The 112668-nt window shown below is 31.1% G+C and overlaps 10 protein-coding genes and 2 long non-coding RNA genes across 14 annotated transcripts; 5 read left to right on the top strand and 7 right to left on the bottom strand.

Moving 5' to 3' along the window:
* Nucleotides 1-11113: 11113 nt before the first annotated feature.
* On the top strand, nt 11114-12419 carry LOC114195297. The gene is made up of 4 exons (XM_028085717.1): nt 11114-11258; nt 11477-11605; nt 11702-11872; nt 12089-12419. The coding sequence occupies exons 1-4, from the start codon at nt 11181-11183 to the stop codon at nt 12179-12181; spliced, it is 471 nt and encodes a 156-aa protein (XP_027941518.1). The 5' UTR covers nt 11114-11180; the 3' UTR covers nt 12182-12419.
* Nucleotides 12420-22896: 10477 nt separating this feature from the next.
* LOC114193509 lies at nt 22897-24772 on the top strand. The gene is made up of 3 exons (XR_003606274.1): nt 22897-22979; nt 23092-23161; nt 24561-24772. It is a non-coding gene; the product is annotated as an uncharacterized LOC114193509 (long non-coding RNA).
* A 2163-nt stretch (nt 24773-26935) lies between these two features.
* On the top strand, nt 26936-27861 carry LOC114193348. The gene is made up of 2 exons (XR_003606255.1): nt 26936-27205; nt 27605-27861. It is a non-coding gene; the product is annotated as an uncharacterized LOC114193348 (long non-coding RNA).
* LOC114193347 (putative tRNA pseudouridine synthase) lies at nt 27106-33740 on the bottom strand. 2 transcript variants are annotated; one of them, XM_028083099.1, is made up of 9 exons: nt 33406-33740; nt 33283-33318; nt 32865-32977; nt 32603-32751; nt 31808-31949; nt 30422-30844; nt 29568-30006; nt 29242-29298; nt 27106-27266 (listed from the first exon to the last, which is right to left on the bottom strand). In XM_028083099.1, exons 1-8 carry the CDS (start codon nt 33662-33664, stop codon nt 29294-29296), a joined length of 1566 nt encoding a protein of 521 aa, XP_027938900.1. In that variant the 5' UTR covers nt 33665-33740; the 3' UTR covers nt 27106-27266; nt 29242-29293. The 2 variants fall into 2 exon arrangements, with proteins under 2 accessions (XP_027938900.1, XP_027938899.1); XM_028083098.1 differs by having other exon boundaries at nt 31808-31952.
* A 1471-nt stretch (nt 33741-35211) lies between these two features.
* Nucleotides 35212-41214, bottom strand: LOC114193432 (putative tRNA pseudouridine synthase). The gene is made up of 7 exons (XM_028083231.1): nt 40878-41214; nt 40719-40754; nt 40149-40261; nt 39904-40052; nt 39559-39703; nt 36347-36784; nt 35212-35839 (listed from the first exon to the last, which is right to left on the bottom strand). The coding sequence occupies exons 1-7, from the start codon at nt 41074-41076 to the stop codon at nt 35432-35434; spliced, it is 1488 nt and encodes a 495-aa protein (XP_027939032.1). The 5' UTR covers nt 41077-41214; the 3' UTR covers nt 35212-35431.
* Nucleotides 41215-45122: 3908 nt separating this feature from the next.
* On the bottom strand, nt 45123-52925 carry LOC114195094. Its single transcript, XM_028085489.1, has 8 exons — nt 52845-52925; nt 51960-52200; nt 50224-50280; nt 49976-50152; nt 49315-49753; nt 48304-49232; nt 46997-48214; nt 45123-46783 (listed from the first exon to the last, which is right to left on the bottom strand). The coding sequence occupies exons 1-8, from the start codon at nt 52923-52925 to the stop codon at nt 45123-45125; spliced, it is 4803 nt and encodes a 1600-aa protein (XP_027941290.1).
* A 1016-nt stretch (nt 52926-53941) lies between these two features.
* Nucleotides 53942-55269, bottom strand: LOC114195095. The gene is made up of 6 exons (XM_028085490.1): nt 55138-55269; nt 54904-55058; nt 54690-54810; nt 54443-54622; nt 54265-54342; nt 53942-54151 (listed from the first exon to the last, which is right to left on the bottom strand). Exons 1-6 carry the CDS (start codon nt 55267-55269, stop codon nt 53942-53944), a joined length of 876 nt encoding a protein of 291 aa, XP_027941291.1.
* Nucleotides 55270-64591: 9322 nt separating this feature from the next.
* On the top strand, nt 64592-71468 carry LOC114193958 (protein TIC110, chloroplastic). The gene is made up of 15 exons (XM_028083967.1): nt 64592-65186; nt 65280-65339; nt 65526-65649; nt 65751-65819; nt 65932-66030; nt 66317-66383; nt 66753-66817; nt 66957-67051; nt 67254-67381; nt 67473-67573; nt 67976-68192; nt 68443-68597; nt 69604-69729; nt 69817-70788; nt 70951-71468. Exons 1-15 carry the CDS (start codon nt 64723-64725, stop codon nt 71191-71193), a joined length of 2985 nt encoding a protein of 994 aa, XP_027939768.1. The 5' UTR covers nt 64592-64722; the 3' UTR covers nt 71194-71468.
* Nucleotides 71469-76633: 5165 nt separating this feature from the next.
* On the top strand, nt 76634-79102 carry LOC114193268 (cationic peroxidase 1-like). The gene is made up of 4 exons (XM_028082996.1): nt 76634-76899; nt 77035-77226; nt 78102-78267; nt 78457-79102. The coding sequence occupies exons 1-4, from the start codon at nt 76687-76689 to the stop codon at nt 78840-78842; spliced, it is 957 nt and encodes a 318-aa protein (XP_027938797.1). The 5' UTR covers nt 76634-76686; the 3' UTR covers nt 78843-79102.
* Nucleotides 79103-82676: 3574 nt separating this feature from the next.
* LOC114193267 (cationic peroxidase 1-like) lies at nt 82677-84743 on the bottom strand. Its single transcript, XM_028082995.1, has 3 exons — nt 84510-84743; nt 83787-83981; nt 82677-83490 (listed from the first exon to the last, which is right to left on the bottom strand). The coding sequence occupies exons 1-3, from the start codon at nt 84717-84719 to the stop codon at nt 82930-82932; spliced, it is 966 nt and encodes a 321-aa protein (XP_027938796.1). The 5' UTR covers nt 84720-84743; the 3' UTR covers nt 82677-82929.
* A 3455-nt stretch (nt 84744-88198) lies between these two features.
* Nucleotides 88199-91294, bottom strand: LOC114193327 (peroxidase P7-like). Its single transcript, XM_028083071.1, has 3 exons — nt 91040-91294; nt 89173-89367; nt 88199-88971 (listed from the first exon to the last, which is right to left on the bottom strand). Exons 1-3 carry the CDS (start codon nt 91256-91258, stop codon nt 88411-88413), a joined length of 975 nt encoding a protein of 324 aa, XP_027938872.1. The 5' UTR covers nt 91259-91294; the 3' UTR covers nt 88199-88410.
* Nucleotides 91295-95739: 4445 nt separating this feature from the next.
* LOC114193619 (biogenesis of lysosome-related organelles complex 1 subunit 1) lies at nt 95740-98042 on the bottom strand. 2 transcript variants are annotated; one of them, XM_028083487.1, is made up of 4 exons: nt 97812-98042; nt 97523-97728; nt 96251-96359; nt 95740-96131 (listed from the first exon to the last, which is right to left on the bottom strand). In XM_028083487.1, exons 1-3 carry the CDS (start codon nt 97924-97926, stop codon nt 96270-96272), a joined length of 411 nt encoding a protein of 136 aa, XP_027939288.1. In that variant the 5' UTR covers nt 97927-98042; the 3' UTR covers nt 95740-96131; nt 96251-96269. The 2 variants fall into 2 exon arrangements, with proteins under 2 accessions (XP_027939288.1, XP_027939287.1); XM_028083486.1 differs by having other exon boundaries at nt 95740-96136.
* Between the last annotated feature and the right edge of the window lie 14626 nt (nt 98043-112668).

Here is a 112668-nt window from a genome sequence, read left to right on the forward strand (position 1 = left end):
TCGGACTATATCATTTTGCCACCTCTAATATATGCACACTACATATCTTCTATGTCAGATTTTTTTTTTTTCAAATTCCATAATGTATAATGTATATGTTGTAAATGTTCTTCAATATAGTGAGTTAAAAAGTGACTTTGATATAAAAGAATATTACTTTGGACATAGAAAACATTCTTTTCATAAAATTAGTTTTGATTAAAACTAAGTTAAATTTATTGTTTTTACTTTTTAAAAATCATTTATATATATATATATATATATATATATATATATATATATATATATATTTAAAAAATAAAATTTTATCTCATAATTTTGTGTGTGTAATATAACAATGATAACCTAAATTTGATATGATTATCCAATAAATTTGTTACATTAAAGAGTACATTTTATATCTAATTTAATTTCATCAAACTGGTTTGATAAAATTAAAGTTTACAGTTTTATAGTTATATAAAATAATTTTATCTTACTTGATAAATATGGAATTTTCAAAATATATAGAGAGAAATTATTTAATCTTGAAACTATTTTGTTTATCATATGTGAATTTTTTTTTTTTCAGCTGAATCTCCTTGACATCTTAAATGTTAATATTATTTTGTATCTGTATAGTTTTAGGAAACAGAATAGGCAGAATATCACATTTTAGCAAAAGTTGTATTTATTAATTAATAATGTTTTATTAATGAATACTAGTGTTTGTCTCTTAATTTAATCATTAAACTGGTACAGTTGTACTCAACTGTATAACGACTAGTACGTGGTAGATGAAATAGATTAAACAATACCAATTCAAAAAATAAAAATTTGTAACCATAAATTTGATTTATGCATTCTCTCTCTGACACACCATGACCTATATCATGCTAAGTTAGAGTAGAATTCATTTTATTGAGATGCTTTTTATATAGCATTTTCTAATCTTCAATTTTAATTTCAAGATCAACTTTTGTCACCTCTTTTATGCAGAATTATCTAATTTTCAAGATAGATAAAATAATCCCTTCTATTATATATATATAACATCTTGTAAATTTTCTTTTCTTGGTTTGAGCAAATCAAAGCGAACATATAAATATTCTCCTTTTGACACATATCATTCTACCAAACAAATTGAATTAAAAGTTGTGAAATTAGACTGAAGAAGCAAATAACTTTGATTATCATGATTTATAATATGATAGTAAGCAAATAATTTTAAAATTATAAAATATTAATATTTCCCCTGATAAATGTTATATCTGAGCCATGAGTTTCGTAACATCACCTGCCATAATTTCTTACGTTGTCTCTATCATGTAAAATTACGTGACCTTGTCCTTCATGCATATTTCTTTACCTCCTGCTTCATTATTACTATAAAAAAAAAACTGCACATAACAAAGATAATTTTCACAATCTGTAGAAGTTTACACAGGCGTACCTACTATTTAACAAATATTTTCTATTTATAGAGTCTGATAGAGACATATATTTGAAAATAAATAGAGTAGTGATTCAGAAGGACCAAGAACAGCAAGGTGGGGCTATGGATACATGAATGTTCGGTCATGATCATTATCGAGAGACTCGTGTGAATGAATGTTATTATTGTTTTTTGTTTTTGTCCTCTTATATAACATTATTTTTGTCTTTTCTCGGATAACATGTTTATGATTTGCCCTAACATCTATAGAAGAAATACAAATGAGTCATTTATTTTCTATCAACATAACTGGGTTAGAAGTATTTTAATATAAGGATGAGTATTAACTAGAAAGTTAGATGGTCAAATTAAAATATTAATAAATGTCACCTTTTATTCTTAATAAATCACTCATACAAACCCACTTATCAACTTTGAGTTCATAATTATTGTATCAAATTTAATTATGATTTAATGTGGATTTTGACTAACAAAATTAAATTTTCTATATTTTTTCAAGTTACAAATTAAAAGTTACTGTTTAAATTAAATTTTACTTTTAAAAAAAATAATATAGCTATACAACCAATTTTATTTATTTCAAAAACTACAAATATTAAGTTTTACTTTTATATAAAATAATTTATCTCACATTTGATTCTTTATGGATGCATAATTGTTCAAATCCAAGATCGTAGTACTTAAATAATGATTGCTTTGTACATACATCATTTTAATCATGTGAAATTTGAAAGGAAAAAAAAATGAGAGTGAAGATGGTAACCCTAAAACATTTTACTGAGAGAATAGTTGTCTCCGATTCCGAACACAGGTCTGTGGCGTGTTCACGCAAACATCCAAACAGTAATAATGAGTTTTGAAATACAAAGACATGGTACAGTGATATCTTCCTTTTTCTCAGCTTATGCAGTCACATTCATGCTAGTTCATATTATCTCGCCGAGTGGCATTCTCATTCTGTGACCATATCTCAGCCCAGCAATTAATACACAAACTGTTATTCAATTCGTCGTATATGACATATATCTGATTGGATGGGTCGAGAGTTTTAGCTTGTTAAAAGCTTCTGCAACAACAGACTCATAAAATGGAACCATGCAATACACATATCGATTCTTGCGTCCACACACCCTTGTGCTGGACCACTTTCTTCGATTTGTTTTTCCCGTGTCCACAATCAACTTCAAAAATGGATGATTGGGATGTTTCATATCCTACTCAATCCAGTACATACATGTGCATCTCTCTATTCCGTTTCCGATGATTTGGAATATTTTTACTTACAATTTTGTTTTATAGAACTGTTGGTTCCTTTCTTTAGATAAGGTGTATATAGTTTTTGTGTAATTGTTGAAAATTATAGGGTACTTTGTAATTGCATGTTACGAATAAATAAATTGTATGCAGAATCAATGATCAATGTAAGTATCATGTATAAGATTTTAATTGGAATGGAGATGCAATCATTTGTGTTAGAGAAGGAAGGAAAACCATAATGATGTTCTTCTGGTTTTGTTGGAGGAAACTGTGTTTTTCTTTTATTATTAAAAGATTTTATATGTTGAATTAATCTTGTCATCAATCTATCTCAAAACAACCATGAAGAGTTTGTCACAAGGGCCTAATAGTAAGGGAAATGAGTTATGGAATGCTGTATGGTTTACGGTTATAAAAAATATATGGGATCATGGAAACAATATAGTGTTTATGTAAAGAAAAGTGGATGCAGATAAGTGTTTTTTTTTTTGCACAACTAAATGTTTAGATTTGGATGAAACATAAAATTGATAATGTTTATTTTTCTTATTCTAACTGGATCTTTTGTCTAATTAAGGGCATTCAATCTGTCACACAGAAAATATAAGTTTAACCACACATTGAGACTGAGTATGAACACAAATCCCTATCAGAAAGCATGAATTTGGAAGTAAATATCTTTTTTTTGCAGTTTAACCAGACTGGACTTTTAATCTGGAGTTATATTTGTCTTTTGCAGTAAATTCAAGATGAGTAGCCTTGACAGATTCGACAAATATGAAATGCAACAAGAATCATCTAATCATAACATACAAATAGTAAAGAATTGTACTCAAACAACAACATACTCCTTTTAAGGTTCATCAGGGAAGCAACAATTAGAGGAGAGCAAAATTAATGACCCATTAGGACAAATTTTACATGTTGATTTACATCAAACTCACAAGTGAAACATCTAGATTTTGATGTAAATTCGGTTGTTGTACTTTAACTGTAATATATGTGCTGCTTTGTTTTGACAATTGGTATACATAGATAGTTTCTAAGACTATTTGGAAAGGTATAAAGGAATTTCTATTGAAGATATTGTGCTAAACCTTTTTAAGATGTTTTGTAGTGTTATTTAATTATGTATTTTTTCTATTAATTATGTATTTTTTCTATGTATGAATTAAATAATCCCTAGTATTCTATTATATATAAATATATTCATTGATAAAAAGAAAACAAGAAGAACTAAAACAAGATTATTTAATCATTATACAACGTGCTGTGGTTGTGTGGTTTCAAATTTTAATAGATGACTCAACTTAAGTCTTAATCTACAACTTTTCTCTTTTCACTTACTTCCTATATGTCTTTCTTGTATAAATTAATGAAAAACAATATATACTTTATCGAGTGGTGACATAACAAGCAGAAATGACTTCTGCTATACCCTTTTCTTATTCAAAAGAATATATATTAATTATTTGCCATAAAAGAAAAGTTTGACCTATAAATGTGTTAAAGATTATGTCACCAATAATTGGATTGAAGTTCCTAGTATATTTTTCTCTGGGTTCAGGAATGTTGCATAAAATAATGAACGTCTTGATGAAATAAACAGTCTGGGTAATTGATTGATGGAACATTTGATTCAGCCGGTTTTCATAGTAGATTTGAGTCATTTTGACACTTTTTTATAACATATTGGAATTGTTTATAGTAAACTACAATAAAAGTCTAATGTATAAAGTATAGTTCAAAATGTAATCATTAGCCTAAACCTTAATTTTGTTCAAATAGTTAAGTGTTTTTCTATAGTTATTTTATAATTTTATATACTCACAAAAATTGTTTATTTATCGCTAATTATAAGATCCAATACTCTCACATTTACCTGTACATCTGGGAGACAGAGTTAAAATGATTATATGTAAATAATAAATATATATATATATATATATATATATATATATATATTTATATATATATATATATAACATTTAAAAATAAATAATTATATATAAAAGTGTTGCATTTAAAATGTGACTGCAATGATAAGTATTAAACATCTTACACCAATGTAACATATTTTAGTGATTTTTTTAATTTAATTAATAGGTGAGCTCTTTTCTATCAAAGATTTTCAAAATAGTATCAAATAAAGATTCAACCAATGCGACCAGAATCAACAAAAAAAAATATAACATTGAATAACTAAATGTCATATTATCTGAAAATACAAAAACTAAGTAATTATGTACATTGACATCAATTTATTACAATTAAGTGGTTTAAAATTAAAATAAATCATACTAAAAGCTTTTTTAATGTACAATAAATCTATAAAAGTTTTCAATTTTACTCGTCAAGCTGCTACTACCAATTATAGTATAGAAAACATAACAGAAGTTCAATATGGTTATCAAATTTACAAGCTAATAGGAACAAACTTTGGTTGAGATTTTTATATCCATTAGTCTTATAAGTCTCAACCTCACATACATAGAAGTGAGTTGAAAGATCAAGCTTAAAATGAGCTATTTAGTTGTGTGATTGATTGGCAAGTGCACTCATTTATAGTACAATCGAATGAAAGTTACCGTATCTACAAGGATTTAATAAGGATATTGTTAGTTGGTTTTTAGAATTTTTGTAGAAAAATATGGATATTACATAGATTATGTAGATTGAGTGGAGTGGAGTTGATTGGATTTCATCTCATCCTCTTTTACATTGCACCACTACTACTCTTGTCTATTTAATATATGCAAATATTCAATGTCCCGGTAGTGCTCTAAGGTAGTTCTATATCCATTCCTGACATCTAGAACCTAATTAAGGACTTCAAACTCAATATGATTCCTCAACTTTTGATTAAATGAATCATTGCCTTAAGTGTCAAACTCTTTATCCAACTATAGCCTTAGATCTATTCCTAACATCTAAAAGTAGGAGATGATATGATTGAACCATAATTTAAGATTAGTTTTTCAACTCAATCCAAACCAATGAAATAAGTTGAGTGATCAAGTCATCTAAGCAATAAAGCATAAATAAGACCACAAACATTTGAATGAAAACATATATAAATAGTCAAGATGTAGCAGTGCAGAGAAGTAGAGTTGATTACATCCAACCTTAACACAAGAGAGTTCAGATACTAATGTTAGAATATAATTCCAGTAACATCTAGACATAGTATTTACAATAAGAGCATTTATCTCTAGCCTCACAACATTGTATTACTTAATTAGTTCTCCACTCAATGGCTAAAATCAAGATATGAGATATCTATTTATAGAAAATTTTATTAACGCTCAGCATTGGATGCTCAGCTGCAAATGTTTCCTTTTATGGAAGGTTTTCTTCTTTCTTTATCGCCATAAGAGCTCAACATCACTTTCTTATTACTTAAGTTGTGCACCGCTTTTTGACTTCTTTAATTGCCTTTGACTTTTTCTCTTAACCGCCTTTAGTGTTGAGCCCCACTTTCTTGTGATTCATTTACAAAATGACATATTTTAGATCTTTTAGTGCTCAACACCAATCTTTTAGTGCTCAGTTGTACTTGTTTATCTTTTTCTATAAAAGTGTTGTATTTTATCATAATTTCATCAAATTCCTAAATAACCAATCTCATTACCACATTCAATATTTCTAAGCTAAAAGGGTTTGATTTACTCAAAAAGAGACAACAAGAGTCAAGAAGTTCTTTGATAAGTTTGATAAATACTTAGTATTTATGTTTATTAACCTTTATTATTTGTCTTTATTCATGTGTTTTGTGTTCATTTCATAGAAAGATGTTGGAGTGTTATGTGTTCCTTTAAGTTAGGTATATTTCTCTTTTTCTTGAGATCATTGTGTAGGAAAATGGAATATTGGAGAAGATTAGAGAGTTGTCTACCAAGACCATCTCGCTCAGCCAAAGTTCCAACACTCGCCCAGCAAGAAGACTGTCTCGCCCAGCGAGACAAAGCAGTTGGAAGTGAATCAGAAGTTATTGCTCGCCAAACGAGCAAACATTTTCTGAATATGTTTAAGTGTTAAGAATGAAGCGAAAAAAGGGGGTTTTGGTGTGTAAACGCAGAAGAAACTTAGGACTTGGTCAAGGGAACTTCTAAGGCTAAAGAACATCAAATTCTTCTGTTCTTTCGTCATAATTCATCAAATTTGTATGTCCTAGATGCACAGGAGTAGTTAAACTCTCATTTCATTAGGATTGGATGTAGGGGTGGCAAACGGGCCAGCTCGACCCGTTTTGGCCCGGCCTGTATGTGACCCGTCAAAAAACGGGCCGGGACGGGCTGGCCTGTCAAATAGAAACGGCCAATAATCACAACCCGTCCCGTATAGGACGGGCTAACAGGTCGGGCCGAGCTGGCCTGTCTAGTTTTTTTTTAATATTTTTAATTTTTTTTAATTAGTTTTCAAATTTTTTAATTTGTTTTATTTTTTAAATTTGTTTATATATACATATAAATTATTATTAAAGTCATATTTAATCAAATAAAATATTATTTTAACTTTTAATTGATTAGTTAATGTTTTTAATTAGATAAGTTAAAATAATTATTAAATTTACATATTAAATTATTCAATTATAACTAATAATTCAAACTTAATTTGTAGGTGTTAATGATTTAAATTACAATACTATTATATATTTTTACATTTAAAATATATAATCTAAAAAATTAATCTTTTTAATTATTTTTATTTTATTTTATTTTTTTAAAACGGGCCAACGGGTCAGGACGGGCCAGCCCGTACTTTGGTCCGTCAAGTTGACGGGCTGGACGGGACGGGCTGACGGGTTGAAATCTTCAACCCAGCCCGTTCCTTTTAGCACAGGCTGACGGGCTGGCCCGTTGGGCACAACCCGTTTTGCCACCCCTAATTGGATGCAATGAATTCATACTCTGTGTAACTTTCAATGCAATATAATCTCTTTCATATTCAAATGTTCTATCTTAATTATTAATGTGTATGGTGGAATATCATGCTATGTGTTAGTATCAAATTATTGAAAAAATACATTTATATATATATATATATATATATATATATATATATATATATATATATATATATATATATATGTTAACCTGACATATATCACATCGGTTATAAAATAATCGATATAGAACATCATTTTTGCACTAGTAATTAGAATCAACTAAGTTGACTCTATTAGCATCCATCATTAAGTGAACTTTATTATTGTCGGTTAAATTGACGTTATACTAATATTAATACAAATATTTATTTATTAAAATAAATTGAGAATGAGGAAATGACATCTAGTGTAACAATGACATGTGGCACTTTGTCACTGTTACTGCTACGACATAACATCAACTCAACACGTGACACATTTTTAATTTTAAAAAAATAAAAAAAAATCTAAGAACTAACATGTGACACCTCTTTAATATTGTTACTACACAACTTACGAAAAGAATATGATAACATCAAATCTTCCAAAATAAGAACTAAAATTGAGATAAACAAAAATAGAAGGAAGAAATCGATATTTTGTTACGAAAATTAGGTTTAAAGCATAATTTAATCTTAAATAATTAGATTATCCAATTCTAATAGCATTATAAAATTTGGCTGATACTAATTCTTAAAAACTATTTGCTTTTATTTTTTTAGTGTTTTGATCGAAAATTCCACCAAACCCATTAGGATTTGGAGAGCTCCATGTTTATTTAAACTAAAGACAATCTCTTTATGAATTTTGTCATCAACACTGTAAAGGGAAATATAATAATTAAAGATATGTTATTTAAGAATAGGTTTACAAAATGTAAACTATAGACTATAAACTTTATTGCTAGCAGATTTATTCCTTTGGAAATTGTTCTAGAGAAAAACTTAGCATTGCAAAATAATTTCATCAAACAAAATCATTTTTGTCTTGCGTATTCCTTTAATTTTTGAATGGGGTGTATATTACTGATTTTCTGAAATTGTATCGTTTCTCTAATTAAAATTGTAAATTAATTGTTTCTGAATTTCATTTATTTATATGTTGAGATGGTCCTAATGAAAGATACTGGATGGAAATAAGGTATATAGGGTTGCAGTACTTTTATACTAGCATTCAGATTTTATTTATTGTTTAGCGAAGGGGAGTGAGAATTTTGATAGGAATCCAAAGTGAAAAGTTTGAGTTAAGACAAAAGGAAGATGATTAATTTTTCCATTTACCTGTTTGTAATTTTAAAGAAAGAGTTGAGTGAGTAAATGAGAAAATGGCAGCAGAAAATCTAAAATGTTACTTAATTTATGATTTAAATTTTGATGGTTCCACAAGAATCAAATAACAAACGACAGATTGAACACGACATATCTTGCAACCTTTTTAACTCTAAGGTTTGGAAAGAAACTGAAAAGAATTGCCAAATGGCATCGAATTTTCTTTCTCATGAACACATGCATGATAAAAAACAAAGTTTGTTTAACTTTTGTTGGTAGCAGAAGCCAAATGAAGAACAGAGGGAGAGAGAGAGAATCCCTTCCCCGTGAGAAAGGCTTGGAGGCATCCAAAGATGGCACATAAAACTGTAACATGTTTTTGACACTTAGCTTGGCTAGTTGCCACTATGGATTTGTGTCTCAATCAACAATGGAGATTCCTTTCCAGCATGTAAACTTAACCTCACTCACTCACCATCTCTTTCATTGCTTCATCACGTTGCCATGCAGAAAGAAGAACGTTTCTTTTCTCAATGCTCTTCTCTTACTGACCCCACACCTTTCATCTTTCATCTCTGCTATGCGTATATACAGCCAAGCCTTATTTCACACGCCACACAACTGTACCAGCTTGCACATTCTTCATTTCCTTCGTCATCAAAAACTTAATATTATAATAATGTTAAAAACTCCATTTCTCTCACCGGCCTACTTGAAAATTTCAACACGCCTCTTTATGTTTAGTATATACATCTTAAATGTGAAACTAAATATTAATGAATGGTCGCAGAACAATAAACAAATTCTGTTAAACTAGACTCTAACTCATAATTTTGATACTATATTAAAATATGAATTTTAAATCTAACTTAATTTCTTAGAAATTGATCATGATTCCAACTCTCGTTTAAGTTGAAACAATCTTTGGATAGCTTTCATGTTAGGTTAAATTCTATTTAACTAGTTTAAGTATAAAACCATTCACATCTGGATAATGTCTATTAAAAATCAGTTTTACAAATTTTGGTCCAAAAGTACAAAGCATTACTCATTTAATTCCCCTTTTAAATATGTTTTTCAGATACCAAGAATATAATAAGTTTTCTTAATTTTAATAGAATATTTATAACACTTTTATTTTACTCGTAAATTGAAAAGGTGAAGGGCAAAAGTATAATTTAGTGTTGGTTTGAATTTGAAAATGACATATCATAGAAATAAAAATATTTCAAAAATATAACACTTAAAAAAATTGTAAGGTTTGAATTTAGAAATTCCGGATGTTTGATCAAGTTAATGTAGTTAATCAATTTTAATCTTATATATTAATTAAAAAATTATTATTGATGGAAACATATTATAGTGAAGTAATAATCTTAACATTTTACAATTTCATTGAAATTTATTCAGTTGCCATCCAATAATATAAATTATCTTAAATAATGAAATTTTTTAATTTAAAAATCCATCTGTAAAATATGTGTTAATGAAATTAAAATTACAGTAATAAGAGATGTTTCGATATTGGTGAAATGAAGATAGAAGATTTGGCATATACCATGGTGTTGGCTTGTTATTAGATATGGATGAGGATCACAAGATGGAGTTCATCTAATATGTCTTGAAGAACGTGGTATCTTATCTGCAATTAGTGTCTATGGTGGTCTCCAAAGGGTAGGACCACTTCATATCATAATGATTTTCTTTTTTCTCAATTACTCTAATAATAATTGCAACATCAAACATTTTAATGAACAATCACTTTTCCACAATTTAATATTAATTATATTTAATATATGTACAATGCAACTAGTACAATGCTAAATAAATATGGCATTAGCCACTGATTCTTCTAACCTTAACATGATATTCCCTTGAGCAATTTATTAAGCCCTTCAAACAGGGTCAACCGAAAAGTGAAACCATGGTTTCATGTAACACTATTAATTGATTTTTTATACATGTACCTGGAGTAAGAAAAAAAAAATCTGCTATATGCTGCATATATTAATCTGCTGATAGAACAAATTTAACTGTGATGATTATGAATTATTTAGCAGGATTAAAAAAAAAACAAGTTTGTCCCTATAAAGTAAAAGGTTAAAACAATTGCTACCTACGGTAACTCCATATCTGTTTCACATGTGACCAACAAGATTCTTTGTTCTCGTCCTTTTCACTAACCACACACTTCTGTTCGGATTTCTTTATATATAGTTCTCTTCATAGTGTGTGTGTGTGTGTGTGAGAGAGAGAGAGAGAGGAAAAAAAAAGAGAGAAAGAAAGAGAGAAAATGGTTTACAGGGTTCACAGGAGAACAGTACTGTATAGGAGCATACAAAAGCTTCGTTCAATCACTAACTCCCATGCGGTGATTAATTACTCATTTCTCTTTTCTCCCTTTTAATTATCTGATGTTTTAGTCAAAACTTCTCCATTTTTAATAATATTCTTGTTTCGATATATATCAGTCCTTCATTCTACTTGCTTTCTTGTTTTTCTTGCTTCTTTTTGCTCCTGTATTGTTCAAGAACTGATCGAGGTTGATGTTGAAAAAAAATGGTGGATTGTTTTTGTTGGTTGATGCAGCGGCGTAAAACCTCTCTGATACTGAGTGCATCGAGGTACATACGTGGTTTGAAGAAAAAGTTGCAGGAATTGAACCAATTAGCAGTTGCTGCAGCACAAAATGCCATCGATAACAGTTCAACGCCTGTGGTGTGTAAGATTTATTTAAGAACCCCAAAAGCTGTGTGATTTAATCGAGAAATGGTTGAAGTGAAAGGAATCTTTTTTGTTCATGGTTTTTTGCAGATTAAGGTGGAAACTAAAGAAGAGGGGTTTATGATCAAGGTGGTGTGTGAAAAGAGTTGCCAGGGGCTGTTGACATTCATCTTGGAAGCCTTTGAAAAGCTTGGTCTTGATGTGCTTCACGCTAGGGCTTCTTGTGTCCAGAGCTTCTCTATAGAAGCATTCGCAATCAAAGTAAGTATAATACTAAACACTACTCAAACATGCAAACACATTTTCAGACACAAAACAAACTGCATGCAATTCTGAATCATGAATCCTGTCACTGTAACCTCCGATGATGTCTGAAACATAGTGTGTGAGAAGAAATTATGAGCACTGTAATGCGACCTCAATTATTTGGATGATGTCACTGACCCGATTGAACTTTTTGTGTTGATGATGTTCCAGGAGAACAACACCTCTAATGTGGATGCACAAGCGATTGAGGAAAAGGTGTCTCAGGCTATAAAAAACTGGAAGGAAGTCACAAAGCAATGTTGATCCTGCAATGAACCTGTTTTATGATGAGAACAAGTTTTCTTTTCGTTATTTCTCAGTTTATTTCGTTGTTTCATCGTTCGAAGTGTTATCTGAATTAGCCCAATCTACAGCGCAGTGTTATTTTGTTTCAAGTTCTTATGTTTCGAGTGTGTGAAAGAGGTGTGATGTAAATATTTCAGATCCAAAAAGAAAAACCCTCATTTCGGCTGGTTTTAATAAAAAATTACTTTTTAGAAAAGAACTGAATTGTTGTTGCTTTATTTTAGAAAACGCCATTTATGTTGCTCCTTGACATTAATGAGAACCATCAATATAAAATAAGTTTGATGAAGTCTCATGATATAACGTAAAAGTGCATACAAACGAAAAGGACTAACATGAATGATATCAATTAGAATTAAGTAACATTTTAACTTTTCCTAAATCTGTGAATTTTGTATATAATTATGAGTAAAAAGTTGTTTTGGTCTTTAATAAAAGATTTTTTTTTTGTTTTGATTTCTATTACTGCTAATTGAAGATATATTTGTTAAATGACAACTCGAAGATTAGGAGGTAGAGGTACCGGTGTCTGTTTTCTTATTTATTTTGGTCTCACTAAAATTTTTAAATAAATTTAAACCTTTATTTTGTTTTCCTTTGAAAATCTTAATTTGGTACTTAGATTTTAACTTGTTTCAGCTGAGTTCTTATTTTTAAACATGTGTAATAATTAGGTTTTTTAAGTTATTAATGTGCTAATAATATACCTTAAATATATCTCATGGATCAGTTGGTGATTTTTTTTTACTTTTTTTATTTTTTAATCTCTTTTTAAACTTTTTAATTTTTCTTTTAAATTGCATACGTGTTAAATCAGCCTTGTGTCATGTGACAATGTTTGTGTGTTATGTGTCATTATTAGCGTCAGACTTAATCTCAATTTGGTATCTATATTTGTTATTTATGTCTTAATTTAATTCTTATATTTGTTATGATTTAATTTCAATTTAGTCTCAACTTTTGTTAAAAATGAACCAATTTTATCCCTTTCCAAATTGATAACAAATTTAATTTTATATGAATGTTATAATGATATTTTTATTAAATAAGATTAAGTTAATTTAAATTTATATTTTGCATTTAACATTATTTAAATTTATATTTCAAATAAATTTATTGCATCATACTTTAATATTATTTTTATTTGAATTTATATTTTAAATAATTATATATAAAATTATTTAAACTATAAATTTTTTGAAATATAAATTTCAAATATATTTGAAATAAATATATTTGAAATAAAATTAAATTTATAATTTAAAACAAAATTTAAATGAAGTTCAATATAAAATATAAATTTAAATAAATTTAATCTAGTTAAAATGTTTTTAAATAGAGTTAATTTAAAATTAATTTCATAAATATCACTATAATATATTTATAAAAAAAATGTCAAGTTTAATTCTAATATCAGTATAACATTCATATCAAAATTAAATTTATTATTAATTTGGAGAAGGACAGAATTACTTCATTTTAACAAAAATTGAGACGATGAGATTAAGTCTGTAATAAATATATGAACTAAATTGAGATTAAAATAAATACCAAATTGAAAATAAAATCAATGACATGGCACTAATAGTATCACATGACACTGCAATTATCATATCACACTGCCACATGACCCAATGTTGATTTGACACGTGACAAAAAAAATTAAAAGAAAATTAAAATATTTAGAAAAAATCACAAATTAATATGTGACACATATTTAATGTTATTAGCTCAATACTAACAACAAAACTTAATTATTACACATTTTAAACAATAAGAATCCAATTAAGAGAAGTTATTGGAGGACTAAATTGAAATTTTCAAAAAAGAAAAAAAGACAAATTGAGGGTTTAAACCTTTTAAATGTATAATATTTAAAATATAATTTGTAAAATAATTTAGTAAAATAATAATTTTTAGATATATAAATTAAAGTTAAAATAAATTTAAATAAAAATAAAAACTATTATAAAATTTAAAAAATAAAAAAAATCTATTTTATTTATTATTCTAATAATTTTATTTGAATTATTTATTTAGAAAATAAAAGTGTATGCAACTTTCTTTAAGAACCTCTTTATTGAAGAGAAAGTTAAGCAAAGATTTTTTTGTTTTTTTTGTTTTTCGTTCCTATTTACCTTATTTTATGTACTTTCTCCATGAAAAATAAATCTGTGCTTTTCCATATGCTAAAACAAACTGGACCTAAGAGGTGGTGAGTAATAGGTGACCATGTGTATGTAGTTTACTGGATTTGACACGTTTATCTAAAATCATTTTCTTAGAAAAACAAAAGTAATTAATATGTTGCAGTGATGAAATATTTTGTTTAGTGACACGTCAAAGATTGAATAAAACTTACATAGACATGTGTATTAATTATTTTTTTGTTTTTCAATAACTTTTAATTTCTGTTTTTTGGTCCCATTTACTTTTAGTTTGGTCCATATTCTAAATGTTGCAGAGTAATTAATTATAATTGACACATGTACAATATTAAAAAACAATTTTATTTTAAAGAAAAAAGAATAATTAATATGGTGCAAATAATTCAGTTTTCTTCTGCTTCGCACCTTTTTTGCATTTCGTGTTTGATGATAGAATTTAAAGAAGATGAAGAATTTCAAGAAAAAAGTATATCAATATTTATCCTCCTTAAAGTTCACCATTTTCGTGAAAAGTTTTGAAAAATAGGGGAATAAACCTAACCAATATAGATTTTTCCATCACATCGATTTTGTTTTTAATAAAATAATTTTTAAAAATACATAAATTATTCTACCGTTGACATAATCAGTTAAATGAAAATTCCCTGTTTAAAACATGCCAACAAACATAAAGACTACAGAAATAAAAAAATTAAAATGAGAAAAAATATATTAGGAATAAAAAAGTGTAGAAATTTATTGAATAAAGAAATTACACGCGTAGGGTAATTCATACTCATATGCGGACGTGTCAATTAATATACACGTATGTGTCAATTAATATACACATCACTTAACGGATATTTATAAATACACTAAAATTAAAAAAAAAAATTATTGGAACAAAACATAACAAAATATTAAAAGTCATACGTATACGCAAAATATGTAAAACTTTAAAAGAGACTAAAAAGTCATTTAAGCTTATAAATTATTAATTAGAATGAGAATTTACTAATTTAATAAAATATATTTCTAAAGAATTGGATAGGCTTATTTTAATAAATTTTAGGTTTAATTATTTGTAGATGTAAAATTTTAAATTGATATCCACTTAAATTTTTGTTTTAATTGCGTTTTAATTAGTTCATTTAAAACAAAATGACTAACGACGTTAATAATATGTCACATGTTAATATGTGTAAGTGATTTTTTATTCTTTAAAAAATTACAATTTTTTTTGTTCATATGTCATGTTCCTATGACATTGTTAGTATCACATGACAATGTGATGTATCACTATCAGTGTTAAAGTGTCATTGTCTTGATCTCAATTTAGTTTCTATATGTCTATTTGAATCAATTTAGTTTCAATATTTATAGAGATAGAGCAATATTGTCTCTATCCAAAGTGAAACCAAATTTATTATTTATATAAATGTTACATTAATATTTTTTATTAAAAATGATTTTTTAACATATTGTATATGATTGTATATTATTAACTCATATTTTGTTAATCAAATATATGTCTCTTTAATTCAATTTAGTCCCAATTTTTTTTAAAATTGGAGCAATATTGTCTCTCTCTAATTTTAAACCAAATTTATTATTTGTATAAATATTATATTGATATTTTTTTAAAATGACTTTTTAACATATTACGTCATTGTATATTAGCTTGAACTCATAAGCTATGTTGGACTATTGAGTGTATTGGAACATTTTCATCGTCTTTGGGGAGGAAAACAACGCTCCAAAGGTGTGAATCATCTCTCTAGTGGGGACTTGTTCAGGTACACTCAGTAGGCTCACATCGTTTAAGAGTCGAGATAAATGACAATTTAAATATACTTTCCTCCTTTAACCCTTCAAAACATCTTTTAAGGACAAAATTGTATTAGGAGGTTCAAACTTCAAGATGAATAATACTTCAGATGTGGTGATTGAACCTAACGGTGTTATCATACTGAATTTGGAAGTGAAACATTAGCATCATTAATTGGGAACAAAAACTTCCTTGACTTTCAACTAGAGAGCTTAAAATCTAAGTTATATAAAATACAATAAATAATTAAATAATACTAACTCAAATTAGTTTACAATAATTTGTGAAAATTTTCCTCTGAAATTTTTATAAAAGTTCCCAAACATCAATTTCATGTACATTTTTGTATAGATATTCTAAAATCCTTCTAAATATAATTTTCTTTAGTAATTTCATTAACACCGATTTTACTCAATATGATTAATTCTTAATCCATTTCTAGATGCACAAATTTCACCTAGAGTGGGAATCTTATTTAACACTCAAGTAGAAACATACCTTCTTTTAAAAAAAAAAATATTAGTAGTCTTTAATAATTGACATTTATGACTTTTTTTAGTACACAATGCCATTTTTAGTCTTACAAAAGTTGTTTGAATGTGATTATAAAAATAAATATTCACTAGAGTGAACACTCATAGTATGAGAGAATAGCTTCACATAGTAAAATATTTAAGGTGAACTTTTTTAAGTCTTTTAGTAGACATATTGAAAGTTTTACAAAAACTAATGTATACACAACAATAAATTCATGTAAATTTAGTTAGAATTCTTAATTGTTTATGCGTGGGCAAGTTTTTATATATAGTTATGTTGAATATGATTTCCTTTGGGTTGACACTTTTTCTATAGAACTCAACATGTTCGTGCACAATAAATTTTTATCTTGCAAATCTCTTTGAAGTATTGACATGTCCAAATAGACATACAAACTCAAAAACTTGGTTTGTTATATCAAAATCATCTTGGAAATGTGAGAGTAAATATTGATAATAAGCGGATAATAAAAAAATCAAAATTGTGTTTTGTGATATCCACATGTATATTATATATACTTCTCATGTCAATCTCTTTTAGACCTCTTCTTATCTTTCTAATAACTGGTAATGTTTAAGAAACTTGACAAGATTTCAGTATTCATAACTTTTTTACTTGGTAAGGGTACCAAGGTTTGGTTCTTATTTTAAAAATGAGTAGACAAGAGTATTGTATTAACATAAAATTGTTGGTCGAATTCTATCCAAGTATAAATTCCTAATTAAATATTTTTTGTGCTTTTTTCTTTGATTATAAATAGTGTCTTTGAGGAAGAAATGTAATAATTGAAATTAATGAAATAATTAGATATATGGAAATAAAAATATCTTAATCGTAATTTATTTAAAGCTTCTTCCGTAAGGCACTTTTTTTAACATGATTATAATATTACTTTTGAGCAAGGTATAAAAATATGTATTAAGTATCGATTCCTCAAATAATTAACAAATATTCCGACATTAAATATCATGGTATAAATATCATGGTATAAGTAGAGATGACAAATAAACCCGTGTCCGTGGGTATCACCCGAACCCGTTCCCGTTTTGACGGGGAATCCCCGCTTTGACTGGGTATGGGTATGGGTAATATCCGAAATTTTCAACTGGGGATGGGGATGGGGATGAGGATATATATATACCCGCCCAAATACCCGTCCCCGCTTAAATTACTAAACTATTTATAATTTATTAAATAATCTAAAAAATATATATAAATAAATAATATATTTACACATAAAATATAATATAATATAATATAATATAATATAATATAATATAGTATATATACATATAAATAAAATATACTTTTATATATATATATATATATATATATATATATTTACACATATACATGTAATATAATATAATATAATATAATATACATATAATATATATACATAATAATATAATATAATATATATAATATATACATATAAAACAAATTAATCATTTAACTAGTGAAATCTTTTATAAACAAATTTATAACATGACAAATTTATAAAAATTTAAAAGAAATATATATATATATATATATATATATAAAAGCATAAAATATCTACGCATATATATATAATATATATATACATAATAATATAATATATATTATTATATTTATATTATTATATAATATAATATAATATATACTTAAAATAAATATATATATATATATATATATATATATATATATATATATATATATATATATATATATATATATAAACATAAGATATCCACACATATAATATATATACATAGTAATAATAATATAATATATAATATAATATAATATATAAAAATAATTATATATATATATATATAAACATAAGATATCCACACATATAATATATATATACATAGTAATATAATATATAATATAATATAATATATATATATATATATATATATATATATATATATAACATATTTCTCATTCTCTTTGTTTTTTGTTATACACTTTGTTTACTCTCTCAATTGTCTGGTTTGTTTTTCAAGATTTAATTTTGAAGGTAATTTTTCTTCTTCTTATTACATAATTTTTACTCTCTGTACATGGTTATGTTCAAATAGGTGTTCCTCAATTTCATTCTATGAAATAATTTTTAGGTTACACATTTGATTATCTTTATTTATTTATTTATTTTCATGAAAATGTTTGACTCTTATTTTGTAGCTCTTCTTTTTGTTACTACTTTGGTTATACACTTTTTTACTCTCTTTTAATTGTTTGGCTTGTTCTTTAAGGTTTAAGCAGATCTTCAAGGTACTTTTCCTTTTATCATAATCTTAATTATACATTTTTTTTTCTGTTATGTTATGTTCAAATGGATATTCTCAAATTTGGGTCACACATTTAATTATCTTTACTCCTTTATGATAATTTTATTTATTATTTATTTTTTGTTTCATGATAATGTTTAATTATTTACTATAGAGGCTTTGATGTGTACAAGAAGTTGGATATGGAACTCAAACCATCTAGGTAAGTTACTCAAATTTATTAATATTTTTTGTTAGTATTTTTTGTGAATTCTCATCTAATATTCTACATTTGGTGTTTGTAGGTGTTAAAAAATTAAAAGGAAAAGATGTTCTCATGAGTGAGAATGAATCTGATGAAGAAGGTACATTATATTCATTATATTCTAGTAATTAAAATTTTCAATTTCAATTATTATATCATATCTAATTTTTCATTTTTTTTCTATGTGTAGGTGGATCAAATGCAAATGAAACCACTGATCATTTGTAAAATTAATAAATATTTTGGTTATTATAAAATTTTAGTAATGTGTAATTTTTTAGCTTTTATATAATTATTTGAATTTTATTTAGTTGTTATTTGATACTTTAATTTGAGATTTATACTATTATAATATTTTTCTTAATATTTGACATCATGAAAATCAAAAAGAGTATGTTATTTTAATATTGAATATTTTGATAGTATCATGATTCCGTTGGTGTGATTTTTAAATTTTTTTATAAAAAATATTTAATTGATATATGGAACAATAAAAAAATGGGTATGGGTATGGGTATAAGAAAATACCCGTTACCCGGTGGGGATGGGGATTGGTCAAAAGTTGTATACCCGTTGGGTTTGGGGATGGGGATGGGGATGAATTTTTATTATGGGGATGGGAATGGGATCATGATACCCGTACCCGCCCCGCCCCAGTATTCATAACTTTTTTACTTGGTAAGGGTACCAAGGTTTGGTTCTTATTTTAAAAATGAGTAGACAAGAGTATTGTATTAACATAAAATTGTTGGTCGAATTCTATCCAAGTATAAATTCCTAATTAAATATTTTTTGTGCTTTTTTCTTTGATTATAAATAGTGTCTTTGAGAAAGAAATGTAATAATTGAAATTAATGAAATAATTAGATATATGGAAATAAAAATATCTTAATCGTAATTTATTTAAAGCTTCTTCCGTAAGGCACTTTTTTTAACATGATTATAATATTACTTTTGAGCAAGGTATAAAAATATGTATTAAGTATCGATTCCTCAAATAATTAACAAATATTCCGACATTAAATATCATGGTATAAGCAATCAAAATATTAAAATTCATATCAACCGAAGATACTTACGTTTATCACTTGAAAATGGATGTTATAATGAATCTTAATATACTAAATCATTACAATAAAAAATATATATTTATTGATGGGCAGAAGCGTCAATAATAAAAAATTGTTTGTAAATTAAAATGACCGACAACCAAAAGTTTATCGATAAAATATTTGTCGACAGATAAGGAAAATCCGTGGATAATTATCAACGTACAAAATTTGTTGGTAGTTATTATTAGTTACCATCTGTTTGTAATTTACAATGAATTTTGATCATCAATAATTATTCATCAGTAAATATTGTGATTTCATTTTCTTCTTCCTCCTCCTCCTTTCTTTTTCTTCTTTTTTCTTTACTCCTTCTCCTCCTCCTTCGTCACTACCGCAACAAAGTGTGCCACCTCCAACTCCTCCTCCTTCCTACCTTTCTCCTCCTCCTCCTTTGTCATTGTTGTCACTGCCACCACCACCTCATTTGCCATTGTTGTTGTTGGCATCATCGCCTCTGCAACTGTCATCGCCTCCTCCTGCTTCTCGTCCTCCTCTTCTTTCTTCTCTTCTTTTCTTCTTCTTACCAATCCACAATTAATTTATAACAAAATATTTCGTTGAATTTGGCAAGAAAATTGACGTCTATTAATTCATCGATGGATTTTTGAAAAAAATCTACTACTAACGGATTTTACTACCATATGATAAAATTTCGAATTGAGAACTTTGACATCCATTTTCCAAACAAATTTTACCGACGAATTTTAGTAACAAATCAATTATTGACAAATGCTTTTCGACGGTAATAAAAATTCTAATTTACTGAGAAATCGATTATAGGAAAGAAAATATATATTGGTAATTAAAATTCTAAATCTGTCAACAAACACCATTGAAAATGAATTTTTGTCTGTCGATAAAATCCCGTCAATGATATGACAAGTAGTGAGCAATTTAACCAAAAATAATATTAAAAATCACTTCATAGAGCTTTCCTTAGTGTTGGGACAATAGGCTCTAAAAAGAGGGAGTTGAATAGAGTGTCAAACTCTTTTTCACACAACACAAAACTAAAACAACTTGAAACGGATAGGTGAAGGGTAAAAAGTTTTATACTAGTTCACTCAAACTCATAGACTATGTCCATCTGTCCCTTAAGAAAAAACTTACGAGGTTCTAGTAATCAAATAAATTTTCAATAAAACTAGCACATAAACTTCTCCAAGTTACAATAAGTATACAAATCTCTTAGGGTAACAATGAGTATACAAATCTCTCTAGATTATACGTGTATAACCTCTCCAAGTATAACATTTCTCAATCTCCCATTAATATTAAGAACTCCTAAGATAACAAATAAACACTCTCAAAAGAGAGAACAAATAATGTTTACAATGAATAAGTTCACAGTGTGAAAAAAATTATAAAAAAAATCAATTTTCCACTATTTAAATTGGCTAGACGATATCTCAATAAGACATCCAAAAGATGTCGATAAGACATTGTTAGTACATAAAATTATATAAGTATATATCTTGTTATTTTGTTTTCTATCACCCTTGTAGCTCTTAAAACAGAAACATGCTCTAAAAATTAAATAAGATAGATCACTTTCGCATTTTCTTTCTATGAGATGGTTCTTTAGTGTTCTAAGATCCAATTAGATTAATTAATAACAATAATAATATAAGGTTTCACTTCCTTTGACTCAATATTGTACCATCTCTCTCTTACTTGAAGAATTTAAGGTAGAGAAACATACGATAGTTGTGAGGGAGGAAATCCTGTCTCTATGTTTATGGTTTACATAGATATAAATTATACTATTTTGCTAAGTGGACCAAATAGTAACATTATCAGAAAATTACTCCTTATTAGTTTAATTATTATTTTATTCTTATTTTTAACTTATTTACTTATTGATCCTTTAATTAATAAATTTTATGTTTCTTACACAACATAAAACCTTATATGATTGTTATCTCTCTCTTTAAGAGTTCTATGGATACACAAAAGTGTGAAAGTGTATATCGAGTGATAACTCAGGAAGCACACTTATTTCTATAAAATAACGTAAAACGTGTCTAACAATTTTTTTGGACACTATATTTGTCCTATATACATTCTTCATAAATTCCGTATTTTTTCAACCGTGTCACAATTTAAGCAAAAATATTTTTGTTATAGTCCCTACACCTTTTCGAAACCTCTTCACACTTCTTTAACATAATTTAATCATAGTGAACCAACAGTTTCACACTTCTTTAACATAATTTAATCATAGTGAACCAACATTTATCTCTGACTAAAAAATACTTTCTAAATATTACTATCATACAAAAATAAGAGGAAATTAAAATAAAAACTTATATTACAAATTTTTAATATGTTCTCCTAAGATCTAATTTTTTAATCATTTTATTGTGAGGACCATTATTATAGAAAAATTGTGTAAGGCCCGTTAATATTATTCATTATTTTTTTTGCCCTAAACTAAAGGGTTGTCCTTGTAAGTGGGCCTAAGGGGCTGGCCCAGTTGATAAAATCCTTTCCAGTTGCCCTAAGTCACATTTTCATTCCATTTCAGAGAACTTGAGCTGCAGCCGTCAACCCCCTCCGCTAGGGTTTTGTTCCACTGTCACGTTAAGCTAAAGGAACTTATACTCCATGTAAGTGTCTCTTCCAGCAGTTCTAGTTCCCTTTTTGCTATCTTGTTTTGTGTTTTCGATTAAAAGCCTCTGCTAATTCAGTTTCCCTGGTTCTGTTCTGCTGTCCCGCCAGTTCTGCGAACCCATCTTTGAGTTGTTGCGCTCCGAGGTCCCGTGTCGAAGCTCGGTTAGCCCTTTTTCAGGTACGGGAAGTTAGGGTTTCTAGTTTCGAGTCGTTTTGAACTGTGTATGAGTTGGTTGTTGATTTTATGGTCTGATCTTTCGTTTTGATGCGTGAGAATATCTTGCATGATTTGTTTGGTTGGAAAACATGGCTGCAGTAGGTGAAACAGTGATGAGACCTGTTAATCTCGCTCAAGCGAGCCAGTCTCGCCTAGGCGAGACAAACAGGGGCTCGCCCAGGCCAGTTTACGCGAGTGGTCGCCCAGGCGACCCGCTCCTTATTTTGAGCGAGCGAGCATCTCGCCCAGGCGAGAGGGGTCTCGCCTAAGCAAGATCCTGCGTTGCTTCCTGACGCCCTTTTTGAGCCCTCGCCTAGGCGAAGGGGACTCGCCTGAGCGAGACCCTTCAGCCTAAGCGAGGGATTGGGCAAGACTGTATTGTGTTTGGTTGTGTGTTTACTCTCTTATGATTGGAATTGTATGGGTATGACTGCCATGATGAGATACATGTACATATGTACGGATATATGCCTAATGGATTGCTATATATGCGTGACATGATTCATAAAAGATGAATGATGGGTGTTGTGGGAACTTGGCATGTGAGATGAATGAGTGATTTGGAACTAAAGGAACATGGTATTGATATGAGATGAGGCCCTAGACTCATGGGGTGGTGATGATCCGATGTATGGATTCAAAATGTGATGCGTATAAGGAATTAATCTCAGGGATTGGTATGGAATTGTAAATATGATTTAATGTTCTCTTACTGCTGATTTATGAATGTTGTTGGTCTGTGTCAGCGTGTAATTCCTTGGGGCCTCTAGGTGGGACCTCCGGGGTTGCGCTTCAGTGGTCGGGACGTAATTCCATGGCCCCTGGTAGTGGGTGTCCATGGTGGTGCCCCATCTGTATAACTAGGTAAGGATTCAAGGTAAGGTTGCATCCTGACACTCTAAGGGGTCAGTTAGTCTCACCTAGAGCGGACTGACTCCTGTGGTGAGAGTAGCAGGAGACCCGAAATTCATTAAGGGCTAACCTTGTGGTGAGAGTAGCAGGAGGCCCGAAATTCATTAAGGGCTAACCTTGTGGTGAGGGAAAATTGATCCATCGTAACACTTGTAACACATAGCTCGGGGGTGAGCAGCTCGGGGGTGAGCAGAGGTATCCACCACAAGTGCGGGCATTCGCTGAATCCGACCAAGTTATACGTATCCGGATGAGTCGAGTCGAGTCGTAGTGTATTGATTGAAAAGTCATAACATGCTTGGTTGTTGTATGGATATTGGATGGTGAAAGTATATTTGACTGTATGATGAAAATATTGTTGGCTCTAGCTTACCCTGTTTGTTGTATGGTTATCTTGTATGTGGTTCTTCTTTCTTGCGATGATCATCAATTTGATTGATGGGAGCAGATGGGCGAGGTTCTCGTGGTCAGCAAGGAAATGGTGATTCCGCTGCTTAGCCTTCTGGGCTGGATTTATCTTATTCATGATTTCTTTAGGGCTATGGCCCATGTATCGCTTTATACATTACTACTCTACCCTCTTTGATAGACTTGTATCTAGTTTTCCGTTGACATCGTGGTGTGCCCAAGTTGTAGGGGTTGTGTTAAGGACCCCTGGACTACTCCATATTACTATTTTGTGTGACGTGTCTTTTAATTTCGCATAATGGGACGTTACAAATTGTACAACTTTACAATTTATTTATAATTTCAGATATATTAAATTTAATTTTCAATTATATCTTGGCCGAGGCTTAATAGTTAAATAATATACTAAAAAGTATTTTGAGTGTCATATATAATAATAAAAAAATAGCTATACAAGTTTTAAAAAATCAGGGAGGGGACATTTGTGTCTGATTATTGAGAAAGATAAGGGAAGCTTAGGAGAAAAACTCTGAAACCATTGAATATGTTGAATTGAAGAAGAATATAAAAAATAAATAGTGGTGGGATGACAAGTTTATTCTCCGAAGTCATATTATATGACCACTAACAAAAGAAAAAAAGAAAAACACTAAAAAAATAGAACAATCTGTCTTAAAATTATTCTTGAATAAATAGTGACTCTGAGATTTAATGCTTTAGCTTAGAAAGTGGTGCCTGAGTTGGTTCCTACCAAATGCACTTAGTTTGGTAAAGAAAGAAGATATTCACGAAGAAGATTGGTCATATAGATGCAATGAGGAGTTTGATAACTCTAAAAAAATTTGGTGGAAAAGTGACTCACTCAAAGTTGAGATTGTTGAGAAGGGGATTTTGGAAATATTTTTTTCATTTAGATTAGTGAATTTTAAGTATAATTTAATCTTATATAAAATTAGTATTTAAAGTATGGTTATGTTCAATTATTTACTTTGGCCATTTTAGGTTGATATGAAATTTTGAATGCACTAAACACGTCTTTTATGTATGACATATCATATATTTATAAGTTATAATAAGATAAAATAAGTCTATTAAATTTTATTAGAATAGATTTTAAGATTATATTAGTAAGTAATAAGGATTTAAATAATTATTTTATATCATCGAAAGATTTGTAATCTTTCGTCTAATAAAAATTGTACGAAAACATTTGCAACTCACCACTAAAATTGTACGGAAATATGTGAAGATTTGCAAATTTAGCAACAAATTTGAATGTGAAGGTTCACAATTTTATATGAGAAAAATTGTACAAGATTTGTAGTTTTTCATAAAAAAAATGAAAATTTACTGTTTTTGTCAGAAAAATTATATAGTGAATAAGGATATTTTGTGAACTATTTGTAGAAGTAAAATGAGAAATCATGTTAAATTTATGTTATATGTTTATTTTTATTTCTATTTGTAAATATGCTGCTAGAATAGATTAATTTCTTATCATGTAATTTTTTTTTATAACTCAATCTCACAAAATTTAATGGTAAAATAATATTTATAGTGTGAATATAAAAAACTCAAGTTCAAATAGTTTAAACCCTCATGAAATTAAAATCTCATATAACACTCATTTACAATTATCACAAATCCCACAAACCATAATTTCACCATCTATGATTCTCATCTATTAACGATTGGACAAGATTAAGCAATTTTTGTAATAGTAAAAAAGACCAATGATGCTGACAGGTGTTGAAAAGAAGCCATTTTCTCCACCTATTTCTGATCCAACGAATCAATCAAATTGGTTACTTAATTACAAGACTTTTGACTCATTAATTTGAATTTTTAAGGACCTTTAACCCCACTTTAACTCTTCCTTCCATCACTCACCCAAACACATCATCCACTCAATGGAGGTCCTTTCATTCATTTCCTCATTTCATAATCATGTTGCAGAATGAAAGCTAGCTGTTACCAACTTTTATGCAGAGAATAGCTGATATTAATTATTTGATTAACATTTACCCATTAAACCAAAAGTTTTGACTAATAGTTAAAACATAAATCTTTGTACTCAAAAGCATAACACCACACTAGTTCATTTAAAAGTTTTTTTATACTTTAATAAGAAAATACAAGTCAATTTTCAGCATAAGGTTTCTTTCAATTGATAATATTTTTTATATAGATATAATTTTTCATTTGACCGAAGACTGAATAACGACAATAAATAAGCTCAAAGTGGGTGAAAAAAGGGACAAAAATAGAAGAAAAGCTTAAACACTAAACTGCAGAATTTAAAATTTAAAAAGTTAAATCTGACGTAGTGATAGAGTTAGTTTGAATTGAAAAAGATAAATACAATAATTGAAGGAGACCACAAGTTGTAATTAATTTGGTTGAACTTCACCAATTTTAAATTACTTTGAGCTGCTGTGATTATCAAGTCAAGTCATCCAAGACAGCTAGGAACACCAGAAATGATATACATACCTATACATACATAATATATATATATATATATATATATATATATATATATATATATATATAATGTGTTGCCATTTGAGTGTTGTCTTCATTCATTTTCACATCCTCACGGAACGCAAACATGAAAATCTTGTGGTTTCTTCAATGTCTCTTCTTCATGGCTATGCTTCTCATCAATCCATCTGTTGCTCCCAAGTAACTAGTTTTCTCAACATACCTTCTTACAATCAAGTAGCTCTCCATTTGGTTTATGAATCTGAGACATTGTCATAATACTTCTTAAATAAAATTACTGTCATTTGAAATATATAATTTATCATTGCAGTAGTTACTACCATTATTATATACAAACTCCAACAGATATAACTGTAGGAAACTATTCTGATTGACAGATTTCAATTTCAGATATCTATTTGATATTTTTCTAAACTCAAGATTAATATGTCAATATCTCACAGATTCAGAAACTGAAATAGGTTTTACTCTTTATCAAATCCTAAAAGCACTAAAAAACAAACTTACATATATCATTTTGTTTAACCACAAATAACTAAGTTCATGTTTGTAATGAGATTGGTTATTGTTTTGTAACAGTGCACCAGCTCCTCCTTCAGGTGGTGACTTGAAGGTGCCAGAAGCACCCCCTCAACTGCTACACAAGGTCTCTGGTTCACGTCCATGAAGAATTTCTAGACAAGCTTATATATATAAAGTTTGCTTCTTCTATATATAGTACTATCTCTTTTCTTCTTAACCAGAAATAAGCTTAGACTACTGTGTCTTTAGCTATATATGTACAATAAACTTTGATCTTTCTTGTTGTGTGTAATAATAATGCCTATGTTACTTAACTACTGGTGCTCTCAGCAAATACTGAAAATCTATGGGTTTGAAACAGAATAAAAACTATATTTTAGTACAAGAACATTAGTTTTAAGTTAAAACTAAAATTGCCTTCAAGAATTGTATGAGTAGTACTAATTTACTGTTGGATTCTTTACGAAGTTAATGGTACAGAAAGATCGTGTTTCCATGCTTGTTTGGGATATAAAACATGTTCCACTGATGATAGGTGCGCACCAATCAGCAAGCCAAATAGTTTCTTTTCAGTAAATATCAGATCAATGGTTTTATTTTCAAAAATTTTCTAAGTTTCTGTTTCCTCTAGTTTACCTGTCCTACGATGACAGCAGGAGAAAATAAAAGAAATATCAGTTCCTTGCTTCTTATCTACTGACTGTCCTATAATAATCTACACAGATTAAATAAATTTATGAATTTTTAGTTCCTACAGTTCATAACATTACTTGGAAAAGGATGAACTCTTTGTTAGGTGAAGGAGAGAGGACAGAAATTGGTGAAAAATAAAAATGTGAGTTTGTTTGTGTTGAATAATCCATATCAAATAAAAATAAAGTCAAATTACAGAATATAAGTCGATGTAAACCTCGTTTTAAAAGTAATTTTATAGGATTGAGTTATATTTAAATTTTACTTTATTAAGAGTTTGATTAAGAAAAATGAGTTGACAAATAAACATATGTAAGATCCAATATTTTTTTTATCTTATTTTTCATCTATTTTCGTTCACTTAATATTTTGTTCAATATTTTTCTTAAACTGTTTTCTATTTTCTTTCTATTTCTTACTTACTTTGATTCACATCTTCTATTTCTATCCATCCATTCACATAGTGGACCCTTTTAGTATGATGATTCAATTCTACCAGTTATGTTTACGAATACTGGTAATTTAGTAGGCACATTTTAGTTTATCTAGATAAATCAGCTCATTGAGACAAAGTAACTATGTAAATATTCATTAATATGAATTACTGAAACTGTAGGTCGACTTGACAAGTTTTCTCAAGTTTAAATTTTAGATATGCAATCATATTAAATATTTTAAAAGAGAATTTTATAGTCCCCAGTGATTGTGCAGGTGTCAGATAGAATTGTCTTCAATAGAAAATAGTTGTGGTCTCTACCAAAAGAAGCCTGTAATATGAAATTTTAGCTATATGAACTCAAAAAAAAACAAATTAACCTAATGGACTGATTTTATGTTGAATAGAACGTAAGAAAATTCTCCTATGACCAATAGAAACGAGTTATTGTCTCCTTTTGTTTGCAATTTTCACGAAACTTATCAGATAACATCCTCATTTTACCTTATTTAAATGATTCAAATTACACATGTGGTGGAAACTGGAAAGTTGGAATCAGCCATACCTTTCTTGACAACAATGGAGGTGTGCATTGACTTGGCTTGTGAGTCATCCATTTAGCCTTTCATTTCATGCCATTGAAATAGAAAAGGAAACTAGTTAGCATTTAGCAATTGGAAACAAAACTTCATTATCTAGACAGCTTTGCATGTAGCTATGTTCAATTGACTTGACTAAATGAGGCATGATTTTCATTCCCTACACTACATCTTGGAAAACGATAAGAATGGCCTTGGATGATTTAATCAAGCAAGAAGAACAAGAAAAGAAAATGCAGTTGGCCCACAAAGCAGAACAGATAAAATGTGGCTACAAATAGGACAGGTATACCATGATTCAACATTTGTGCATTCACTGTTTCTGATGCTGACTTTAGCCTGAAATTTTCCTTCCAAGTTTTCCAAGCCTTTCTGACTTCATCCAACTCACCATCTGGAATGCTTGAATAGTTTTCCAAATTCTCAACCCATTTTGCCCAAGGAGAGTTTGATGAGTCTAGGAACTTGGACACTTCAGGCAACACAACACCCGTGTAGAACTCATCAACTGCTTTGAGAATTTGTTCTGATTCAACCATAGACACCATTTCTTGCCGTGTAAAGCTTCCAGCACTTGATCTCATTTTGAAAGCATTTCCCCTCAAAATCAGAACTACTGGTGGAGCAAGCGGGAGGACAATCCGTGAAAACTTGTTGAGTGACAACAAAATGATATCTTTTGGGATTAAATTGCGCTTTACCGCCACAGCAGTCCCAACCATCTTGCGTATCTGATTAGTCATCCAGTTAGTGTGACTGTGTGATTCAGGTTAATGTAAAATAGATCATCCCAACCAAGAAGTGCATAAAGCTATATTTTGTTAGTTGAATAGAAAAACGCCCAAAGTACAGCCCTTTACAGTGTTTAGATGCTCAATGTAGAACAGGTAATCAGAATACTAAATAATTCAAGAGAAGAATGCATGAATGCAGCAAATACACTGCAGTGTCCTGTTAGAAACCCCAGTTTTGAAGTCATAAAAGACCAATAGACAAATTACAAGAATGAAGAGACAAGTCATTTGAATTATGTTCTATAGGCAAGAAAAAATTAAGGTTATGGATGGTCATAAAGGACCACTAGTTATGTAATTAAGTTTTAAGTTAACATTAAACTCTTACATGTCAGAATCAACAAAGACTTACTTGATGTAACATGAAGGAGTCCCCCCATATATGGATCTCTACATAACCATATCCCAGAGATGTTTCCAACTTCCCACAAGAACAACGAAAAACATTTCTGAAATGGGAAGCATTTAATCTATCTTTTTCATCTGGTTGGTGTAGCCATCTTGCACGAACTACTACATTAGAGTTTTGACTACTCAAGCCATTGGTTTCACTAGACTCTGGAGGCTTGTGCCTCTCTTCCTTATCAGTTAATGTGGTTGGAATGCCACCCTCAAAATCATAATCATCACTGTCCTCACCCTCTGATTCACAACCTGATGCCAAACTAGATGGTCCTGTTCTGTCTGACATGACATCACTTCCAGATGATTGCTTTAATTGGTATTTTTTCCTGTACTTAGATCGAACAGTATAATTATGGAAAGGATGCTCTCCCTGCAATAATAACATCAACGAATACAAAAGTTAAATAAATACCTGATTTTAAACATTAGAGCTAATTACAACAACTTTAAAATCATTACTTTAGCCTCCCCTACTATATGACTTCTTTAATTGACAGTTAGTTATTAAAATTCATTTTAAGTTTTTTTTTTACATTTAGTTTTCACATGTACGTACCCCTTGAACTATTGAAATTATGACACGAGTATCCTATGTTTTACAAATATTACAGGTATCCCGCAGTTTCTTTAAGATATTACACATGTATCCTTTCTTTTAAAACATGTTACATGAGCATCCCCTTTATTTTACAAAACTAACATACAATACCTCTATGTCAAATATGGACCACTTGTTTCTCACATAACATTGTTGAAACAAATTGCACTACAAATTTTGAAAATCCACATCATTGACACAGCCCAGAATTAAAAAATCTCAATCAAAAAAACACCTACTACAACAGAGAAAACAGCTTGTCCACAAAAATAGTGAAGGAGAGAAAACACAAGGTGTCCAATACTTCAAACTGCAAGGACATGGATGTTTAATGAATGAGATAATGACATTTTTTACATTAGAGGCTTCATTAAAACTCACGTGCAGATCACATGATGTGAATTGTAGACAAGGTTAACATTGTTTGCAAGGGAGGGGTACAACTATAAAGGATGAGGTCTAGTGGAGAAAGATTTGTGAAAGCATGCAAGAGTTCAAACCATCGTATCATTATTATGCACATTGTATAAAAATCTTGTGGAAGAAAGCAAGTAGTGCAAGAGGTTCATTATTTGTAAACAAGAAATAAACTTAAACAACACACAAATTTAAAGAGCCACAGAAAAAAATTTCGGTAAGGAGCATGCCTAGAAGAAACTGAGATGAAAACTAGAGAATTCATGTCAAGAAAAACCATTCGGCAACTAAGCAAAATATAAATGAAAATGAGTATACCTCGAAAACATTAAGTATGCTGTTGAACTCCGAAATATGAAAATCAATTTCATCCTTGCTAAAATGACTCTGGATTCCTATTATATCAGCGGGAAGGAGATAAGAATATTTCCGCAAATTGCACTCCCTTCTAGGATCAAATCTTCTAAAACAAGCCAAAACCATGAAGCAATAAATAACAGTCAGATAGCAGTAATTGAAAATCAAGAAACACTTACAATTTGTTAGTTATCTGAAAAAACATAAGCCATACCAATAGTCCAAAAGAAAATATTCTTTTTTCTTTCTGCATAATCCTATAGGTTAGTTCTACTCCCACTTAGTGGGGAAAGAGCTTTGGCTGCTGTTATAATTTTCCCACAGATGACAATTTTAATCTGAACATTTTTAAACATAATTAAGCATACAGGATTTGTATAACACTTGCATGGTTTGTGAAACAAATTGGGGCTTTCAATTTTCATACTGATTAGAAGCCGGCATAGATTTGTCACATGTACTTGCTACTAAACAAATCATATATCCTTACATATCTTAGTTGAGTAGTCAATTCTAAACTAATTTTGCTATATTAACATTATCAATTTCATAGTGGCATGTTACCGTAGCATCCCTTATAAAATATCATTAAGAATGGACAAATAATGAAATGCAGGAAAAATAAATACTCATTTAATCTATCGAATGACAAGAACATATGCATACCAATCAATATACGAGTAGAGAAATACCATTATGAAACAATCTTAAGAAATCAAGCATAACAATGTATATATAACCAGACAGATATCTTACTTCGTTGAAGGCAGAATGCTAAAAACCCTGATAGTGTAAGGAAGATAAGTGTTAATGCGGTTTGCTAGAGCAATGCCATAGTCATCACCTTTCCATGCATTCTCAGGGATTTCCATCTTAAAGGATATCATCGTTGCTAGAGAGTGGACCTAAACAAGCACCTCATACAAGTGGGAAAAAAATCAAGATGTGTAAAAACACAATAACAATAACAAAACCAATTCATAGAAGGAATAACAAGAACTTCAAGAAGTTTACTCACTCCTTTATCAGTTCTGCTACTCCTTCCCCATTTCACTTTGTTCAGGTCCCCAAAATTACTATCACGCATGCCACCGGCCATGAAAATCGCAGTTTCCAGTTCTTTCTCAATAGCTACATCATGTCAAAATTCTATACTTTAGCAACACTCCATTGTTCACACGGGCTAGGCTGATTTAAGTGTATGCCAGCAATCAGAGTTTACTTTAAAGAATCAAACTATGTTCAAATAACAAACACACATTAGAATTTCACCACAATCATATTCATAACACCACATAATTCCAAATTCTAAAAACACTTGCCTACATTATAGAGCTACACCCATCTTCATAATTTCAACTTTCAAACAAAAACTAATACTTTATTTCGAGATTTTCTACCATAACCAACAAGACAATAGAGAAAAATGGTCTTACTGGATAATGTGTGTTCATCCCGTTGTATCTGCAGGCCTGCAAATAACCCCCATGGAATCAAATTAGCAGAATTTAAAAAAAAAATGAAATTTGAAAGAAGAAAGAAAAGGGCTGGAGGGCTACCTCTAAAATCTGTTCCAACGTATCCAACTCTCATTACAACCTTTTTCTTGAGGAAAGGTTCCCATTTCTGAGAAGGGGTTGGAAGAGAGTGAGTCGAAGAGCAGAAGCAGTTGAAGAGAGTCGGAGGCAGAAGCAGATATGGCAGCGAACAAGAAGGGAATAACATTGATACCAAAGTGGATATCTTGCTTTCTCTTACTCTTACACGAGTTGGAATTGAAAGAAAGTGAGGGGAAGAAGAAACACAGTTACTCATCATTTTCGAAGCTTTCTTTCAACTCTATCTGTTACGCTCTGCAGTGCCAACATAACATGTTCCTGAAACGAACAAATGTTCCTGGTATGCTAAAGCTAAATACTGCAATTATCGTACCTGTTTCTTTCACTCTATTTTAATTTTCGTTTTAACTAATTAATTAGTAGGTGTATCAAGGAAATTTTTTAATTGGATTTGTAAATTTTAAAAAATTATTAATTGCAATTATGCAACCTTTATTCTCCTGTTTTTAGTTGTGTAAATTTGGTTGCTTTGCTATTCTTGTATTATTATAATGGCCTAGTATTATTAAGACGAATATTTAAATTTATTAGTCATAGATTTACATTGAAATTTTATCTTAATGAGCAGAAATACAATTGAGAAGTGTATTTATTTTAATAAAATACAAATTAGAAGAGGTGTCTTTTGTAATAAAATACAATTTTGTCTTAAAAATATAATTGAGATGTGTATTTAATTTAAAATTGGAAGAGGTGAGAATGTATTCACGACCTTTGAGAATATAATGCAATTTCTTATATTATTATTTTTTATAATAAAATACAAAATAGATTAAATTTATACCAGGAATTTAGGAAAAGCAAGTTCAAATTGAACTTTCGTGTGTATACTACCCTCAAAATAAAGAAATAAACTAAAAAAAAAAGAGTGACATATGCATCACACAAGCTGTGGTATACTTTAAGCAAGATGGCAATGTGAGCCGGCCCGCATAAGGTCTGTATCACGGAGTGGTCTGTCCCGTTCTGTACAATTTATGCAGACTGTAATCATTGGCATGTCCCGTCTTGCGGGTCCGTGGGCTGGTCCACTTTTTTTTTTTAATTCTTATAATAAAACTTTTAATGTTTAAAAATTAGAAAACTTTAAGAAATTCACAAAATTAAATAAAGACTTTGGGAAATTGAATGATAAATTGATAATTCAACATTTTCATCATATTCATATTCATATCATGACATACACAATGTATTCTTTAAATTTTAGCATATTAAAAAATACATAATATTTGTCTTTTCCAGTTATACAAAAATTTGAAACGTTAATGCAAGAGTCCATAAAAAAAATAATTAATATACACAAGTGCAAGTTTTTTTTTTGCAGACCGGGCCACTGCGAGCCTGTGAGCTCACTATCCTGACCCGCCCCGCGTTTTTTTCGCGGGCCTGCGGGCTGGCCCAACGGGCAAAGCCCATATTGCCATCCCTATTAAGCATAGTTAAAGAAACTAAGAATGGCTGGTGTGCATGGAAACTATACATCCACTTCAGAGGGTAAATGATTGCCTGTAGCAAGTCAGAAACCAAACATCATCTCTAACTCAATATGAAACATTATTCAATCTGTTTGTAGAAGCTGTAGCTGAGGTTATTATCATTGACTAGTGAAATTTTCAGCCTCTGAAGTTGTCATTATTGCTCAGATGTTCAATTTGATGAATTCTTCAGGAATCATTTCGCCAGGCCATTCAAAACCAAATAATTAAAACTCATCCTTGAAGATAAATTCTTCCATAACTCAAAGTATTGACCAAACATGATTATCCATTGATAGATCCAAGGCCAAGTAGGCAGAATAAATACAGCAGGACAATCAGAAAAAAAAAAAAAAAGTATTGAACTCCTTCTTCACGTAATAGCAAGGGTAGAATAAAAAAAAATGCAGGTGCTAGCCAATAGAAACTTTAATTAAGGCGTGTTAAGCAACCAAATTCAGAATAGGAAGAACAATCACCACCTTTGACTGCTAGTTCGTTCTACTTTCAAGATTTTCTTGTAACAAATTCCAAGCCTTCCTGACCTCATCCAACTGATCATTTGCTATGCTTGTGTGAGCATCCAGTTTCTCAATCCATTCTTCCCAGGGAGATGCTGATGGGTCCAAAAATTTTGAAACTTGAGGTAGCATAACTGATGTGTAAAAGTCATCCACTGCCTTGTTAATTTCTTCTGATTCCACTATTGTCTGCATTTCAGGTCTTGTCACATTTCCTGGTCGTGTTCTTATTGAGAATCTGTTTCCCCTTAATATTAGAACTTCTGAAGGTGCAAGGGGTAGTATAATTCGAGAGTACCTTGCCAGTGATAGCTTTATGATATCTTTTGGCAGTACCTCGCGTTTTACTGCCACTGCTGTCCCAACCATTTTTCTTATCTGGTTAGAGTATAAAACAAGGAAGCACAATACATCAACCAATTTAATTCAATACATGTAAACAAAATCACAGTGGATTCCATAATATAAGGTTTGACAGATCAAGACATCACTAAAACAAGAAAATAGAGGTTAGTTTTGTCAATCATGATCCTTACTGAATAACGAGGTATTGTAACAAATGAAAATGGAGGTTTATTGCAATAGTATATGTAACTTCATTTGTCAGAATTATCTACTTTCATATTAAGTAATCAAATAGCATGATTGAAATTCTCAACTAGGAAATAAATTCAACTTCATTAAATACTGTGGGTATAAATTGTTTAATCAAAAGGGGCTAAGTTATCCAGAATTTTCATAAATCAATATAAGTAAAGCACAAAAAGTTTATAACAAAAAAAAAAATGCATACTAGTGTCTATGCATTTGAACCTTAACCCCGGGGTATTCTCAGAATAAAAAAAATTAAAGAAGAATAATATGGGCAAAACAAAAAAGAAATACCTGATGCAACATGAAGGATTCTCCCTGTATTGATATCTCTATGTAATTATGTCCCAGTGATGTTTCCAGCTTTCCACAAGAACACTGAAAAACTTTTCTGAAATGGGAAGCACTTAATCTGTCTGCTTCATCAGGTTCATATAACCATCTAGCACGAGCAACCAATCTAGAGTCTTGGCCAGGCAATCTGTTTCCATTCGTATTGCCGGAGCCACCAACAGATTTACCAAAATTATGAGTTTCTGAACACTTCTGGCTTTGGCACTCCATATTTCCTGTAAATGCCTTGTCAATTTCAAAATTTTCTTCCTCATCACTGTACTCACATTCAGACTCATTCGGTGGCAACCTCTCTACACTCTTTGATGACAATTGCCTGTTAGGAAATTGTTTCCTGTACTTAGACCTAGCCGTATAGTTATGGAAAGGATGTTCCCCCTATGAAAGGCAATTATAGATAGTAACACTAATATTAGAGAAACAGCATAAAATATCAGAAAGCCTGAGCCTGATTTAGTCATAAATCTAAAATTTCTAGCACACTTTCAGGAAACACAGCCATCCGACATCCATGTCCCAACTAAAAAAACCATCTAGTTAAACTGATAACAGAAAGAGGAAGAACTAGTGAATGTCTTGTTTATGTTACGCTTTTAATCTAACTGTTGGGTCCATACAAAATGTTGGGTAAGGAAGGAGACAATAATGTGATACATTACATTAATACATGTATATAAGAATAAAGACCTATAAACACATTGCCTTAAGGTTTTGGGTTGAGAGTGGTGTCAATGCCTTATGTGGTTGGGTTTAGTTCTCATTGGTGTTGTATCTCCCCGGTGATACCCCTCTATAGACCTAACAGTATGAACTATCAGAAATTAACTAATAACAGTGGAGAAAAGATTCATAACTACTCTCGTTTTTTGTTTTTTAAGTGACTGACTTTTGAAAGATTTTTTATTCTGTTTAACCGTCATTTTTAAAATTCATCACAGTATTAATTACTTTGTTGTCATCTGTACTCTGTTACTCTTCACCTAATCTTTTGCATATATGTATTTATTGTGATGTAAAAACAAAAAGGGTAAAATAAAATAGAAAACTTATAAATACCGTTCTAAGATCAAGAATATTTATTACATTTCATGATTTCTCCAAAATAAATTAAACTACAATAAAAAGAAAGAGAGGGAGTAACATATGTAAGGCCCCTTTTATATTTTCTGCCCTAGAGATTAGTGGGCTGCCCTTGTAAGTGGGCCTAAGGCCGGCCCAACGTATAAAGTCCTTAGGTCTGTCCTAATTCCACACTCACTCTCACTCTTGCAGAAACTTAGCAGCCGTCACCTTCCCCTTCCGCACTAGAGCTCTGCTAGGGTTCCTCCCCAAGTCTCTCGAGCCAGCTCCGAATCAGTTTCTACTCCACTGAGTTCTAGAGCTGCTGTGCTTCTTGGTTACGCGTCGAACGTCCTGTACGAACCTATTTCCAAGTACGGGAAGTTAGGGTTCGAGTTATATTGTTCATATACTGTTTTCTTGAGATTGGTTGTTGTTGAATGGATAAATCATTGTTTTGGATGTGTGGAGTTCTTGGCACGATTCGTTGGTTTGGAATGATGCATCTGTTGCAGGTGAACCAGGGCGAGAACTGTTAATCTCGCCCAGGCGAGTCGGGCTCGCCTAAGCGAGTCTGACGGAGGCTCGCCCACCCCCTTTTCGCGATAAGTCGCCCAGGCGACTTGCTCAATTTTTTGAGCGAGTGAACCACTCGCCCAGGCGAGCGGGATCTCGCCTAAGCGAGATCCCGCAGTGGTTCCAGTTTCCTTGTTTCGAGCCCTCGCCTGAGCGGAGGGGGACTCGCCTGAGCGAGACTGCCTCGCCTGAGCGAGACCCCTCAGCCTGAGCGAGGTGCTGGGCAAGACAGTGCTGTGATTGGCTGTTTGTTTGTTCCTAAATGATCTGTCTTGGTTGAGTATGATGGTATGATGAGTGCTATGTATATAATGGAGCATGAGGTATGTTTGGCATGATTCATGAATTGCGTATGACGGGTTGGGTATGTTATTGGCATGTGAAATGAATGAGAGGTTTGGAACTAAAGGAACACGTAATGTTATGAGATGAGGCCCTAGATTCATGGGGTGGTGATGATCAGATGTATGGATCCAAAATGTGATGTGTATGAGGAATAAGTCTCACGGAAGGGTATGGAATTGCAAACATGATCTTTGATGCTCTCCTACTGCTGTTTTATGAATGTTGGTCCGTGTCAGCGTGTAATTCCTTGGGGTCTCTAGGTGAGACCTCCGGGGCTACGCTTCAGTGGTCGGGACGTAATCCCATGGCCCCTGTTAGTGGGTGTCCATGGTGGTGCCCCATCGGTATAACTAGGTAAGGATTCAAGGTAAGGTTGTATCCTGACACTCTGAGGAGCCAGTTAGTCTCACCTAGAGCGGACTGACTCCTGTGGTGAGGGTAGTAGGAGGCCTGAAATCCATTAAGGACTAACCTTGTGGTGAGGGAGATTTGATTCATCGTAACACTTGTAACACATAGCTCGGAGATGAGCAGCTCAGAGTCGAGCAGGGGTATCCACCACAAGTGTAAGCATCCGCTGAATCTGACCAAGTTATACGTATCCGGATGAGTCGAGTCGAGTCGTAGTGTATTGATTGGGAGTCATAACATGTTTGGTTGATTATATGGATGTGAAATGATGGAAATACTTTTGACTGTATGATGAATATGTTGTTGGCTCTAGCTTACCCGTTTCGTTGCATGGTTGTGTTGTATGTGGCTGTTCTTTCTTGCGATGATCATCGACTTGGTTGATGGGAGCAGATGGGCGAAGTTCTCGTGGTCAACAGGGGAATGGTGATTCCACCGCTTAGCCGTCTGGGCTGGATCTTACACTTCTCTTCATGATGTCTTCTTTAGGGCTATGGCCCCTGTATTCGTTGTCTTTGGATTGTAAACTCTTAGTTAAACTGTTATCCTGCTTTTGTTGGCATCGTGGTGTGCATGGTTTTGTAGGGGTGATGTTGGGAACTCCAGGACTGCGTGATTTTACTATCTTATGTGTGACGTTTCCTTTAATTGTGTTTATAAATTAAATGGGACGTTACAACATAAGTAATTAAGAACAAAAATAAATGGAGGCTTCTCTTGTAACAGATAAGGGGAAGAAAGGTGAGAATAGAATACCACACCTCAAATACATTGAGAATATCATGGAAGTCTGATATGTGGTAATCAATTTCATCATTGCTGGAATGGCTTTGAATACCAACAATTTCAGCAGGAAGAAGGTAGGAGTACTTTCGCAAAGCACATTCCTTCCTGGGGTCAAAGCTCCTACGTCCAAGACATAAATCAAATAATTAGAGAACAGGACCAGAGAGCAGCAGGACCTCCCAAGTCTATCATTAAAAATTGAAATATAAAAATAAAAATATACAGTACATTATCATTATATAAAATTTTCACGACAGATATCAGTTCAGAGATTACTCCATATTATAAATACTGAATAATGATATCCATTCAAGCCTTACCTTTGTGAGGGCAAAATGCTTAAAACTTTGATATCAAAGGGAAGATAAGAGTTAACATAATTTGCAAGGGCAAAGCCATAAGGGTCTCCATTCCAAGCATTTTCCGGGATTTCCATTTTAAAGGATACGATTGTTGCAAGAGAGTGAACCTAATATACAGACAGCATCAAACAGAAAAATCAGACTACATATGCACCAATCAAAATAGTAAACAATACAAATCAAAATGACAGTTCACAAATTACTCCTTTGTCAGTGCGGCTGCTTCTAGCCCATCTAATCTTCTGCAGATCCCCAAAATTACTTTCACGAATGCCACCAGCCTTGAATACGGCAGTTTCTAGTTCTTTCTCAATAGCTACATTTTTTTTAAATCACAACACTTTAGAAACAAACGGTCGACCCAACTAGCTAGGTGGATTGAACCACACATGTACTCTACAAATTTATAATATGAAGCCAATACAGATAAGAGAAATGCTAATAACACACTCTTTAACTTACTCTCATTATTCGTGATTTTGTAGATGTTATTATTAGTATTCCTGGAACACACAGTACTTCCTAGTCACTAATGTGTTGACACCAAACAAACTGTTTCACGAATAGTAAGAGATTTAAAAGTAACAAGCTTTTACTAAACTTCCGAGAATCATTCAAATTAAAAATAAAACTTTTTAAATCAATTTCCTTCCCCCCACAGGTAGAGCATTTCTACAAACATCTTGAACTCAAAAAAAGAAAAAAAAAGTAATGTTCTATCTCTTTTCGACTACATATGCATAGAGCAATTAGGACGAGCCAAAGAAGCATACTGGACAGAAAATGTTCATCGTGTTGCATTTGGAGACCTGCATGAAGAGTGCAAAACAAACAAACAAGAAATTAGACATGAGACAAAAGGGCATCTTAGTACGAGAATGTTGATGATTTAAACAAAGACAAGAACAACAGGGTATGATGAGAAATTGGACCTCGGTAATTGGTGCCAACATATGCCACGCGCATTACAACCTTTTTTTTCCGGGAAGGTTCCCATGACTGGGAAGAAGTAGAACAACAACAACAATGGAATCGTGTCCTTCTCTTATTCTTACCAAAAGCGGGTGATACTGTAAAGGGAGCTTTCCTGAGCAATAGAAACAATGGCACTCGCAAACACCAATTAGCCATCTTCGCACTCCACACCTCAGAGGAGATTATGAACAGTGCTCCAACAACATTGCTAAGATATTTTGACAAAATTATATTCTTAGTATCTTTTGCAAAAATTTGATATTTTGTTTGTCTGTATAAAGAATTGTTTTGATTTAGAAGATCCAATTATACTTTGTAATGTGAGGTCTTTTCCAAGGGGAGAGACAAGTCCTAAAGTCAAAACCTCAGTTTCAACTCAATTTTATAAAAATAATAACATTTACACTCATTTTTAATTTATCATTTCAATTATTCTTAAATTATCATATTACACAATTTTAATAGGGTTATTATTTTCTTTTTTCATATTACTTAAGTTTCATATTTTTCTATGTTTGATAAAGCATTATCTTCCCCGAAAAGGATCAATCAAATTTATTCATTATATTGATAAAACTATTTGTTTGAAGCGATTTCTCTAATTTCGAAAATTATAGTATCCAAAGAATATTTACCAAGAGGTTTTCCAACCATGTATATAGTCACATAATGAATCATCTCAAGAATAATAAACTCTAACTTCATATTTGATTTCGAGTAACATAACAAAGCTCATTATACTTACACAATCATTCATGAATTTTGGATTAAATATGTTTTTTTTTCTTAATTTTTATAGTGAAAATTAAATTTAGTTCCTTTTTAAAATTTTAGCATAATTTAGTCTTTTTGAGATGTGTGAATTTAGTCATTTTAATTAATTTTTATTAAGTTTATTTCACGTTTTAAATGTGTTTTATGATCACATTTGAGTTGTTAATGTCGTTTGACACCTTTCCAATTCAATGTTAACTAAAAATTTATCTTGAAACTAATTGAAACATCAAATAAACTTAGTAAAATTTGACTATAAAAACTAAATTCATATATCTCTACAGTTGAAAAAATTAAATTGGATCAAAGTTTTAAAAATGGACTAATTCCAATTTTTAGTAAAAGTTAAAGGTTTAAATTAGAGTTTCAATTAACATCATTGCATTTTCTAATAGAATGAAAAACTTTCAATGTCATAATTTATGACATTTTTCCGCTATGACATCGTGACATGATAAAATTACTCAATCTCTAATATCTCACGACACAAATGATAATTATTTTTAAAAGTCACGTTAAGAGAACTTATAACTCAAATATTCATATAAACGTTTTTTTTTTAAATAAGAATAAATAAAATTTGTTTCAAAACAAAGAATTGTGGACATACGCCACTTTTATATATATATATATATATATATATATATATATATATATATATATATATATATATATATATATATATATTCTTAAAAATCAAAATCAATATAACCAAATAATAAGAAGATGAATACTAAATTTAAATTCACAAATAAGATTATTAGTAGCTTATGTGCTAGATTACAACAATTTATAGTTATTACATATAGTTCATTATCTACATGTATACCTCAATATAAAGGATAAAATCATTTCTTCATCCAAAGAATTTTCATGCACCTTGCATCAATGGTAATTAATGCTCGTGTATAATCACTACACACCTTGCATTAATATTAGTCAATGCTCACACATAAACACCATACAACTTTCGTTAGAACCATGTCGCAACCCACGAACACAAAACCACTGAACTTTGCAACCATCGTGTTGTTTGACTACCTCGTCGAAGACGCAACATTCTTTGATGTAACACCACTATGGCATCATGACATCCCACCCACCGCCAACAAAGCACCACACGAAACTCTGCTATTGGACATTGAACTTCCACCATGCGAAAAGCGAAACACCTTTGTTGGATCGAAACTCCACCGTGTGCCACTGTCAATCTTTGCGTTGCACCTTGCTAGAAAAATGAACCAATCGTCGGAAAACGCTTATGAGCCACAGCAAGCTTATATCACTCCACCCATAAGCATATCGAACTAGAAAAACACTACAACACCATCATCGGCTCGTTGGAGCAGATCTGTAAACCACTAAGCACTTCCTCCACGCACGTGCCTCAAATCATGACTCACAAATCAAATCTCCATCGTACATCACTCGTCATCTTCACACATCCAAGAACCCGATTGCAAATTCACCGCCAACACAACAATGAGAATGATCCTTGAATTAAATTTCTCATTTCAACTTTAACAACCAAGGATAATTCTCTAACAAGGAAATAATCTTTTCTGATGTAGAAGATCATACTACGCTACAACCACAAAGTATAAGAAAAAATCATACCGAACCATAGCTCTTGACACCATGGTTGGAAAAAATGCGTCATCAATTAAGAACATTACCGTCTTTATCCCCAAAAATCACCTTATTAATACAGAAATAAGATTAACACAGAGAACATAAAAATATAACATGGAAACTCCACAAAGAACATAAGAATATAACGTAGAAACTCCAAATATGGAGAAAAACAACGACTATAAAGAATAATCATTATGTGTAAGTTTGTACAACATAGAAAACACTCTTAACCCTTTGACTCCAAGTACACTTGCACTCTCCAAAGCAAGAATTTAGCTATACCTCACAATCCTCTACTACAAAAGAATAATAATAAAAAAAAACACTAGCTCAAAGTGTCTTTGACTTGGGGCGAGTAACATCATTGACTTAGATCCCATTATATAGTCATTAATACCCACCCCCAGTTATCCTAAACAATGTGGAACTTTTCAAGACATGTTATTTTCATCAGCCCAACAAATCTCAACTCTCAGTTGATTTGAAACTATTAATATAAGATTTTAAAATAATAATTGTCATTTATAACCTTTGTTACTTACACCTAAACTAGTAGAGGAGTTGGTTGAGCAATGCTTTCACATATGAGCTTGAAACATCAATTAGGTAGACTCTCTTATTGCAATGAAGAAGTTAAAGTTTAATGTAGAGTGGACAATATGATACCATCAAATGATTTAAGGTTACAAAAATTGACATTTTGGTTAAGATAGACAAATTTATGCCACCAAATAATTTTGAACTATCAAACAATCTACTATATCAAACCATATAGGAACCTTAACAAGATTTTGAGTTAATTTTCGTAGACAACATGAGTCAAACTCCCCCATACACCACATTCTATACATGTAAACTCTTTCCTTTCCCTCGTGCACTCAAATGAACCTATATGTGCATGATGTGTTCTTGTCCACTGCCTTTTCATCAAGTATATTTTATAGTGATATGAACTAGAGCAAAGAAGTTAAAAGTTGAAATCGAAGTTGTTTGCACTAATGATGAAAACCATCCAACCAACAAAACCATGACTAAAAAGAAAGAGGAAGATGAAGTTTCATGGAGAAAAACTATGCATTTGAAGAGTGAAATACAATAATAATTTTTATTTGGTATGAACAGAGACATGAAGCACAATTTTTATTTTTATGAGTTGCTCTTTTATGCTTTAGGGAACAAGGTCCCACATCGCCCAGTTTGAGCTTTTTGCAAGTGGTTATAAGCATTAGCTAGTGTGGGGAAGCTGAAATATATGGTAGATTAGACTAATGTTGTGTAATCCTGGTGTGGCTTAAAACTGAACATTTCGTTGTTGTTAGATACTAGTCCTTCTACCCGTGCAACGCACGGGTTTTTTTTTATATGTAATAATTGTGGTCATAGCAATGGGTTTTTGGAGATTTAATAATCTATATGATGATAATCTAATGTTTTAAAAAGATGTTGACGTTTATCAATGGAATAGATCAATTTAGAATGTAATTAAAGTTGTATGTCTCGTTAAGATATGATTTCATTGAATATTGTCGTCAAGCACCAACAACAAAAATATGACTAATACACTACTTTGTTAATATAAGAATTAAAAAAGAATAAATTACATACCTATAATGTATCCTTTGGTATTGAAGTTCATAACTTCCTTTTGTACACAATGACTTCTTTATTCAACTTTTTCAGTACAATGATTTTCCTACATGGCAGAAAATAACATAAATCAATTGATATATATTTATAACAGTTTTGAAATGAAAAATAAAATTCTAAATGACATACCTATAATTGATTTCTTTTCAAAGAGTTTCAAAAATTTCTTTGTACACAACGTTTTTAGTTGTGTTTGTTACCTTTCCATCTTCATCCAATATAAGTATTTTCAATCCTCTTTTGGTTTTGACTCTAGAAATAGCAACATATAGTTGGCCATGTGTGAATACAGGTTGTGGAAGATAAAGGCCAACTCTAGAAAGCGTTTGTCCTTGACTTTTGTTAATCGTCATTGCAAAGCATAAAGATATCGGAAATTGTCTTCTTTGAAATTTGAAAGGCAACCCTGAATCAGATGGCACTAAATCCATTCTTGGTATAAAAATGCTGTCACCAATGTTTTTTCCAGTAATTACAGTTGCACATATTACATTCTTGCCTAAATGTTTGACTTGCAATCTTGTGCCATTGCATAAACCTTTTGCTTGATCAATGTTTCTCAAGAGCATAATTGGAACACCTGTTTTCAACTTCAGTTTATGATTTGGTATCCCTGAACATTTGATATCATTTAAAAATTCAGATGTAAACCATTCAGATTGCACTTCATCTTGTTCATCAGATTGGCAAGGTGTATCTGAACTTAAATAAGTCACCTCATCACCACCAATTAAGGACAACATGAAATCATTTACTTGCTCTACAGAATCATTTGTTGGGCACAAAATTGCTCCATCATCAAAATAATTAGGATTCAACATGTTAACCACAAATTCAGGATAGACAAATTCAACCAATGACAATAAAGGTAAATCTGTGTTTGTAATTAGGATCTGTTCGGGAATTTCAACAATGCACTCACCATTCTCATTTAGATCCATTTTTGCGTCTCCAATCTTCAAAATCCAATCAGCAAATTCTTGAATATCATTGGCTGTTTCAGTATTTGATGTAGTACTTAATCTCATGTTCTTGGATAACTTTAGCACTTTACAACAATTCCATAACTCTGAATAGTTGATTGATGATTTTATGATATCAAACTTAGATCCTTTTTTGATAACTGGTAGAATTTGTCTAAAGTCACCTCCTAACACAACTGCTTTGCCACCAAATGGTTTGTCTTTATTGGCATCATCAACATTTCGCATAATATCTCTTAGTGTTCTATCAAATGCCTCAAAACACATTCTATTCATCATTGGTGCTTCATCCCAGATAATCAAACTGGTAGCCATAAGAAGTTTTGCCCTAAGACTACCTTGTGCTATGTTGCAAGTTGATTCTTCATTAATTAACAGTGGGATGCAAAAGGTAGAGTGTGTTGTTTTTCCACCAGGAAGTAATAAAGAAGCAATTCCACTTGATGCTACGTTCAAAACAATCATGCCTTTGCTTCTTAGACCAGCCGACAATGTCTTCCACATAAATGTCTTACCTGTACCACCATAGCCATATAAGAAAAAGAATCCTCCCTTCTTTGAAAGAACTGCTGTCATGATATGCTGATATACATCAATTTGTTCATCATTGAGTGCTTTAAACAAACTGTCATGTTCTCTCGCCATGTCTTGTTTATTATATTGCAGCTCATCAACAATAAATCTATTATTGAATGTATGTACATCTGAAAGATCAAGTTGAGGTAATGAAGGATAATCTTTCAAACTTCTACCATTTGACATTAGCATTTCCTCTATTTCCAGAAGACATAGTTTTTGTAATTCAGCAGTCTCAATTTGAAGACCTGCAAATACAGATATATAATAATCATATACATATATATAATATAATAATAAACAACTAAACTTGAGAAGATCTGTAAATAAGTAAAGAACAAAAAATACAGATTATGAATCTGTAAATTAATATTGTCTATAGTTTGAGAAGACATGCAATAAGTAAATAAAACAATTAAAATATATATGTATACGAAATTAAAAGAAAAAATATGAAGTACCTGGTAAGTTCATCTCCTTCCTTTTTTGGTACAAAATTCCATCACATAAGATACTCCAAGTAGAATTCCAAACTATATCTGGTTTAGAAATTGTATTCATGGACAACAAAGTAACAAATAATCTTCTAAGTTGATACCCACAAGCAAATTCACTTGCTTCTTTGATTGCATCAATATATTCTTTGTCATCAGCCAACAATCCCAAAACATAGCAAGCTTCTTGGTATGTTTCATAATACTTTCCATCAATTGTCTTAATGCTTTCATAATCAATACAACCTTTTTGAATGGTCAGTAATATCCTCAAATAATAAAGTTCTCCAGACCCAGGAGGAATATAAGTAAGTCTACCAATGTTGTAGCCTTTCTTCCTTGGTTTCCATTCTTTTTCTTTGGCAAACCACACAAATTTACTTGGAAATTCTGAATAAGTCAATTGTTTTCCTTCCTCATAGACTTTGTTAGCCTCAAACCAAGCTAGAAACATTGTGTTAGCATTTTCGTATCTGTTGAAGACCACATTAATATCATCATCATCTTTAAACAAAGCTGATTGTTGGCCAGGAAGATGAAAGGTCAATCTCTGAACAGGAGGCCATCTGTGATGGATGTCAAAAGCAAATATTCTCCAAGCAGCTTCACATGGTGATAGATACCTACAGTCGTAATACCTTTTGATCTCATCAATAATGGTTGATTTTTCAGATTGTGCAGAGTTGTTGCTAATTTTAAGAGTAGCTCTGTCCGGACCTTTGTTCACATATTTGAACAAATATTTGATTGAATTGGTCTTGTTGCAATACTCTGTATTGACGTGTGCTTGATACCTCATTAGAAGTGGTGGATTGTAGGGAACAACACTTCTATTGTCCAGCTTAATTCCATTCTTCTCAACAAATCTACCATTATCAAGTCTTCTATAGCATGGATATCCGTCTTCATCAATTGAAGTCGAAGATGTGAATTTTTTTGGATAAAATTTAGAACATCTTCCTTCCTTCATGCAAGGTGAATTACGTCTTGCAGGTCCGCATGGTCCATGAATCATGTAACTTGAGACAACTTTTTCCAATTTGGGGTACAGATCAGAATTTGGCAATTCAGCTGATATTACTTTATCAATATCAGTTGAATTCTTCAACTTGCTTTCTCCATCCAACCATAAAAGTATATGCGCATGAGGTAGACCTCTTTTTTGGAATTCTACTGTGTACATTCCTGCATATATAAATAAAAAGTAAATATAGTTGTTAGAATTAAATTTAAGAGAAAATTATATAATGTATATAACTTCATATATAACATACCTGCAGTGCTTTTTCCAAAGAAGTCATTTTTCTTAAAATCTGTCATCATTTCATCTAGCTTCATTTTGAACACTCTACATACAATATCAGGTCTATCCGAAGCTGATAAGCCTTTTGCTAAGACAAATTCTTTTATTTCACTCCAATTGACATTGCATGTTATAGTAATGAACAAATCAGGATATCCAAATTTTTTACAAATTGCCATAGTATCTTGACAATTGTTGAACATGTATCTGGTACCACCAGTGAAAGAAGCAGGCAAGACAATACGTCTTCCAATTAAAGAAGGATCTGTCTCTCCTCTATTAACAGCTTCTTGTAATCCATTAAGAATATCACAGCGAATTAACTTCTGATTCGCTCTGATGAATGACAACCTTTGCGCTTCAACCATTGTATAGCAATCCACCAGAAACTGTTGGAACAATCTGCATGCATTCACAATATTTCCTGCTTCTACAGCTCTTTGTTGTATTCTAAAGGCAATAAATTCTCGCAAAGAAATTCTAACTCTTACCCTGGATTTTGTTTTTGAATGACATTCTCTTATTGGTATATCCTCTTGATAACCATCTTCTCCATATGGAAACATGAGAGGATATTGCAGTGGAATGAAAGCGATGTGAGTTTCGTGCAGTCTGGTTAATTCACCAGAACATTTTTTGACCACTATATCTCTGCCTACATCCATATTGCCAAAATCACCAACTATAAGTGCAGCTATTTCATCACATGAAGGTGTATTGTAGACTCTAGGGTCTTTGTTTCTGCCTCTAAATAGTCTTAGCGTGAAATCTGATTCCATATGTTCTAGTGACAAATCTCTTACTCTTCTAAAAGTTTTCGCAAGAACATTGTGATTGTCAATCATTTGAATCAAATCAGCAACCAATGATTCATCTATAACAGATTCCTTTGTGTTTGAACTAAAAAATAATAAAGAGAAAGCATGTCAACACATATATTTAAATATTTCATATAATGAAATTATTTAATATATTGACTGACCTGAAATGCTTGACTCTGTTAGTCATTTCATTTTCGGTATCATATATGTAGAGTTGTGCAAACTTTGGCTTTGATCCATGCTCTGGCAATAAACTGCCAATACGGTGATAGTTCTGTCCATTCAGAATAAATTGTGGAGGAGCAGAACCATTGTTCATTGAATTATCAATCTTATCACCAATTGAAGTAAATGCAAACATGCTATTGTATACTCTTATGTTTTGTAAAAATGATTTGCTTCTCTGATCTTCACCATTTAACAAACCTTCAAGAAGATTAGGTGGTCTTTTTAATAGTGGAATTTGTACTTTTCCCTTTTGACAACACAATGAGAATTCAACTCCCTTAGATGTGTTACATTTTTCTGCTCTTTCTTCATACCAAAGTTGAGCTTTACAGTATTGGCATTCCAAGCAAGGTTCTCCAATATTGAGCAATTCTGAAAATCAATATAAAACATTAGAATGAAGCTGTGAATATTTTAATCTGCAGTTATATACAATTGTGTTGGACATTATGTACCTTGTAACTCTCCTTTGCAATACAATTCGTTTGTAGTTGTAGTACTTGTATGATGTTCTTCAATATTAGTAAGATGAAAACTAATTAATGATTTAAAAGGAATTTATATTAAAATCAATAAGTTTAATATCAGAATTACCATCATCTGTTATTGTTGCTGAATCATCGTTTGTTGTGTCTGAATTATTATGTTGTCTTGTTGTTTCATCATCAAGATTGAATCTGTTTTGAAGTGATTGTATGACTTGAAAAGGATATTTCACAACTTTATTCTTAGAAACAGAATGCGACCCAGTTACAACATCTGATCTCCAACCTATGAAAAACAACCAAAAACAATTGTCCTACCTGCATTGGCATTGTGAGTATGAATCCAAATGTAATTACCTGCACTGGAATTGTTCTTATTTTGTCCATAATTTCTCTGACTGTTATTGTTAAAAGCTGGAGTCATTCAAAAACATTATATAAAATCTAAAATTGTCATTTCAACATGTATATATCAAATTAAGAATAATGTACAAATATACTGAAAGGACTATGGTAAGTTAAAGTAGAAGTTGCAGATTGTGAAGTGATTTGTTGTTCAACTAAAGTACTTGAAAAACTTGAGAATTTGTTCATAGTTTCTGCATTGAAACGAAGGTTAGTTTAAAGTGGTACGGAATTAATATTCTTCATAAACAATATTAATGTTAAGCATTCGAAGAACTTCACAACTGACCAATTTGACTGTGAAATAATGAATTCATATTGTGAAGGTTGTTGTTGTTGTTGTCAACATCTGGAAAAGGATTATTGTAGAAGCATTGTTATTAAAGAAATTAAAAAAAAAGACTTCATTGATTAAGTTAAAAACATTCTTTAAAGATATAGATTAGAAAGAAAAAAACTTACTAATATCCAACTGTTGTAATGGATTCCTGTCTATATTTTGGTGAAATGATGTTTGTGATACAGTTGGTTTATCTGTGAGTAAAACAACAAAGATGATTGAGTATGCATCTGTGTTGTGAAGTTAAAATCCAAAACATACATATGGTTTGAGATGTATATATATATATAAAGAAATTGTGAGATTTATTTACTTTGAGACGTATGGTTTGCAAATCTAGTTTTCTTTCTTGCATTCTCTTCTTTCTCATCTGCAACATAAAAAAAAATAGAAACATACAAATGCATCATTTCAAAATAAATGATTGATGAAGAATTAGAAAACATAAATGGATTAAGTAAGATGTTAATGACTTACATGAATGTTGAGGATTTTTTGCATTCAACCTCTGTTGTAGCAGCAGTTTCCTTCTCAGCCTTGCATTTTTACAATCGTTATGCTCCATTACAGTACAAAAATGTTATGGAATAGTTTCAAAGGTTACAATGGAAGAAGCAAAAATAAAGGTAAGTTGACTCAATGGATGAAAAAGTGTTTACTGTTTTATTCCTATATTGGTGAATGTTTTTGTTAAACTTTTTGGTGTAGCTTGTACCTCTAATCACAATTGTGGAAACAGAAATATATGTAATTATAGTACGAAGCAGTTTTTTGAGAAGAGAAAAAGACAAAAATAGAAGACAAACATAAAAAACAGAAAGAGCATGCAGTACTGAGTGTTACTATATCAGAAACATTCATATATATAGCACTTATTTCAGAGTTGATTTGTTCTTGCAACTAAGAAAACATTTCCTTTTTATGTAGGTACAATCAGACGTTTTTTTGAGTCAGTACTATATATAGTAAAACAAAGAGAACTTTTTCAAAGGAATTATGTACAATCTTAACATCATTATGTATAAAAATGATAACATACAGTCAGTGTACGCACATACTAAAGCAACATACATCCATACATATGATTATAGACATGATAACTTTTCATTATTCCTCCAACTATATATGTTTCAATTTCATCATATATATCTCATTTGAATTATAGAACAAAATAATTTTATTTCTGAATATGATACCATAACAGAGAAGCTTCAAAGAGATTTCATTGATAAGAAGGTAGAACTATACATATGCATTGCTGAAAATAAAAGAACTTCTAGGTTGAAAACTACATAAGTGGCAGAAATAAAAAAATAACTATTTATTAAAACTGTAAATTAAAAATTACAATATGTTAGCACTTTGACATTCTGATTGCTTTTCATGTGGTCCACCTCAAACACCAAGTCAATAGTTTGATGAAATCCATGAGCAGTACAAAATTCCTTCCAGCCACTTCCAATTTTGCTAGACTTCTTAGGATGATTTCTCAACAACAGTTTGCACTTCACTGTTTTACGCGGTCCATAAAGATAAATGTATTTAAAACTTCCTTGACGAAGATAATTGCCAAAATCAGCTGGCAAATCCTAAAAAAGACATAAAGTATTAATGAAATTAGTATATGGATTAAATTTTAAAAATAATTTCGAAATATGAATGAAAATATGATACAAACATCCATTTAGTAAAAAATTTGAAATTTATCTCACCAGATGGCTAGCATTGCATTGATTTGGATTCAGAAATATTTTGAAATGCAACTTCGGTCCATTGAAAAGGGGTTGATATGCCTAAATTCTATTAAGAAAACGTGCAATAGACAAAGGTTTGCATTTACTGGGAAAAATAGTGATGTGGAAGCAAGAATCACCAACATATCCAAAATAAATAGTGTGAAAATCGTGAAGATCATATATGTGCCTTAAGTCAGTCCATCCTCCAATTAGCATTGGTTTTTGTAAATTCTTGTTATAAGCAACCACATGTCTATTGCCTTCTTCATCTCTTAAAGTCCATTGACGCTGAAGATCGTCATCATAAAGAATGGCGAATGCACGATCAACAAAACCAACAACCTCGAAAGACAGAATTTGTTTAAGAAAAAATTGGATTAGTTAACGTTAAAAACAGGATATTGTAAAAGAGAAGAAGAAATCCTTCTATGCAATAGAAGGAGTAGAAGAAATCTTGTAAAAGAAGATATGTCTGAAAAGTTTGACAATGAACTTACCTCGTCCTGAAGGTGAATAATAGAGAACTGGTACCTACTCATTCTATTAATAACATCATCTTCATTGAAGTTGTTTTCCATTTGGTTGGACTTTGAGAGAGATAGTACAGAAAAAGTTTGAAGAATGTATAATATCCTTGAACTGATCTTGCCGTCTAATGTTCATGGTAGAATGGAGATGAATATTTATTTATAGAAGACCAATGACAGATGAAAAGACGGGACGATTCCAAATAGATTCTTCAACAGTAATGTAATTATTACTGCATTGGAAAACTGGAAGAAGATAATAACAGAATAAAACTTTAAAAATATATAACGTTATTAAAAATATATTAAATTATTCTATTACGCTACAAATATAATAATATAATATATGTAATATAAACCAATAACAAAATTCCAAAAATAAACTTCTGTAATGTATAATATTATACGTATAAATTAAATATTTCATTCCTACTTGTTGTATAAAAAAATGTCAAATATATCATAGAAGGTTTAAAACTTACTAATTAACAGAAGATAAGCCAAAAAAATATTCAATAAAAAATGTATATGGCATCCAATTCTGTTGTCAAAACTTAAAATCTGTCAACAGATAATTCCTTTGCCATATTTATATTATTTATGAAAAGTAAATATTATCAAAAATAAACATTAGAAATAATTTTATGAGAAAAAATATAGATATGTTATTTATGAGTGGCACAAGTTTAAAGAAGAATTCTTTTACACAAAAAAGAGGTTATTTACGACTTCCATTAAATAATGCTACAAAATGAAATCAATTTCAGCAAGTTTTGATGTAGCTGGTAGTAATCTTTGTTGACAAAAATTGAAAAATGTCAACAATATCTTGTGCACCAGCATATAAAATATTTTAAATTCTAAATAATTAAACTCAAAACCGCATAATATTGTTATCATGAAATTGAACATAGAAGTTGAGGTTCAGATGAAATTAAAGATCAAATTTAACATAGAAGTGGATGTTCAGAGGAATTTAAAGACAACAAATAACGTAGACATATTACATCCCCAAAATGAAAGTCATAAAAATAATAGTCTTGGAATAGAATAACTAAAAGTGGATCTCAAATCGCTGATTTTTCCTTCTTAATATTTCTTTTTAAAAGCTTCAATGGAACATTGTCTTCTTCGATGGATTCAAGTGATGCAGTCTTCTTTCCAGATTCTCTCTTATGTGAACTGCTAGCATCATCGTTGGTTGGATTATCTTGGATTAGTTCAGGTGATTGGGATCCAGACTCAATTGTTTCTTTGGTAAATCGGACTAATAAATCCTACAGTATTAAAAGTAAATTTATTAAAACAAAATCGACATACCAAAATGAACACATTATTAAAATTATTAAAGAAATCATTGATTTGAAAAACATGAATATAAGTTGTATACCTCTGAAATATTAACGGTGGACTCATTCACTATATGCAATTTTTCCCTGCTAAACTCACCATTGCCAGCATAAACATCCTTCAAATAGGTAGAAATAATGAGATGATAGAAAAGAAAAAGATGACTGCATTATAAAGAGATTATAATGTAATAAATATTATCTTAAATTACATCTTACCACAGATTTCAACGGAGAATCATTGAATTTGTCAATGATATCATCATCAACACATATTTTCTTCACTCTGAAAGACTGTTCAAGTTTGAAATTCTGATCGTTCCTACTTTCAACTTTAAAAAGCAGACTTCTATCAACTAACTCATCAAACTGCTTAGGCAAATTTCCAGAAGAATTCATCTACAAAAAAAAAAACAATTAAACCTTGTGTAATTAAATATATAAGTGGACATATTGAAGAGTATACCTTATCATGAGCGTCTAACATATCAGCACAAGTTTTTTTGAAAAGGGTAGTTGTATCCCTATCAAAGAGGACAAATGTGGTTGAATCGGAAGAGTCCATAACTCGGATCTTAATCCTATATCTGAAAATTGATAAATAAATTTCATCAACTTGATAAATAAATTTTACCATGTTGTTTGAAATTGACATTAATATTAAAAAACAATTCGTTAACCTTGGAAAGACTTTTATAACATGCTTGTTACACTTTTCACAAAAGAACATCTTGGAATCTGGATAAACAGCTTTGTTGCACACACAAGCAGTATACCACCAGTCATCGTCAACCAAGATATGCTTAATTGTTCCAAACAATATGAAAGTGGTGACCTTTCAATATAAAAAACATTAATGAATGTATTATTGTGAATAAGAAAAATTGCACAATGATACAAAAATATATTCTAACCTCTTTACAATCTTTTAGACCTTGAATGTTGGTTCTAGGTGTAAGTATTAAAAAGTCCTCTTCGACAGTATTTTTTGAAGTCTGAGAAAGTTGCGTTAATCCTTGAGAGGGAGATTCATTGTTCTCAAACATTCTGTGCAAAAGGAAATATAGTTATACTCATAAAAATTAAATATATCATTGAATATATGTATATCTGAAATATCAAGTTCACGCAATCAAGGATAATTTGCATTACAAAGTAAAGAAAATATAGTGTATGTCATATCTGAAATATCAGATACACTATATTTTTAAATATAAATTTCGAATAAAAATTACCTTGATTTAAGTTCAGATGCTTCCTTGAAGTTAACATTGTACTTAATACGGGTGCAGAACTTACAATTTTGAACTTGAACCTTATCTATATTTAAAAATATAGTCTATGTGAGAGTAACATGGAATAAGTAGTACAAAGTACTTTGTAAAAGTAATAAGAAAATTTTACCTTGAAAAGTTTTGACTTTCGCAAATTCTATACTTACAGCAGTATTTTGTACTTCTCCACTCGAAAGAAATACATTCAGTTCATCGACATAAATACCAAACAAAGTACACTCTATTCGAAACCTAAAAATTAAAGTGCAATATAATGTGAGGTAGTTATTTCGAAAGAAATATAAAAAGGAATTTAATATAGTATAGTATAGATATACAATACCCATCGGCTTCTATTGCTATGACATTTAATTTTGTTGTCTTTCCATCAACTTGCAATTCTCTTTCAGTCCCCACTCCGACCAGTAATCCCAAAATATCTAAAATGCATTGTATATGTGTTAAATCAGATACTTTAACAAAAAATGTTTATTAAGAAATAAATTAATAGTTACGGAACTAAAAAGATTTACTTACCAACCAAATAATCAGTATCAAATGCAGAGGTTGTCAATAAAGACAAAGGTGTGTATTGTGGTTTAATATCAAGAACCAAATTAACATTAACCAAAGAAACTTTTGTACCAAACTGGAAATTTATCTTATAAGGGTGGTGTGTTGTTCTGTATATTCCAGAATTCGGAGCAACACTGAAGTTTTGTATTGCATAAACATGGCCTTCAGAAATTTCATTGAAATTTGTAAATTAGAGTACGTCTAATTGAAGCATGTATTTTAGAACCCTGAAACACATAAAAAGAACATTTACCATACCACTATTTAATTCATACAAATTTCTAAAGGAAAGTAGGTGTAATGGAAGAATTTAAAGAACAACAATAATAATAACCTCTTTGTCTTGAATAACGAACTCCATGGAAAAAGGACACCTCTATTTAGTGAAATCAGGAACAAACCATGAACGAATGACCCTAGCGATAATATTCCAATTTTCCTTCTGGGGGCTTACTTCGCTTATGCTCTGGCTTTGGTTTGGAACTTCACAGAGAGACATGTTGAACTCAGAAGAACAATATTGAAAAGTGAAAAGTAAAAAAGACCGGATTAGATTGGAGACATATTTATACTTACATACATAAATAAGGAACTAATAAGACAAAATTGTTATGCATACAACTAAAGTAAAGAAATACCAAAAAAAGGTTGAAATAATACCTTACTTATCAGATTGTATTTTTTATTAGTCAAAGGAGAGTAAAAGAAGTTAAACGATTAATCAAGACGTGGATATGGAAATTTTTGAAATGGTAGAAGAAAGCAAAAAGTAGAATATATTCAAATAAGGACTCTTGAAACATGGTGTACGAACGTTTTGACAGAAGTCATGGGAATATATATTGGTCAACCCTGCAAATAACCTCTATTGATGTCAGAAGGAATAAAGTATTGATATTCATTTATTGAAAGGTTTCATAGTAAAGGAAAATTCAGAGAAAAGCATTCTGATGAAAATAAAGCATGAAGCACATTACTTGAAAGTGAATAAAAAAAGGGTTGTCGTGATGGAGTAAGCAAAAAACAATTAAGCAAAAAACTGCATATACATGCATACATGCTGGTTTCTTATGCATTCACGAAAGAGGAAATGTAGAGAAAAGTGATACCAAACGATAATGTCTTAGACGAAATTTCAGAACTGCAAATGTCATATCATTTCGTCTGTAAAGCAAGACTACTATATTTGTACATAAAACAAATGAAGTACATACCTGTGATGACTGGAAACGTTAATGGCTTGTAAGAATACGTTAATGTATGTGAAACGTCTTCTGGATGAAGAAACTGTGTTGGATCTGTACAAAAAGACAAATAAAAGTATGGTGCAGAAGCGAAACAATCTTCTAAGAGAAGGAACTTTGTTTGAATCTTCTAGGAGAAGGCACTCGTTTGGATTATTTAAGTTAATAAAGTGAAAAAATAAAAAAAAAATCTAAATCAATAGTACAATTAAATATTTTATGAAATGACGGATGCTTACAGCAGAAGAAATGTCGTGGAAGGTGGAAGATAAAGAAACATAATGAACAGTGCAATATGTCATATGAATAGACATTCAAATGAAATAGTAAAAAAGTATTATAATGGATGTGTATGAAAAATGTTCTGGAAAGTTATATATTTAGATATATATAAAAATAAAATTAAAAAGCAGAGACATGATATGATTTGTGTCTGACAGTAATTAAATGCCACAGATTTACGTATATGGAAGAAGATATGGAGCAGGTATGAGTAAATAACTTTGGAGTTCTTCAAAATAAACCGACTAAAACATATACATATATGTAATATAATAATAAACAACTAAACTTCATACAAAACATACAGATTAGAAATCTGTTAAGAAATATTGTTTATAGATTGATCATAGCGGATGATAATAATCATTTATATTAAGAAGAACATTGACATCATTGCTTGCTTGTTGACCGTCAACCTCAAAAAGAATTAAATCTTTTTGCTCGAGTCCATGCACTTCACGAAAACGTTTCCATCCACTTCCTATCTTGACTGATCTAGGTCTAATCAACAACTTGCATTCAACTCGTGCCTTTGGACCGTAAAGAACAATGTGTGAGAACTGAGTGTTGGCAAAATATTGTCGTAAGTCTGAATTTAAGCCCTGGAAAAAAAAATTTTAAAATAATATGGACAAAAATTACTTTTGTAGGTGTCAAGGTTAAAGAGAATAAATGATGGACAAAGAAGATAAAAAAAATCACCAGAAAGCTTGCTTTGCAGTTGTACTTAGAAAGCCGGAACTCAAAATGAATTAACTTGGTCCTTATGAGAGGAGCATTTGTTCTAACATGACTTAGGAATTTATGGACAGTTGATTCTGAACAATGATCGTAAAAGTGTATTTCAAAAAAAGAATTCCCGATATGCCTTAAATAACATAGTTTCGGTGGTTTAATTTGATAAAACTTTCTTATATCAACCCAGCCATCAGTAATTCGCGGACCATAGGTATTCATGTTGAAGGTAACATGGTGAGCATGGCCTTTTTTATCACAAATAGTCCAACGTGGACCCAGTTCAATGCCTAATTGAATGACAAACAAACGATTGACGAACGCAAAATCCTTCATAAGAAAACCAACATAAAAACAGAATTAGTAAAGGATTTCGGAGAACAGTGATGGTAAATTTTTTATAATAAGCAAGTTCGCAAAAACCTGGTCTTCCATGAAAATAGTAAAGAATCCACCCTTCCATTTTGAGCCAAGTATGGATTGTTCACCAAGGATGCATTGCTTAGTTGTCATCTGTAAAATTGGAAAAATAAGTTTGTTTTGGGAAATATAAATTAACCGGACTCTAACAGTGTTGAACAAATTGTTGAACATGATGAAAATAACAGCTTCTAAGAACGTGTGTTTTAAAAAATGACAGAAAGATAATGAACAGAACCTAATATCAAAAAGAGTGCTTAAAAAAATCAGAGAAAGATGAAGAAAAAATATTATAAATACCACTGCTTATAGAAAGGTCTTTTTAGAAAAATGAAAGGAAGATGAAGATCAAAATCGATTATAAAAAAGGCTGCTTATAAAAACACGCATACAATATGGCGAGAAAGATGAACAGAAAATAATATAAAAACCACTGCTTATAGACACGTCTGGTTAGAAAAATGAAACGAAGATGAAGATGAAAACCGAATATAAAAAATGCTGTTTGTAGAAACATGCATAGAATATGGCGAGAAATAAATATGGTGAGAAGATATAGGAGATGAAGAGAAGTAGAGTTGATAAAAGGGTTAAACAGTCATACCTTTTTGTAATGAATAAGAACTTCTTGAAGTGGAAGAGGAAGGCTTGTTATCGCAGTGTAATGGTGTTAATGTCAAGCAGAGAAGATAAGTTAATTACTTTCATCCTGCAAAAAAAATTAATGAAACAAATATATACCAGACAGTGGAAGAGTCTGGAGAATGAGATAAGTATGACACGGCATCAGACACTGCAATCATCATTCTCGTGAGAGGTGAAAAAAATAATGAGAAAAACGTTTCAAATTTCTAAACGTCTCTTGGAAAAAGAAATGGTCATTAATTGAATCGGCTCAATGATTTGAAATAATGAAAGAGTGTTGCAGATGATCGAGGAGTTCAATCATCATTACCTCGAGCAGTGGAGTAATTAATGCGGGGAAACCTGATAGACTGCGTGATTTGAAATTAATAAAAAGGAATATTTATTGAAATATTAAATAAAATGATTTTGACTAATTTAAAATATAAATATTGAGATGTTGCTCAGCAAATATATAATGATTCAAATTTAATGTCTTTTAATGACGTGTATGATTAAAATTATAAATGAAAAACACATTAATTTATATTTTTTTTAAAGTAATGATTTAAATGTAATAGTTTAATTTTATAAGAATATATTAGTCATTAATGACTTTGATAAAAATGTACAAAACTCGTAAACATAAGAAAAAATAATAAATATCATACAGACTAAATGTATAAAAGCAAACACATAGACTAATATATGTTATAAGTGCATACAAAATATAATTGACCTAAAAATCTTCTTATATATATATATATATATATATATATATATAAAAGAAGATTAACAAAAAGACTATACAACATGTTATAACTTAAAACCAGATTAATGGATAAAACACTTTGATATGGTTGGTTGTTGTGTGTCCTTGAACTTCAAAAAAAACCTGACGATGATCATCTGCAGAAAGTTGATGAAGATTACAAAAACTTTTCCAGCCAGTTCCAATCTTAACATAATTACGTCTTATGATCAGTTTACATTCGACTTGTCCACGTGGTCCGTGTAGAACAATAGATCTAAGACCACTGTTTTTAAAATAAGTGGCCATTTCTTTTTCCAAATACTGCAACAAAAAGGAGAAAATATCTTACTTATTCAGAATCCATGTAAATAAATAATCAAAGAAAAAGAAAACTAACCAAGTCGCTGGATCGACAGTAATATGTTGATAGTTGAACTTCAAAATGCTTTAAGTATGAAGTATGTAGAGGACGACGAATAGAAAGATGGTTGAAGAAGTTGGCTTTCAATGTTGAGTCGCAAACACGTTTAGAGACGTGTAGTTGGAAGGACGAATTTCCAAAATATTTGAAGACAACCAATTTGTCAGACTCATCTGCATAAAAAGAGATTAAATCATTCCAGCCTTGGGTGATCATTGGAGTGTGAATATTCATGTTGTACGTAACAGTATGAACATTCCTTTCGTAATCAACAATGGTCCACTGTGAACCAAGGTCCTTCAAATTACGTATTATGAAGAGACGGTCGACGTACCCAAAATCCTTCAAAATAAGGAAGGTTAGAATAAAGAAATACAAACCAAAAATAAAAAGGAATGAGAATGAATAAAGAAAAAACCTGGTGTTTCAAAAACATAGTCACGAAACCACCAAGCATTTTGCCAGAAAGTATGGCTTGTTGTGTGCGCACGGATTCCATTGTTTCAGTAAATAGTGGGTATGAAGAATAATTGGAAGAGAAGATAATGGGTCACACAAAAGAAATATGTTTTGTCAGTATGTAGACGCCAATATATAGAAAGAGAAAACGAAAGGTCATTACTGTTGCAAATATATAGAAAGAGAAAAGGAAAAGTCATTCCTTTTGGTAGGGTCCGTACTTACACGTGAAGCGTGCATCATAATTTATTGAATTATTTGTGAATTTAAAAGTGAAATAAAAGGACGACTTAAAAGAGAATACGGTTGGATTATTTAAGTTAATAACGTGAAAAAATAAAAAGAAATATATATCAATAGTACAATTAAATATTTTATGAAATGACGGATGCTTAAAGCAGAAGAAATGTCGTGGAAGGTGGAAGATAAAGAAACATAATGAAGCGTGCATCACAATTTATTCAATTAATTGTGAATATAAAAATGAAAAAAAAGGACGACTTAAAAGAGAATAGGGTTGAAATAATAAAAATAATTTAAAATAAAAAAAAATTACAATTACAAATTTAAAATTTGTGAACTGTTATTTTGAATACACAGAGAATACAAAGAGTTTTTAAAAATTATAAGAAGAAGTCGAAATAAATTAAAAATAATAACAAATTACAACATGAAAAAAGCTGACATCTATGTCTGGCGTTCAAAACAAAAATGATGAACATAAGAAACGTTATTTTGCGGTTTAAAAAACATGTTTGTGTTTTAATCTTCATTTCAAGAATTAAAAAAAATGAAACTTAACATGAAGCAATATCGAGATAAGAAGAACAGAAGAATATGATCTGCAGAAAGATCAGAAAAATAGATAAAGAATCGCCATACTCGATTTTTTGGTGGTTAAAAAAGATGTATGTGGTTGTACTCTTCATTTCAACCTTGTATATACCTGGAAAAGAAGATGAACAAAACAAACCATGAGATCTTTGCAAAAAACATAGGGAACCATAACAGTTGGGTTGAGAAACCAAAATAAATAAAAGGTTTCGACAAAAACAAATAAATGTGAAGAGAAGCGAGTCTTGATGTTGAACGTGTTTGTAGTGTTCATGTTGAACACAAAACCATTCAAGGAAGATGATGAAGAGAAGAAGAACAGATGAAATGTAAGAAAGATATAAATAGCCTCGCCAGACTCGAGTTTTTGCTGCTTTAAACAGAAGATTGTGCTTGTACTCTTCATTTGAAGGATTTAAACACTGAAAAATAAGATGAAGCAAAGAACCAATAAATATTTGAAAGAAACATAAAGAAAAATACCATTTAGGTTCAGAAACAAAAAAGTTAAGAGATGAACAACAGAAATGGACAGATGAATGGTAAATCTCAGATGTCTGTGGTTGTACTCTTGATTTCAACCATTTATATAACTGAAAAATAAGATGAACAAAAAAAAACATTAGATCTTTGTAAAAAAATTGAAGAAAAATACCAGTTAGGTTGACAAACAAAAAAAATAAGATATCCACAACAAAAATGGACAGATGAACGGAAAATCTCAGATGCATGTCTTTTTAACCTTGAGTTGAAGCCTGAAAACAAAACAAACATGATGAACAGAAGAAGATGAAACGATGAAATGTAAGAAAAATAGAAAAAACATCTCCATAATCTTATTTTTGGTGGAAAAAAAAGATGTCTGTGGTTGTACTCTTCATTTCAACCATTTATATACCTGAAAAATAAGATAAACAAAAAAAACCATTAGATCTTTGTAAACAAATTCAAGAAAAATAACAGTTAGGTTGAAAAAACCAAAAAAAAAGATATCCACAACAAAAATGGACAGATGAACGGGAAATCTCAGATGCATGTCTTTTTAACCTTGAGTTGAAGCCTGAAAAAAAAACAAACATGATGAACAGAGAAGATGAAACGATGAAATGTAAGAAAAATAGAAAAAACATCTCCATAATCGGTTTTTGGGTGGTTAAAAAAGATGTCTGTGGTTGTACTCTTGATTTCAACCATTTATATACCTGAAAAATAAGATGAACAAAAGAAACCATCAGATCTTTGCAAAAAAAATCAAGAAAAATACCAGTTAGCTTGACAAACCCAAAAAATTAAACATCAAGAACAAAAATGGATAGATCAACGGGAAATCTGAGATGCATGTCTTTATAAGCGATAGTTGAAGCCTGTAAACAAACCAAACATGATCAACATAAGAAGATGAACAGATGAAATGTAAGAAAAATAAAAAGGAAGCATCTCCAGAATGGTTTTTTTGCTGGGTCGGTCAGAGAGAATGAGAAGATAGAGAAAGAAGAAAGAAGCCGCTGCCAGAGAGAATGAGAAAGATAGAGAAAGAAGAGAGAAGGCGGTCGCAGAGAAAATGAGGAAGAGAGAGAAAGCATTGGTGACATGAGAAGCTGAGAAGACTCGGAAGAGAGAGAAAGAAAATATAAACTTCAGATTTTCAGTGCTTTTAGAATTTTTTTTTAAAAAGTGAAAACGCTGAGAGAGTGACACATAAGCTATTATACCTTTTGTAGATAAAAATTTGAATTATGAAGAAGATCAGATATATTATTCAATGTAAAAACTTGCCTTTTGTTAGTTCACAATTGTATATAGTATTAGATTCAAAATAAGTTTGTCGAGAGATATGTGTGAAGCACCTCTCTCTCTATATAATTTACAAAATTAATAAATATGATTTTTTTAACAAATGTTATCTCTTCTTTCTAGGAAATTATCAAAGTAATATAAATATTTTATTCTCTACCTTATTTCGATTCTCACATACATCTAGACTAAGTTACAAAAATAATTTCCCAAATCCTCGGTTAGTATCTTTGCATCATATACTCTTTTTGGTCAACTTCATAACCAAAAATATCTAAAAATCTCAATATTTATACACAAGATCACGTGATTCTACATGAATCATAATAACGATTAGTCATATATTTTTAGTTATATAAAAAATCTATTTATAGGTAACATTTCTTTGCCACTTTATGAATCCAATCATCTATAACTATAAAAAGATATTAAAAAAAATAGAAAGAATTCATCTTCTTTCCGATAAAGATTCGTAATCTTTTATTCAAAATATGTGTGATACCTCTCTCTCTTTATATCACTAAACTCATTTTCATTTTTCAATGAAACTTATAGAGTTTCTCAAAATCCAAACTTATATTCAATGTTAACTTAACTCAAATTGTATCAAACTTGTTGATTGTAGTTTAAACTTTCGTTCTCTCAAACTAAAGTTTATGCGTGTAATAATACTAATAATAATATTTAAAAAATTTTAAAAAAACACTTTTCAACACTCCAGGAATGTATTCTATTGAATTGGCAAAAATTTATTAAAAAAATTAGGAAAAAATGTGAGTCTTGTACCTTATTTAGTGATTGCGAGTATGTTGATTATTATGGTTTTCTCTAAGTATACTCACGCAAATTGAAGGGTCCCAAAAACTTTTGAACAATTCTTCATGAGCCACGTGTACGATTTGCCTTTCTTCATAAGATAATAAAAGAGGAATAGCCCAACCCAATAACGACGTTATCTTCAAAACACTCTACCCTTCCCTCTTTCTATCTTCTTTTCTCCTCTTTTCGTTAAACCCTATAATCACCACTGCACTTCACTCTCCCTTCTTCTCCTTACGACGTCGTTTAAGAGGTGAAAAACCATGAACCCCTCCACCCTCACCTCTTCCCACACCCAACGCCCCCTCCTCTTACCCTCTCCTTTCCACTCTAGACGACGTCGTTTCAGAGTCTCCCTTCCTCGCTGTTCCTCCGACACTGCCTCCGCTCCTCCGCCACCGCCGCAGCAGCAGCAGCGACCGCCCAAGGACCTCAAGGGAATCGAGGTACTCGTTGACAAGCTCTCGCCGCCCGCCAGACTCGCCACCTCCGCCGTCATCGTTGCTGGCGCTGTGGCTGCCGGCTATGGCATCGGCTCCCGCTTCAGCGCTAATCGCTATGCTGCGCTCGGTGGAGCTGTCGCTCTCGGAGCGGCTGGCGGAGCTGCGGCGTACGCTCTCAACGCATCGGCTCCGCAAGTCGCCGCCGTGAATTTGCACAACTACGTCGCCGCGTTCGACGACCCTTCGAAGTTGAAGAAGGAAGAGATTGATGCCATTGCATCGAAGTTAGTTTTCATTTCTAATGATGACTGTTCTATTTTTCATTGGTAATTTTGTTGATGCTTGAGTGTTTGATTTTGAATTGGTTAATTTTTCAGGTATGGTGTGAGCAAGCAAGACGAGGCATTCAAAGCTGAGATTTGTGATATATATGCTGAGTGAGTGACAAATTAGTGTTGTTCTTATTATTTAAATCGAAATTTGTGATTTATTAAAAAATTGGCAAATTATGATTAATGAGTTACATTTGTTAATGTGTAGTCTGTGTAGGGGTATTGAGTTATGATATTTGGTTGTTTAATTTTTTCACTGAATGATTAATTTGTTTATAACGTGTTGTTCAGGTTTGTTTCTTCTGTGCTTCCTCCTGCCGGTGAGGAACTTAAAGGTGACGAGGTTGATAGGATTGTTGGCTTCAAAAATTCTTTGGGCATTGATGACCCAGATGCTGCTGCTATGCACATGGAGGTATTTTTGAGTTTATTTTATGTGCATCGGTGCAGATTGAGTGTGTATTGTGAGAGTGAAAGCGCTGTGTCTTACTGGTTTGGTGCTTGTTGATTCCCTAGATTGGGAGGAAAATTTTCAGGCAAAGGCTGGAAGTTGGGGATCGTGAAGCTGATGTTGAACAACGCCGGGTAAATTTGTTGTGTTGTAATGTTATCTTAAAGGGTTGGTGGCAATACTATCAGGGGTTTAGATGAATAGTGGATACTTGGAGCTTGACCATTATTAGAGTCTTCAGTGCAGGCATTTCAAAAGTTGATATATGTGTCAAATCTTGTATTTGGAGATGCATCGTCTTTCCTTTTACCTTGGAAGCGTGTATTCAAGGTCACCGATTCCCAGGTATTTGTTACTTATTTGGTAATGCTATGCTGGTTTGTGCAATGTGATATTATTATGCAGTAGTAAGATTTGGAGCATAGCTTAGAGTTGTTTTTAGGCATTTGCTTACAAGGCAAGAACTAATTTGCTTAAAAAATGCTTTTTGCCATGTTTGTCAACAGTGACACGCTGGGATGAATGTGATCACAGTTCTCAAATAATTTTTATTTGTCCTCATTGTATTTTTTTCAATTGCAGTGTTTTTGTTATTTTTCATTTGACTAGTTGGCTATAATCTATTTACCAGATTGAAGTTGCTGTACGTGACAATGCACAGCGTTTATATGCTTCCAAGCTGAAGTCAGTTGGCAGAGGTAATTGTGTAGTCAGTGATTCCTCTTGATCTTTGTTTTCTATTACTGTATCAAAGTTGATCAACTGACTCTCTGAAGTCACAATTTTATTCTTTAAAATTTTTTCTTATTAATGCAACATCGTCTTGCACACTTTTAACATATGGTAGTGGAGAATTGACTGTAAATGGTACCTCCTTTTTTTATCATTGTGCATGTATTTCTTATTAAATTATGCCTTTAAACATTTTATTTATCTGATATACTATATTTTATTCTGTAAATCTCTAGAATTACTGCTATCCAAATTAATGAATTCTTTCTATAGCAATTTTAAGAAGCTTTAAATTTGGTCTGCTTCATAAGTGCTAACCAATAATTTCTTGCCAGATATTGATGAAGAACAACTTGTTGCACTGAGAGAAGCACAACGTTTATGTCGCCTCTCCGATGAGGTTCATTTTCATTATTTCTTCTTTCATAAGTCATAGATAGTTAGCAACTTGTATGGAGTAAACCTCTTTGTCTCGCTATCAAATAGTTCCTTGGTATGGTGTAATCTTTTTATGAATTAAAGGAAATTTTCCATTGAAGCTTGCTGAGAACCTGTTTAGAGAGCACGCAAGGAAATTGGTTGAGGAAAATATTTCAGTGGCAATTGGCATACTTAAATCTCGCACCAGAGCAGCGTAAGATTCATGATTCTTCTGCCTTAAAATATTCTTTTTTGAGGGATCAGTTCATTGCCAGTTTTCATCTATTGCTGAACCAAAGATGGTTCCACATAAAATTTTTAAATGTTGACATTTTTTTTCATTAAAGTTGCTATTAATTTTTATTAATGATGCAAAAATAGGATTTTCAATATCTGATCATCTTTACGTTTTTCAGTCCTGGAGTTAGCCAAGCAGTTGCAGAGCTTGATAGGGTACTGGAATTTAATAATTCACTTATCTCATTTAAGAATCATCCAAATGTGGATCGCTTTGCCCGTGGTGTTGGTCCAGTTTCTTTAGTTGGTAAGTGATATGATTATTCAGTGTGTGTGTGTGTGTTATTTTCTGTTTTTAATCTAAATTATTGATGTTTTCCAATTCATTTTTGACATAGGTGGTGAGTATGATGGTGACAGAAAGATAGAAGACTTGAAACTCCTATACAGGGCCTATGTTTCAGATGCTTTGTCTGGTGGTCGCCTGGAAGATAGTAAGGTAAATGACCATTACAATTGGATATTAAGTGTGAACTTGTTCCTGTCTTTTCTCAATAAGCTAATTTATTTTGAAGTTTTGGTTGTGCTAGTGTTTACCAGATTTATGTTCTGCCCTCTGATTGAGTAATTTATTTTCTAGCAACCAACAACTTAAAGCTTTTAGGTCAGTTGGTTTGATTTGTTGACTGTTATGTACAATATACCCCTTCGAACTAGATATGTTTCCTAATCTTCCTTTCATGAGTTAAATTCAGATGAACAAAGACGCAACAATGTTGAAAACCATGATATTTTGTCTCAAAGAGTTGTTATTGATATAAGATGTGGTGGAACTTGACCTTGAGAACACTGTTTTTTAACATAAAAGTTATATTTTGAATATATTGATTATATGTTTCAGCTTGCTGCACTAAACCAGTTACGAAATATATTTGGACTGGGTAAACGGGAAGCAGAGACCATTTCACTTGATATTACATCGAAGGTATATCGCAAACGACTTGCACAGGCTGCTGCAGATGGTGAATTAGAAATGGCAGATAGCAAAGCAGCTTTCCTTCAAAATCTATGTGATCAACTTCATTTTGATCCACAAAAGGCTAGTGAACTTCATGAAGGTAAAAATCATGTTTGCAGTTATTTGGAAGTTGATCATATTTGAGGCGTGGATTATAAACACTTTATGTTCTGTCATTTTATATTTATGTACAATTCTTAAATCTTAAGATTGTAAAACTTGTAATGTAATATTCAATTTTGTCTGCTTTCTCAAGGTGGTTAACATTTTACATAACGTAATTGTCTGTTTTTAATCTTATATATTTATTTGATTATAACACAATCTAATGCTAGTTTGTTATTCTTAAGAAATTTACCGGCAAAAGCTTCAGAAATGTGTGGTTGATGGGGAGCTCAGCGAGGAGGATGTTGCTTCATTGTTGAGGTTGCGTGTAATGCTATGCATACCTCAACAGACTGTTGAAGCAGCTCACTCGGATATCTGTGGCAGTCTGTTTGAAAAGGTAGTTGATGTTTCTTTTTCCCTATTGAATTTATTGCTCCATAGGTGTCAAATTAGAGAAGTTTGACATTTCCTCCAATGAAGAAGTATGATTCATCCTTGAATTATATAGACCGAGAATACAATCTAATATTGTTAATGGTACTGTTAACAATAGATGACATGTCAAGTGGATTGGTTTGCTGTTTGTAGAATATTTTAAATTTTAAATCCTGGATCGAGGCTTGGTCTGACCTAAAAAGGCTATAATCCACTATTTTGGATTTTTTTTTATATAGTTTTGATAAACATTACTTAAAAATGAATGACATTCGTAATTACTGGAAAAAAACGTGTCCTGAACAAAACATTAGCGTAAATGCCAACAAAAGTGAAATACTAGTTTTGTAGTGAAAAATCATCAATCATGTTCTAAATTCACAACCTCTTTAAAATTCTCACTAGTATTACAGTTGTAGATTTGCATTTTAGATATTGAAATCCCCCAAAAGCCCTAACTTCTTTGTCCAGAGGGCCTATTTTGAATTGAAACAAAGTGCCACTACAGCTGTTGTTCAGCCAGCTAATTTGTCTGCTACAGCTGCAACTCTAATTGCTTTGCTGTGCCAACCCCTGGAGTTAGCGGAGCTTCTTTGAGCCCTTCCGCCCCTCTAAAACATAATATTTAATGAAACCCTGGTTGTCGGACGTATGCAGGGGGTTCATTCAGGATATGCTTGTTAAGGGGAAATAAATAGAGAATGGAACAGAAAAGAAAGAGAAATTTGGAGATGTTACTTAGGTTGTGTTTTCAATTTGTAGACCTGGATCTACTTACTATTAAATCTGTTTGTTGGTTTGATTATCTTAATCAAACTTGTATAAGTCTAAATTACTTGGTTAATGACAATGATGTGAAGAAAAATGGGTTTGTTCTTTTCATTCTGTTTTAGCATGACATATTTCAATCTCTGCCAGAATGTTCAAAAGTTTTTTCCAGTTATTACTAATTCATGTTTCTTTGATAGGTTGTCAAGGAGGCAATTGCATCAGGGGTTGATGGATATGATGCTGAAATCCAGAAAGCAGTAAGAAAAGCAGCACATGGCTTGCGACTTACTAGGGAGGTTGCTATGTCTATTGCAAGCAAGGCAGTGAGTATCAAGTTACCAAGAAACCCAAATTGCTTTATCAAGATTTGAGTAGGCTTGAATTTTTCTCTGCTGTTTTTGGCATTACAGGTAAGGAAGATATTTATTAATTACATAAAACGTGCACGAGCAGCTGGAAATCGTACAGAGTCTGCCAAAGAACTAAAGAAGATGATAGCTTTCAACACCCTAGTTGTAACTAAATTGGTGGAGGACATTAAAGGGGAGCCAAGTGAGATTTCAGCTGAAGAACCTGTGAAAGAGGTGGAAATTATACAAGATGAGGATGACGAATGGGAGTCGCTTGAGACACTCAAGAAAATAAGACCGAAAGAAGATCTTATGGAAAAGTTGGGCAAACCTGGTCAGACAGAAATTAACCTTAAAGATGATCTTCCTGAAAGGGATAGGACTGATCTTTACAAGACATACTTACTTTTCTGTCTAACTGGTGAAGTGACAAGGGTTCCATTTGGTGCTCAGATCACTACAAAGAAGGATGATTCTGAGTATCTTCTTCTAAATCAGCTTGGCGGGATCCTGGGATTGAGTGGTAATGAAATAGTGGAAGTGCACAGGGGTCTAGCTGAGCAAGCTTTTAGGCAACAAGCTGAGGTAATTTTAGCTGATGGACAGTTGACAAAGGCCCGGGTTGAGCAGCTCAGTAACCTCCAGAAGCAAGTAGGCTTACCTCAAGAATATGCTCAGAAAATAATCAAGACTATAACCACTACAAAAATGGCAGCTGCCATTGAAACTGCTGTAACCCAAGGGAGGCTCAATATAAAACAGATAAGGGAACTTAAGGAAGCCGATGTTGATTTAGACAGTATGGTATCTGAGAACCTGAGAGAGATCCTCTTCAAAAAAACTATTGATGATATTTTCTCATCTGGTACTGGAGAGTTTGATGACGAGGAGGTATTTGAAAAAATCCCATCAGATCTCAACATTAACAAAGAGAAAGCAAGAGGGGTCGTTCACGAGCTTGCAAGAGGTAGACTGTCCAACTCGCTCGTACAGGCAGTGTCTCTACTGAGACAGAGAAATCGTGAGGGAGTGGTAAGTAATACTCAAAGCTTCATGTTGTATTATCTAAAATCATGTTGGATTATCCAAAACGAATTTGCAAAATCAACCTGATTCAAAATCAATTATGCAAATGTTGATTCAAACAGATTTTTTGGTTTGGTTGTCATGATTGCTTCTCGCCTTTTGGTGCAGGTTTCTTCATTGAATGACTTGCTGGCTTGTGACAAAGCAGTACCCTCAGAACCAATTTCATGGGAAGTGCCAGAAGAGCTTGCGGATCTATACAGCATATACTTGAATAGTGATCCGGCTCCTGAGAATCTGTCTCGCTTGCAGTATCTGTTGGGTATAAATGATTCCACAGCTGCTGCTCTTAGCCAGATGGGAGATAGATTGCTCAATTCTAATGCGGAGGAAGAAAACTTTGTATTCTAGTTTCCTCATCAAATGTTTTTGTCTTTAGGCATACATACTGGAGAGGCCGCAAGTCCTCTTCGTTTTGCCATTTTTTTATTTCCCATTTGTTTATCGGTAGCAGAAACAGAATATCACGATGTATAATCTTTGGATTAGGGATGAGTGCAGTCTTCAAATCTTAGATGATATTTTTTTTTGAGACAGTTGAGTTTATTGTCTATGAATGAAAATAAGTTGTCATAATCTTGCGTGGACAAGTTTTTTCAGAGTTAAGAAGTAGTTGTTGTTTCCAAGTTTATGACTCAGAAATCCTTTTTTTCATCCTGTGTTTATTCCATCCGATGAGATTTGGTGCGTTAGACTTCTACACGTTACATTATAATATATAGTTTAAGATGTGTTTGGATTACATTATGAAATTTGTATTATAAATCATAATATATAGTTTAAAATGTGTCTGATAGAGAAGAAGAAAATAGGGAGAACAGAAGGTAAAAGAGAAATAAAAGCAGAGAAGTTAGAAAGAGTGCAAATCGAATGTATCTGATACTCAATTAAGTAATAACATTATTTGTTGTTTTAGGTTAACCTTAATATATATTTATATTATTAACCATAAAATTTTATATTTTTAAGACATGAAAGATAAAACTCGTATCATCTAATTACTAAAATAATTAAAAGTACTTAAGGTAAGTAAAATTTAATTAAAACTTAACTAAAAAAACTTAAATTTACAAAAACTTAAAATTTAATTAAATCAATATAAAAATAAAGCTTAAGAAGAAAAACAAAATTTTTAAACATCTAACATAATCCATTTTCTTTTGCAACATTCACCGTGCAGATCACATACACAATTCTCAACAAAGTAGATTGTTATTTTTTATAGGTTTATCTTTTTCGTACTCAAATATAAATATATATATATATATATATATATATATATATATATATATATATATATATATATATATATCAAGAACGGTCTTTATAGATTGGAAAAGAGACCAAGTGAGCACAGTAACACATGCCAGCATTAATTCTGTCTTAAGTTTTGCCACAAATGAACAGAGAAAAAAAGGAATAATTTGACCTAATTTATGTTGTATGTGTCAAAATGGTTTACAATCCACAAACCCAATCATTATCACCCCCACGTTATATATAATTTTCTAATTTTAATCTAACTCAATTTTCAAAAACAAACCAGTTTACAATAGGAGTATTTCTTATATATAATTTTAATTTTATCATTAGTATAAATAAATATATGGCATCGGCTTTCAGAAGCATCTTCCATTTGCCATATATCTCTAACCCTAATAATAGCATGCACATTATTATTACTACTTTTATATCATAAGCTAAATTTCCTTAGGATAGTGGCAGTGATACTTACCATTGTTATACAAAATAAATAGTCAAACTGAAGCTTATCCAAAGTTAACAACAATTGTTTTTGCTTTGAACGAGATTTTTGTTTGAAAAGTGATTCATAGTTTCAAATAAGGATTAGTGGGGTGTTAGCAAAATGGAATAAAAAGTACTTGGAGTAGGTATTATTGCATATAGCCAAATTCTAATGAAAATGTAGCATGTAACTATTCAATTCAAACATACTCTAATTACTATATAATTATTAAAAAAAACCTTCCTGATTAAGTACAAATTGGTGACATTATCTCCAACTTTTACTTTAGAATTGACTTATGCACCCAACACACTTTTCACCTGCTTCCAAGTTCTTCACTTACTCTCACAAACCATCTTCCAAGTTTACTTTTGGGAATTAGTATTCTATTATTATTATGTTCATGATTTGAAGACAGAGGCAATAGACACTTAGAAGTCATAGTTGAAACCAACACTTGGGGGAGTTGCAAGGTTTGGCGGGTTTGCAAAACTTTAGTTTCTATAAGTTTCTCAAATAATTTTGTTGACTATAATTTGATTCCTTTTATCATCTGTTCACACTCCCAAGAAACTATTTATTTTGTGAAATGGGAAATCTTACAAATCACAAAAAGAATTACAATTATCAGTGAGAAGTGATAAAATGTTTCAAAATCACTTAGTCACGTATTGCACATATCCTTTGTCATTTCGAAGTTCATGTATAGTTTCACTGTTTTGATTTCAAAATCTCGTAGACTTTAAATTCCAGCTACGTACACGAAGCATTTTAATGCCTACCATATGTAGTTCTCTCCATAATATTCTTATGCTCGTATACAAAATATTTCTTGAAACGTGTAAAAACATTGCTCTTACAAACTGTTCTTGTGCACTCTTAAAAGTCTCCGAAGATTCAACCCAAAAAATTGAAAGTTTAATCACGAAAAAAAAAAAAATATATATATATATATATATATATATATATATATATATATATAGAGAGAGAGAGAGAGAGAGAGAGAGAGAGAGAGAGAGAGAGAGAGAGAGAGAGAGAGAAACTAAGTTATTTTGGTTAAACAAGATTAATATCAACCATACTTTGAGTTTTCACCTTCATTTTGAGTAATAATAATAACTTTTTCTTTAACACAAGTCAAGATAAACATGAACCACAAATAAATATTCGATAGCAATTTTCTCGTTTTTTAACTTTACGCTTATCATAGATTATTTTGCCATTCAAAATAGGGTGAAATGACTTGTATACATATACAGTTATTTTTGTGGTAAGTGGCAAATATTGATCCTAAAATTTGGAGGGTCCAAAAATAATATATTTAAATTCATATATATCCCAAAGGTTAATACAAACTTATCTTTTACAATTATAATTATTTGAATCTTATCAAATCTTATAAAAGTTTCTCTCTAATTTAAAAATTAGATTCTTAGTATATTATTTTTTAAAGTATGTCAAGAATTTAAAATATGTGGAGAAGTAAAATCTATCTTGTTTTTATTTTTAAGAGTATCTTTTCTTATCATTTTTAAAAAATAATTTATTCTTTTATGGTTCATCTATATATACCTATGTAAAAAAATAAAAAAATAATTTATCAAAATTTAATACAAATTGAGAGATGTAATTATTAAAAGAAAAATATATGATAATCACGTCACAAAAAGTTATAAAAAGATATATAGTACATAACTTTTTATTCTATATTCATACAAAAAAATACATAAAAAACTCATGAGATAAAAAATAATATTTATTAATCAAAATATTATTAGAACATATGAGTAATCAAAATACAAACTATGAGTTTGTATACGTCTAACTTCCTATTTTTTTTTCTTAAAAAAAATATGAGAGTAGGAGATAAATACAATGAGAGAACATAAAAAATATTTTAATAAATTTTTTATTCTTTATTGCTTAATTTTATATTTTATTATTTATTAACATTAAATATTATAATTTATAAAAGAAATAAAAATATACATAATTTAATTTTCATAAATAAAATATATATTGCATATAATTTTAAAAAATTAATTTTTTTTTGGAGGACTATGACCCTACGGATCAACTAACATCTGTTGATGCTTGTGGTGATGGTGGTGTTGTATACAGAGATTACATAAATATGATTTAAGACCAACCCATATAAATGATTAATATTACTTTCAACCCAAAATTTTAAAACAATGAGTTTATAGATATTTTTTTTATAGGTATTCAACTTTATCATTTTTACCCAATATAGAATTTCAACTCACATTTGAATTCTCAACAAGTAGGAGAGAAGACACTAGGATTTCTAGGAAAAGATATATTGCATGATTGTGTGGTTCTTGGCTATGATTTTTCTATAAGTTTAGTATGATAGATACAAATGAATGAATGAATATATAGTGTCTTCAAAGTAGTGAACTGGATTATTGATGGTAGTGGAAGGGAAGACACAAGCAAAAAATATTTTATTGACAATCATAACTCTTTAGAGATTTAGAAATAAGGAACTTTTCTAATAGAAATCAATCAATGAGAGACAAATGTCTTGAGAATTTCTCTACTAATAAGAATATATAATGTCTTTGGATTTGGAGCTGGATTTTAGGAAAAATGAGGTGAATATTTATTTTGATCAAGGGAAAGATGATGAGAAGTGACGGAATTTGAGATGAATGTTTATGAAAGTTAGGAAATAATGAGATATGTTTGACATATAAAAAATATTTTAATTGATAAAAATGAAAAAATTATTATTATTTATATTTATTATTATGTAAGTTTAATTACTTTTTGATTCCTGATTTTGTTCAAAAATGTTAAGTTGGTTATCTAGTTTTTTTAGTCTTGATTTGATCCTAATTTTAAAAAAAATAATGCAATTTGATTATTTTTATTAAATTTCTAAAAGCGAATTAATGATTTTTCATCAAAAGTGATATTAGGATTATGTTAATTATACTAAGAAAGTAAATCATCCTTAGTAATAACACAAGAAAGTAAATCATCCTTATTAAAAACTACAATTTTTCAATTTTATGAAAAATTATTAATTAGTTTCAAGAAATTTATTGAAAATGACTAAATTGCATCAATTTTCAAAATTGAGACTAAATAAACTGAAGAACCAAATTGACATTTCCGAAAAAAATAGAGAAGAAAAAGTAATTAATCCTATTATTATTATTATTATTATTGATATTACAAATTAAATTTATTTAAAAATAAAATTATTACGAAAATTAGAGAGAAAGTTAAAGCCGGAAGAAAGTTTTTATTTTTGTGATTACTTTATCTTATTTTGTTGACTTTCTCCCTGTAAATCGACCATTTTGATAGGCTGAAACAAACATACCATTAATGATTTTGTTTTTAGAAATGTGTTTTTGTCCATCCTTTGTTGTTTGAATTTTACATGTTATATATTAATATAATTTTTTTATTATTTTTGACAATTTTTTTTTATGTAGCCCGGGTACACCCAATGTCCCATTTAATTTATATTTATTTTTACCGGTAAAAATCAATTTTCTTTTTATTTTTTTATCGGTTTAGGATTTAGTTTCTACTAATAAGAATATACAATGATTAGTGAAAGTAATAGGACTCACAACCTAATCGAGCATTTTGTCATAAAAGTCCACTCTTACGAAAATGGAGGAAAAAGTGAAAGAATATTTGACTAAAAATGAAATTTGGTAGCATTTGTAACTGCTAAGAAGCACTCTTCAAGATTAGGCAATGTAGTCCAAGTGTGATTAACCCAACTAGCTTCACCATTCAAAAAACTCTTTTCAATCACGCAACAAAATTTAATAATAAACTCAAATAGTAAAATTATAACTAACAAATAACCACTATTTTTCTTTCTCTCAAACATTTTATATATTTACATCAATTATTCTGAAAAGTAATCATATTATGCATTTTTAGCATATAGTAATCATACCAAAATTGTAGTGGATCATAATTAAGCATGGATATAAAATTGGTCCATGCATAGGGTCCAAAATGGAGTGCTCATGCCTCACTATAAATAAAGCTTGAGGAGCAGTGTGTGCTTCACAAGTGCAAAGACATAAGCATCATATTAAACAATGGCATTTCATTCTTATGCTCATAGTTTTTCTTTCTCCACTTTGTTTTGCATGTTTGCCATGGTTACTTCTCAGCTAACTTCAAGTTGCTATGAATCAACGTGTCCCCAAGCCCTCTCCATCATCAGATCCTCAGTTATCAGTGCAGTTGCCAAAGAGCATCGCATGGGAGCCTCATTGCTCCGTCTTCATTTCCATGACTGTTTCGTCAATGCATGTTTTCTCACTTTCAACTAATCTCATGCATATATCATTCAAAATTCATCAACTTTCTTAGCTTTAAAACTTTTCATACAAAAGTTTAATAGAATATTCGTGAACTGATTTGTTAGGACACAACTTGTGCAGGGATGTGACGCTTCTGTTCTGTTAGATGACACTTCCAGCTTTACTGGAGAGAAATCAGCTGGTGCAAATGTGAATTCTTTGAGAGGTTTTGATGTAATTGATGACATCAAAACTAAAGTGGAGGCTGTTTGTCCCGGAGTTGTTTCTTGTGCAGATATTGTAGCTGTTGCTGCTCGTGATTCTGTTGTTGCAGTAAGTTTAATACCATACAATAGATATGAACAGATAAACTTTTTGTGTAATGCTACCATACATTTGTTTGTTTGTTTGTTACATTCTTAAACCTTTAATGTTGTGAGAGATTGAAATTCAAGTATGAGTCTAAGTCTTACATTAAATAAAAGTAAAAAAGTTGAATATCATATAAGAATGAAAACCTATAAAACTATTGTCTTAAGATTTTGGGTTAAAGGGTGGTGTCAATATCTTTTGTGTAGGTTGAACTCATGTCTCATTGATGTTATATGTCACGAGCTATGAAGCCTGAACACGTCTTATTAATGGCGTGTCTCGTGTCTGACACGTATTGAACACCAACACTCGTATGACAAGTATTAGTAAAGTGTTCAATTTGAAAGATATTTTTTTTGTCTTTAACATGATTTTAACATGACTCATACACAATATTAATAATCACAAACTCAATGATTTTCTAAAAAATCTATAAACTTGTAAATTTATCACATAAGTTCTTATTATGATTATAAAAATAAAGAAAAAGTATTATATGATCATTACTTTTAACTTTTTTGGATATTAGATAGATAAATTAGATTCATTTATGTGTTAGTTGACAATGTATTAGTTGAAAGTTTGAAAATAATATGTATATACATGTCGTGTCCCCGTGTTTTATATTTTTCAATTGAGTCGTATCTCTGTGTCCGTGTGTTGTATCTGTGTCCCCATGTCTGTATTCAGACTTCATAAGTCACATGTGATACTCTCTCAAAAGATCCATAAACTACTACTAAAATATGTTTTTAGTCCATAAATTTACGATACAGAATTTTTTTACGATGATATGATAGTCTAAAACTGTTATTACTCTGTCGATTTTTTCTCAGTTGGGAGGTCCATCATGGAATGTTGGGTTAGGCAGAAGAGATTCAACCACAGCAAGTAAAGATGCTGCCACTAAGGATATTCCATCCCCACTAATGGATCTTAGTGCCCTTATATCTGCTTTTGCAAACAAGGGATTTAACGCCAAGGAAATGGTAGCACTGGCAGGTAAATTAGAACTACTCTCTAGTTGATTATGTATCAAAGCAAGATTATGCATGCAACATTATCACATGTGATGAATGTTTTTTAATGAACATACAGGAGCTCATTATCACATGTGATCCATAAACTACTACTAAAATATGTTTCGTCAATCTACGTTTTTTCATCTCTGAAATTTTCATGAACATACAGGAGCTCATACAACAGGTCTAGCCAGGTGTCAGCTATTTAGAGGGAGGGTTTATAATGAAAGCAGCATTGAGTCAAACTTTGCAACATCACTCAAGTCAAACTGTCCAAGCACTGGTGGAGACACCAACCTTTCCCCACTTGATGTCACCACAAGTGTTCTATTTGACAATGCTTATTTCAAGAATCTCATCAACCAAAAGGGGCTTCTGCATTCTGATCAACAGTTGTTTGGTGGTGGTTCTACAGATTCTCAGGTCACTACCTATAGCAATGACCCTTCAGCTTTCTATGCAGACTTTGCTTCTGCCATGGTCAAAATGGGAAACCTTAGCCCCTTAACAGGGAAAAGTGGCCAAATTCGTACTAATTGCCGCAAGGTTAATTAAAAGTTACTAAGAAAATAAGATGAGCAAAAGAAAAAAAACAATGCTCATGCAGTCACAATATATGTGATCTTTCTTGTATTATGGTATTTCCTTGTGTATGTTTAGTGATAATAATCTAAGAATTTAAGTGTGAGGCGTTGTGATTAGAAGCTTCAGTCCTCTCAAAATAGAGGGGAGTAATGGAAAGTGGTGTGTTGAAATTCTGTGGCTTGTTAATTGAAGTCTTTGCATCAATGTACTACATTAGTGTATTTTTACAATGTACTACTACAATTACCATAAAGCATTAATAGTGGCTAACTATATACAAGTGAAAAACCAGAAGAGTTTCATACGACAATAGTTCCAACCAGCTGAAAATGCAGAACAGCTTATTTTATTATTCTTTCTAAAATAAATTTGGTCACTTAATTATTTGAAATGCAATAAACTAGATCATCTATATCAGAACATGAAACACTACCTTTGTCAATAATTTATAAATTGTTTGTTTGTTAGTCTCCAATCAACATTTTGGTTAGTGAGGTTGTTGAGTTAAGTCAGGGGAGTGACTGGTTCATTATAATAATTCATAAAATAACTGTGTTGACAAAGATTACGTTTTCATAACTATTAGAGGTATAATATATCCTTCGGACTAAAATACCCAAATTAAATTTTTTATATTTTAATATGTTTTTAACTTTTGAAAAATTTACAAATTTATTTTAACCTTTGATTTTTGAGTGCTATGGCTAATTGAGTCAATGAAAAGGGAAGAACTCAAAGCCTTGAAGAAGAGTGGTGTTAAATGTAACGTCCCATTTAATTATTAAAACGAAATTAAAGGAAACGTCACGCGATAAAGTATAGCAGCGTAGTCTTGGGGTCCTTAACGCAACCCCTAAAACCTGGCACACCACGATACCGACATAAAACAGATACCAATCTAACAAAGAGTGTAGAGTAAGAAATCATAAGATGATACAGGGGCCGTAACCCTAAAGAAATCGTAAATAAAATGCCTCCAGCCCAGATGGCTAAGCTACTGAATCACCGCTTCCTTGCTGACCACGAGAACCTCGCCCATCTGCTCCCATCAACCAAGTTGATGATCATCGCAAGGAAGAACAACCACATACAACACAGTCATGCAACAAAACGGGTAAGCTAGAGCCAACACATACTCATCATACAGTCAAATATATTTTCATCATCTCACATCCATATAACAACCAAACATGTCATGACTCTTCATTCAATACACTACGACTCGACTCGACTCATCCGGATACGTATAACTTGGTCGGATTCAGCAGATGCTTGCACTTGTGGTGGATACCTCTGCTCGACCCTGAGCTGCTCGATCCTGAGCTGCTCGATCCTGAGCTATGTGTTTCAAGTGTTACGATAAATCAAATCTCCCTCACCACAAGGTTAGCCCTTACTGGATTTCAGGCCTCCTGCTACTCTCACCACAGGAGTCAGTCCGCTCTAGGTGAGACTAACTGGCTCCTCAGAGTGTCAAGATGCAACCTTACCTTGAATCCTTACCTAGTTATACAGATGGGGCACCACCATGGACACCCACTAACAGAGGCCATGGAATTACGTCCCGACCACTGAAGCGTAGCCCCGGAGGTCTCACCTAGAGACCCCAAGGAATTACATGCTGACACGGACCAACATTCATAAAACAATATATTCGGAGAACATCAAAAGCATGTTTACAATTCCATACCCATCCATGAGATTTATTCCTCATACGCATCGCATATTGAATTCATACCTCTGATCCTCACCATCCCATGGGTCTAGTGTCTCATCTCATGTTAATACCATGTTCCTTTAATTTCAAACTTCACATTCGTTTCACATGCTAAATCTCATACCAACCCATTCATCCACAATTCATGAATCATACCCAAGAATATACTTCATGCTCCGTTATATACAGGTCAATCATCATACAATCATACTCAACCAAAACAGATCATTCAGGAAACATCAAACATCCAAATCACAACACTGTCTCGCCCAGCATCTCGCTCAGGCTGAGGGGTCTCGCTCAGGCGAGACATGCTCGCTCAGGCGAGCCTCCCCCTCGCCTAGGCGAGTTGCACAAAAACAAGTGCAGGAGCAATGCGGGATCTCGCTTAAGCGAAATCCCTCTCGCCTGGGCGAGTTGCCTGCTCGCTCAAAAGTTAAGCGAGTCGCCTGGGCGACCTTTCGTGCAAAAACTTAGGCGAGCTTCCCTGTTTCATCTCGCCTAGGCGAGATGGACTCGCTTGGGCGAGATTAACAGGTCTCGCCACTGTTCGTCACTGTACAACCATGTTCTTCATCCAAACTACTCATGTAAAACACTCTAACATATCAGAATGAAATATCACACCATAAAATCAGCAACCAACTCGTACACGGTTCAAAATAATGACTCGAAACTAAAACCCTAACTTCCCGTACTTGGAAAGCGGCTTAACAGAACTTCGACGCGGGACCTTGGAGCACGGCAGTTCGAGAGACGGGCTGGAAAATTGGCGGAACGACTGAACAGTAGCAGAACAACGTTATTATGGAACCTTAAGTGAAGGAATACAGAAAATAGCTCTTACGTGGAAAAGGCATGAGATTGGGGATCACTTACAAGGAGCAGAAAACAAAAACGGAGCTTGAGCGGACTTGTTCGAGATGAAGAAACGAACCCTAGCAGAGCTCTTTTTGGTGAGAGGGTTGACGGCTAATTTCTGAAAGAGTGAGTGTGAGATGGGATTAGAGCAACATAGCAGGGTTTATATACGTTGGGCCAACCTTTAGGCCCACTTACAAGGGCAGCCCACCAACTCTAGAGCAGAAAAGAAATGGGGCCTTACGTTAAACACCAAATAAAATATAACAATTATTGAACAGTACAGCAAAACGTGTGGTCTATTCTTTATTTGCCCAATAATACATCTTCCTATTGCTTCGTTCTTTTGATTTGAACCATTTGATTTGAATTTTTTGGAGATCGGATATTTACTAAAGATAAGACGATTTTAAAGTATATATATGGATGCAAATATCATCTTACAATCTGATTTTCTAAAGTTGAGTTAGACTTAAAATCTTTCTTAACACGTTAGAATCAATCCTAAAAGATTTAATGTTTATTAGATCTATTGTAGTGTCATTTGTTGGGTCTATGCCCGATATGAGAAGGTGTGTTGGAGATCTACGTGGACTAGAAATAAAATTATTTTATAAGTTTGAGTTAAGTTAAAATTCCATTCTTGACACAACTTCTGAAACTTATAAACCAAAATGTCTAAATTGATTCATGGTACGTTTTCTTTCTAAAATAATAGCCCGTTTAGCAGAAAAAGAAAAACAAGTTAATGAGTCTGTGTCTAAATTTTTGACACAGATCTTATTTTCAAAAACATAAAACTTTCAATTCATAAATGCTTCAATATTTTTTTTATTTGTGTCAGAATTTTAACATATTTAACACAGTGAACCATAAGGAATCTGTAATTAATGTGTCTAAATAAGATGGATTTGGTTTCATTATCTTTGATAGTTAATATGCATTACAACCACTTGTTCTTTTAAGGTTACTACACTCCAAAACGTAGGGGCAAAACACAGAATACCACCTTAGTTATCATGACAATGAATGATTCAACAGTTGATCTGTCACAAAATAAATATCAAAACATTGGTCAAACAGTTCATGCATACAGAATACTGAACTACAAAAGGAAATGAACATTAATAAACTGAAAAAGCTTGGTCAAAATATAAACAATGCTTTGAAAATTAATTAGCATATAACGTCAATGGTTCCCTAATGAAAGAAAGTTGAGTATACCATTACACAGTAGTAACCACATAAAATTTTAATTAATATGAACACTTCCAAGAAACAAGGCAATTGGTCTCACAAAAGAAGCAAAGAAAAATACTAACAGTAACAGCAAGCAACACATCTCGCAATTTTTTAACTCTCTGCGGTTCATTATGTGAAGTTTTGAACCAAGAGTCTTATTATCAACATCGAGTATAAAAATTTGCACATATATATGACTTTATATCAAACAGTTGCTGAAATCATTATCAAACAGTGCTAATTGACTTTTCTGCAGTTGTATCTGATCTCTCCGTAGGACCCTGTAAGAGGCTTCAAGTTACCCATCTTAATCATGGAAACTCCAAAATCTTTGGCAAAAGCATAAGGGTCGTTGCTGTATAGTTGCACCAAACTGTCACTTTCACAACCATCACCTTTGAATAGCTCTTGATCAGAATGGAGAAGACCCTTTTTGTACAACAAAGCGTTATAGTATGTGGTGTCAAATTTTGAAGGAGTGGCATCAAATGGTGCTAAGTTATTGTCTCCTCCTCTCCGAGGGCATGACTCACGCAAAGTGGCTGCAAATTTGGGATCTATGTTGGTGTCATTGAAGATCCTGTTCCTGAAGTTAATACACCTTGCAAATCCAATGCTATGGCCACCAGAAAGAACCACCAAATCCTTGAGGTTCAGTCCATGAGTTTGGAAATTATCAAGAAGCTGTTGAAAGTTGAAAAATGGAGGAGGAAGATTGGCATTTGCAGCATCCCTGCTTGCTTTTCTTGCATCTCTTCTGCCTAGTAACACTTGGTACCAATATTGTGGACCACCCAACTGTTAACAATTAGCACACATCAAGCAAAATATATGTATACAAAACAGGTTAAAATATAACCGAACTTTTTGTTAAGAATCGAACATTAAACCTAACTCAATCTTACAAGATCAGTTCATAAGTTGAGATTTACTTTCACTTATTTGTATCGTAAACTGAGTCGATGTGACACTTTCATCAACACTATTTTACTGTATGTATATAGAAGTTGGATAGATACTACTATGAACATGGTTTTAACTACACATGATTTCTTGCAGAAGGAGAATTGATGAAAGATTTAGATTGCACTCACTATGGCTACAGAGTCACGAGCTGCTACAGCCAAGATATCTGCGCATGATACTACAGGACGTTTGCAAGCCTTATCAACTGCTGCTTTGATTTCATCAACCACCTCGAATCCTCTGATTGAATTCAGATTTGCAAATGCAGTCTTCTCCCCCAAGAACAAAGGTGTGTCGTCTAGCAACACTGATCCATCACAGCCCTGTAGTTTTCCCACGCCGACATTTTAGGTTCATGGTACGTTTGTTTGACACTATAATGCTTCAAATTTTGTTATTAGGTTCTGACTTGTACCGTACGCATCATATTACATCACAGTTGTTTCGTTCGGTTATCAAATAGATACTCATTAAAATCCCATGTCGATTAATACCAGAAGAAGTAGTATAAAAGTACTAAAACAACTAAAGACTTGTTTTTAGAGTTAGAGTTGTCACTGCAACTTAATAAAGTCATTTGGGTATACTAGGAATTTGGTAGTTGTGTGCGAGTAGAATGTTTGTAATTTTTGTCAAAATCGAGAAAGTTTATAATTTTTGTTGGAAAAATTGTACAAGAAAGTTTGCAATTTTTGTCAAAAAAAATTACATCTTTTATGTGAATTGTGTAATTTCCAACTCAAGTCTTGTATTTTATATGGGAGCATGTCAATTGATGAGAACTTTGGTGGAATTGAAATGAATTTTAATTATGTAACAATAATTTGAGGAAAAAATAAAGTGGAACTTACATTAACAAAGCAGTCATGGAAATGCAAACGCAGCAAGGATGCTCCCATGCGTTTTTCATGAAGAATTGCCTGCTTAACAACTGAGTATATGATTGGTAATGCTTGAGGGCAAACATGGTCATAATAATCGGGACTTAACTGAGCAAAAGTAGGGATGATAAATGTTGCCACCAAAGTAAGCAGAAGAAGAGATTGAAGATGAAAATTCATTGTGCTGATTTGTGTTGGTAGCAAAAGTGTATAGGATTTATATATAGGAGAGAATGATGTAAAGAAACTAGATTCTAAGTATACCTTAATTCCTTGTTTGAGTTACCAACATATAATATAATATCCTTGTTAGAAAAATCCCTTATGGTTTTTTAAGTGAGATATTGTTTTAAAATTTGCTTGTATCATAAATATTTACTTTAAGTTTAACAAAACTTCCCTTTTTATATTAATTATATACTCGTGAGGATTATTTGGTTTAAGACTATGTTATATGTTATGATGTTAAATATTTGTATAAGAAATATTGGAAAGTGTATTTTATTATTGTTTAGTCAAAAATAAACTTTTAAAAATAGGGAATAAAAATAAAATAATATGATTTTTTCTATTAAAGAAACAAAAACATAACTTTTGAGAACAAAATATCTCATCTCTAGTGTTTTCAAATTGTGATATTTAGCTAGTGGAAAGTTTAATTGAGAAACTAGACCTCTATCTAATCAATACGCGTTTGTGTTATTAAGTATGAAATTAAATATAATGACTAAGAGTAATGAAAAACTAATTAATTGTTTTATGATTTTTGGATTAAGTAATTACCAACTAATATAATCAATTAGGGTTTGAATCCTATGAGTCCCTTCTAGTAGTTAAACTCAAAACAAGTCACCCAAAAATCTTGAACTTCAAATAAGCTAAAATTGCTTAAATTAATCTCTTGAATTAAAGCTCTACTTAAACTAAACCAATATCTTACCCATTTAAATATTAATGTCCACTTCATTTTTTTTTTCAAATCTATTTAAACTCAATTAATCTTATTCTAGTCCAAATCACGTGCAATCAGCCCAATTCTAATAGATTCACGTCAAGAATATTAAATTAACATCTTTTATTTAACTCTAAAAACAGGTCAATTTGATCTTCTTCTTTTTTCCTTGATTCGTTTAATAAACGCTAAAAAAGTAATTAGCATAGTTGCATCAATAGATTGTTGAGAGTATATAATAAGGGCACTAATCTAAAGTTTCATCTTTGACCTGAAAAAAATATTATATAAATATATTGTTGAGTTTTAATTATCCCTCTAAAAAATATTAATCTTGCTGGCTGTGAAATTTGATGGCGTATCAAAGAAAATTTGAATCTAGAAATTGCTGTAGCTAAGCCTCTTTAGATATGTTGTTGAGAGTGATAATTATTAAGAACATATAATTAATAAAGTGGCATGAGAAAACACATTAATTAGATTGTTGATTAGAGTCCATTAGTTACCCAACACGTTTTCTTAATTAACTATACACAACGATTGTATTATATATATTGAGTTGAAAAGTTAAAAGGGACACATAAACTTCTAAGCAGTTGTTGGACAAGGAAAGCCAATCTAATGTACCACAAACACTTTCTTATGTAATCATAAAAAAAGAAAAAAAATAAACACCTTTTTTCCTTCCACAACAATAGCTTTTCTTTTTTTAATACTTTTTGTTATAAAATTATACAGATGATTCATTATGGAGAGATTTCGAAGAAAATATTCTAATCTAAAAACTATATGTATATATAATGATAAATACTATATTAAAAAAAAATTCCAAATAGAGAAGGTTAAACTACTCTGAAAGACCAATATTGTAATAAAAATATAAGAGATTGCTGTAACGATTAAAATTGTGTTTTTTATTTTGATTGTTTATAAAGTTTGACTTTAGTTTTTCAACGTATAAAAAACAATATTATCTAATTGGTTGAGATCTAAACAACTATGATGTTTATTTTTTATTAATAAAAATAATCTAAAATATATTTATCAACCGAGAAAATAAAGAAAGACAAAGAAGTTGTGTTTAAATATGTTTACTTTTTTCTCTCGTCTAAGTCCGTACTCATTTAAGTCCGCATTCAGTCTAAATTCGCATATGAAAAAAGAAAATACTCAGATCAATCATCTTAGTACTTTATTTTCTGAAAAAATTACTTAAAGTCATTTGACTATATATATATAATATGAAAAAAAATAACAAGTAATTATATGATTTCTAATATTTTATATTGTAATATGACCTTTAAATTTTATAAATCTACATTCCAATTAAATTCGTATTAAACTTCCACGATTAAATTACGAACTTAAATGAATGTTTACCGTTATAGTCGCTCACAAAACTAATTTCCATTTTAATTGTTGATCCTAATTAAAAAATTGGACATCACTGAGTTGGATCATGATTCATGTCACTTGACCAGTTTTTTGTATACTAATTGATAAAGTTAAATTATTAGTTAATTAATTGAGAGGCATGAAAATTGGTTGGATTACATCAAATTCAGATTCAATTTGATCAATTTAGAATAACTTGAATTTAATATTTCAAAATTTATATTTCGTTATTTAAGTTATCGAATTAGCCGGATAGAGGTTTTTGAGATTAAGACAAATTTGAGTAGGTTATTCAGGTGTGGATTCATATTGAGCCAATTTAAAAATAATTCTTTTATTTTATTTTTAAGTAAATAAATAAGTATACTGAATCTTTTTAAAAATCATGTCTATAATTTTAATTAAATTTTTATTAACTATTGATTTAATATAATTTACTATTTCATTTTAACCCAAAAAAAATATCATTAAAAATAAAATTTAAAATATATCTATAAATTTATATACATTAAAACATCATTTGCACTAAAATTTAACCTGTTACTTAAACTTAATTATTTTTTTATTATTATTATATATTTTACCCAACCTTATTTATCTAACCCGACATACAAGAATGAATGTGCTTTCAAACCTTACAAGAATATTATGAATTAAATCAGTAGCTGAATTAAATTGAGGTTGGGCCTTGTAGTTATCACACTGGCCTTCAAATACTTATATGCTGCTCGGATACTTTGAAGTAAAAAAAAAAAGGAGTTTCCTTCACCAAGTACAAGAATAAAATGCAATTGCATAAATTACTATTTTCTTATTCTCTGATGCAATTCACGAGATATTATAAATTAGAAAAATTATCTGTTAACAAACATTATTTTTTTACAAACTTGAAAACGTTTTTATAAATAAAATTAACTAGATTATTTTTTTATTTTTTAATCAAAGTAAAATAATAAAGTGGTACCTTCTTTATTTAAAAAAAGTAGTTTGTCATTGTTAAAATTTTGCTCTAAATTCAACAAATATAGGCTTCTAATTAGATAGGTTAAACAATTTCATACATCATAACTCCTTCTATCGGCTTGAAATGCATGAGATAGGTTTATAAGAGGAGTTTTATGAGAAAATACAATACCAATAAGATCTGAGTTAATTACATAAGGTATTGACATAACTTTTAATCTAAAACCTTAAGTCAAGGGGTTTTTGTGTATTTATCTCTTATATAATACTCTACATTATTTCTAGTCAATATAAAACTTAGATACACACTTAAATTTCTAAGAATAAATACAATCTCACACGTCTCAGGTTTTAGATTACCATTTGAGTTCAACTATTGATCATTTGAAGTTGCTTAAAACAACACATACAACACGCAAAATGTTTCGTTGAACAATACACAGTCACGTCTAAAATTGACATGACCAAGCATATAATACAATATGGTACAACAATACATACAGCTTCTTATTCTTTCCTCTGCATACCATTATTGAAACTCAGACCTAGTAATTTCCGATTCTAATTGACCCTTCTGCAATGGCATCTGATCTCTCCCTGATTCCCAGTAAGAGGCTTCAAGTTACCCATTTTGATCATTGAAGCTTTGAAATCTCTAGCAAAAGCCAAAGTGCTTCTACTGTATAGCTGCACCAGCTTGTCACTTTCTCTGCCTTCTCCCTTGAACAGTTCTTGATCAGAATGGAGGAGACCCTTTTTGTGCAGCAAATCGGTGAAGTACGTGGAATCAGCTCTTGCAGGAGTAGCATCCAATTTTTCTAAGTTGTTGTCTCCACCACGTCGAGGACATATGTTCCTCAAAGATGCTGCAAACTTGGTGTCAATGTTGGATTCATTGTAGATTCTGTTTCTGAACGTAGTGCACCTTGCAAAGCCAATGGTGTGGCCTCCAGAGAGAGCCACAAGGTCCCTCACATTCAATCCCTGATTTTTGAAGTTGGAAACAAGCTGAGAGAAGCTGAAGGTTGGTGGAGGAAGATTTGAATTTGCAGCATCCCTGCTTGCCGTTCTTGCATCTCTTCTTCCCAACAACACTTGGTACCAAAAGTCTTTACCCCCATACTGTTGAAAGTGAAGACAAACATATTATAGTTTCAATTATGATATCATATTAATAAAAAAATTTAAGTTTAATTCAACTTCACAAAATTAATTTTATCTTCATTCTTAATATTCAACTTTCTTATTTTTATTCCACGAGAGACTTAAACTCGTAGTTAAAACTTTCAGATGAACTTTTGTGAAATGTTGTATAACACTTACAATGGCTACGGAATCACGAGCTGCTATGGCTAAGATATCTGCACACGACACCACTGGCCGTTTACAGGCCTTGTCAACTGCTGCTTTGATTTCATCAACCACAGAAAAGCCTCTTGCTGAATTATTATTTGGAAAAGCTGTCTTCTCGCCAATGAAGTTTCTGGTGTCATCTAGCAAAATGGATCCATCACACCCCTGTTGTTTCAAATGCATTTCTGTTATATTTCAGTAAATTAAATCACAGCACTATAGCAGAACTGACATGGTGATTAGTATAGTTTTAACTATAGCTCATTTTACAGCTCACAAGGCATATATAAAAGTTTTTAAATACTGTTGGAGATCATGAAAATTTAAATTGTAATTACAGTAAGGTGCTGTTTTTATTTGAAAAATTAATGGAAGCTAGCAGCCATGTGTTAGGTGTGCATTATTCTCCATGCAATTAAATTATTCTGCATAGTTTCATATCATAACATGATTTCTGTTGTCTAGCGTATAGAATAATAGAGTTCAGTTAATTATTGCTTGCTGGTCCACTGTTATGGTACGTCGATGATAAGATAGAAAGTGGTTATAGGAACAATGATTGAAAAAAAGGAGAGTAAAATATATATATATATATATATATATATATATATATATATATATATATATATATATATATATTGAAGCATTGGTGTACGTGCAATTTGTAACAAAGTTCCTTTCGATGTATGCATGCAAACCTTTAAAAAAATGTGGAAAAGAAAATTTCAGACTCTTGTGGATTTATACAATTTTAAAAGGGCCGAAAGAGAATCTTTAAAGATAATGAAGGTGATATGATAGGAAAAACAGAATTATATAAAATTAGTGTAAAAGTTACTCTTAAAAAATCACAATAGAAAAAAAAATAATTTAAATAAGATGGCTGTGGAGATACATCTTGAAGAAAAGTTACGTATTAACATTGTAAAACGCATTTTTATATTATTATTTAATCACACATCATCATCTATAATAATTTTTTACGAAAGGTATTGTAAAATTCCATCAATCATAATTTATGATTAAATGATAATGTAAAAAAGTGAATATGCCCAAAGGAAAAACTAATAGTTTTATTTAATCTTCATATTATTGGAACCAAGATTGCAATGATTCCTTTAAAAAAATTAAACCACCCACATTCGTATTCTTCCAACATAATTTTTGTAGATATTTTACTTGTTCTTATAGAGTAAGAAATTTCATATCCCATACAATCGAATGAATATCACGTATGGTATATGCATCACCAAAAATAGTTCTAGTGAGGCAAACTGATAATTTAGAAAAGAAAAAAGTGTTTCTTTTATTCATATACTCGGAATAGTATTGCTGAATACTTTACGATGACTTTTTCTTTTCATTACATTGACATGTACACCACTTAAATTTAAATAAAAAAATAAATAAAGAAAACAGTTGCATCTCTATGATAAAGAAATAAGTAGTCTTATGAAGTGAACTTTAACCTAATGACGAATAATATCATAGATTTAATAAATAATAAATTTTGTTAAAATAAACTTAAATTCATAATTTTAATATGTAAAGTTTGTATTATTTATATATTTTGAAATAATGTGAGATCTCCATTAATTATACGTAAATATAATTCAAGCTAATCCCAGAAAATACAACATAATTTATTTTGAAATTTCTCGAACGATCAGTCAATATTTTTTAATACAAAATAGATCAAACTTACAGCACAGCACAGCACATGTTTAAGGAATAAAGCTTTGTTTGGCAAAGTATATTGCAGACATGTTGAGATAGTAGAGTTATTTAATGGTTAAAATCTTAGATAAACATTGTTGTTAAGAATGTTTATACTTACATTGACGAAGCAGTCATGGAAATGCAAGCGCAGAAGAGAAGCTCCAATGCGTGGTTCTCTGTTAATTGCTCTTTGAACCACTGACCTTATGACAGGTAATGCTTTAGGGCAAACTTTATCATAGAAATGAGGAGAGAGGTTTGCATTGACAGGGATGATTAATGTCACCATGCCAATGACCACAAACACAACCAATGATTCAATATGAGAAGAAGCCATCTTTAACCTATAATCATATAACTTTCCTACCAAAACAAAAGGACTTATATAGAGGGAAGGAGCATGCCAACCACAAGCCATCTCCTCTCATTTTTCATTATTCTATCTTTACTGTTAACAACATTATTCTATATTTTTTTCAATATATATTGTCTGCTACTGCTACCTTTGACCAAAATATAAAAGCTTTATTATTGCCACTGCAACATGAAATAGAAAAGGAGGAATAATCAAAACCACCTCCAACTTTTATATAATGAGTTTTCAGTGTATCTTAGTACATCTCATGAATAGAGAAACTTGCATACACAACAAAACCTTCTTTTCTTTTCTCTTCTTTCTGTAAATCTATTACTTAAGAGAATTTTTATCTGTATCGTATTTTTTTACATATGTGCTTGTCACTGACTATTTGTAATAACTCATGTAATATATATAAGACATATGCATGCAGCTATATAATATATATTTGACAAATAAGATTAATAACAATTGAAAGAAATGTCATTATTGGATCTTTGTTAGGTTTCGCCCTTCACTTTTTTTCTTTTCATCTCCTAATGATTTGTGTTGAACATGGTACTATTCTTCAGATCTAAAATTGTAAACATGTTTTGTATAGGTGCAAGTACAGATGGTAATGGGTTGGACTGTCCTGCTTAAAAAACTTGTTTTATTATCTGTCCTGTTATTTATTAAGTATTTATGAAAAATATTTGCAGATTTGTTATATATATATACACTCGGCTAGCTTAAATATTCCAAACAAATCAAAATATTCATATTACAGAAATATTGATCATAATATATACAATTAGATAGAGACTAAAATTTCATTTTGTGTAACTAACATCATTGGTTTTTTAATATTTTGGAGTCCTTTTGACCATAAATTTGTAAAATAGGGTTTGTTGAAAATTTTATTGCAAAATTGGGTTATATGAGGGAGGACGACATTAAAGGTAAAGTCGTCCTCCAACCCAACCGATTTCTTTTTATTTTTTTTCAAAAAGCAAAGTTGTCGTAATAGGGGACGATTTCTATTATTGTGAACAATGAAGTTGTGACTTTCATTTTTAGGTTTTTTTTTTTTAAACGTTGCAGATTTATATTTTGTTTTCAAAATTTTCATTTTTCAGTTTTTTTAACCTTGCCGTTTTTATATTTTGTTTTTACAAAATTTTGTTAACAGTAGATTAATGCTTTTTTTTATTTCAATTTATTTTTTTATTTTTGTTCCAATCAAAACAAAACAAAAAATCTAAAAGTGAAGTCGTCATGAACAAAAACTGAACACCTAAACGACTTTTTGAAAAAAAAAAAAAAGAAGAAACTGACTGGATGGAAGACAACTTTACATTTAATGTCGCAAAAAAAAATTACAATAATATTTTTTAACAAATTCAACTTAAAATCGATCCTCAAATATAAAAAAGCCAAACATTATTACATTATGTCAACTTTGTTTACTTTATTTTAATATATATTATTTTCTCTTTACCAAGAATGTTATTAGATGTACTTCTTATTAAGTAAAACTACTTTTTTCCTTCTATTCTTTATTTACTTTCTTCTCCCATCTTTTATTCAAAAACTATTTAACTTTTATTTAATGTATTTAATATTAAAATAATATAAAAAAAAAAGGTATTCACAAATAAGTCATACAAAGCTACAACGACTTCAACACATATCACATTATACAGAAATTGTACATATTTGATGACGATTTCATTTCCAACTGAAATCATGTCTATATGAGACGATTTTACTTTCGTCCAAAATTGCAATTAGCTTAAGTAAAGTCATGTCTCACTACAACAACTTCACGAAATGCACTAAAGTCGCCAAAACATGTCACAACTTCAAATTGATGTAAATGAAATCGTGTTATTTTCACACAATTTCTTTATAACGAAGTCACCATATTTTTTCACGACTTACTATCACTGTACATTTTTTAAAAAGCTCACTACTTTTGTAATTTCGAAATCAAATTACACTAACAAAAAATCTTGAATAATTAAGATGATTGATTATTAAAAATTTGAGAAATAATGAATATGAAATGCAATGATCTTGGACATTATAGATAAGTTTTGCAGAAGGACCAACTTACGTGGATGATAAGTAAAAGAGATTAGATTAGCATAGCATGGCTACATAAACCTAACTCGTTGATTTATCACACACCATCTATTATATTATTTTGTTTACAAATTATGAAGGGAACAGCTAATATTCCCAAAAGTTGTTGCAGAAAGGCATTTGATTTTTTTTGGGGGGAATATCTAAAAGGTGATCAATTACAGGACAACGACAAGGACCCATATTCCAGTCAATGGAGTCTGTTAAATTATTCAACCGACAACATCATTGAGTTCTACCAAAACTGTGTTTTTTTTATTCTTAAAAATAGATAAACAAAATCAAGTTGACCATCTTTTACATTTTGTTAAATAGAAAGTGTTGATAGTAAAGTTAGCATCTGCATCATTGTGTATTACATAAGCAAATGAGAGGCTTTATAATAGAGGGTAGCATAGAGAAAAAGGAGAAAAAGTTTTTGCTGTTACTGTTTCCGCAACCATCAATCAAGCACACAGAAAGACAAAGCTACCAAATTAAATTATTATTTTATTCCTATTTTTAGATTTTTAATTTAATTAAGTTCTAGATAATATGACAAAATGTGAATCTTTGTCATTTGACACAGTTCGAAAAATTTCTCATCAATCTAATAAAAGATTTAATTAGTAAATTATTTTTTAAATTATCTTCAAATATATAAAAGTTTAATTGAATGAAAAAAAAAATAACTGGAGTGATTATTTCCAAATCTTGTTAATATCAATTTATCAATAAATAACATTGACTTTATTTAACAAAAAATTGAAACTCAATTAAATAAAAAAAGTTATGCAAAAATAAAAACAAATAAAAATCTAAATATAAAAACTAAATTACTAATAAAACCTTAATATATTAATATGAAATACCTTTTGTTCTGTCAAATTTAGTAAACAATACTTTCAATAACTTTTTTTATCATATGTGAATCTTATTGATTCTATCATTACACTTTAAATTGTTCTAAACTAAATTGAGTCTACAAAAGTTTACGCAATTCAAAAGTTAATTCATATCTCATCTTCTATAAAAGGTATGCGTAAAGCTGGATGATAATACATTTGTTAGTAGAATGAAGTAAATTCAATCAAACTCTATCTAATTCTTTGAATTTGAAGTCCAGAACGGAGTTAATTAATCCATATTTGGTTATGCATCAAATTGATATAAAATTGATTATAATTGATTTTTTATCACAAAATTAAATTATGTTTGGTTTTCAAAAATAATTAAAGTAAAAAATTCACCGAGAAACAACTAATTCTTGTTTCTGCATCGTAGAATTGATTCAAACGTTAAACCAAAGATACCCTTATACTGTTTTTAATTAATATTGCTCCCAAACTATCTAAAACGATCATGCTTTGGTTCTCTTTCCAAGCACTGTTCTCTTTCCAAAATCCTCACACATACACTTTTTCTGTTCATAGTAACACAGCAAGCTTGTTGCTCAATCATAAAGCAAACTCATGGCTCAGCAAGCTCTGACCCAACAAGCAGCACTCTTGTGATCCAGCATTCAGCATACAAATATTATTCTGCAAAACCAGCAATTCATGGCAAACTAGACAGCGACAATGAACCCAGCAAAAAATACAAATATTGTTTCACTAATCTGCTATGTTATTAATGCTATCAGCAAACTGTTATATCACTTGTTACTTATGCGTTCTATTCTTCAAACCGCTCGGTCATTGGTTAAATTATTTGCATGATTCTGTTAGGTCGATCGTCTTCATATTTACATGTTTTTAAATGTTGTGAACTTGGGATTTGTATGCAAGTTTAGTTCATTAAATGATTTTACATAATATTTACAAAAATCAGTAAGCTGGAGTAGGAATGCAAAGGGAGGTTTCAGATGTGGATTTCACTTCTCCATCAATATTTCGAAACAAAAAATTATCTGCATTCCCGTCCTCCTATCTAGCCAAGTTAATATAAGTTTTATACGTTACCTTATAAATTAAAAATATTTAATAACTTAAAACAAAGATAGATATGAGGACAAAGACAAATATAAGGACAAAGACGAGATGAATATGTACATAAACATTCTTGTTGACATATCTAATTTAAAAATTCAGATATTATTCAAAAATTTCTGTTAAAATTAAGATGGGTTAAGACAATACCCATGAGAAAAGATTCATTTGTCATCTCTAAACTAGACTAATATTTCCCACCTGATTTTTAGGAATTATTTTATATCACATTAACACTTGCGAGTTTATGTAATGTGAGTATATTAGTAGAGCCCATTGACGTTCCATGAGTGTGCATAGACTTTTAAATTTGACAAACATATTTAAAGTGCTACAAGAAAGCAGAAAAGAGCAGAAACAGGGGAAAGACTGAATACATAGCTCAAATTTCTTTGCAAGTATGACTTAAAACCACTATTAGAAAATGTATAGATGAAATTTACAACAATATATTCACGGGCAAAGGCCCGCAAAAGAACTGGAATACAAGACTGTTCAGCAAAAATGCAGAAGGAAGATGATTATTGCTAAAAAATCAAGAACTGTGCTCTATCTATCTATTATATCCAAATACACAATGCTCTATGACAAAAAGCACAAAGATAAAGCATCATTAGTTTTTCTTTTGTTCCTTTATGCACTCAAAAGCTTCATAGTTGAAAATTTGAAATTTGAACATTTGCATAGGCAAATGGTAGCAGCTCATAACTTATGAAGAATAAGGGTAATAATCAATCTTTCCTTCTTCAATCCAGTTACTACACTGAAAACAAAGGCAAATGGTTATCTAAAACTAATGCATGATATTTGGTATTATGCTTGGAATAGAAAAATGAATGAAAAGGGATTAGATATTTAGAATTATATGCTGACATACATGAACAATTGCAGTAGTATCACTCTTGGTGAATATTCTGTATAGCTGTGGTGATATTTTTACAATCATATTCCATGATCTTCATCCAGTTCTCAAAGTCTCCAATTTCCTATGAATTCAGATGAAAGTTCATAGCAAGTTAACCACACTTCATAAAAGTCAAAAATAAATAATAAGTTAAGCACATATCATACTTTAAATGGCTTATCTTTGACGATTAGCATTGCAATCCAAAGAAAAATATACAATATATATATAACATGAGCCAAATTTATGAGAAGAAACTATACATTAATCCTGTCCTTCAATTCCCTCTTTATACTCCATTCTATAATTTTGTATAAGGAGTCTCTCAAAATAAAAGGGGATTCTAGGTACTAAACCATTTATCCCATCCCATGGCTACCCTAAAACTTGATGCTGCCTATTGCCAGAATTAAACTCCTGCACTTATCTTAAAATCACAACCATCTTAAATATTGGGATATCCTAACCATAGACGTAGAACCAAACCTCTTAATTCTCTCATAAGTCAAAAAGTGCCAATAGAGAAACTCAAAATGGTGCCATCTATCTAAAGCACAATGAAGATCTGACAGGAAGAAACATCATCACAGTCTAGGTTTACTTAATTTTAGTTTACCAGCCCAATTGCAAACTCAATAAAAAAGTTTGCTTAGAAAATGGTCAGCAACCCAATTGTACACCAAGGATTTTTGGGTCTTCACATCAGCATTGTGGCCACAGTTAGTGACCCATTAGTCACTGTCTACAATTTTCTGGAATATAAAAGATTATGATAAAACTGCAACCACTGTAATTTAAAACCTTGCCCAGTAATTTCAAGAGCAGGCATGTTAATCACACCCCTAAACATGTACCCTCATTTGAAATTAGATGACGATGGTAACAACAAAACAATCTTTTACAAATAGAACTGTCTAAAACACATCAATAATAACAACCAAGGTTGTTTTGTTACATGTTCCCTTCTAATTCTGATCCACACAAATTAGCCAGAGCTGTCTCCAATGCAAAACACAACAATAATAACAACATTACAAAAAAAGGTTTAAATACTGTCTACATCGGCATTGTCGAGGTTTTTAGAGATTCTAAGACCCTTATTGTGGCACTAACATAAATTAAAACCCTGATTGCAAGTAACAACGATAACAACAAATTTAAATAATACCGATCCCTAATTTCAGCAAGAAGCAGCACATTGATCGATGTTAAAAACGATGAATGCAAGAAAGTAAGTAGTGGCACCTTGAGAGCAGTGTTGAGGGCATGAGTGGTAGCGAGCCACTGATCAGTTTGCTTCATGAACCTTGCGATGGTGGCAGCAAGGGCTCGAATTTCGAGCTCAATTCGCTTCTGGTTGATGAAGGATTCTTGCACCCCGCCATTGACTGCTTCCACCAACAGATCAGAAACGCGCTCAGTTTTCCTGATGGCGTCCTTCTTGGCTTTCTCTGCGACCCAGATGAAGAAAGTTGGTTTTAGCGAAACAAGATTGAATTTTGATGGAAGGAGAAGAAGGGGGAAAGAGAGATACCTGTTCGTTGGGTAAGGACGAGAGATTTGTTGTGGTGGAGTTCGAGCAAATGGTGCAGTGAAGCTTCTAACCCTTTTGGTTCTCCCTCCATTACCACGTACCCTTTTCCATTCATTCGATTCAAAACAAAGTGAATGAGCCCCTTTTTCTTCTCTTCTGGTTCGTCGCAAGAACTTTCCCTGCAAATTTCCCGATGCAGTATTGGTTTGGCCCTGTTTGCTTCAAAAACAAATATAGAAGAAAGTAACCAAGAGAAGAAAAGAATCAGAGAATAAATTAATAATTTTAGATTTTTCATTATTATTTTAGGTTTAATTATATTCTTGAAAGAAAAATATTGAACGAAATTTACTTCTCAAATTAAAAAAAAAAAAATTTAATCCATCAAATTTAAAAAATATTTTTAGTTCCTTTTGTTACATTATTAAAATGTTTTCTTTTAACTGTTTCAATCTTGACAAGAAAACTAAAAGATTAAAATGATATCCTTTTAAATTTAAGTGATTAAAATAATTCTTAAATTTTGAAAATCCAAATCATATTTAAGATTACTTTTAAGATAATCTAAATGTAGAAGGAATGTGTTGTTTCAAGTCTTATCTTATGCTTCTTCCTTTACAACATCATCTAGTTTTGCCTAGACCAAAGTTGTGATGTTCGAAAGCTTTCTTATTTCCCACATCTTAATCTATTTGTGTTATTTTAGATTTGCAGATCCGTATGTACCCAATACAAGTGTGTGGTTATTAATTTTGTATGTTAGCTTCTTTTAGGTTTTTGAAAGCTACTTTCATCATACAAGTAAGCAAACAAGTATACATGTAGCATCTGTACCTTGCAATGCACGGAATTTTAAAAATTATATTATATTTATTTTATGAATTTGAGTTTATAAGTATATAATTACAATTTAATATAAAGTTAAATAATAATATTTTAATTGTTTTTGTGATGGAAACGTATTGAATGTATTTATATATATTTTTAATAAAATATATTGTATATAATTATTTTAAATAATATATTAAAATAGAGTTAACTAAAATTAAGAATTTAAATTTAATTTTGAATGAAACATTGGTTAGATAATGTAGAAATTGTAAATGTTAGACTCTATAGAATCCTAAAAAACGTAACATTTAGAATTGATAGTGGTTTAAAAATAATGAGATTCAATTATTTTATTATTAAAATATTTTAGTGTAAATAATATTATTATAAATGAAACTCATTATTTAAAAACATATTATCTCTTGAAATCACATTTTTAGATTTTTCTAACTTATCTGTATGTGAGTAATGATGGAGGCAACGGAGCACGTGTGATATATGAAAGAGGATATTTTAGTCTTCTCATCTTGGTATAAGATGCATTTAGTAAAGATGGTGGTGTAATAAGCAAAACCCCAAATCAGAAGTAGTTCCAGCCCACAACTTGGGAGATTCGACGGGACTTGATTGAAGGTTCAGGGGTGAAAATAGAAAAGGCCTTACATTTTCATTCGGCCGACAAAAGCTGCACCCAAGGGAATCACAATGAGTTGATGGGAAATCACTTTAGTATTAATGTTAAGGGTGAAAATTGTGTTTTTTCTTGCAGCATATGATTAATGTCTTTCTATGGGTGTTAAAATGAGTTCGGATTAACTTAATACAGGTTACGAATTTTGCTAAAAATGAGTTATTTTAATCCAGTTTATTTTATGGTGTATTAGAAATTTTATAATCTGATTTAACTTATTATAAATAGGTAAATTAATTTATTAATAAATATTTTATTTTTATAATTTATTTTATATATTTATTATTGTATAATAAAAATGAAATGACTCCATTTATTTTTTTATAATATTAAAATTAAAGTATTTATTTAATTCTTAAAATATTATTATTAAGATAGTAGTTAAAAATCAAAATAACAATGTAAATAATTTAAATAAATAAATTAAATTTAAATTATTTAAATATTATTGAGTAATATTTTAATATTTAAAAAAGATAAAATTGTAAACTTACAGAATTAAAAGTAGCAAATAATTATAATAAAAAACTTATAAAATAAATAGTAAAACGATTAATAAAGTATCGTTGTTGATATGTTACATATCAACCTACCTTCTACTGTCCAACTCAAATTTAGTTAACATGCTGATTAAGTGAATTAAATTAAATTTGAACTACTTTTAAAAAAATTGACATTTTTTCAACTTTACTCAGCTCAAACATGTAATGAGTTGAATTGGTCACAAATCAAAACCTATTTTTACTTCTTTATCAGTGTCTTAACTCATTTTTATTTTTAAGCTATAAATCAGAGTCCCACGTATAATAATACAAAATGATATTCTTTCATGTAATAGTTTTTTTTTTCTCTTTCTAAATTTAGCATTGAGTATAATTACTTGTGCATGTATACGACACATAATGCTGCGTCAGCTCTATTAAATTTCTATTTTTCAACATTCCATACACCAAGCAAATTTGAAGAAGACATATTAAACTATATTTTAAAGATTTTTCTCTCTCTTGTTGCAATATTTTAATTACAATATTTAATGATAACTTATTATTTGAACAAAAAACAATCATCGCATATATGTCAATATATATGGCACATAATAAACTGAAGTTAAGAATGAATATATAACGTTAAATTAAAATATTATAACAGAAAAAAAAAACTCACCTAATTAGTTGTTTTCAATGGAATCTTTCACCTATTTACATTTTCATTTACTTAATTACAAGTCTTAAACTTGAAAGATAAAGTTAGCTTAATAGGTTTGATACCAACTCAATGAACAAGTATTTATCTTCAAGTTCAAACATTATGTCTAAGGTCTCATTTTGAATTCTTATCCATCCTAAGCTCTATGTATTTTAATACAATATGGTAATGTAGGAGTTGGTACTTGGTACAGTGGAAGTGGTCAAGCTTCTATAACCACTTGGAATTGTTATCAATTTTCAATCAACATTAGAGTGAACATTAACGTACATCAATTATGGAGACATAGACATTGTATTTGTTTTTTCCCTCTCTTTCTTCCATGAAAATGAGATAAAAATGAAAAAGACTTAGTTTTTGGTCCCAAAATAAGCGATCGAAAACGAGTCATCACAACACACTTTAATTTAACTCATTGGTTTGTCATATTACTATTTGGAATTAAGTGTGTTGAGTTGAAAATGAGAAAGGGAGTTGTAAAACGAAGTGATATATATCTACCAATTGCTTCTCTTCCAAACCTTTCTCACTTTTGGTAAGCTTCAATGGAGAGAAATAATGCATCCGAATATGACGAATTTTAAAAGCTTATAGTGTGTTTGGATATAGGATTTTAATGAAGGAATTATTTTTTTTGAAGAATTTATATTTCTTTGTAATGAAATGTTTTGTTTGGATAGAGAAATTAAGAAGCATTTCAATTTTTTTTTAAAGTATTTCAATTAGCTTTTAGTAGAAATTCAAATACCTTTAAAATATGTGACATTTGAAATTCTTCTCACTCAACTTCACTCTCTAGACTCTCTGGTAGAGTTGTCAATTTGACTCAATCCATAGACGAACTTGACAAGTCAGACAGGCCAGTGGGACCGACGACCCAAACAGATCAAGTTGGCCCAATGACCCAAACGGACCGAGTTGGCCCGACGACACAAACGGACTAGTCTGTTTCCAAATTTATCATGAATTCAAAACATAATTAAACCTAAAATAAATATTGTTAAAATGAAATTTTATCTCACAAGAAATTCAATTATTTTATCCAAACAAGAAATTGAAACGTAAGATATTTTAATTTTTCTAACCAAACAAGTTATTTAAAAAATGAAGAAAATTTAATTACAAATAATTCAGATACAATACATCTCAATTTTTCAATATTGTTGAAATACTTTGTCAACAAGACTTAAAAAAACAATATATAAATATTAATGGTGAATTTAATAAAGAACCATTACGCATTCTAGTCATACACGTGCAAAAATTATTTTTCTATTTTATTTTCTCGCATTCAACCTAATTTGTTATACTGTTAAGTCTCTTCTGCTGAATATGTTTGTAGCAGTCAAAAAAAAGCAATGATTGTGTTATTATGGAATTATAAGTTAACGAATTCGACGTTGGCATGCCACCTTTTTCTAATTGTAGAAGTTCAAGTTTAATGTGGCATTGAGGAGCAAAATCAAATGTTGTTGTGTGATTGAAGCAGCCTTTTTTTGCTTGAACGATGATGTTTCTCATCTTTAGAAACATCATAATTTTTATATGGTTAAAATTCTTCTTATTAGGAAACAAGTTTACCTGAAAGATTTGAAAGGTTTTTAAGGAAGAAATATTATTGAAGAAATACAACATTAATAAAATTTAAATTTAATTATATAATATATTAACATTATTTTCAATCCAAAATCTTAAAATCTTAAGATATGTTTATGAATTTTTATCTTTATATAATATTTTATTTTTTATTTATAATTAATATAAAACTTAAAGTCTTACTTGAATTTATGACCGTAAGATATTTTCACGTTTTAGATGTATTAAGCAAATTTGTATTTTATGCATCGTTGGTTGGTGACGTAGTATTTGACTTTTTCAAATCAATCCCACGTAAGTGTTAGCTTTATCATATAGCCTTAACTATTCCTAAAAGTCGTAAATTTTGGCAGCCATAGCTTTCTTATTTTTCTCAAATTTCGTGTCTTTTCTGCGTGCCACACATGAGATTCAAAGAGAGGCACTATATACTATCAACGTCACTAATTAACAACTAATAATGAGATAAACTTAATCGTTTGCACTTGGACAAATTTATTTGAGTGTAATTTAACAGGAGAGTTGGGTTTAATTTATTGAGTTCTTCTATTTTATTGTTGTTTATCCAGTTTCTTCTTCAAATTTTAAAGTTTATTAATTGTTTAATGTCTTTAAGCTTGGAAGATACCTAACGTAATATTATAATTTACCAAGTACATGAACTATATATTCTTATCACAACCCAAAATTGACCACTTAAAAAAAAAGGATAATGCATATGGGAATGATAAACTGGGATTGATGACGTGAAAGGGATAGTTAGAGTGTAATTTGATTTTACCATATTAGTTTATTTTTATTGACCCAGCAAACAATTAAGTTCACAAAGCTAACCTCTCATATACAAAGAATTAAGGTAATGACTTTAATTGATTTATAAATATTTTTAGAAATTATGAGTTCTTAAAATATTTTAAATTGAAGATTAATTCTTAAATATTTATATTAATTATAAATTGGAGTTTAATTATCTTTTACAACTTAATTGTAAAGTTGGGACTTGATTCAACTTGTTTAGGATCAATTTAATCTAACTTAACTTGGATTTAGCTCAATCATTTTACATGACTTTGGATTAATCCGATTAAACCTTTTTTTAACTTGAACCTAATTTAACCTAGACCTTAAAATGTAATATAATTTTTAAGTATGGGATGAATGAATCTATTATTTCAATATATATATATATATATATATATATATATATATATATATATATATATATATATATATATATATTAATGAATTAAAGAAACATAACTAACGATGTTATTTCATTCTTGTGTTAAAAAAAATCTATAAAGAATTACATTTTGAAGTTTCTTCTAACAACTTACTGGTAATTAAATTAGATATAACCTCGTTCAAACATTACACAAGAATGTCACATACAGAACCGATATAATTTCAGTAGAAGTTAAATTATTAGTATAAATATTTCAAGTGTATAACAATTATACATCCTATAAATGTAATTTTATATTATTAATGTAAGCGCCACGTTATTAAACTACACACCCATAATATTGTTCCCAAGATGTAACAACATTAATTTGCTTAGGAAGATTTTCAATAATTTTCCTTCATATGAATACATTTAGCCTAATATCAAATTAAGTTTGTGTTAAGAACGATAATCAATCATTGAGTGATAAATATAACTTAAGCTGTGTATAAGCTCTTTTACATGTAAAGACACAAACATGATGCAAATAAATTAAATTAAATTTCGCCAAGTCTCTACCTAAATATTAGCAATGTACAGTACATATCTCTTAAAGTCAAGACTAATTATCATTTCCCGATAACCTTTTCTTTGACTAAAATTGCATGCTAAAATTCTTCTTAAATAATACATATATGATTACGATAGTTAACAAATGTTATTAAAGTAGGAAAATATCATGTGTGTACCGTTCTAGTTGTTCAAGGCCCGATCTAATTCATGATATTTGTAACTGTTTTGTTTATAAATAAGAGATTAATCCTCATGGTCAAGGGGAACTATTTTTCTGATCTCAGTGTGCTCTTTATTTCACCTTAAGTCAGAAAGATTCTTAAACTTTTGTCTTCGGTACAAAATATTCAATTTTTGGCCGGAACAATTGGCACCCACCGTGGGACCTCGGTAAAACAGATTTCCAGTCATACTAGTTTTAAGAAAATATATAACTGTAGAATATTATATGTAATCTTGTATTTTTTTTAATTCTAATCACCTTCTTCGTACTTTTTTCGTATAAAAAAAGAGGTTAAATTTTGTTCCGGTACATCCAATAAATTTCATTGTTTAGGGGTTCAGGTCAAACACACTTTAAATAATTATTCTTTGTTCTATTCTCTAAAGTGTCTTTTTAGGGTAATCTATACTTCAAAGAGGACAATACCTAATAAAAAACCTTTAATGAAAAATCCAAACTAGATTTATTTTTTCTTATTATACATCACTTATATATTACTAGTTATTCTCCATAACCAAAGACTTAAGTTTTTCTCACTTTTTACCATCCATTTTTTTTTTACGTATTTTGGAAAGTAAAACAAATTTGTTGTATAGTATTCAAAAGAAACAAACATATCCTAATAAATATATATTTATTAAATTTACAAAGAGATTCATGTATATAAATGATAAATATAATAGATCCTTACATAAAAACTGAAACATTTCTAGTGTTCCTGTTATATTTTTCTTTGCTGAGAAAAAAAAATCAACATTAAATTAAGATATTATCTATTTTTTTAAGTTTGTCAGCAATAATTAACAGAGTTTGTGCCAGATAAACAGAAAAGAAACTTTCTATTACTAAAAGGATGAAAGAGATTACAATAGGATTTAAAAGGGAAGACAAGAAGCGGGAAAATGAAGTAAGTATTCTGATAGAGAGCGTAAGATATATATATACACTGCAAAACTAGGAAGCCAAGAGAACCTAAAAGGAGAGATGCTGGTAGTTAGTGATAACTGAATGAACAGTACCATGCAAAGGAGAGAGAGAGAGAGAGAGAGAGAGAGAGAGAGTTTATCAGCCCCCTCAAGCTGGGAGTAGATATTCTGCATTCCCAGCTTGGAGAAGTGTTGGGTGAAGGAGGGCAAGGGTAACAGTTTGGTAAAAATGTCTGCTGCTTGTTGAGCGGAAGGAATGGGGAGGAGTTTGATTATACCACTGGCTACTTTTTCTCGGATGAGGTGACAATCGATTTCTATATGTTTGGTGCGTTCATGGTAGACCTGGTTGGAGGCTATTTGAATGGTTGATTGGTTGTCACAGTATAGCAGAACAGGTAAAGAGAACGAGGCATGAAGGTCTTGAAGAAGATATATGAGCCACTGGATTTCGCAAGCTGTGGAGGCTAAAGCACGGTATTTAGCTTCAGAGGAACTACGTGATATGGTTTGCTGTTTTTTTGATTTCCAAGAAATAAGCGATTGGCCAAGGTAAATGGAGAATCCAGTAATAGATTTGCGTGTGTCTGGGCAGGTTGCCCAATCAGAATCATTATAGGCCTTGAGTTCAATGGTGTGTTGATCGGAAAAAATAGACCATTTCCAGGTGAGTTTTTGAGATATCGAAGGACACGAAAGGCGACTTGCTTGTGAGAAGGAGTTGGAGCAGCAACGAATTGGCTTAAATTATTGACAGAGAAGGAAATGTCAGGTCACGTGTTGGTAAGATATATGAGACGACCTATGAGCTGTCTGTACGATGAAGCCTCGTCTGGATCAAGAAGTTGGCCAGTGTGTTGGAGACGGGATGTTTGAGCCATAGGAGTAGGGGCAGGGGAGGAATCTAGCATGCCAGTGTCGTGTAGAAGATCTAAGGTGTATTTGCACTGGCTGAGATGAAGTCCAGTGCTATTGCGAGCAACTTCAAAATCGAGAAAATATGTGAGGTCGCCTAAGTTTTTGATACGAAAGGCAGCATGTAGAAGGTCCGCAATGTGATTAATCTCGGCAACATTGTTTCCCGTGAGAAGAATATCATCGACGTACACAAGGAGAATGGTAATGGAAGGATTAGTATAATTAATAAAGAGGGAATGATTAGCAGAGGAACAAACATAGTTGCGTGAAGTTAAGAACTGAAAGAGTTTAGCATACCATTGTCGGCCAGCTTGTTTGAGGCCGTAAAGAGAACGTTGAAGTTTGCGGACGTGATTGGGTTGAGAGGAAGGAAAGCCAAGGGGAGTTTCATAACAACTTCTTCATGGAGATCGCCGTGGAGAAAAGCGTTGTTCACATCGAGCTGTTTAAGAAGCCAATTCTGAGAGGTGGCGAAGGCAAGAAGAAGACGAAGTGTAGTGAGTTTGGCAACAGGAGCAAAGGTATCTGTGAAGTCAAGTCCTTCAAGCTGATTGAATCCCTTAGCCACTAGTCTGGCTTTGAAACGTTCAATTGACCCATCAGATTTATGCTTAACTTTATAGACCCAACGACATCCAATAGTAGATTTTCCTAGGGGAAGGGTGGTAATGGTCCAAGTGTTGTTGGTTTGCAAAGCTTCGAGTTCATCAGCCATGGCTTTGAGCCAACGAGGGTCCTTATAGGCTTGGGCATAAGTGCGAGGTTCGGGAACATAATTGATTGAGAAAACAACATGTTGAAAAGAGGGGGACAGTTTGGCATAATTAACATAGTGAGAAATAGGATATCGGGTGAGAGTATTAGTTGAAAATCATGAAGGTAAGATGGGAACTTTTTGGGGCGTGTGGAGCGGCGAAGCGGTGTAGGAAATATATTATCAAAGTCAACATTATCGTGGAGAGATGTAGCATCATCAATATGAGTGGGGGACACATCAGTTACCTCGGTAGTGGATTGGGCAGAAGGATCAGGAAGTTCAGCAGTAGCGGTGGCGTCAATTGGTGTAGAAGTAGGTGTGGGAATGTTGGTGACAGCAATAGTATCAAAAGGGTGATAGTCATTGGAGGAATTGGTGGGAACAGGTAAAGAAAGAGAAGAAGTGTCAGGAATAGATGAAGAAATGTGTTGATAGGGAAAGTGTGATTCATAAAAGATAACATGACGTGAAACGTCAATTTTGTGATTGTGAAGGTTAAGAAATAAGTACCCTTTGGTGTGAGGCTTAAAGCCGAGGAACACGCCTGAGACAGCTCGTGAGTCAAACTTTGTTCGATGTACAGCAGGGGTGTGAGCATAGCAAAGGCAACCAAAAACGCGTAAGTGAAAAAGATCACATAAGAAACCATACAAGCGTTCATAAGGGGAATCATTGTTTAATAGAGGGGTTGGTAAGCAATTAATAAGACAAACAGCATGCTTAACAGCAAAGCACCAAAAAAGGGAAGGAAGATGAGCATGAAAAAGGAGAGCACGAGTAATATTGAGTATGTGTTGGTTTTTGCGTTCAACAATGCCATTTTGTTCAGGTGTATAGGTGCATGTGGTTTGGTGAGTGATTCCTTTTGTAGAGTAGAAATCATGCATTAAGAATTCAGGACCATTATCGGTGCGAATATTTTTAATGACAGTGTGGAAGTGTGTTTCAATTTTAGTGACAAAGTCAATGATATGCTTGCGAACAGAAGTTTTATCAGGCAATAATATGACCCATGTATAACGAGAGTAGTCATCCACGATAGTCAAAAAATATTTGAAACCATTCATAGAAATAGTGCAAGGACCCCATATATCCATGTGAATAAGGTCAAAAGCATGAGAGCTACGAGAAGAACTAAGGGGAAAGGGGAGTTTCTTATGTTTAGCCTTGTGGCAAGCATCACACACAAAGTTTTTGTCAGTGCTAATATAGGAATATTTCTTTTGTAGTAAAGTCAATCTGTCATTGGATGGATGGCCTAAGCGGGAATGCCAAGAAGAGGGAATGGTGGCAGAACAGAAAGAGGAATTATGGAGAAAATCTTGTGAGTGAAGAAGATATAGGCCGTCATGAAGGTTAACTGAACCAATCCTCTCGTTGGTTGTTAGATCCTGTATATCACAGCCATAAGAGGTAAATGTGAGGGTATGATGAAGAGAAGAAAGTAGTTTGGAAACAGATATGAGATTAAAACAAAAGGAAGGAACATATAAGACATTATAAAGTTGAAATTTTTCAGAGAAAGTAGCAATGCCACTGTAATGAGCATGGACCGAACTACCATTTGGAAGACTAATAATAACAGGTGTGATTCCTTTAAAAGAAGAGAAATGGTGCAGGGAAACACAGATGTGATCTGTGGCGCCAAAATCAACAATCCAAGTGTGATTGGAATGGAGAGGGTGAGGTTTTGAAGGAATATTACCAGTATTAGATTGGTTAGAGGTAGCAGCACCAATTTGGTTAGCGTGAACAACAATATTGGTGTTGGAAGCATGCTTGAATAGGTCTGCTAGAATATGGTATTGTTGTGGTGTTAAACGAATATGATCTTTATCAGATTGATCTGTCGTAGTGGGGGCATCATCTTGGGTGGAGACGTTGTTGATGTGAGGCTGACGACCATTGGAAAACTTGTATCCAGGAGGGTAACCATGCTTCTTGAAGCAAACTTCAATAGTGTGACCAGATTTGTTGCAAAAGGTGCATAGCTTACGTGTTGATTGAGGTTTACTATTTTTGTTGTCTTGACCAGGAAATCCATGCTTGCGGTAACAAACGGCTTCTGTGTGTCCAGATTTGTGACAAAAGGTGCAGACCGGAGTAGATGATGCAGCAAGAACGTGAGTGGAGGAAGAATTGGAGTTTCCCGAAGATGGTGCAAGGGTGTCACGATTGTTGAGAGAAGGATGAGCAGCAGCAAGTTGGCGTTCTTGTTATAGAACGGAAGAAAAAATTTTGGTGACAGCGGGCATTGGATCCAAAAGAAGCATGTGAGACTTGATGTTGGTGAATTGATCGTTAAGATCGCAGAGGAACTACATCAACTGATCTTCAAGCTTTCTTTGATTCAAGATGGAAGAAAGAGGGCAGGAACATTTGGATTTGCAACTGCATATGGGGTCAGGTCGGAAACTTTCTAATTCATCCCACAAAATTCTGAGTTTGGTGAAATAGTCAGAAACACAAAGATCCCCTTGATGAAGAGTATTGGCCTACATTTGGAGATCCGAGATCCGGGAATGGTCGCCCTGGGAAAAATGATTGTGCAGATCAGACCAAATGGCAGAGGCGAGGTCCATCCATAGAATACTCTATCGAATGGAAGGAGAAACTGAATGAACGAGCCATGACACAATCATGCTATTACAGCGGTACCAAGATGTAAAAGAAGAATCAGTTGTGTTAGGCTGAATAGCGGTTCCAAGAACAAACTCTATCTTGTCTTTGGCGCTGAGGGCAGTGAGCATACTGCGGCTCCAAGAATGGTAATTGGAAACATCAAGGACAAGAGAAACTAAGGCAGTGGCGGGATTCTCATTAGGGTTCAGATACATGTAACTGGGTGGTGATTGGGCTTGTTGATCTTGGGATGCGTCAGCCATGAGGAGAGGCGAGGAGGAAAAACAAGAAAGAATCAAGAAAAAAAAAGGTTTAAAAGGATCTGCTGACTAATGATACCATAATAGAGTTTGTACCAGATAAACAGAAAAGAAACTTTGTATTGCTAAAAGGATGAAAGAGATTACAATAGGATGTAAAAGGGAAGACAAGAAGCGGGAAAATGAAGTAAGTATTTTGATAGAGAGTGTAAGATATATATACACTGCAAAACCAGGAAGCCAAGAGAACCTAAAAGGAGAGATGCTGGTAGTTAGTGATAACTGAATGAACAATACCATACAAAGGAGAGAGAGTTTATCAATAATATTTATAAATTAGTAATGTCTTGATTGTGTTGATTAAGTATAGTAATGAACATTTAAACATGTAATTTGATTGTTTGATTAAGTGAAGGTTATAAGATATATATATATATATATATATATATATATATATATATATATAATTCACTGATCGTATATCTACATTTATTTTCACATGAAAGTCTTATTCTACCATTGTGAGAAAAGCTAATTATAATTAATTAATAAGTCTGATATATATTCACTAACTAAACAGTATATACGTTTTTCTTATAAAAGAACTTCATCTTTTGGACTAAGCGGGCTGCTATTTCAACCACCATCCAATCATTTGACTGGTACGTTACAGAAGGGTAGAATAGTCCAATCAGATATTGTAAAAAAATTATTAGTACATAATTTACTTCTTGTTTGTCAGAAACCAAACAGAGATCATTTTACTATTAACTTTATAAAATATTCTTTGGAGAGGGTTGGTGATAGCCATCATATAATGCGATTTATTAGTCTTACTTTTTTTATTTTTGTTAACATTTACTATAGATTATAAACTTAATGGCACGTCAAGGGAAAAAAAAGATATATTCTTATTTAAATGTTGACAAAGATGATAATTATGAAATTAATGCTATATATGTACAAACTTATTTTAATCTCTTTCATGTCAAACATTCCATTAGCATGAAAGTCTAATTTTTGGCTTCATTATTTAACCTTTTGTTCCATCTGTGTACTCTTATCATGCAACGCAAAGGACCAAACAAATACGTAATGAAGATTATATACATGTCACTATGTTGATTGGAAAATAAACAAGATAACATCACACAGTTATGGAGAATAAAAGTCTAAAAGTAAAGAATAAAATAACATATAGAGCAGACAAAAGGAAAGAGAGATTCCGAGCAAACATCATTGGAAAAATAAAGAAAACAATGTTAAAAGTTGTCTGCTAAGGATGACTCTTCTGCGGTAGATAAAGACAATCAAAATATAACCCACTTTGGCTGTAACATTAGGATAATATATAATTAATTAAGTATTAACCTACTTTGAAGTACTGGGAAACTTATTAGTTTTGTAGACTTAGTTTGATTAAGTATTGACTCAGAGATTAATTTTATTTATATATATAATTACCTTTCTAATTATAATCTTAATTATAGTTATCTTGATCAGGAGGTAGAGTTGTTAAAATGTATTGGAATTTGCGAGCCAACCTAGCTCACTACTGATTCGGATTAGGTTGAATTTTTTTTACAAATTTCAATACAGGTTGAATCCGTGGTAGCCGGGTTGGCTCACCAACCCGTAAATAAAGGGTTACACAAGTATTTTTTGTTAAATTGGACTTTGCATTTGGGTCATGTTAAGTTGTTTTTTTTAGTCAAACACATAGATAATTTGTATTTTTGTGATATTGGTTTGTATTAAATTTTATTTAGATTTTAATTATAATTATAATTTAGTTTTGACTGAAAAATAAATAAAAAAATTATATATTTTTTAATTAAGTGAGTCCATGAGCCAACTCGTTTAACCCACTAATCCGCGGTGGGTCAGGCCGAATTTGAATATTGTTTGCTCGCTAATAAGTGAACCGGGTTGGATTTACTCACAAAATAATCAACATGTGATAAATCAAATCAGATCGGATCAGATTACCCATTTTAACAACTCTATCAAGAGGATCGTGAAATTTGGAAGGTGCGTCTCTCATACTGAAAACTGACGTATATGAATATGCCTTAAAAGATAACAAACACATATTAATATACAGATTCTTTATTACTTCAATTTATAACATGAATTAATGTGCCTTAAAAGATATTAACTACAATTAATTCATGTTAAAATTTAAAGTAAAATTGGTATCATTTTAATTTTCTTCACACACTATAGTGTATGAGAATCCTGTAAGAATCCTGTAAAATCATGTTTATAGACAGCGTGTTACTATACTATTTTATTTGATGTCTTTCTATCAGTGTGTAAAAATTGATCGAAAAGTATAATATGACATCTTTCACATGTTTTAAAGCATTGAGATAAAGTCTTTGCACAGGCACAATCCAACACGTTATGTTTTGGATTAAAATCCACCACAAATCCAACACATTATATAAACAATAATATTGAAAATTCAAGTGAGCTTAAGATTTTTATCAAATAAAAATAAGAAAATGAAATACCGTATAAAAAAATACCTATAAATTTATTGTTTTAATTGGATTGAAAATATGTCCATTCTTATACTCATATCTTAATGATGTTGTGTTGCGCGTAGAGATATCAAGATTTGTAGATGAAAAGCCAGCCATAGTCACCATTTCTTAAATAAAAATACAATACAAATAATTCTTTAATTATAATTAAGCTCATAAAAATAAAAATAATTAGTTTCTTACGATTTATAACCTTAACTTATTTCTCTTAATATTATTAATATTAACAAGTACATTTTAAATTTAATTCAATTTTATCTTTTATTAAATATTAAACATAGGATTAATTATCTATAAATGATTCAACTCATTAAATGAGAACTTTTGTTAATATATATAATTTAACATAACTTGTATATTATATTAAGAAGTTAATTTTAAATTTTAATTTAATGTTATAAAATCAATTTATAAAATCAATATATAAATTGATCTGATTTATAATTGATGTAGGATTTTCAATATTTAAAGTTTAAAAATACTTTAAAATTTGATGATATCATGATCTGCAACAGTGAAAATTATGCTCTAAAGATACAA

Source organism: Vigna unguiculata, chromosome 8 (genome assembly GCF_004118075.2).
Source record: "Vigna unguiculata cultivar IT97K-499-35 chromosome 8, ASM411807v1, whole genome shotgun sequence".
Classification (NCBI taxonomy): Eukaryota; Viridiplantae; Streptophyta; class Magnoliopsida; order Fabales; family Fabaceae; genus Vigna; species Vigna unguiculata.

Coding starts and splice junctions, on each gene's coding strand:
- LOC114195095 (XM_028085490.1), bottom strand. CDS start 55,269: ATGTTTGAGAACAATGAATCTCCCTCTCAAGGATTAACGCAACTTTCT. Junction 54,623..54,689: donor TGTTAGACGCTCATGATAAG/GTATACTCTTCA, acceptor TTTTTTTTGTAG/ATGAATTCTTCTGGAAATTT. Junction 54,152..54,264: donor CCACCGTTAATATTTCAGAG/GTATACAACTTA, acceptor TTAATACTGTAG/GATTTATTAGTCCGATTTAC.
- LOC114193268 (XM_028082996.1), top strand. CDS start 76,687: ATGGCATTTCATTCTTATGCTCATAGTTTTTCTTTCTCCACTTTGTTT. Junction 76,900..77,034: donor TCCATGACTGTTTCGTCAAT/GCATGTTTTCTC, acceptor CAACTTGTGCAG/GGATGTGACGCTTCTGTTCT. Junction 78,268..78,456: donor GGAAATGGTAGCACTGGCAG/GTAAATTAGAAC, acceptor ATGAACATACAG/GAGCTCATACAACAGGTCTA.
- LOC114193327 (XM_028083071.1), bottom strand. CDS start 91,258: ATGGCTTCTTCTCATATTGAATCATTGGTTGTGTTTGTGGTCATTGGC. Junction 89,368..91,039: donor TCCATGACTGCTTCGTCAAT/GTAAGTATAAAC, acceptor TTGAAACAACAG/GGGTGTGATGGATCCATTTT. Junction 88,972..89,172: donor CTCGTGATTCCGTAGCCATT/GTAAGTGTTATA, acceptor CACTTTCAACAG/TATGGGGGTAAAGACTTTTG.
- LOC114193267 (XM_028082995.1), bottom strand. CDS start 84,719: ATGAATTTTCATCTTCAATCTCTTCTTCTGCTTACTTTGGTGGCAACA. Junction 83,982..84,509: donor TCCATGACTGCTTTGTTAAT/GTAAGTTCCACT, acceptor GGAAAACTACAG/GGCTGTGATGGATCAGTGTT. Junction 83,491..83,786: donor CTCGTGACTCTGTAGCCATA/GTGAGTGCAATC, acceptor AATTGTTAACAG/TTGGGTGGTCCACAATATTG.
- LOC114195094 (XM_028085489.1), bottom strand. CDS start 52,925: ATGGAAAACAACTTCAATGAAGATGATGTTATTAATAGAATGAGTAGG. Junction 50,153..50,223: donor TAAGAACAATTCCAGTGCAG/GTAATTACATTT, acceptor TGTTTTTCATAG/GTTGGAGATCAGATGTTGTA. Junction 49,754..49,975: donor AGCAACAATAACAGATGATG/GTAATTCTGATA, acceptor ATTGATTTTCAG/AATTGCTCAATATTGGAGAA.
- LOC114193619 (XM_028083487.1), bottom strand. CDS start 97,926: ATGAATGGAAAAGGGTACGTGGTAATGGAGGGAGAACCAAAAGGGTTA. Junction 97,729..97,811: donor CGTCCTTACCCAACGAACAG/GTATCTCTCTTT, acceptor TCTGGGTCGCAG/AGAAAGCCAAGAAGGACGCC. Junction 96,360..97,522: donor CCCTCAACACTGCTCTCAAG/GTGCCACTACTT, acceptor CTGAATTCATAG/GAAATTGGAGACTTTGAGAA.
- LOC114193347 (XM_028083098.1), bottom strand. CDS start 33,664: ATGATGAGTAACTGTGTTTCTTCTTCCCCTCACTTTCTTTCAATTCCA. Junction 33,319..33,405: donor CGTTGGAACAGATTTTAGAG/GTAGCCCTCCAG, acceptor GGTTATTTGCAG/GCCTGCAGATACAACGGGAT. Junction 32,978..33,282: donor GGATGAACACACATTATCCA/GTAAGACCATTT, acceptor GACATGATGTAG/CTATTGAGAAAGAACTGGAA.
- LOC114195297 (XM_028085717.1), top strand. CDS start 11,181: ATGGTTTACAGGGTTCACAGGAGAACAGTACTGTATAGGAGCATACAA. Junction 11,259..11,476: donor CAATCACTAACTCCCATGCG/GTGATTAATTAC, acceptor TGGTTGATGCAG/CGGCGTAAAACCTCTCTGAT. Junction 11,873..12,088: donor TAGAAGCATTCGCAATCAAA/GTAAGTATAATA, acceptor ATGATGTTCCAG/GAGAACAACACCTCTAATGT.
- LOC114193958 (XM_028083967.1), top strand. CDS start 64,723: ATGAACCCCTCCACCCTCACCTCTTCCCACACCCAACGCCCCCTCCTC. Junction 66,031..66,316: donor TCAAGGTCACCGATTCCCAG/GTATTTGTTACT, acceptor TCTATTTACCAG/ATTGAAGTTGCTGTACGTGA. Junction 69,730..69,816: donor TGTCTATTGCAAGCAAGGCA/GTGAGTATCAAG, acceptor TTGGCATTACAG/GTAAGGAAGATATTTATTAA.
- LOC114193432 (XM_028083231.1), bottom strand. CDS start 41,076: ATGGCTAATTGGTGTTTGCGAGTGCCATTGTTTCTATTGCTCAGGAAA. Junction 40,755..40,877: donor TGTTGGCACCAATTACCGAG/GTCCAATTTCTC, acceptor CTCTTCATGCAG/GTCTCCAAATGCAACACGAT. Junction 40,053..40,148: donor GCAGCCGCACTGACAAAGGA/GTAATTTGTGAA, acceptor TCTGTATATTAG/GTTCACTCTCTTGCAACAAT.